The 144,179-nt window shown below is 44.4% G+C and overlaps 1 protein-coding gene across 1 annotated transcript; it reads right to left on the bottom strand.

Moving 5' to 3' along the window:
- Positions 1-50,818: 50,818 nt before the first annotated feature.
- On the bottom strand, positions 50,819-110,447 carry LOC137373249 (ral guanine nucleotide dissociation stimulator-like 1). The gene is made up of 17 exons (XM_068038100.1): positions 110,265-110,447; positions 108,233-108,409; positions 102,342-102,547; positions 100,072-100,128; positions 92,933-93,126; positions 89,838-89,971; positions 86,457-86,672; positions 82,244-82,347; positions 82,050-82,154; positions 79,163-79,235; positions 65,716-65,799; positions 65,067-65,099; positions 62,977-63,098; positions 58,751-58,840; positions 52,744-52,843; positions 51,012-51,335; positions 50,819-50,860 (listed from the first exon to the last, which is right to left on the bottom strand). The coding sequence occupies exons 1-17, from the start codon at positions 110,445-110,447 to the stop codon at positions 50,819-50,821; spliced, it is 2,244 nt and encodes a 747-aa protein (XP_067894201.1).
- Between the last annotated feature and the right edge of the window lie 33,732 nt (positions 110,448-144,179).

Below are 144,179 nucleotides of genomic sequence, written 5' to 3'. Positions count from 1 at the left end.
CATCTGTATAACTCCTAGATTCACTCATCATAACCTCTTCAGTAACTGTAATCAGACCCGCAGTCCCGCTGTACACACTGACCGAGCGGACCCGCAGTCCTGCTGTAAACTCTGACTGTGTTGTACACTGATCTGGTCAGACCCACAGCAAGTCAAAAGGAACAGAAATTAGGAGCTAGTGGCTAAAAGCTTTGTGAAAGAAGCTGTTTTAAGGAGAATGCTTATGGAGAAGAACAATGGGGTTTTGAGGCAATTCCAGAATGTGGGGCCTAAATTTTGGGAAGTATGGCCATGAATGATGGGGAGAATGAAGGGACAGCAGGGGGTGGAAATGCACACGAGTTCGGCTCAAGAGTGCCTCGGAAGGTGGATGGAATCAGTGGCTATGTCAGTATTGGATGTCAGAGAAGCAGTGTTAGAAATCGGAAGCAGTGAAGGAGATGAAAGAGGTGGTGGTAAAAGCTGGTTGTTGCCACTGTACAAATGGAACCTTACTGTGCATTGGTTTATGTCCCCAAAGGACAGCATGTAGATGAGAAATAGGTAGGGGAAACCAAGATGTGGGAGCAGGAAGAGAAATCATTGCAGGTGATTCGCTGGCCACTACTGGAATGCTAGGAATGAAACCAGGTGAGGGCAGTCTCAGGCTGGATGACAGAGAAGCATTGGAGGAGGATGGTGTGGTCAACTGTGTCAAAGGCAGCAGACAGGTCGAGTAGGATGAGAAGTGATAATTAATGACAGTCACAATCATAAAGAATGCCATTTGTGACTTATTGACAAATGTTTCGATGCTGTGGCAGGAATGGATACCTCACTGGAGAAGTTTAAACATGGAGCTGTGGGAAATTTGGGCAAGGATTTGGGAAGCAACAACACGTTCAAGAACTTTGGGCAGGAAAGGGAAGTTGGAGATGGGCTGGTAGTTTGTAAGGACAGATGGATCAAGTGTGGGCTTTTTGAGGAAGGGGGTGATGCCAGCATATTTGAAATACTGTTGTATGTGACTTGGAAAGACACAAAAGGATGTGAGATTGGGATGGGAACCGGAATGTGAATGGAAAGGGAGGTGATCAGAAATGGTCGTATCTTTGATTGACGTGATGGGAGGTTTTTTCAATTCTTTCATGGAATGTGGGTGTCTCTGGCATGGCCAGCATTTGTTGCCCATGCCTAATTGCCATTTCAGAGGGCAGTTAAGAGTTAACCACATTGCTGTGGGTCTGGAGACACACATAGGCCATACTGGGTAAGGACTGCAGATTTCCTGCCCGAAAGGACATTAATGAACCAGATGGGTTTTTACGACAATCGATGATAGTTTCATGGCACCATTACTGAGACTAGCTTTCAATTCCAGATTTTTATTAATTGAATTTAAATTCCACCAGCTGCCATGGTCGGATTTGAACCTGTGTCCCCAGGACATTAGCCAGAGCCTCTGGATTACTAGTTCAGTGACAATACCACTACGTCACCACCTTAGAGAGGCTAAGTGAGACCACATAGTATTATACAGTATTTACAGCACACATAGGACTTCAGCCCAACAGCCATTGCTTCTACTCCACACAAGCTTCCTCGTGGTAAAGTTGAGGGATTGGCTTTGAATATGGGCAGCAGAGACTGTGTACAAATTGATTGTATTGTTTGCACTTTAAAATTAATTCACTGGCCATCAAATGTTTTCGGATGTCCTGAAGACGTGAAAGATTTTATAGAAATCTAAGTTATTTCTTAGTACACTGGCGCATATACATTTCTTGACCTCACTGTGGCCTTTGACAGAGGTAAAGAACTAGAAACTAGCCAGCTCCTGTAAAAGGTAGCATGCAGAGACCTGAGGGATTGGCATACAAAGAAGTTATAACATGGAAACAGGCCATTCGGACCACTAGTGAGTATCAGCATTTACCCTTCACACAAACAAACAGTCCTCATCACAGACTATCTGGTCATTATCACATTGCTGTTTGTGGGAGCTTGCTGTGCGCAAATTGGCTTCCATGTTTCCTACATTATAACAGTGACCATGTTTCAAAAGTACTTAATTGGCTGGAAAGATCCTTGGGATATCCTGAGGTTGTGAAAAGTGTTATATAAATGCAAGTCTGTCTTTTCTTTTATTTACCCACTCTGTTCCCATATTTCATCCCAATTTTCTTTATCCACCTATCTAGTCTAATACAGACTTTCACTACCACAAAACTTAAAGTTTATGCAATCTGTCCTCATAATTTAATCCTTTAAACACTGGCATCATTCTAGTGAATCTAGTGAATTTGTCCCCACTCCAAAGCCAATCTCGAGGTATAGGCTATAAAAGCCAAGAGGTAATGATGAGACTATTTAAACCTGAGGACCTCAGTGAGAGTAATGTCTGTAGTATTGGGCTGCACATTACAGGAAGTGTATTGAGGCTTTAGAGAGGATAGAATGCAGATTCATTCGGATACTATCTGGTATGGGGAAATACAAATACAAAGAAACACTTGAGAATTGGTGCTTTTGGGGGAAATTCAGAACAAGGAAGTACAATTTTAAAATTAGAGCTACACCATTGAGGCCTATTTGGAAATGCTTCTTCACACAAATGCTGCAGAAATCTGCAACTCTCTCTCCAAAAGACAATGAATGCTGGGGGATCAAATGAAAATTTCAAGACTAAGTGATAGATTTTTCTTGAGCAATGATACTAAAGGATACAGATCAAAGGTGGGTAAAATGGAGTTGATCTAATTGAATGGTGTAACAGGGTCAAGAGGCTGAATGGCTGACTCCTGTTCCTATGTTCCTAAAACATAGAATTCTATTAGCCTGCCTTTTTTTTTAACAGCCCTATCAACCAAAGGTATTGTGTTTAATGTCCTGTGAACCTGTTCCTGCAGATCCTTGCTCTTCATAACACTGAACCTACTCCCACTCAGAGTATAATTATTGCTGTTATTTTTTGCAAACCAAACACCAAAGTGACATTGAATTCTACCTGCCACTTTTTAACCCATTCCATCATCATCTCAATCTCCCTTTGCAGCTTCCTTTGGTCTTCCAAAGAATTAGCTATTCCTCCTACTTTGATACGATCTGCACATTACAACACCACTCCCTCTAGTCTGGACCCAAATCAATGAGAGTGAGCAGAAGTGGCCCCAGAACAAAACCCTGTGGGACACAGCTACCCACTTCCAATCACTCTGGAAAACTGCACTCAATTCCTACTCTCCATTCCCTTCCTTCTAACCAATTTTTTATCCAATTTGTTATCCTCCCCCTAATTCCATACCCCTTAATCTCCAGTAATCTCATGTCATGCCTTGTTAAAGATTTTCTAAATCCATGTAAACCACATCCACCATATTTCCACATCTACTATCTCAGTCAGCTCTTCAAAAAATGGAGGTTTGTTGAACACAATTATCCCTTTTGAAATCGGCTCTAACTGCTACTGTTTTAGCTTGAACAACAAATTGTATTTATATAGTACCTTTAAAGTAATAAAACGTCCCAAGGTGTTTTACAGAGGCAATGTAAAACAAGACATGTTACTGAGCCACATCGAGAGATATTAGGGCAGATGACAAAAAGTTTGGTCAAAGAGACAGGCTTTAAGGAGTGTCTTAAAGGAGGAATGTGAGGTAGAGAGGTTTAGGGAGGGTGTTCCAGAGCTTAAGGCCTTTGCAACCGAAGGTTCTGCCACCAATATTGGAGTGATTGAAAACGGGAATGCTCGAGAGGCCGGGATTAGAGGAGCGCAGACATCTCGCAAGGTTTACGGCTGGAAATTACAGAGATAGGCAACTGCCAGGCCTTGGAGGGATTTAGAAACAAGATGAGAATTTTTAAATTGAGGTGTTGTTTCACCAGGAGCCAATGTAGGTCAGGGAGCACAGGGGTTATGGGTGACGGGCATTTGTTGAAGTTAGTAGAGCAGTGGAGTTTTGGATGACCTCAAGTTTACAGAGAGTAGAATATGGGAGGCTGGTCAGGAGTGTTAATTGTATATTAATTGTGTTTAATTGTATGCAGGTGGTGGGCACTCACTTTAGTACCCATAAATCGATACACACTGTAACTGTAGTTAAATAAAAGCAAAATACTGCAGATGCTGGAAATCTGAACTAAAAACAAAGTGCTGGAAATACTCAGCAGGTCAGGCAGCATCAGTGGAGAGAGAAGCAGAGTTAACGTTTCAGGTCTGTGACTTATCATCAGAAACATTTTTATTTGTTTATGGGATGTGGGCATCGTCGGCGAGGCCAGCAATTATTGCCCATCCCTAAGTGCCCTTGAGAAGGTGGTGGTGAGCTTCCTTCTTGAAATGCTACAGTCCTTGGGGTGTAGGTACACCCACAGTGCTGTTAGGAAGGGAGTTCCAGGATTTTGACCCAGTGACAGTGAAGGAACGGTGATATAGCTCCAAGTCAGGATGGTGTGTATCTTGGAGAGGAATTTGCAGGTGCTGGTGTTCCCATGCATCTGCTGCCCTTGTCTTTCTCGGTTGCAGGTTTGGAAACTGTCAAAGGCGCCTTGGTGAGTTGCTGCAGTGCATCTTGTAGATGGTACTCACTGCTGACATTGTGCGTCGGTGGTGAAGGGAGTGAATGTTGAAGGTCAGTCAAGTGGGTTGCTTTGTCCTGGATGGTGTCGAGCTTCTTGAGTGTTGTTGGAGCTGCTCCCATCCAGGCAAGTGGAAAGTATTGCATCACATTCCTGACTTCTGCCTTGTAGTTGGTGGGCAGGCATTGGGGAAAAAGGTCAGTTAATCGCCACAGAACTCCCTGCCTCTGACCTGCTCTTGTAGCCGCAGTAGTTCTGTGGCTGATCCAGTTTTTTGTCAATGGTAACCCCAGGATGTCAATAGTGGGAGATTCAGTGATGGCAATGTCATTGAACACCAAAGGGAGATGGTTGAATTCTATCTTGTTGGAGATGGTCATTGTCTGGCACTTAAGTGGCAAGTAACATTGGTACCAAACATCAGTCCAAGCCTGGATGTTGTGCAGGTCTTGCTGCATATGGACACGGGCTGCTTCAGTATCTGAGGAGACGCGAATGGTACTGAACACTGTGCAATCATCAGTGAACATCACCATTTCTGACCTTATGATGGAAGAAAGGTCATTGATGAAGCAGCTGAAGATGGTTGGGCCTGGAGCACTACCCTGAGGAACTCCTGCAGTCTTGTTATGGAGCTGAGATGAGATGATCATCCAATAACCATCTTCTTTCATGCTAGGTATGACACCAACCAGCCGAGAGCTTTCCCCTCGATTCCCATTGTCTTCAGTTTTGTTAGGGCTCCTTGATGCCATACTCGGTCAAATGCTGCCTTGATGTCAAGGGCAGTCACTCTCACCTCACCTCGAGTTCAGTTCTGTTGTCCATTTTTGAACCAAGGCTGTAATGAGGTCTGGAGCCGAGTGGCCCTGGCGGAACCCAAACTGAGCATCACTGAGCAGGTTATTGCGAAGCAAATGCTGCTTGACAGCACTGTCGACGACACCTTCCGTCACTTGACTGATGAGATGGTAATTGGCCGGGTTCCTCGTCCTGTGTTTTGTGTATAGGACGTACCCGGGCAATTTTCCACATTGCCAGGTAGTTGCCAGTGTTGTACCCCTACTGGAAATGTTTGGCGAGGGGCGCGAGGGTGAAGCAGAGTTAACGTTTCAGGTCAGTGACCCTTCATCAGAACTGGCAAATATTAGAAACGTGAAAGGTTATAAGCAAGGAAAGCGGGGGCGGGGCAAGAGATAGCAAAGGAGAAGGTGTAAATAGGACAAGGCCATAGAATAGCTGACCAGAGGGTCATGGAGCAAAGGCAAACAATATGTTAATGGTGTGTTGAAAGACAAAGCATTAGTACAGATAGGCTGTTAACAGACTGAAAATTGAAAAAACAGTGGGTAAGCAAACTGAACAAACTAAGATGAAATAAAATATAATAAACATAAAAAAATACATAAAAAAAGAAAATATAACTAAAAATAAAAGTAAAATTGGGGGCCCGTCATGCTCTGAAATTATTGAACTCAAGGACATAGAGCCTGCCTTCCAGCCAGGAACTGCAGACTGCATTCCAGGCAGGAGCTACAGCCTGCCTTCTGCCCAGGAGCTACAGCCTGCCTTCTGCCCAGGAGCTACAGCCTGCCTCACTGTGATTGGAAAACTGAAGGGAAACCTGCAGCCACAATGGCAGATGGAAGGCCTTGGGTGACTACATGGTTCAGTGATCCCTCCCTGCATGTTCTCCTCCAGGGACAGGAGGAGGAGAAGACCGGCAAGCATGACCAAACAAACCTGGGCGGAGATTGCAGAGGAGGTCCACAGCCATGGGGTCACCCAAAGAACCTAACTCCAGTGCCACAAGCACGTCAATGACCTAATTCATCCACTAAGGTAATTCCTCCATAACTCTTTTCCATTTGGAGCTTGCATGTGGCAATGAGAGAGGGGATGCTTGGTGGAGAGGAAGTGACCACCCAGTCAGTAGAAATAGTGTTAGGCAGTTTCATATACTGCCAGAGGCATGACTGCATTTCAGTGAGATGCATTTGTGATCCCCACAAGGTTCCTCGAGAATGGTCGCATGCAAAAGGCATTTATGTGACCCCATTATGGACAGCTGGGCTGCCACCAGCACAGGCATTGTGCCTGTCTCCATGTGGAAACTAACAGTGTTCATTTTTGTGTTTGCAGGACAGGACAGCCCATAACATAAAGGAAAGGGTCAAGATGACAGAGGGGTGCTGGACACCAAATCCTGAACCCCATGGAGGAGGAGGCCTTGGAACTGGCAGGGCACCAGGATGGTCAATCCGTCACTGATGGCAAATGATGAGTGCCAACTCAAGAGAGTGAGTGAACGAATGCAGGGGCACAAGGGTGTATTTGGCACAAAAGAGGCATAGTGCTCATGTGTGCACCACTGGACACCTGGAGCTGCACAGTAGGGTAGTTGGAATGATATAATGGGAAGCCCATAACCCTTCAATCTATCTGTTCTCTCATGAAGGTCAGGGTTATGCTGATGAGCAGACAGGTGGAGAGACCAGGGTCAGCCAGGTGCCTCTGAGAAGGAGGAGGGATCCTCAGAAGATGCAATGTCACATCATTCTTCCACATCCTCAACCAGCACAGATACTCTCACATTGGTGGGTGCCCATTCATGCTTGAATTTACACACATGACCTGGTGAGAACAGCACAGTTACACCTGAGCAACTGACGGAGGCTGTGAAAGTTGAGGCCACTGACAGTCGGAGGACTGTGGGAGGCCAGGCCGATGCTGAGCCCCAGGGTGATGACATGCTCTGGAGTCATTGGCAACATGGCAACTGCTGCAGCTGCAACGAGTGGTGCCGAAACATCTGAGGAAGCTTCCAGAGGCTATGCACAGCCACGTGCGGACGCTGGAAGAGTCCGTCCAGGCCATAAGTGCTGCCATGTCTCTGGTGTATGTGAGTATGGCCTTCTCCAGGCAGAGATTGGCAACCCTCATGGACAGGCTGATACAACAGACCTCTCAGTGGATGCTGGAGATGTACGCGAACTTGAATGCCATCACCTTGTCCATGAGCTTCATGCAGCAGTGGCAAAGCAAGAGAGCGACGAGGTGCCTGGAGTCTGTGTCAGGTCCTCATGCTTCCCAGGTCAGCAGGAAGGAACATTAAATGAGAAATTATTGGGGCATGTATAAAAGGTATTGTATTAATTGTGGGGGACTTTAATCTGCATATAGACTGGGAGAATCAAATTGGCAACAGTGGTCGAGAAGATGAGTTTGTAGCATGTTTTCTGTGACAGTTTCGTGACAGGAGCAATATGTTGTAGAAACGAATCGGGATAAAGCTATCTTAGATCTCATATTGTGTAATGAAGCAGGGTTAATAAGCAGTGTCCTAGTAAAAGATCCCCTGGGAAATAGTGATCATAATACCATTGAATTTTATGTTATGTTTGAAAGTGACCCATTTCAATCACGAGCAAGAACTTTAAACTTACACCTTTGTATTTGGCTTTGTTTAAAGGGAGAACTGGCTAAGGTTAATTGGGTAAATAGACTGGCAGGTATGGCTGTAAATAGATAATGGGAAGCGTTTGAAGAAACAATTCCAAGGGTTAACAAAAGTACATTCCATTCTAAAACAAAAACTTGCTAAGACCTATCTGTGTCTCACTCAGGAAGTTAAGGAGAGTATTAGACTAAAAGAAGAGGCTTACAACATTGCAAAAAATAATAGAAAGTCTGAGGAATTGGAATCTTTTAGAAACCAGTAAAAGGCCACCAAAAAGTTGATAAAAAGGGAAAACATAGGATATGAGAGTAAATTAGCCAGCGATATAAAAGCAGATTGTTAGAGATTTCATTAGTACATAAAAAGGAAGAGAGTAGCTAATGTAGACATTGGTCCCTTAGAGGCATGGACAGGAGAAATCATCATGGGGAATGAGGAAATGGCAGAGGCATTGAACAGATATTTTGTGTCTGTCTTCACAGCATAAGCCACAAGTTCCATACCAGAAACAGGCAGTAATATGGGGGCTAAAAAGAGTGAGGAAATTAACAAAACTGATATCAGCTGTGAAAATGTATTGGGGAAACTTGAGGGACTAAAATCTGACAAGTCCTCGAGACCAGATGGCCTCCACCCTAGGGTTCTAAAAGACACAGCTGCAGAGATAGTGAATGCACTGGCTATGATTTTCCAGAATTCCTCACAGTCAGGAATGGCCTGTGAGATTGGAAGTTGGCAAATGTTACACCACTTTTCAAGAAAGGTGGTAGAGAGAAAACTGGGAACTACAGGCCAGTTAGCCTAACATCAGTCGATAGGAAGATGATGGAAACTATGATAAAAGAAGGCTTAACATTGCACTTGGAAAAACATGGTATAATTAGAGCAAGTCAGCATGGTTTTACTAAAGGGAGATCATGTTTGACAAATTTATTCAGAATGTTTTGAGAATGGAACTAGTAGGGTAGATAAAGGGAAACCATTTATGTAGTATAGCTGGATTTGCAAAAGACATTTAATAAGGTGTCACATAAAAGATTAAGAGGCAAGGTAAGGGTTCATGGTGTTGGGGATAATATATTAGCGTGGAAAGAGGATTGGTTAACAGACAGGAAGCAGAGAATGGGCATAAATGGGACATTTTCAAGTTGGCAGGCAGTAAATAGTGGGGTGCCGCAAAGATCATTGCTGGGGACTCAGCTATTTACACTCTAAATTAATGACATGGATGAAGAGACAGAGAGGAATGTATCTAAGTTTGCTGATGATACAAAGCTGAGTGGAAAGGTAGGCAGAGAGGACGTAGAGAGGCTGAAAAGAGATATAGACAGGTTAAGTCAGCGAGCAACAAGATGGCAAATGGAGTATAATGTAGGGAAGTGTGAAGTTGTTCACTTTGGTCATAAAAATAGAAACGCAGAATATTTTTTAAAAGGCTTGAAACTGGTAAGTGTTGATGTTCAGAGAGACCTGGGGGTACTTGTACAAGGAACACACAAAGTTAACATGCAGCTTCAGCAGGCTATTAGGAAGGCAAAGAGCATGTTTCAGACCAGTTGTACATTGAGTGAGTGGAAGCCCTTCCTGTTGATGAAGGCTGCTGGTTTGTGGGAGCCTTGATGGCCCCATGCAGGCAGTCCATCAAACCTGCACCTGGGTGTCTTCAACGATGGTTCCGAAGCTGATGAGCCTCTCTGCTTACCTGTCTGGATCAGTGCGATAGTATACATAGTCACTGCCCTCCTAACATGGCATTGGTCACCTACTTGATGTACCAATGCACCAGAGACTGCGAGATCCACACATCTCCAGTGGATCCCTGGAAAGATCTGGAGATGTAGAAGTTTAGAGCCACAGTGATCTTCAGCGCCACTGGCATTGGGGGTCTGCCAACCCCCATGGGTCTCATCTCATTCTGCAACATGGCACACAGATCAGTGACGGCCTTCCTGGGGAGGCACGAACACTGCCATTCAGACATCTGGAGGTGGTTGAGCCTTGGATGGTGGACTCTGCCATGAAGATAGCCTCTTCTGCATGCATGGGGCAGTTTGTATAGTCCTCTGCACCCTTCTTCGGTGGCCACACCCCAAGCCTGGTCATCTTGTTGGCCCTTAGGTTGTTGATGTTTCGCAGTCGGTGCCTGGAGCTCCCTCCTTCCTTCTCTGCTGTTGCTCCTCCTCAATGGGGGCCTGAAGCCTGGGTGAATGAGGCCCACGGAATGTAGCCTCTCTGCTTGTACACGGCCTTCTATCCAAAAGGGACATCCCCAACTTTCCCTCACTCCTTTCCTTGGATCAAGTGCCACTGCCCCAATGGCACACTGGCAGCATGCCCCCACAGTACTGGTACCTTTTCCACCCTCCTGCCTTCGTTTACTGGTGCCTATACTGCTGCACCCTTCCTGGCACGCACACTATCTCTCTTGATGGCTGCTGGAGTGAGCCAGCACTGAGATCCCGCTGCTTCCTTTAACCAGGCAAGGCTCTGAAGTACCACGGTTCCCATGTACCATTAGTAAAAGTCAGATGTGCTGAAAAATTGCAGTTAATTGGCCTGTTAAGTACCTTCATTGTCTTCAAACTGCCTCAGTGTGTGAAGTCCACCTTTCCCAATCTTCCTCCTGACCCCCTGTACAGCTGAGCTAGCTGTGGTACTATGGACTTGGCTCTGGCTGCACTCCCCAGAGGAACCATTACTCTCACCAGTATTCAGAATTGAGTACAGGTAGAAAGTAAGATGCTCTTGGAGGACTCCTGCACTACCTGCCTGGTCATCCTTGACTGCCTGGTGGTCATCCATTCCCTCTCTACCTGCATACTATTAAGCTGCAGGGTGACCACATCCGTATAGCTCTCAGCCTCGCAGATATACCACAGTGATGCCCAGAGCTTGAGCTCCTCTAGCTGATGACACCTCCTGTACAAGTGGTTGACTGTCCGGAACATGAGAAGCATCCTGGAGCTCCCACATTTTATAGGATGTGCATTCCATGGGATTGTGATTACCTGTCATGCCTCTATTTATTAGACTAACTAAGCTCAACAGAAATAAACTAACGATTTATGAAAGACATATAATAAAAAAACCTCATCAGTCAGCACTCTCTCTTCTGCTGATGATACTATTATGATTTTACCTTGTCCCCGACACTCACACTCACTACGGTCTGATGCTCTGTCCCCGAACTCCTTCAGCTGTCTGCTCCTTATCTCATGTAGAAACATAGAAACAGAGAAAAATAGGAGCAGGATTAGGCCATTCGGCCCTTTGAGCCTGCACCACCATTCAATATGATCATGGCTGATCATCCAAACTCAGTACCCTGTTCCCGCTTTCTCCCCTTTTCTCTTGATTCCATTAGCCTTAAGAACTATATCTGACTCTTGAATATATTTAATGATTTGGCCTGAACTGCTTTCTGTGGTAGGGAATTCCACAGATTCATCACTCTCTGGTGAAGAAATCCCTCTCATCTCAGTCCTAAATGGCTTACCCCTTATCCTTAGACTATGACCCCTGGTCCCGGCCTTCCCCACCATCGGGAACATCCTTCCTGCATCTTCACTGTGCATTCCTGTTAGAATTTTGTATGTTTCTATGAGATCCCCTCTCATTCTTCTAAACTTTAGCGAATACAAGCCTAATCGACCCAATCTCTCCAAGATCACTTTGGGCAGGGTTTCCAGGAGAAGTGCAGCAACAGGGGTTTCAGGCAGGCCTTGCAGTCGGAATGCAGCATCAATTTCTCTATTTCTAAGACTCGCTTCTAAAAGCTTCGCAAAGAGATGGAAAAAACTGGCAGGTTTTTCAAAGAGATGAAACAAACTGAGTTGGGGTTTGTCCTTGGCAGGTTGATTCTTTAACTCCTTTTCAGAACACTGTCCATACACCAAGTGTCACAAATAGATGAGAACCAACTGTAAACCGTGTTTTGTGCATTTGAGTATTGATATCAACCGCCATTTTTGTACAGCATGTTTAAGTTTTTACTTCAAATTGTTCCAATTATTAAAATAGAGGAGAGATATCATGTGGTACAGCTTCTCCAGGAGCCACCCTATCCAGCCTGCCTGCAGTTGAAGGTACAGCTTGCTCAAAGAAAACACAGCTGCCTTGTTTCAGATTGGCACAGCTGCCTGTAGCTGTTCTCTCTGCACTCCTCTCTAAGACACATCCTACAAGAAGCAAGAAAATTCAAAAAGGCGCAGTCTGCAAGAAGCAAGAAAATTAAAAGCCACAGTCTGCCAACAGCAAAAAATTAATAAAACACAGTCTGCTAAAATTAGCAACAGAACTTGCTTTCTGCTAGCTTACTCTCCGTCTAAGAAAAAGGTGACTTTAGCAAATTACGCTGCCTCCATTTATATCTGAGAGTGCAAGAAGAAGAAATTTGTAAGAGAAGAGGTATTACCAATGACTTCTGCACCCACTTGACATTTCGAGTCAGTAATCTCCAATTTTAGACTTTTTGATAATATAAACTAGCACTAGTTTTAACTGAAATCCATGTTAGCTTGTAATTAAGATAATTTGCTATTTAGTAACTGTCCTTGCCTTTTTATGGCTTTAACCTTTCCTTGTATGTTTGTAAGCATGTATTGTGAAGTTAACCCTTCCTGAGTTTAAGAGTGTGTGTTAATAAACCCTAATTCTTTGATTTAACTTTAACAACTGCGTTGTTGTTGCGGTCATTTACTAGTCCGGGTTTAAGAGACGGAAAATTTGAATCACTAATCTTGTTTACGGACAGTTGATTGGAAAAGGAGAAATGTATTTAAAGTAAAATTAACTACCTGTCTGTAATAAGAAATTGGGAGCTCCAGTCCGCGAACCAAAGACAAAAGACCAAAAATGAGACACGACCTGAATCAGAAATTAAAACAAGCTGATTGGAAGCCAAAAGGGGAAAATCTGGTAGCTAAAAAGATTGTTAAGACACCACAGATTGCTCAGCTGCACAGGAGGGGAGGAAGAAGAGTGGAAAAGCAGTGGTGATAGGGGATTTGGTGGTTCAGGGAACAGACAGGCAATAACCGTGACGTCAGGATGGTGTGTTGCCTCCCTGGTGCCAGAGTCCAGGATGTCATGGAGTGGCAGCAGGACATTCTCTGGGGGAGGGTGAACAGCCGGAGGTCATGGTCCACATTGGTACCAATGACATAAGTAAGAAGGGGGATGAGGTCCTGAAAGCAGATTTAAGAGAGCTAGGCAGGAGATTAAAAGCAGGACCTCAAAAGCAGTAATCTCAGGATTACTCCCAGTCCCACTTGCATGTGAGCAAAGGAATGGGAGAATTGAACGATTGAACACATGGCTGGAGAACTGGTGTAGGAGGGAGGGCGTCAGCTTTCTGGGACATTAGGACCTGTTCTGGGGCAGGTGGCACCTGTACATGATGCACGGGTTGCACCTTAGCAGGACTAGGACAAATATTCTCGCAGGGAGATGTGCTGGTGCGGTTGGGGAAGGTTTAAATTAAAGGCAGCGTTTGCTGACAATGCAGCCACTAGGTGGCGCGGCACTGAGACATGCGCAAATGCAGCGTGTTCAACCTCAAGGTCAGAGTCAGCGACGTTCAGGCAGCTGCCAGGACTAAAGATGGCGCAGCTCAAATAATCACACCAAGGCAACGTAAACACATGGCAGCACACAATGGCCGGAGAGATCGGCTGGCTGGCGAATGGCCGGACAGGGAGAGCGGGCGGGGGGGGGGAGGAAAGGGCGGACGGGGGGAGCTGCCGGACAGAGCGGGCAGGCGGAATGGCCGGAGAGGGAGGGCGAGAGGGCGGGTGGTGTGGGTGGGGGGTGGGGAGGGGGCTGAATGGCCGGAGAGAGCGGGGGACGGGAGGAATGGCCAGAGAGAGCGGGAGATCGAACGGGGGGAATTGCCGGAGAGAGCGGGCGGGGAGGCAAGACGATAGTGCACCTGCCGCCATCAATGCCTTCAGCTGCTCTCTTCCCACTTCCCTCCCACCCCTCCCTCTGCTGTCTCCCACACCCTTCTCTCTCCCTGCTTCGCCCCCACTGTCTCCCACACCCCGCTCTCTCCCTGCTTCGCCCCACACCCCGCTCTCCCTCCGCTTCTCCCCCACATCCCGCTCTCTCCCTGCTTCCCCCCACACCCCGCTATCTCCCTGCTTCCCCCCACACCCCGCTATCTCCCTGCTTCCCCCCACACCCCGCTCTCTCCCTGCTTCTCCCCCACACCCCGCTATCTCCCTGCTTCTCCCCCACATCCCGCTCTCTCCCTGCTTCTCCCCCACACCCCACTCTCTCCCCGCTATCTCCCCGCTTCTCCGCTTGCTCTCTCTCCCGCGTTATGCGATGACGTCATCTGAGCATGCGTGTACCAGTCCTGGCAATTTAGGTGATGATGTCATCAGCGCATGTGCCAACCGGTCCTGGCAATGCGGAACGCAGCGCACACGCAGAGAGCAGGAGCCCGTTTGCACATGTGCGCAGGTTGGCGCAGACGGATGACGTCCCCGCCGGCTGCGTTGTCAAGAATCAATTTGGAAATTAAATTGTCAGCGGAACGGGAACCTGAGAGGGAGCTCAGATTGGAGAGAAGCAAACGTGGTAACTTATCAGGGGTGTGGGAACCAGGAGCAAGTATCAGAGAGGAATACCAAAGTGCACAGAATACTGGGGGAGACAGATAGCACCAAAGTAGGGAATTGTCAATTATTATGTGGGGTCAGAGTAAGGGAGAAAGTAATAGTCTGAATCAGGGTTAATGTGCATGTATGTGAATGTACAGATTGTGGTTAATAAGACTGGTGAAATACAGGCACAGATTGCTATGTGGAAATATGATGTTGTGGCTACAACAGAGATCTGGCTTAAAGAAGGGCAGAACTGGGTGTTAAATATTGCTGGATACAAGGTGCTCGGGAAAGATAGAAAAGGGAAAAATGGGGGAGGGGTGGTGGTATTGATTAAGGAGAGCATTGCAGTGCTGGAGAAAAAGGGTGTCCCAGAGGGATCGAGGACAGAATCAATTTGGCTAGAGGTAAGGAACAAAAAAGGTGCAGTTACATTGCTTAGTATTGTCTATAGGCCACCAGCGAGTGGGAATGACGTGGGGGAACAAAGTTTCAAGGAAATTACAGAGAGATGCAAAAATTATAGGGTGGTTATAATGGGGGGACTTTAATTATCCAAACATAGACTGGGATAATAGTAGTAAAAAGGGCAGTGAGAGGCAAGAGTTCCTCAAGTGTTTACAGGAAAATTTTCTCCAATACTATGTTTGCTAGTCCAACAAGAAAGGAGGCACTGCTAGACCTGAATCTTGGGAATGAGGTGGGCCAAGTGGATCAAGGATCAGTATCAGTAGGAGAGCATTTAGGGGATAGTGATCATTGTATCATAAAGTTTAGGCTGACTTTGGAAAAGGACAAAGAGCAATCCAGGGTAAGAATAATTAAATGTGGGGAGGCCAACTTCAATGGGGTAAGAATGGTGCTGGGACAAATAAATTGGAGTCGAAAACTGTCAGGAAAACGGTAGATGAACAATGGACTATTTTCAAAGAAGAGATAGTCTGGGCACAGTCCAGCTATGTTCCTTCGAATGGGAACAGTAGGGCAAACAAATCCAGAGCTCCCTGGATGACAAAAGAGGCAGAATTAAGATAAAGAAGAAAAAGTTTACTTATGACAGATGCCAGGTAGAAAATACTATTGAGAACTAGGCTGAATATAGAAGTTCCAGAGAGGAAATGAAAAAGAAAATAAGAGAAGCAAAGCTAGCGCATGAAAAGAGACTGGCAGCTAGTATTAAGGAAATTCCAAAGTTTTCTTTCGGCATACAGATTGTAAAAGGGTGATAAAAGGAGGAGTGGGGCCAATTAGGGACCAGATAGGGAATTTACACATGGAGGCAGAGGGCGTAGCTGAGGTATTAAATGAATACTTTGCATCTGTTTTCACCAAGGAAGAAGATTCAACCCAGGCAATGTTGAAAGAGGAGGTAAGTCAGACACTAGAGAGGTTTAAAATTGATAAAGAGGAAGTATTAGATAGGCTGTCTTTACTTAAAGTGGATAAAGCACAAGGACCAGATGAGATGCATCCAAGGATACTGAGGGAAGTGAGGGTGGAAATCGCAGAGGCACTGGCCATAATGTTTCAGTCTTCCTTCGACTCGGGGTCGTGCCAGAGGACTGGAGAATTGCATACGTTACACCCTTGTTCAAAAAAGGGTGTAAAGATAAGCCCAGCAATGACAGGCCAGTCAGTTTCACTTCGGTGTTGGGAAAACTTCTAGAAAAGATAATTCGGAACAAAATTAATAGTCACATGGACAAACGTGAGTTAATTACGGAAAGCCAGCGTGGATTTCTTCAGGGAAAATCATGTTGAACTAACTTGCTGGAGTTTTTTGAGGAGGTCACAGAGAGAGTTGATGAGGGTAAAGCTGTTGGTGTGGTGTACATGGACTTTCAAAAGACGTTTGATACAGCGCCACACAACAGACTTGTGAGCAAACTTGTAGCTCATGGAATAAACGGGATGGTAGCAACATGGATACGAAATTGGCTGAGTGACAGGAAACAAAGAGTAATGGTTAATGGATGTTTTTCGGACTGGAGGAAGATTTGTAGTGGAGTTCCTCAGGGATCAGTGTTGGGACCCTTGCTTTTCCTGATATATAGCTAGACCTTGGTGTACAGGGCACAATTACAAAGCTTGCAGATGATACGGAACTTGGAAGCATTGTGAATTGTGTGAGGAGGACAGTATAGAACTTCAAAAGGACGAGACAAGTTGGTGGAACGGACAGACAGGTGGCAGATGAAGATCAATGCAGAGAAATGTGAAGGGATTCATTTTGGTAGGAAGAACATGGAGAGAAAATATAAAATAAAGGGTACAATTCTAAAGGGAGTGCAGGAGCAGAGAGAGTTAAATGTACATGTGCATAAGTCATTGAAGGTGGCAGGACAGGTTGACAGAGTGGTTAACAAAGTATCCTGTGCTTCATTAATACGGGCATAGAGTACAAGAGCAGGGAAGTTATGTTGAACTTGTATAAGACACTAGTTCAGCCTCAGTTGGAATATTGCATCCAGTTCTGGGCACCACCCTTTAGAAAAGACGTGAGGGCATTGGCGAGAGTATAGAAAAGATTCACAAGAGTGGTTCCAGGAATGAAGAATTTCTGTTATGAAGATAGATTGGAGATGTTAGGACTGTTTTCCTTGGAGAAGAGAAGGCTAAGAGCTGATTTGATAGAGATATTTGACATCATGAGGGCTCTGGACAGAGTAGATAGAGAGAAACTTTTCTCACTAGTGAAAGGATAGAGAACGAGAGAGCACAGATTTAAAATATTTTGTAAGAGAAGCAAAAGTGACATGAGGAAAAACTTTTTCACACAGCGAGTAGTTAAAGTCTGGAATGCACTGCCTGAGAACATGATGGAGGCAGGTTCAATTGAAGCATTCAAAATGGAATTATACAGTTATCTGAAAAGAAAGAATGTGCAGGGTTATGGGGAGAAGGTGGGGGAATGGCAGTGAGGGAATTAATATTTCAGAGAGCCAGTGTGGGCACGATGGGCTGAATGGCCTCCTTCTGCACTGGAACAATTCTGTGATTCTGTGACATCATGGGAAATCTGTAAGCTGATTGGTTGGAAAGTAACAGCTGTTAGTGCCTGTAAATAGCTTAAAACCCTCAAATAGCTACCTTGTAAGTGGTAAGGTTAGTACTACTAATGTTTTAATTTGCTGAATTTATTGATAATTACAAATTAGAAAGTGCTGTTTGGACAGAGTGAAAGGTTGTGAATTGTGTGTGACTCGGAGAATGAGGTGCTCTTTGGTCTCTTTTCTTTCCTGCAATTTCAGCATCCATGCTACAGGTGAAGAAGTCAATTGGCAAGAAACTGGTAAGTCATTCTACTTATTACACTTACTACACCAGCAATAATTAGTTTGTAAAGCGAAGGTATGGCAGGGCAGCTCGACCAAGTGGAATGTGCCTCCTGTGGTATGTGGGAAATCGTGGACGCACCATGTGTCCTTGACAAACACATCTGCAGGAAGTGTCACTGGCTGCAGAAGCTTGAGCTCTGGGTTTGGAACTCGACCGACAGTTGAAGTCACTGTGGTATATCTGCGAGGCAGAGAACCACATGGATAGCACGTTTCGGCAGGCAGTCATCCCAGTGCTGAAGAGAGCACAGGCAAAGAGGGGCTGGGTGGCTGCCAGACAGACAAGGCAGGTAGTGCAGGAGTCCCCGGAGGGCATCCCACTTTCTAACCAGTATTCAGTTCTGAGTACTGATGGGAGACAGGGTTCCTCAGGAGAGTGCAGTGAGAGTCATGACCAGAGCACCATAGGTGGCTCAGCTGTGCAGGGAGGGAGGAGAAAAGACAAGAGAGCAAGAATGGTCGGGAATTCTATAGTTATGGGAACAGATAGGCGTTTCTGTGGTCACAGATATGATTCCAGGATGGTATGTTGCCTCCCTGCTGCAAGGGTCATGGGTATCACCAAGCGGCTCCAGAGCATTCTGGAGGGCGAGTGCACAGCCAGAGGTCGTGGTCCACATTGGTACCAACGATATTGGAAGAAAGAGGGATGAGGTCCTACAGGCTGAGTTTAGGGAGTTATGAAAGAGATTAACAAGCAGAACCTCAAAGGTAGTAATCTCCGGATTACTCCCAAGGCCACGAAGAGATATGAGGAGAATACACCAGATGGATGAGTGGCTGGAGAGATGGTGCAGGAGGGAGGGCTTCAGATTTCTGGGGCATTGAGTCCGGTCCTGGGGAAGGTGGGACTTGTACAAACCAGACAGTCTACACCTGTACAGGACTGGAAGGAATATCCTTGCAGGAAGTTTTGCTTCTGCTGTTGGGGATGGTTTACAGTAGTTTGGCAGGGGGATGGGAATCTGAGGGCAGTTTCAGATAGGACATTTTCAGGGCAGGGAACGAGAGACAGAAAATTAGTGAGTGATTCTGAAATCCAGAAGAAGCAAAGGTTAAAAAGTGTGCAGCACAGAAATTTGGCAGTGTTAAAAGGTATTTATTGAAATGCAAGGAGTATAGTAAATAAAGCCAATGAGCTGAGGGCACAGATGGACACATGGCAACAAAATATCATTGCTATAATGGAAACTTGGCTGAAAGAGGGGAAAGAATGGCACCTCAACATCCCTGGATAGAGAGTTTTCAGGCAGGATAGAGAGGGGGGGATAAAAAAGGAGTGGGTGTAGCATTATTGGTTAAGGAATCAAAAACAGCTGTGAGGAGGGATGATACAGTAAATGAATCAGCAAATGAGGCCATATGGGTTGAGGTCAGAAATAAAAAAGGGGCAGCCATACTGCTAGGAGTGTACTATAGACCCCCCAAATAATGAGAAGAAGATAGAAGAACAAATGTGTCGACAAGTTTCTGATGCAAAACTATAGAGCAATAATAGTTGGAGATTTCAATTACCCAAATATCAACTGGGATACAAACAATGCGAAGGGCACAGACGGCATTAAATTCTTGAACTACATTCAGGAGAACTTTTTTTAGCCAGCACATAACAAGCCCAACGAGAGGGGACACAATTCTAGAATTAATCTTCGGTAATGAAGCTGGGCAAGTGGATGAAGTAGCAGTGGGTAACCATTTTGGAGATAGTGACAATAATACAGTTAGTTTGAGCATAATCTTGGAAAAGGTCAAAGATAAAACAGGAGTTAAAGTTCTAAATTGGGGGAAGGCAAATTTTACAAAACTAAGAGGTGATCTGGCGAATGTGGACTGGATACAGCTAATTGAAGAAAAATCAGCAGCAAACCATTGGGAGGCATTCAAAAACGAGATTCTACAGGTACAGTGTAGGCATGTCCCCACAAAGATAAAGGGTGATAGGGCCAAATCTAGAGCCCCTGGATATCTAGAAGCATACAGGGTAAGTTAAAGCAGTAAAAGAAAGCCTATGACGGTCACAAAAACCTTAACACTTTACAAAGCATAGAAGAGTATAGAAAGTGCAGGAGTGAAGTAAAAAAGGAAATTAGAAAAGCAAAGAGAGGACATGAAAAATTATTGGCATGTAAAATCAAGGAAAACTCAAAGATGTTTTATCAGCACATTAAGAGCAAGAGGATAACGAAGGAAAGGGTAGGGCCTATCAGAGATATACAAGGGAACTTACGCATGGATGCAGAAGATGTGGGCAGGGTTCTTCATGAGCTTTTTGTCTCTGTCTTCACAAAGGCGAGGGATTTTGCAGGCATTGTAGTAAAAGAGGAGGAGTGTGAAATGTTAGATATGATAAGCAAAATGAGAGGGGAATACTAGAGGGTCTGACACTTTGAAAGTGGATAACTTGCCAGGGCCAGATAGATGACATCCCAGGTTGTTAAAGGAAGCCAAAGAGGATATAACGGATGCGCTGAGGATCATCTGTAAACCCTCACTGGATACAGGCGTGGTGCCAGAGAATTGGAGGTCTGCGAATGTTGTACCATTGTTTAAAAGGGGTGCAAAGTATAGACCAAATAATTATAGGCTGGTCAACCTGATCTTGGTGGTGGGTAATTAGAATCAGTTCTGAGACACTGGATAAACTGCCACTCAGAAAGGCACGGATTAATCAGGGATAGTCAGCAAAGATTTGTTAAGAGAATGTCATGTCTTCCTAACTTGATTGAGTTTTTGAGGAAGTAACAAGGAGGATTGATGAGGGTACTGCAGTGGATAGTGATCGATGGATGTTATTGCGAATGGAAAGCAGTTTCCAGTGGCATTTCACAGGGCTCAGTGTTGGATCCCTTGCTGTTTGTGGTATATATTAATGATTTGGACGTAAATGTGGGAGGCATGATTGGGAAATTTGCTGATGACACAAAAATTAGCCATGTAGTTGTTATTGAAGAGGATAGCTAGAGACTCCAGAATGATATGCATGGTTTGGTTGAGTGGGTAAAAAAGTGGCAAATGGAATTCAATCCAGAGAAGTGTGAGTTAATGCATTTGAGGAGGGAAAACAAAGCAAAGGAATGCACAGTAAAGGGAGGATATTGAGAGGGGTAAAAGAAATGAGAGACCTTGGAGTGCATGTCCACAGGTCCCTGAAGGTGGAAGGACAGGTAGATTGAGTGATGAAGAAGGCATATGGAATGCTTTCCTTCATTGGTCAAGGTATAGAATACAAAAGCAGGGATGTAATGCTGGGTCTGTATAAAATGCTTGTTAGGCCACAGCTGGAGTATTGCGTACAGTTCTGGTCACCACATTGCAGGAAGAACAGAATTGCTCTGGAGAGAGTACAGAGGAGATTTACAAGAAAGTTGCCAGGGCTTGAAAGTTGCAGCTATGAGGAACAATTTGATCGGCTAGTGTTGTTTTCCTTAGAACAGAGGAGGCTGAGGGGTGACTTAATTGAGGTGTGCAAAATTGGACAGGAAGGACTGCTTTCGCTAGCAGGGAGGTCAATTACCGGGGGCACAGATTTAGGGTGATTGGTAGAAGGATTAGAGAGGACAAGAGGAAAATCTTTCTCACCCAGAGGATGGTGGGTGTCTGGAAATCACTTCTAAGAATGGTAGTGGAGGCAGAAATCCTCAACCCTTGTAAAAGGTGCCTGGACATGCACCTGAAGTGCTATAACCTGCAAGGCTACAGACCAGGTGCTGGAAGGTGGGATTAGATTGTGTGGCTAGTTTTTCAGCTGACACTGACATGATGAGCTGAATGGTCTCCTTCTGTGCTGTAATCTTTCCTTGGTTCTATGGTTCACAAGTGCTGTTTACCTTAGGGATTTTAGCTTCCCTTTTTTCTTTACTTTGGGGAGGGTTTTTTCCCCCTAATCTGGCCCATGTCCTCGAGGACATTTCTGCTCCAGCTTTCATTGCACTCCCCTGTGGCCCTTCAACTAGGTGAGGCATCTCCCTCACATTTGGCTTGCTGTTCGGGAACTTTCCTTGTCTCGACTGAAATCTGTAAAAAAGGTTTCTGCTAACCATCTCTCTGGAGCATTTCCCTTAATCTGCTTTTACCTCCATTCTTTTCCTTTCCTCTGGCTCTGTATTGGCTTCTTGTGGGATTTTTGGGACTTCCTCAGCCCTCAGCATCTGCATCATTCCCCTCAGTTTTTCCAGTATCCATGGACTGCTGTAGACCCTCTGGAAACAATACTGTATTTCGTGCCAAGTTATTGCACAGCAATAGATCTATCCCCTGAATTGGTACACTCAGAATGACACTGACCATCACGACACTGGTGAGCAACTTACTATGCAGGTAAACTTTAACTAAGGGAACCCTTAAGCATTTTCCAATAAGCCCTTTTACTAGTACCATGGTATTTGTTCTGCTTTTGGGTGGTGTTTCTGCAAGCGCAGATCCAGTAGAGTTTGCAAATAACTGGTATGCCTGAGGACGGTTTTCGCTTCGCCTGGTGTCTGGGATACAAAAGGAGTCATTTTCCGTTTTTGTAAAATATTCTGGGATGTGTTCTTGGGTTATTGTGGAACGCATGCTTACTACTTTCATAGCTACGGACACTGGCTTGACAGCAGTGCCTCCTTTTGGTTTCTTGGAATACCAATAATTTGCCTGGATATGCCCAGATTTTCCACACTGAAAACACATCAGACGTGCCTCAACTGGTTTACCATCTTGGTTCCTTCTTTTAAAGGTTGGAGATGGATCTGTTTTTCCTTCCCTACTCTCCTTTTCTCTTGAGCCCATTTCTGCTTCATCTATATCCATCCTATCTCTCCCTCGCCTATAAGTGTTATTAGACCCAAGTTTATTTTGAGTTACAGGCCTATGTGGTAATTTATAGGTGTCTGCTATGCTAGCTGCTTCCATGGATTTAGAAACTCTTTGTTCCTCTGTATGAGTTTTAAGGCTGTACAGGAGGCAGTTTTTGAACTTCGCTAACAGGATTAACTCTCTTAATCCCTCGTACTTGTGGACAATTTTGAGTGCTCACACCCACCAGTCGAAGGCGAGTTGCTTAATTCACTCAAATTTGGGGAAGGTTTGAGTGGGCTTTCTGCAAGAGTTCCTAAAATGTCTGACGAAATGCTTCCATTACTAGCTCATTAGCAATCAGGATAGCATTTTTCATTTGCTCCGAGCTTAAGGAGCTCTCGGACAACAGGAAATAAACCTCGTGAACTGGCCCTGTAGCAGGAGAGTCCAAGTTCCTTCAGGCCACTTTAACTGATCTACAAACTTCTCAAAGGATATGAAGAGGGCTTCAATATCATCTTCTTCAAATCTGAGTACTGACCAGGAATACTTTAAGAAGTCAAAGCTTGTCTCTGGACTAGGATCATTTGAATTATCAGCATCTTCTCCACTATGTAAAGATGATTTTCCCCTAGCCAATTCAATCTGTCTCATTTCACTATCTTTTTGTGCTTGTAGTTCCTTCTCAAATTTTTCCCTCTGGAAAGCATTCTATTTCTCCTCTCTTTCCTCATCTGTGGCCTGAAATTCTAACTCAAGCCTCTGCTCTTCCAGGTGAATTTTTGCTGAGGTAACCTGGTCTGTTTCAGGTTCTCTATCTTCTGCCTGTTCCAGTTCTGGGGTGAGGGAGAAATGCTCAGCCAGCATTTTTAGCACCTCGGGTCTTTTTGCCCTTTCCCTCATACGAAGTTCCACCTGGTCAGCTACTGCTCTGAACTGTTTGATGTTTAAGGTAGCTCACTTATGCCAAGTTAAATCATCCTGTTCTTCAAATTATTTCACGTTAAAGCCAGCCATTCTATTTTTTACTGTTAATATACGCGAAGCCTGCTGCTGTAATCCTTTTTATTGAAAGAAACAATTTCAGCGATTATACTTTTCCCTCTTTCTTCCAATTTATTCTTTTAAGTTCAGATTCAGCTAATTTAAGTCCAGTTGGTTTGGATCGTGGATGTAGTTCCCAATTCTTTTACAGACAGAATTGAGAGAGAACTGAAACCCCTGTTCTTTTCCCTTTACTGCCCAGAATCAGTGTGGTTTTGAAAAGGAAAATTTGTGTGTTTCTGAACTCCTGAGTGGATAGCCAATTTGAATAAGCAGCAGCACGCTTTTCGTCAGTTTAAATAAAGAGGATTATTTTTATTCACATGTTCACCCTGAAAGTCTGACACGAGGTCACTCACCACACACACACTCAAGAAAGAAAGGCATTAAAGAGGATAGTGCACTTTTACAAATTACAAGCAAAGGAACAGTTTGTAATTCACCTGATTTGTCTTGTCTTGGGGAAAAGGCATGCATTGTGGGCCCAGTGAAGAAGGTGTTTTTACTGCTGAAATGTAATGAGGTGAATTCGATAGCCGATGTTGTACATCGAAGTCGTTTCAGGATTCTCTCAGAGATGGATTTTCAGCAAGTCATGAAGATAGTTGCTTGTACTCTCATTACTTGGAGTTTGGTTTTCTGTACTGGTGGATTTGAAAAGAAACAGTCTTGGAGACCTTACAGATATTACAGTTTCCTGTTCTTTTAAGGCATGTTCGTACTGCCTGGTCTGCTTGCTACTTCTTTCCTGAAGATTGTATTGTAAACATCTTTACAAGGAGACCAATCTTGCTGCCCCACCATGTGACTTCTCACAGCTCCTTTGCCAAATATGGTGGGGGGTCTTGTTTTATTAGCTCCATTCTGGTTTATTGTTGTAAGATATTCATCCTGAGAAGGGTTAAGGAAATCAGTTTCTTTGTCCTCGGAGAAAACCATTCAATTCAAGAATGTCTCCTGATGGTTTCAGGATCGACGTTGGTGACACCTCTTCATGAGTTTTTGAATACACAGATCAGGCCAGCAGGGAGGTGGGGAGAGGAGCAGAGAGGAGTGGAGAGGAACAGAGAGGTGGGGAGAGGAGCAGAGAGGAGTGGAGTGTGAAGAAGCGATCTTCTGGAATGCCTTCAGTGCTGAACTTACTCCGTAGGGCATTCTGCAGTACTGAAACACACATTCATGAGTAACAAAAGCTGTAAGTTATCGGCTTTGTTCTGCTCGAGGTATCTGAAGATAACTCCCTTGCATATCAAGCTTTGTGAGGATTGTGGAGGTATGAAATGATGCTGACAGTTCTTGAATTGTAGGAAGTGGTTACTTTTCTGGTATGATAGCTTTATTGACCGCCTTAAGGTCAATGAATAGTCTAATTTTGCCATTTTTTCTTTGTTGAATGACTAGATTTGCTATCCACAGCAATGAATCGATTTAGTCAATGATGCCATCTGTTCCTAGTCGTTTCAGCTCCTGTGACACTTCAGCATGGATTGCAAACGGCAACTGCCTCAAATGTTGTGAAACTGGTTGATTGAATGTGTCAATGCAAGGAACATGACAGTAGCCCTTGATCTTCCCAAATCCAGTAAATAAGGTGTGTATAATCTGCATCGTCAATCCTGTTAATGTGTGCTGCAGCAGACCTTTAAGCTTGAATCCAAGCCTAATGAAAAGGTTTACCCCATAAGCTTTCGGCCTTTGGCTACATAGAAAATGAACCTGTCTAGGGTGATATTTTTACAGTGTACTGAAACTGTGATCATTTCCAAAACTGAAAAGATAGTGTAGTCATAAGCTTGAAGTGTGTCTGTTGCAGGAGTGAGAGAGAATTGCAAAAAATACTGATTCTAGAGTTTGTCACTCAAAATAAGATACTTTCACGCCAACATCAATAAGAAGTGACAAAGGGATGGCTGCGATCTCGACTGAGCTCTCCTTAAAATGACCTGGTGCTTTACTTTTTGTGATGGTATATACATGTTATACCTCACTCTCAGGAAGAGACTGCCCCCACGTGTCGAACTGATGACGTCTTTTTCTTTGACGACCTGCAAATCTTTGCAAAATGGTTCTGCTTTGAACATGAATTACACTTTTTCCCTCGAGTGGGACATGGTCTTGTGACTTGATGAGCATTTCCACAATATGGGCACAGTTTTGAAGGTAACTGACCTTGATGGGACACCTTTGATGAGGTTGATAAAGTCTCTTTGTGTTAACCCCTGCACTGTAACTGGTTGGAGAAGCTGTGTCTGCAACCCTGAGTCTAAGGGTGCATGTTTGTGTAACCTCTTTGAATCTAACATGGCAGATTTGATTTGGACTGCCAAGGTTGTGGCGTTTTCCAAGGTTAAATCATCATCCTCCATGAGGAGGCATTCCCTAATTCATGGAATTGAAGCCTTTTCAATTAATTGGACACAAATTAGTTCATTGCTTAGTGTGCCAAATTTACATGTAGATGCCTATTGCTGCAATGCTGCCCGTAGTGTTTAATGGACTCACCATGTCTCTGCGATCTCTGGTGGAATGTAACTGGCTCTATCATCACACTTTTCTTTGGCCTGAAGTATTTTTCAAGAGCACTTACTGCTGTATCAAACTTAGACATATCTTCTGTGAGCTGCTTGAATGTGCGCTGTCTTTCTGCTCACAATGTACAGGATCGCTTTCTTGTGAATCGCTGCTACATCTTGGCTGTCAATCCCCAAGGCAAACAAGTAGGTCTTGAACCCCGAAATCCACCACTTGCAGGGCATGGGAGGATTTCCTGGCTTTGAAAGAAATGGTTCTGAAGCTGATAAAGTGAAACATTGCTCAACCAGCCTCGTAGCCACTTCTTAATGGTTGAAAATTTGAGAAAGAGAGAGAGAGAGATGGAGCTAGAGTATGGCAGAAAGAATACAATGTTACAAATACTAAGCAAAATCAATTCATTCAGTTACTTACTAATTATTCCTAGTTTTTAAAATACTTTCCTTCCAATATTATTTGGGGGAAAGTCACTCATTTGGATTTGTTAGAGTGGGAAGATTGTTTCAAACTTTAAAACAACCTCTTGTCATGATCAGGTGAAGAGGGGTCGAATGGCTCCCCTCTTGTCCCTCTCCTTGCTTGATGACAACAGGGTTTTTCTTTTAAGCAGTAGGTGTGCCTCCCAATTCAATGAGTGTTTAACCCTTTTAGGTACTATGATCATAAAAGAACCAATCGGACAGGTTTTCTTGAGTTTAAACAAGAAAGAGTCAGTTTATTATACTTCAAATCAAAACCCAGTCGAAGTAAAACAATAAACTATGTTCCAACTTTCACACACACACACACACACACACACACACACACACACACACACACACACACACACACACACACACACACACACACACACACACACACACACACACACACACACACACACACACACACACACACACACACACCAAAAAAAATAGATTGGTCGCATGAGAGTCCAGAACAAATAAAAGAATATAGGGCTGAATTTTATCAGCCCCTCAATGCCGCAGGTTGTGGCGCAGGGGCTGGCAAAGTTCTGCGGGGTGAGGCCTGCCTCGACCCATGACATTGAGAAGGGCCGCCGCACATAACTGGCAGTGGGGGGACCTCAGTGCGACCCTCCCTCCGTAAACAGTGTACGCACTGCATTTGTTTGTGTTAGTGAAGGAGCAATGGCACTCCAGTCACCCTGTGTGTGGGCAGGGTGCCAGAAAGGGTAGGAGCATTAAGCTTATATGGATGGTGGGGGCAATCAATGCAGCTTGAATATCTTGATGTGGTCAAGCTGTACCACTCTGAGTATTGGCAAAGCTGGTCAATGCCATGCCATGCCACATAGTTGATCGTGAAAGCACCTGATGTACCCGTCAACACCAATCCCTGCCCTGGAAATAGGAATGGCTCATCCTACATTGTGTGATCCTCTGCTCTTGAGTATCCGTCTGCACCAGAGGCAAAATCAACAGGCAGGTGCGATCCATGTAGAGGCCCCCGGTCGTGAGCAGCAACCCCCAAGGGGAGCTCGCCTTTACAATTGCCGTGCATCTCCAGACTCCACATGACATGCCATCAGATGTCAGAGTACCAGTGTCAGAGGAGTTTGTGTGTGTAGAGAAGGTGGTGACATGTCTCTGTGCCCTGATCAAGGATGACCTGCAGCCCATGCGCTTTGGTGGAAATCCCATGTCTTTATTCCTCATCGTGGCAGCGGTTCTCAAGCTTGACTCCTTTGCAGCTTTTCAGGGGCCTACCAGAGACCTTTGTAGGGTCACACAGTCAGCAGTGCACCGCTGCATCAGGGAGGTCACCAATGCCCTGCACCGGAGGGTCACTGAGTATGTCCACTTCAGGACAGACTCTCACAGCTAGGCCCAGAGGGTCATCGGTTTCGGCACCATTGCCAGATAACCAAAGGTTTTAGGGTTCAGAGACTGCACCCATGTGGCCATCAGGCCTCCTGCCAGGCTACCACCTGCAGATGTCATCATTAAAGGAATCGTCTCAATCTGGGTGAAGCTGGTAAGTGATCACCGGAGATGCTTCATTCAAATCTGTGCCCGCTTCACAAACAGCTGCCATGACACCTGGGACCTGCGCCAGTCCCAGCTGCCGCCTCTGTTCACTGAACTGGCTCAAATGGAGGGGTGGCTTCTTGGAGATAAGGGCTATCCCTTGTAGACATGGCACCAGACACCAGTGAGAGACCCCACCACTGCTGCAGAGGAGAGATACAACGCCAGTCACTGAGCTAAAGGAGCTGCCATTGAGCAGGAGATTGACATGATGGAAGAGCTTTTCCAATGCCTGTACGGATAGGGTGATGCCCTGTTCTACAGTCCGAAAAGGCCAGCTCCTTTCTTTGCTGCTGTGCACAACTACACACCCAATAGGGGCCAGGTCTGGCATGATGAGGAGAGACACCAACAGCATTCCTCCTCGGACTATGAGGACACTGAGGACCTACAACATTAATAAGTGAGAATGTTGACTAAAATCCTCTACCTACTCCAAGTGTAAATTAAAAAGTGCAAAGAACATCTTAAAACGATGTACTATGGGGACTAATGCCCCTCCAGATCCTTCTTCACTTCCCTCTGACCCCACCCCTTCTGATCTGACACCTTGCCGTGCATTCACTATACTCTCTGACCTCCCTCTCTCTGACGTTGAATGTTCTGTACTCAGCAAGGACACAGTTATATCCCCTTACGCCCCCACCTCAATGAATTTCGCGCTGGACATGACATTGCGCTCTTCTTCCATCGCCTCCGGGCTCACTTCTTTGACTAGGAGTCCTTCCCCCGATCAGTAGACCCATTCATCTGCCTCCAGCATTCTCCCTCTACCTGGACCCCTCTCCCAGCCTCTTACCCGCTCTTGATCTTTTCTTTGAAAACTGTCGACGAGACATTGGTCATCTCAATTTCTCTGCCCCCCTCACTCACTCTAACCTGTCCCCTCTGAACTTGAGGCACTCCGTTCTCTCAGGTCTAACCCCGACATGGTCATCAAACCTGCAGACATGGGTGGTGCTGCTGTTGTGTGGCCTCTACCTTGCAGAGGCTAAGAACCAACTCTCAGACACTTCTTCATACCTCCCTCTGGACCATGACCCCACCACCGAACATCAAGCTACTGTCCACAGGACTGTCACTGACCTCATCTCCTCTGGAGATCTTCCCTCTGCAGCTTCCAATCTCAAAGCACCACAACCCCGGACAGGTCGCTTCTACCTCCTTCCCAAAATCCACAAACAGGACTGTACCGGCAGACCCATTGTGTCAGCCTGCTCCTGCCCCACTGAACTTATTTCTTCCTATCTTGACTCTATCTTTTCTCCGCTGGTCCAGTCTCTTCCCACCTACATCTGTCACTCTTCTGATGCCCCATGTCATTTTGACAATTTCCAGTTTCCTGGGCCCCAACCACCTCCTCTTCACTATGGACGTCCAATCTCTCTACACCTCTATCCCCCACCAGGACAGTTTGAGGGGTCTCCGCTTCTTCCTTGAACAGAGGCCCAACCAGTCCCCACCCACTACCACCCTCCTCTGCCTGGCTGAACTTTTTCTCACATTGAACAACTTCTCCTTCAACTCCACTCATTTCCTTCAAAGAAAAGATGTTGCTCTGGGTACCCGCATTGGTCCTAGTTATGCCTGTCGTTTTGTGGGATATGTCGAACATTCCTTGTTCCAGTCCTATTCAGGCCCCCTCCCCCAACACTTTTTCCGGTACATTGATGACTGTATCGATACTGTTTCCCGCTCCCGCCCCGAACTGGAAAACTTTATCAACTTTGCTTCTAATTTCCACCCTTCTCTCAGCTTTACATGGTCCATCTCCGACACTTCCCTTCCCTTCCTCGACCTCTCTATCTCCATTTCTGGGGATAGGCTGTTTACTAATATCCACAGCTACCTTGACTAGACTTCTTCACACCCTGCCTCCTGGAAGGACTCCATTCCATTCTCCCAATTTCTCCGTCTCCGACGCATATGCTCTGATGATGCTACCATCCATGACAGCGCTTCTGATATGTCTTCCTTTTTCTTCAACTGAGGATTCCCCCCCACTGTGGTTGATAGGGCCCTCAACTGTGTCCTTCCAATTTCCCACACCTCTATCCTCACCCCTTCCCCTCCTTCCCAGAACCGCGACAGGGTTCCCCATGTTCTCACTTTCCACCCCATCAGCCTCCATATCTAAAGGATCATCCTCCACCATTTCCACCACCTCCAGCGTGATGCCACTACCAAAGGCATCTTCCCCTCCTTCCCCTGTCAGCATTCCAAAGGGATTGTTCCCTCCGTGATACCCTGGTCCACTCCTCCATTACCCCCACCACCTCATGCCCTTCCCACGGCACCTCCCCTGCAATCGCAAGAGGTGCAATACCTGCCCATCTCCTCTCTCCTCACTATTCAAGGCCCCAAACACTCCTTTCAGGTGAAGCAGCGATTTACTTGTACTTCTTTCAATGTAGTATACTGTATTCGCTGCTCACAATGTGGTCTTCTCTGCATCAGAGAGACCGAACGCAGACTGGGTGACCGCTTGCGGAACACCTCCGCTCAGTCCGCAAGCAGGACCCCGAGCTTCCGGTTGCTTGCCATTTCAACACTCCCCCCTGCTCTCATGCTCACATCTCTGTCCTGGGATTGCTGTAGTGTTCCAGTGAACATCAACGCAAGCTCGAGGAACAGCATCTCATTTCATGATTAGGCACACTACAGCATGCCGGCCTGAAAATTGTTCAATAATTTCAGAGCATGACAGGCCCCCCATTTTACTTTTATTTTTAGTTATTTTTTTCTTTTTCCTTTTTTAGTATATTCTTTATGTTTATTTTATTTTATTTCATCTTAGTTTGTTCAGTTTGCTTACCCACCGCTTTTTTTCATGTTGGTGCTTGTGGCTGTTCAATTTTCAGTCCATTAACACCCTATCTGTACTAATGCTTTGTCTTTCAACACACCATTAACATATAGTTTGCCTTTGGTCCACGACCTTCTGGTCAGCTATTGTGACATTGTCCTATCTACACCTTCTCCTTTGTTATCTCTTACCCCACCCCCGCTTTACTTGCTTATAACCTTTCACATTTCTAATATTTGCCAGTTCTGAAGAAGGGTCACTGACCGGAAATGTTAACTCTGCTTCTCTCTCCACAGATGCTGCCTGACCTGCTGGGTTTCTCCAGCACTTTCTGCTTTGCTGCCAGATTGACAGCAGCCCCAGTCTTCAACAGAGAGCTAAGTATTTCTTGGGCAACTGTCAGGAAGCAGGTGCAGGGACGCTTTAAATAGGGCCCCAGCACCTGCGACACAGCTGTCAAAAGGTTCCACACTGTGCCAGATTCCCGCCTCTCCCCACGTAATATGGGGGGCAGGGGACGGCTCATCGCAGTGATGCTAATGAGCCCCTGTGTGAAATATTGCGGGGGTTTGGCAGCCGCAGCTGAATGCGGGCACCCCGCAGAGTTCAAAGTCTCTGTCTGCAGCAATGATAGACTTGGGTGTTTTGCAGCCCAAGGCAGGGTTTGAATTTACAGCACTGCCTGGGGAGAGAGAGAGAGGGAGACAGACAGACAGACAGACCTACCACTTGCATCTGCACTGGTCAAAAGCAGGTGCTTGTCTCCCATAGTGAAAATAAACTGCCAGGTTTCACACAGATGGAAAGACTGTCACATGATTGTCCAATGTTTTCTCTCTTTTGTAATTTTATTAGATCATGTCTAAATTCCAATCTCTCAAGTCTCCACTGTTTCAGTGTTTACCCTTTGAAGATCGTCTCCACCAGTGTTAATGTTAGTGGCCTTGTGGCCTCAGAATCTTATATGTTTCAATCAAGTCACCTGTTACTCTTCTAAAGTCCAGTGGAAACAAGCCGAGCCTGTCCAACCTTTCCTCGTAAGACAAGCCGCCCATTCCAGGTATTAGTCTAGTAAACCTTCTCTGACTTGCATTTGACTCAACCATCAAATTGACAAAGTAACAAGGTTATTGTCACTGCTGCTGTGCATCATTAAAGGAAGGTGTCACATTTCAGGCTGAAGAATCACACTTGAAATCACAGTTTTAACTTGAACAGAGATTTCACAAGCTTTCATAAACATTCCTGTTCACTGTTGTTGCATCTGCCTATCTGACCTTACAACAACCCCCAGGTCAGGTGTTGTCCCCAAGACACCGAGTTACTTTTTGTTTCTCTACCAGCAACTGTTTTATCTCTAATACTCAAGCCCAAACGTACAATCAAGATAGAAGGGATCAAACCAGAATGGTTATAAATGATGACTGAGAAATCAGGGTAAAAGGCAGGGCTGACTCCTGTCCAGAATACTGCTCAAAGCATGCAAAAACAACAACAAGTTAACTGTATATAGTGCCTTTAACACAAGAAAATGCCCCAAACTTCTTCACAGCCGCATTATAATATATGACACCGAGCCACATAAGGAGATATCAGGTCAGGTGATCAAAAGTTGGTCAAAGAGGTAGTTGGTCAAGGAGTATCTTCAAGGAGGAAAGTGAGATGGAGAGGCGGAGAGGTGTAGGGAGGGAATTCCAGAGCTTGGGGCCGAGGCAACCAAAGTCACGGACACCAATGGTGGAGCGATTAAAATCAGTGATGCAGAAGAGGCCAGAATTAGAGGAGTGCAGATATCTCGGAGGGTTTTGGTGGGGGGTTGGAGGTGTGGGCTGATGTTGGAAGTCATACTGACCACATCAGATATTCTGTAGATATGCCCAGTGTCATTTTCCAGCTGATGATCAATAATAAAAAATACTTACTGGGGAAAACTGGTACAAATCAGGAGGAAAAACAAAGACCTTGCATATGAAGAATTCAAATCGTTCACTATATTGTTTTCCAGCCAGCGATTAGGCTATTGAAGTGTATGTGGTTTTGTTACTCTGTTTTGATCAGCTGTTGTTAAAACATGGTAACACTGCTGTTACCCAGTCACTGACCTTGGTTTCGAGGATACAGCTATCAATAAAGGTCAGATGGTCTCATTCAAGTAGGTGAGCTCTCAATTCATGAAACATGCAGATGGCAGTAATTATGGGCAGTGAAGTAACATTATTTATATATGAAGTTCTCACATCATACCAGAACTTTGCTTCCATTTCAAAATAAAATCACGAAACATTTATGCACTGAAATGTATTTTAGTAACTTTTAAAAACAAATTACATAATATAAAAGGAATATGGAAAATATTTACAAAAATGTACACTTAGAAAATGTCACAAATAACTCAGATGATTTCCTTTAATATCTGTGTCTATTGTTGTTGGCAAAGCCCAGATTCTGAACCTTTTTATAGTGAGTGGCTTTCTGTAATTGTGTCTGATTAGTAAATCCTTTACAGGGCACCAAGTGATGGACAGGAGGAGGGAAGAAAATACATTGGCCTCCCGAAACCAGGGTAATGAGCTCCATAAAGACCCTCCTCATCACAGCACATAGATTCAGATTGGGAAAGGACACTGGAACAGTGTGTGTGGAAGACACTAGAAATGTTAAAGTGCTTCAACACTTGCTTTCTTTGCTGGTTAATTTACACATAGTGCAAAACTGAATTTGATAGGGTCTCATATACTGTTAAGACATTCTTGGCATTTTTGCTACTTTGAAGGGATTTTGTTTTGGATAAATCTATTGAGTGAACATACAGAATCAATGCTGTCCTACACCTGTGAAGTGATTGCACTAAAATGAAGAGGTCAAGGAATTAGTGTCTGATTAGGATCTTGAACATCAAGGCCCCTGCACTTTCACTCACAAAGGGTATTGCTTATTCTTTTAACAGATCACTGTAGGCTAGCCCACACGGGATAATGGCAGTTCCAAGTAATTGACCACAAATAAGGATAAATGGGGGACAAAAATAAGTGTAAAAGTATTCATATCTCAGGGATCTGGTCCCCCCTCTGCATCCTTTGAAGATTTCTTTCCCTAAAAAGGCTAACATTTACAAATATATATATACATTGTCATGCAGGCCCCCACCAGCCAAGAATGAGGCACATTAATTTCACCACATGCACGTTAAACTTCAAATTGTTGCTGGGAAAAGAGGGCCTATTACAAGAAATTTCCAGGCCCCTGGCCAGAAATACATTTTTGCAAACTAGCAGACAGTGTTGGCACAAAGGAACCAGTCCCTGCTCCCGATACACAGAAGACGTGGTCAGACTACTTTAGTCACATGACTGTAATAAATAATTATAATATAGCATCTGCAGTATTGTGCTTTTATTTTAGTCACCTGACTAACTGGCTGTTGCAGGTTTTGAACTCGCCACAGTGAATTTGAAGACAGAAAGCTGCTGGCTCCTGGATTGCGAACACATCTTTCCTGTCTGCTCTCATCTCATTCTCCCCAGCTTTGGAATCCATTGACGACACAAGAACCCCAAGAGAGAGAAATGTCTCCAACAGTGAGCAAAGTTTAAGAAGAATACTGGGCCCCAATGAAAAGCAAGAATTACCTACAAGAAAGAACTACCTACAAAAGGACTCTATAGTGAGCTCGAAGCACAGTAACAAGAAACTGTTCAGAGATTGCCTCAAAGTTCTCCACTTTATTTTTCTTCTGCTCTTTCTGTGTCTCTTTGCATGTGCCTATCACATATGCATGCGAACTGAAGGATTATCATTTTTAATCCAAGACTTTATTCACCAGGGGTAACATCCCAGTTGGGGGAAAATGGCTGTGAAAAGTAGAGTGTTGAAAACACAGTTACCAGAGGACAGGCTGTTGGTCTCACATCAGAAAGGACAAGCTTTTCAAATGCTAAACCAAAACCACTCCACCCAACAGAGACATTGCCTTCTGCTCTCAACCAGCCACCCACATCATCACTGGTTCCAAGGTGCCAAAGTAGACAATGAAATCCACCGGTTTTATATATAATCAAGTCAATCTGACAACAGAACCCATCGGAAACAGTTCACACCTCGTATAGTACTCAACTAGATGATGCAAGACCAACAGCTCCCATTGTCCGTCCGCCCCCTCCCCCACCGAAAGCAGCCAGATGAGAGGCGGGAAAATGCCACAGATTCAAACAAAGCTTTCTCTCCAGGGACCAATCAAAGCATTTTCCATCATCTGACAAGATCAGTCAGAAAAAAAGGAAACATTTGGCTTTTTGTGGAAAAAACAAGACCGCTGATCAGTCGAAGTGAAGCAGCCTGAGGAAAGAGAGGGTTGAGCAGTTAATGTCAAATGGACAGCAGCCACACAGCTCTACAGGACAGAAGATCAGAGCACGCTGCTCTCTTTACAACCAGGACCAAAGGAAGTCGCATGCCCTAAGGAATGGTTACGGCCCCAAGGACTTCGATCGTAGAAGACACGACCCGGCATTCAAAGTCAGCAGGATGAGCATTTCATCCACAGCCTGCAGAATACTCAACTCACAGCCATGTGGAGAGTTACCTCTGCATGTCCCGACCAAACCTTAGAAAAGGGGGTTAGTGTCGTGTTGGGAGTTAACTGACTGTGAGTTAGGGAACACAGAGGGGATTAGTTTAAGAAGTCCAAGGGGAAGTAATCTATTTGTTGTTAGTCATATAGGAACATTAGCATGGGTTTTGCCATATTGAGATTTACTGTACATATTAAACATACTTTTATGATTCGAAATCTGAAACCTGTGTCGATTGCATTATTTATCATCCTTCAGTGTGATTCATAAGGCTAAGCCCAGACCTTTGACCACTTTGGCTGGTCACGAAACCGGACAATTCGTGGAGAGCTACTGAGGACTATCGAGTCCTCAATAAAAACATTCCAGCATACGCGCCTGCAGTGACAGCAGTAGCTGACCTCATAGGGAGCATTCCAGCCACCGCAACCACGTTTTCAGTGCTGGATATTTCAAACAGGTTCTGTTCAATCCCCTTGAAATAGGAGGACTGGTATAAGTTCACTTTCACTTTTAAAGGCCAACAATATACTTGGTCTAGTCTTCCCCAGGGCTTCCACAACTGTATCTATCATTCACCAGAGCATGGCTGATGCACTCAAAGCGTTCAGCCGGCCACACCAACTAGTCCAATACATGGACGATTTGTTGCTCTTCTCAGAGGGGGAGGAGAAACATGGCCCATTATTAGCAGAGTTGCTAGGGCTACTGAAGGAGATGGAATTCAAGGTGAATCCCAAGAAAGCCCAGATTGGTCAGCCTGAAGTAAAATTTCTGGGTTTGACCATGCTGGCAGGAAAGCGCTGCATAGATGAGGCAAGGAGAAGGCAATACAGGAGTTGCCAGCGCCGAAAGACGTGACCGGGGTAAGGTCTTTCCTGGGGCTCACAGGGTACTGCCACAACTTCATTGAGCGCTACACCACCACAGCAGCCTCTCTGCTCCGGCTCCTCCTGAAGGGAGTCGGATGGGAGTGGGATGAGAACTGCCAGGCAGTGTTAGTGTGCCTCAAGGAGGACCTCCAAATGGCACCAGCACGAGTGGTGATTAATGGGGGTGAGAGTTTCTTCTTGGAAGGAACGTCCAGTGGGGATACCTTAGGTGCAGTGTTGCTCCAGGAGTGTACTCCTCAAGGGTCCTCATAGACGTGGAGCAAGGATACTCCAATTGCGAAAGGCATCTTCTATACCACCTATTGGGCCATGAAACACTCTCAGCTTTTCACGGGGTGCTCGCTCATCACATTGTTAACTATCCATATCCCCACTCAAATACTGCTGGACGGAAGAATAAAGGACGGCACAGAGACCAGTGCTCACATTGCGCGCTGGACTTTACTACTGTCTCAGCTAAATTTGAAAGTGCTGGGGCTCACGGAGCCCAAACTCACCATGAACCTCACATATGCAGGGGAAGCTCTTAGGTGCACCGTTGAAGGGGTTTGGGATCACGATGTAGGGGTCAAGGCCGCAGTCCAAACTACCGGCAGGGACACCTATGTTGCTGGATCAGGTTCTGTCGTAAACGGGACGCGACTCACGGGATGTGGGATTTGTGACCCTCAGGCCAAGGTGGCCAAGGCAATTAAACTCCCCGACACCATGAGTGTCCGGTACACAGAATTCTCAGTGGTGGCGTATGTGGTTACACATCCCGAGGAATTCCCCCCTCCTTACACCATTTGTTTGGACTTGATGTTCACCTGCAACCCGTGTACCGAATATCTGGCGATTTGGAGCCACCGTGACTTTAAAGCAGCAGACGGGAAACCCTTTACAACGGCCCCTTTGTTGAAAATGATCCTTGCGGCCGTAGGCAGTGGAGAGGACTTTTACATCCACAAAGTGAAAGCCCACTCCAGGTCAGAGCCGAGGTGGAAGGGAAACTTTAAGGCCAACGAGCTTGAAAAACAGGGAACAAGAGAGAGAGAGAATTCTGGGATCCCTATCAGGCAGGACCGTTTACAGCACTTCGGGACAAAGGAGGGACCCAGGAGATAGTGTTAGCCCCCGACCGAACCAAGGTCCGGACAGAGGACTCGGCTATCAGAGCGGTCCGAGAAAAGCTGGTTAGGGAAGAAAAGGTTGAAGGTGCGGTCGGGGCAGCGGACGTGGTTGTCAAAGAGGGTATGCTCTTTAGGGGGGATCGATGGGTAGTTCCCGAACAGCACCGGGAACAATTTCTTCAGTTGGCCCACGTGGGTCTGGGAACAGGGCAGCCAGGGCCAGAAACCACCTGGAAGAGGGTAGAGGAGGTAGGGTGTTGGGCCCAGCTCAGGGAAGAAGTTTGGGAGTTCTGTGTGAACTGTTTGGTGTGTGCGGTGAACAACCCTGATCCCCAGAAAAGAAAGGCACCCTTCGGACACGCGAGACGGGTAGAGGGACCATGGTGGTCTTTGCAGATCGACTTTATTGGACTGCTACCGAGGACAAAGGCTGGGAACAAGTACTGCTTGGTCCTGGTCGATGTATTCGCCAAGTTGGTCGAAGCTTTTCCTTGTAGATCAGCCACCGCACTAGCAACCGTGAGGCTGCTGGGGAGAGAGTTGTTCTCCTGGTGGGGATTGCCACATGTGGTGGAATCCTACCAGGGGAGTCATTTCACAGGCCAGGTCAGGAGGAATACCCTCAGACTCTTGGGAATACACGGAAGGTGGCATGTGTCTCACAATCCCCAGTCTTCAGGGATTGTGGAGCGTATGAACCAAACTTTAAAAGAAAGGTTGAGGAAGGAGATAGGGTTGTTCCCTCAGTGCTGGGATGAAGTCCTTCCATTGATTCTAATGGGAGTTCGATCCAGTCCCTCTAAAAGAACAAGGTACTGCCCGCATGTGCTCATGACGGGAAGAGTAATGAAAGCTCCCATACATGTGACAGCTCCAGGGCTATCAGAGCTACAGGTGAGGGAGGTCACCCAGGATCATTTTGTGCAGAATCTGTACGAGACACTCCAGAGCATTCACTGACAGGCTGTCAGCAATCTGGGGAAGCAGCATCGCCAGAGCCAGTTGCTGCAAGAACCACAGTGCTGCCAGGAATGGAAGATAGGAGACATGATGATTGTGAGGAATTACGCCCGGGTAGGGGTTTTCGAACCACTGTACATGGGGACGTACAACATCGTTGATGAGGCGAGCCCCATGGTCTATGCAGTGAAGCTTCCCAGGTGGACAAAATGGTTTCACATCAACCAGTGTAAACTGTTTACTCCTGAGGAAGGGAAGCTAACGGTCAAAAGGAGCCCAGGCCCAGTCATGAGTCTGGTGGATACGGGCCTGTCACTGTTCATCTGGGACGATGACGAGGACCCAATATCCGGGGCTGTAAGGAGGAGCAACAGGACCTCAAGGCCAAGAGTTCCACTGCCGTCTCCCGACGAGCCAGTGCAGAAACGCAAGAGGCCCTGGCTGGATACCATCTGGCCGTGGGTGCCTCAAGTAAGGCAGTGGAGTTTTGTAGATAGTTTTTCCATGTTTTGTAAATAAGCAGTTGGACCAGTGGAGGATCAAACCTCTCACAGAGGATTATGCATTCTGTCAGTTTGTTTTCAAGCAGGGAAACATCAGAAGAATGAACGATGCAGACCTCCCGATGGGAATTCATAATATTGATGGCCGTATAGACCGGCAGGGTGAGAAGGGGAGACACTGAAGCATCCATTCTGTGCGGGGGCTCTGGAGGACACGGACCCACTGTGACTAAAGGTGATACAGGGGTGATGGACGGACAGAGGGTCTATTTCCACAAGGGAAGGTGGCCAGGGTGGGTGGGGTCGAATTCGGCCAGGCACATGAACCACGCTGGCTGCACTTTCGGGGAGGCTTCCATGCCGTTTGTAAAAATAAAGGTTACTGCCACGAGGGTTAGGGTGACTGAAGGGAAGAGCGTCTATCTCAGACGTGAAGGGAACATTCCCCGGGAATTTGGTGGTGGTTGAGAAAGTTAGACCCAGTAAAAGGGAACCAGACCACGGACCGGGAATGACTGAGGAATGACACATAATGGATGATCACGGGGTAGAAAGGGGTGTAGAGGTGTGCTGGAACAAGTGGTGGAAGGAGGAACAGGGCATTTACGTGTGTGTGTGTGGGGGGGTCTCTGAGGGCCTGCCCCAAAGGAATGTAGATTGCGTTTATAAGGCAATGGGAGGATTTCAGGGCAGGGGTGGGTTGGCACAGGAATATGGTCTCCTGTGTAACCCTGAGACATCCCAACACAGTAAATGCCACAGAACTTGTTGCCCAGGAAAGAAAGCCTCTGTCCACAGCCCCACTGGTAAGGGGAGCTGAAATCGGTTGCCCCGCCACCACACCGGGCTCAGGGAATGGCTTGGTTTTAGTCCCCACAGGAAAGATACTGTACCACATGGTGCACCATCAGGTCATTTCAGTTGTTTTAAACTTGATCTGTGTGCAACTGCCAGAATGGTGTCTGGTGGAAACGGAGCATTTGTATGAAACCCTGCTCCGGGAAATGTACCATCAATTTAATGAGTTAAGTTAATGGGATGTACAGTTAGATGTATTGTATACACAGGATAAGGAGAGCAGCGTTGGCTCTATAAGGTACAAATGGGGATTGATAAATGATGCTGCGACCACTTTCGGCACAGGAACGTCAGCCATCAATAGTTTAGATGATGCTGAATTGCAGATTCAGGTCAATACCCTCAGAACCAGTTACGAAAGGTCCTGGGAGAGGGGAACGCGGTCGAGGCAGGGGAGTTGCATGAAGACCAGGCTATGACTATCCATTTAAGGGAGGTCATAGCACAGTTGGAGTCTCAGGCACACTCCATTAACGAGTTAATCAAGGAGGATAGGAATGCCTCGGCTCAGACTGCAAGGAATGACATGTGTGTACCTTATGGGGCCTGGTTGCTAAATGAAGGACGCAGTAATTGGAGGACCTGAGGGAAGGTCACGTTCCTTCTTGGGTTAGTAACAGGCACCTCAGTCTGTACAGCAACCGTTTGAGCCCGTGTCAGCTCAGGCTGGTTTCAGAAGCCTACCCGGTTCCTGTGGACTGTGGTCAGTCAAACCACATGATTATGGGGATAGTGTTGCGGATGCCAGTACTGAGCTAGACCCAAACGCCTGCGCCGGTGTACCACGTGGAGAGCATCGGCGTCATCTGAGTTGGGGTATACGTGCACTATCGTGAGGTCCCACTGTACGTGGTTAGGTGGGAGCACGCCATGACTGACAGTGACCTCAAAGGCTGCCAGGTGTAGGCCTGTGTGTGGGTTCAAATACAAAGGCTTAGAGCCAGTCAATTGCACCATGGAGGTGATGGTCCTGGCCCACGTGTCACCTCAGGTAGCATATTCTGGCAGTGGAACATACTGTGTGACGACTCGCCTCGACCACGACAGGGTTCACAACGACACCTGGTGTCCTGTGAACAAGCAGCCCTTCTGCTTTAAACCCCACACAGAGGTTCAGAATTCTTCCCACAATCGAGACCACAGTTCACCTCGACATTAACAAGTCTGTAGACAATCTACAGAGTTACATCACCACGTACGGGTATGAGATACCAGCCCTGCCCGTACATCTCAAAAAACTCCTAAAACAAGTGGAGGTGTCCCAAAAACATTTTTACACATTCGAACAATGCAACAGAGAGAAGGTGGGAGAAGGTGGAAGAAATAAAAGACATAACGTCCCCTCCATGGTGGGATTTCAGTTTAAATGTAGAGATCCCAATTGATGTTTCACCTCCTGGCAGTGGCACAGTCTAGAGTAGTGTGTTACTTGGTTTTTATTGACTGCAGAAACGCAAGAAAGCCCTCCGACGTCAATGGATTGCTCTCACCGAGAGAAAATTGTGATTTTAAAGATTTGGGTCGGGAGGGAAGAGTTGTTTTTGCAGACTGTATAAAACCAGTACTTGTATGTACAAAGGTTTTTCTCTTTTCTGTATACTGTAAAGTGAAGTTTCTGTGTGGCATAAGAGAGGAGAGTTTTTGCCAAGGCTATATGTTTTCACAAGAGGAATGTACTGTCTTGTTTGTATGTGTTTTAGCAATAGTAAGTTTGTTTAAAGCGGGAGGGAGGGTTTCCCCAGAGTTTAGTTTAACGGGGAAGGATACGGTTTGATTTGAACATGAGGGGTGCTCACACACGACAAGAAGAGGACGAAGGAAGATATTTGTGCGAGGGGTCTCAGTCTTGGTAGACAGAAGATCCTCGTAGGGGCAACTAAAGGATTATCATTTTTAATCCAAGACTTTATTCGCCAGGAGTAACACCCCAGTTTGGGGAAAATGGCTGTAAAAAGGACAGTGATTAAAACACAGTTACCAGAGGACAGGCTGTTGGTCTCAGACCAGGAAGGTCAAGCTTTTCAAATGCTAAACCAAAACTCACTCCACCCAACAGAGACATTGCCTTCTGCTCTCAGCCAGCCACCCACATCATCACTGGCTCCAAGCTGGCGAAGGAGACAATGAAATCCATCAGTTTTAAATATAATCAAGTCAATCGGACAACAGAACCCATCGGAAACAGTTCACACCTTGTATAGTACTCAACTAGATGATGCAAGACCAACAGTTCCCACTGTCCATCCCCCCCTCCCCCAACGAAACCAGCTAGATGAGAGGAGGGAAAATACGACATATTCAAACAAAGCTTTCTCTCCAGGGACCAATCAAAGCATTTTCCATCGTCTGACAAGATCAGTCAGAGAAAAAGGGAACATTCCGGTTTTGGTGGAAAAAGCAAGACCGCTGAAACAGTAGAAGTGAAGCAGCCTGAGGAAGGAGAGGATTGAACAGTTAATGTCAAATGGACAGCAGCCACACAGCTCTACAGGACAGAAGATCAGAGCACGCTGCTCCCTCTACAACCAGGACCAAAGGAAGTCGCATGCCCTAAGGAATGGTTACGGCTCCAAGGACTTCGATCGTAGAAGACACGACCCGGCATCCAAAGTCAGCAGGGTGAGCATTTCATCCACAGCCTGCAGAATACTCAACTCACAGCCATGTGGAGAGTTACCTCTGCATGTCCCGAACAAACCTTAGAAAAGGGGGTTAGTGTCGTGTTCGCAGTTAACCGACTGTGGGTTAGGGAACACAGAGGGGCTTAGTTTAAGAAGTCCAAGGGGAAGTAATCTATTTGTTGTTAGTCATATAGGAACATTAGCATGGGTTTTGCCATATTGAGATCCGCAGTACATATTGAACATACTTTCATTGTGAAAAATCTGAAACCTGTGTCAATTGCATCATTCATCAGCCTTCTGTGTGATTCATGAAGGTAAGCCCAGACCTTCGACTGTAAATAAGTGGGTTTAGTCATGACCAGCAAGGCTGAATGAACCTCACACGATGTGAAACACCCTACAGAGCGTGGGGCGTGATGTGTATCCATCGGCATTAACCGAATTACCGTTTAAATGTTAATAAATTTGACTTTTCTTCTTTAAACCTAAGAAAGCCTGTTTGTGCTCATTTCTTTGCCTGATATTTGGAAGCGGTGAACAAAGATTCACCAAAGGAGGAGCTCCAAACACAGTGTGTTTAAAAGTAAAGCCTGTTACAGTAAGACCAGCTGAAGGCTGAAGCGGATCCCCAGACACCTTTCTCACCTGGTCAAAACAGAAATTTGGGTGCCTGTGTCCGTAATTTTACCCAGAGACAAACAAGAGAAATTGGAAATGGGAAGCCTAATTGTTCCCAATCAAAAAGAGCAAGTTTTCAATACAGGTTTCCTCCTGGTCATGTGTGATTGAATTCTAACATGTCTGCAACTGAAGCTCGCAGTTCTCCAAGTCAGGGTGAAGTAACTTGGGATAAGTTAAAAGCACTGTCTCTGGAGGAGTTGAGGAACACGGCTGAGCAGTGTGGGATCACAGTACTAGGAAGTCTGAACTCCAAAGGCTAGTGGCCAACCATTGTCTCCTTGAATCTGAAGAAGCAGAAACAGGGTCAGAAGCAGAATCTGACAGGATATTGTTAGCAAAGGTACAATTGGAACAGAGGAAACTTGACTTTGAGGAAAGAGAGTGGGAGAAGGAGAGAGCCTTCCGAAAAAGAACGGGAAGAGAAAGAGAGAGCCTTCCAGAAAGGAATGAGAAGAGAATGAAAGGCAGGAGAGAGAGAGAGAGAAAGACAGGAGAAGGAACAAGAGAGAGAGGAGCGAGAGAGAGAAAGAATATTCCAGAACGAATCCGAAGAAAGAAGCAGCTTGAGTTAACTCAGGGGTGACAGAGTAACCCCAGAGAAATAATAGCCAATATGGAGCAGAATTCAGGCTGGGCAAAAAATTGCTAAAACTCACTTAACTAATTCCAAAATTCAACCATGAAGATGTGGAGGCCTTTTTTGTCTCTTTTGAGAAACTGGCAAGCCAGCTAAAACGGCCAGCTGAGACCTGGTCTCTTTTACTACAAAGCAAGCAAACTGGAAAAGCCATGAGGTTTATTCCTTGTTGTCAGATAAGAGTTCAGCAAATTATGAACTGACCAAAAAAGCTATCCTTGGGGCATATGAACCCTCAAGAAGCAAGCTAATCAAACCTAGCTGGAGTTTAAAAGAAGTAAGCAGCTGGCTTTTGACCAGTGGCTGAGGACTCTTAAAATACCGCACAGCTATGTGAATCTCAGGGAAGTAGTTCTGCTGGAGGAATTTAAAAACTCTCTCCCACTCTGAATAAAGACCCATGTAGAGGAGCAGTGCGTCCAGAGAGGCTGGCAAGAGGCCATTCTGGCTGATGAGTTTGCTTTAATTTATAGGTCGGTTTCCCAGGGGAAAACCTTTCCTAATCACTCCCACAAATCCGAAAAGGACAAAGGGTGGGAAGGTGATCTCCACCCAGGCAATCCTGGGAGAGAAAGGAAAGCAGGACACACAGGGGGCCCTCCAGACAAAAAGGAAGGTGCAGTGAGCAAGAGTGAGACCCAAAGACCTGTGTGCTTCCATTGTAATAAAGCAGGGCATTTAAAAGCTGACTGCTGGAAACTAAAGGGAAAATCGATAGGGTTAATCAGGGCACATCTGCTCAGTAAAGACGGGGACCTGGTGCAAAACACAGAAAAAGCTGTGGCTTTAACTGCAGCAAGAATGCAACCCAGGAAGCTTACTACAGCCAGTGCTGGAAAAGTTGATAGGATTCCTGAAGGCTATCAGGGTTTTGTGTTTGAAGGGAAATTAACCCCATACCCCTCGAGTGGGGCCAGCAACCCCATAGTAATTCTCAGGGACACAGGATCCACTAGGTCCCTTTTACTGGGAAAAGGCCTGACCTTTCCCCCAGACAGTGCAGTGAATACCAAAATGGTGGTGAATGGTGTTGGAGGGCAGTGTATAACTGTACCTGATTACCGGGTAAAACTGCACAAAGATGTGGCGGAGTACTGCAGGAGTTGCTACATATGGCAGAATGAGGGGAAACCCCGACCTACGATGAAACATGCACCCCCTACGTCCTGTACTGGTGTTAGGCAGACCCTCCATCTGAAGGCTGGTGCACTGTAAGGGACCCTGACCAGGAACAAAAAGGGACAGGCATGTGCAAGGCTGGCAAAAGTTTAGAAAGAGAAGGGGAAAAAGTGACCAAGAGGGCAGGAAGCCCGAGAGAAAGTCCTGAAGAAAATCCCTACTGTCTGGTCAGCCAACCCCGAAATGTGTGATCCCACATCCTCCTACGTAAATGCAGACTCTAGAAGCACCCCACCAGAATTGCTAACATCATTTACAGGAACCTGCAGAGATAAAGAGAGACAGACCTCTAGGGGGGGCACAGAAACCATGAGGGTGATGCCTCACCTAGCCAAAGTGCCACAGGAGAATATGGTCATGTCTGCACAACTACCTACAGGTAGGAGTGTCTCAGAGAACAAAGGGGAGATTAACAAAGAATCATCCCCCAGTCAGAGAAAAAGGGAACCACCCATCCACTGAAGTCATTGGGCATTAGGCAAATTGAAGAAAAGCTTGCCCAAAGAACCACCTGGTTACTGGGATGCCAAAAAGGGGAAATTAAAGCAGCACTCAGAAAAGACAATGTTAATAAGCTTTAAGATTTATGAATGCATGGAAATGAATGAGAGAAATACATGGTTTTCTTTCTCTCTATATTTCTCTCATACCTTTTAATGAAATGTGTCTTTTTTTCAAATCGCATTTTGTTCCGCTGGGTGTGAAGGTGTTGTGCAGGCCAAGAATGAGGCACATTAATTTTGCCACATGGACATTAAACTTCAAATTGTTGCTGGGAAGAAAAGAGGGTCTATTACAAGGAATTGCCAGGCCCCTAGCCGGAAAGACATTTTTGCACACTAGCAGACAATGTTGGAACAAAGGAACCAGTCCCTTCTCCCAATACACAGAAGACGTGATCAGACCAGTTTAGTCATATGACGGACTAGTTGTTGCAGGTTTTGAACTCGCCACAGTGAATTTGAAGACAGAAAGCTGTTGGCTCCTGGATTGGGAACATCTCGATCTTGTCTCCTCTCGTCTCATTCTCCCCATCTTTGGAATCCATTGAAGACACAGGAACCCTAAGAGAGAGAGAGACAAGATTTAAGAAGAATACTGGGCCCCAACGAAAAGCAAGAATTACCTCCAGCAAGAACTGCCTACAAAAGGACTCAACAGTGAGCTCGAAGCACAGTAACAAGAAACTGTTCAGAGATTGCCTCAAACCTCTCCACTTTATCTTTCTGCTCTTTTCTGTCTCTATTTGCATGTGCATATCAGGTATGCGTGCTCGCGTGGGGCGCAACGTGTATCCGTAGGCGTTAACTGGATTAGAGTTCAAATTTAAGTTTTAATAAATTTCACTTCTCTTCTTTAAACCTAAGAATGCCTGTTTGTGTTCATTTCTTTGCCTTATAATTGGAAAGCGGTGAACAAGGATTCACCAAGAGGGAGCTCAAAACACAGTGTGTTTCAAATTAAATCCTGCTGCAGTAGTCCAGGTGAAGGTTGAAAAGGACCCCTAGACACCTTTCTCACTTAGTCATAACAATGTATACAAAATAACAGTAAAATATAAAGCTGAACATGAATTCAAAATAATTGCAACATAATGGCAATCATAAACTTTTTCCTAATTTCTAGCAGCTGTCCTTTGTTGGAGATAAGTTTGATTCTGTGCCTGCAGAAGAGATTGAAGAACTGGAAAAATAAGAGAAGGCAGGAAAGGTCTGCTAAAGATCTCAAGGGCTATTCCACGACTGAGTGGTAGGTCACACCTGCATAAAAAGTTCGTCTCCTCACACTGTAATCCTGCTTAGTGTGCGCGTCAAGGTTCCCTCTTTGGGTGCTCTGGGTAGTGTTGAGCACGATTGCGTTCGCAGCCAAGCCTGTTCGTCTGAGTTAGGAATTCTCAGGAGAAGGTCAAGGTTCGCAGGGTACCAGGCATGGAACACATTGGCCTTCTCTGATATCACCAACTCTGAAAAGCAGGAGAAATGTACATTGGTATTTACACATACATTTTTATTGTGTTGATTGGATAAAGCATACAACTATAATCTAGATGTAGAATTTTGAATGGCTGAGAGTAATAGGATTAGAATTTGTTGCAAGGATTCAGAATGTATCACAAACCCACAAGTGAAAAGTTTGAAGGTTTACACCATTATTGCATAGGCCCTATAACTGAAAAGAAAAACATTTTTTAATCTATTCTCAGGATATGCTGGCACAACCAGAATTTATTCCCTGTCCTTAGTTACCACCACCCCCTCCCCCCCCCGAGAAGATCAGTACTGGCTGCCTTTTTCGTCACAGTTTGATAGAATTAGGTGGCTTGCTAAGCTTCAGAGGGCAGTTAAGGGTCGACCATGCATGGGCCAGGCCAGGTAAGGATATCAGGTTTCCTTTCTTAAAGAACATGAATGAACAATTGGGTTTTTACTCTGGTCCAACAGTTAAACAGCTATTGAGTTACCACTGCAAAACATTGACAAACGTCATTCTTCCTTCATTGTTGGGTCTGAATCTTGGAATTCCCTACCTAATACAAATGGGGAACACCATCATCAAAAAAACAGCAGCGGCTCAATGATAGGGCCTGTCCCACCACCTTCTCAGGGCAATGAGGGATGAACAATAAATGACAGCTTTACCAGTGACGCTTGTATCCAGAGAATTTTGTTAAACCCTGACTGGAATAGCATTCCACAGGCACTGGGAATCCTCACCTAATGAGGCCTTCTGCTTGGTGGAATCTGGACAGTGAGAGTTGACAGGATTTTTAATCATGAGAGAATCACAGCCATGAAGGCTGATCCTGTCTTCAACTTTTTTCTGGTATCCACTTTTCACCAGAAAAGGTGGTGGGGAGGGTGTTACTGATTAGCACATTAGGTGCTGAGGACCCCATTGAATTTTCCTGCTTCATCGTCAAGGTGCTCTGCAGCCAACTGAAAAAAGATGGTTCTTGATTTCAGTAAAATAAAATGTTTAATGCATTGTTGAATAATCAATTTGAATTACAATGAAGAAACCAGAATAATGCTGATAAATTCTGAATTATTTTTAGTTAAATCCACAATCAACTCCAGATTTGTCCCCATGACACAATATAGCTTTTCGAGGGATTAGCTGACATGAGTTACTAAACTGGAGGAGGCTTTATGCTTTCATTAGGTGCTGACAAATAGCTTGTTACTGAGTAATGTGAAGCTAAATGACTCCAAGTTGGATCCTGCTGAGTGCAGTTGGGTAAGTTCAATTATAAGAATCTGGATTTTCCCAGCTTTTTGTGAAATCAGAAGAAAATATAAATCTGCTGGCAGAGGTTTATGTATCTTTTGGGATAGATTTATCAAATTGAGACAATTATCACCCCTCACCTTGATCTTGTGAAATGGTCTGTGTGAACTGAGAATTCTCAGGAGGTTCTGTTTCCACGGTCTGCTTGGGCGAGGCTCTCTGCAAAATAACAGGTGTCCTATTTTGGTCAGTAACATGAAGAAATAGAAAATTAATTACTTTTCATGAATATATTTTATATATAGAGAGAGAGAGAAAAGTGCAAGACCGTTCCAAAAGGCAAGGTTCCCAAGTGTTCTGTCTCAGCAACTTATTCTCAAAGTATATGAGAAAAGGCTTCAATGTCATCTTCTTCAAATTTGGATACTAATCGGGAATAGTGTAAGAAATCACAGCTTGTCTCTGGACTAGGATCATTCGAATTACCAGCGGCTTCTCCACTACGCAATGACAATTTTTCCCTCACCAATTCAATCTGTCTGATTTCACTGTCTTTTTGTGCTTGTAATTCCTTCTCAAACTTTTCCCTCTGGAAAGCACTCTCTCTCTCTCTCTCTCCTCTCATTCCTCCTTTCTCACCTGAAATTTTAACTCAAAGCTGTGGTTGTTCTCCTTACAGCAGAGAAGGTGATGTGAAGATTTGATACAGGTTGTAAAGGCTGATTAGATCAGTAATAAGATGAAAATTCTGACCATTCGTTGCCTTTATACACCCACTCTGCTGTATTAAAAATTCCCATTTCATATCTTGCAATGGACTGATTCCATGTTTTCAAATCGACACAAGGGATTAACAAAGGAGGCCTTGAAGCTATGTGAACTTGGGGCATATGGCAGAAGACAGAGGTGTCATAAACAGCACAACATAGTGACGTTATCTTTGAAACAGAAGTAGCTTCCATCTTTATTCATTGCGCCACTAGATTTACTAGAATGGCACCAAGAATGAAAGACTTCAGTTATGGGGTGGTTGTTGTTAGAGCTTAGAAGGTCAGGGGGAGATTTGATGGCAGTGTTCAAAATCATGAAGAATTTGATAACTTCTCCTGATTTACTCTGATTCCAGTGGCAGAAGGGCCAGTAAACATATAATTAAAAAAAAAAATAATGTCATGGTGGAAGAATCAGTGGTAAGAGGAAGAGGGTTTTTTAAATGCAGCAGGTTATGATTTGGAATGCACTGCCTGAATGGGCGGTGAATGCAGATTCAAAAACAACCTTCAAAAAGGAATTGGTGAATTACTTGAAGGAGGAAAATTTGCAGAGCAATGGGGAAAGGACAAGGGAGAGGGACGCACTGGACAGCACATTCAAAGAGGCTACACAGACACAATAGGCCAAATGGCCTCTTTCTATGCTGTATCATTCTATAATTTTATATCTATCCTCCACTCATTGCATGTTGTTGCAGAAATAATCCTACTTCTATCAGGAGACTTTGCTATAGTTTTGGTCATGAGTTCAGTTTGCAGTAGTTGGCAAATGTTGTGTTTAAATAGATTCTGTTTGCTATAAAATGTTTGCTGGAAGACCTGCCCAGTCCCGGCCCACTCCAACTCATTGACATCACTCTCAGCCAACACTCACCTGGTAATTATTAAACTCTGACGTACAGAAGTTTACTGTCTGAATGCTAGCTTGCCCTAGTAAAGCTAAAAATTTAGCTAACAAATATTTTCTTTGCCAGAACTCATCCAGAGGTTATGTTGAATTATGATGCTTAAATATCAGAAGAAAGTTTCCAAAAATCACACTGAGCTATTTAGAAACCACAATCAAAGAGGCTTGAAATAATTTTTCCCAACATAAAATATACGAGTGGGTCATTAAGTTATATGGCCAGCGTGTTACCCATGTGACCAATATTGTTTAGATTTGAATAGTCATTTTTGAATCAGTCACATGGTGACAATTCTATTTTGGACTGTACCTTTCTCCACTCCTATTTTTCATTTGCTCTCTTCCCATCTTTGAAACTTCACGTGAGCCAAGGCCAAGGAAGAAAAACTGTTCAAGGACTCTGCTATTATTACTCAATTAACTAACAGGAGGTGCCAGAGGTGCCTATGGTCAGCTACACACTCATTGTAGAACCCAGCGTTCAATCTGTACCTGCTTCGGACATTGTTGCAATCAGGTACAAGGATGGGGAGAAATCAGAAATTAATAGATTTCAGCTCATTCCCTGAATAAGGGTATGAGTGTGCCACACCTTGGTGTGGCCTGTATATTTAATGAGTAATGTCAGCAAAACTCAAACAGTGCTGCAACATTCCAAAAGAAAGTTGAAATGATGGCCAAAATACTTAAGAGACAGAAAAGATATCAACAATGTGGAAATTAGACATTGCGAATTAGCACTAATAGCAGCCACACCGCCATCTTCAATATGACGAGATGGCAACAAATGGTCTGAGGTAATTTTTTTCTTCAATACAAGAGGAACTTTTTTTAATGTCTGTGAATATATTGACCGAAGCAACAGCCATTAAGCAGCATGAACATGACTAATAGAAACAATCCATCTACTTACCAAAGTGCTTTGGTACAGATCGTCATCCTCTTGCCTGATTCCGATGTTATCGTGGCCATTCTTCTGCCTGCACCCAGGAAATGCCACTTTTGAAATGCAGGCAGTCACTGAGGCAGAACACTTGAGAGCCCAATTGCCAGAAGTTGTTCTAACAGAACGCTTCTGAATCCAACTGCAGACGGCTGCGAAGATGGAACGCCTGGGAACCTTGGGAGTGTGGGACGATGATGATGATGATGACGCCACACTACTCAGCGAGGATGATACTCCCGAGGAGACAGTGTCCACAGGGCGAATGGGTGAATGAGACGATACTTCAGATGACTGCAGAAATTTATTTTTGATAAAGTGTGTCAATGATTATATCTCATAAAGTTCCCTCTTCCCAGTTACATCTATTGTGCTATGAAACTCCCTGGCACTTACCACACCCCCGCCAAAACAAAAAATGGAGGCATTGTGGATACAACAGCTTGGTCTTGAGGAGGGGAAGTAATGCATGATTCCATGATAGTTAAACTGTGAAATCTTTCCATTGGTTTTCCTCCCTCGCTCAGCCAAAATCTGCTCCGAAGAATGATGCCGCCATCTCACATCCACTGGTTGATAAGCCAACATTGACAGTTCATCATTTAGCACGTTTGTAAATTACCCAGTTAGATTGTTAGCACATGGCATGCACAAATTCATCACGGCCATTACATTTGAATACTTCTGCTAGTGTTTTAACTCTAAGTTATCAAATAATCCCTTTGCTTTTCAGTTGAACACTCAGTATTTGAACACTCCTATATCTATGCAGATATTTACTTGCCTGCCTCACCCAGTTACTCATTGTAACTTTGCAGCATCCACCTATATAGGATGAAGTTAAAACACATCCTGTGGTGCTGCTAGGCTTGAACAAGTCAAGAAAGAGCATGAGTGCAAAAAAGTATTGGTGAGCTTGCCTGAATGAGAAAGCCAGCCAGTGCACACACAGGCAAGAGCTCGAGAGACAGAAAGAGACAGCAAGAACTAGAAATAGAGAGAGTTAGAAGGAAGGAAATTAGGAGTCAAATCACTCAGGTCATTCGGATGTAGCTCTTACCAGGTGAGTGCAGAATATTGGTAATGAAGAGGCAATAAAGGCACTGAAGAGGGGGTGTATCAGGATCAAAAGAGGAGAATCCATAAATAGGGAGGGTATTTTAAAGCAGAAATAGGACCCTAAAGATGCAGAACAGATATAATAATGGTTAACTGAACTGCTAAAAGACTGAATTGCTGAAATTTCCAGGGAACAGGTGAGAGACACTTTCTACTAAAACCAATGATACCAGCTTACTGATAAACTTCCAGGAAACACCACCCTTCTGTAGAGAAGATGCTAAATAGCAACTAAAGGTCAACTATAGAAAAAACAAAGCCTGCATTCAAGAGGGAATCTGGTGTGCATGCAGGGAGGTGTATTACGTTGTTGCGATTTGGGCAGCAGTTTACTAGATTTGATCCCAAAATACCGTTTTTGATGGACTATGCACTTTAAGCTGCTACAGTCACAGCCCAGGTGCTAACTTTATGGTCAACCATGAAGTCATTAATAATCTTTAAAGAATTAAAATTAAAGATTTTGGTTATTAGTGTGACAATATGTTTTAACACGCAAAGCTTCCTTCGAACATATTTAAAGGATATAAAATATCACACAAAACAAGCCAAGCTTGTATTTCACATAAATCAAATCACTGACCGAGTCCATGTTCTCCCCCGAGCTCCCGATCCGAGGGGATTTCGGCTGGTCACTGCTCTTGCTTGGAGTCCTTTCTGCGACCTCTGTCCCGTGAAATAGCCTGCATGAGGGAAAGGGATTCATCAGCTGAAACACTGAAAGAATACTAAAGTTGCTACACTGTACAGAAAGAGTTTACTGCTGATTCAGGTAGCACTTGGTAGTTGGTCACTCAACAATGGCCCGATATAATGAATAGTTTTTGAAATTTATTAGAATCACCTGCTCTATTCCATCCTGGGCCTGTAATGCAACTTATTGAAATAAAAACAGAAAATGCTGAAAATACTCAGGAAGTCTGGCAGCATCTCTGGAGAGAGAAACTGAGTTAGTGTTTCATGTCTGTGATCTTTCATTAGAACCCATTAACCCATTTATATTTTGATCACAAAGAATTACATTTGAAAAAGGTTCTTTCAGAGGTAGTAACAGTAATAATCAACAACTTAATTTATCTAGCTTTTATTAACATCATAAAATATTCCAAGATGCTTCACAGGAGTGTCAGGCCATAAATTTTGTCACCCAGTCACATGGGGATATTAGGGTATATTTTTATGTTAACAGCATTTTTGAATCTGGCAATGCTTTTGTATAGAACTGTCTGCATTGAAGGCAGTAGAGTTTCAATGTACAGGTATTTGATTTCTGTGCCTGATTAAAACCCAATGAGATTGTTGATTTGAATCTAGCAGGCTTCATAGTACGGGAAATGTCTGTCCTCTGCACTGCTCTGTCATTGGTAGATTAAAGCACAAATCCATCAACATAAAACAGAACTGAGCAGATTTTCCCTATCTCTTTGGGCCCGTACAAAACAGACAGACAGGAACCCACCACAAATCCAGCTATGTAGAAATAGAGCCAAATTTGAATTGAATGTACAAGTTAAGGCAGATACTTTGACTTTACACAAAATGGGAACATGGTGGAGAGCAGCATTAGAAGTAGTTTAGGAAGCTGCGACAACATTTCATTCACAAATTCAGGTACTGTACATGTAGCAAATTCATGCCATCTGAAAAGGACAGGAAACTGATGCCGATTCTGTCCAGAAGCACAGAACTGGGCCAAAGATTTATCAAGTGCTTGTTGTGACATATTTAAGTAAAAGACAAAGACCCAATATTTATGGTTGTATTAACAGCAAAACAATATTTGCCGTCATTACTCCACGGAGACTGACAGCAACTTCGGGAGTTCACAGATGCGCGGAATATCGTGGTCTTCCAGCCACCTCCAGCGTGATGCCACCACTAAACACATCTTCCCTTCCCTTGTCAGCATTCCGAAGGGATCGTTCCCTCCGCGACCCTCTGGTCCATTCCTCCATCACCCCGGACTCCTCGTCCCCTTCCTACGGCACCTTCTCATGAAATCACAGGAGGTGTAATACCTGCCCTTTTACCTCCTCTCTCCTGACCATTTAAGACCCCAAACACACCTTTACTGGAAGGCACCTGTTTTCAGAGAAAGGGCCTGTTTCAGTGCTGTATCTCTCTGTGACTCTCTATGAGTAACTAATTACAGAACAGCAACAGTCAAATTAGCTAATGACTTCTGAATAGTCACTTGAAATAAAGTGAAGCATCAACTAATGATTTACTGTAAGGATCTGCAATTCTGAGGGAATAATTGATTAGCCCCACTGGCTGCTTTCCAGTCCTTGCAGCTTGATCCACAGAAATAAGCATAAATAGTAAACCAGTTGTTTGGCACAGATGGGATGATGCAAACAAAATGATAATTGAGCACTTTAAATCCCTCATGCTGACATTTACAGGGGAATAAGAACAGACAGTTTGCAATCTCATATTGCAGATCAAATACACTAGACTGTACATTGTGGTTCTTAGAGCGTGACAACAATGAAGCCACATTAGCCTACATAAACCACATATAAAAACCATATCGTAATAGTGAGAGAAGTCTGCCAGGCAGTGAATGAAGTGTTTCCCTTCTCTTTCTTGGTTTCTATATAACATATGGTCAAGGCAGCCATGTGCCACACCACAGAGTGTGTGAACGTCATATTGCACCAAGGAATCATACAAGAGTAGGGAACTTTGATAATAGAACAAACTTAAAGGCTTCGTATCTGAATGCAGAAAGCATTCGTAATAAAATAGATGAGTTAACGGCACAAATAGAGATGAATGGGTATGATTTAGTGGCGATTACTGAGACGTGGTTGCAGGGAAACCAGGTTTGGGAATTGAATATCTAAGGATACTCAGTATTTCGGAAGGATAGGCAGGAAGGAAAAGGAGGCGGAGTAGCTTTGTTAGTAAAGAAAGAGATCAGTGCTGTAGTGAGAAATGATATCGGGACTGGAGATCAAGACGTAGAATCTGTCTGGGCAGAAATAAGAAATATCAAGGGAAAGAAGTCCCTGGTGGGAGTTAGCTATCGGTCCCGAAACAGTAGTTCCGCAATGGGGTACAGTATAAACCAGGAAATACTGGGGGCTTGTAAGAAAGGTACGGCAATAATCTTGGGTGATTTTAATATGCATTTCGACTGGATTAATCAAATTGGCAAGAGTCGCCTCAAGGGAGAGTGCATTGAATGTATTAGAGATTGTTTTTTGGAGCAATATGTTGTGGAACCAACCAGGGAGCAGGGTATTCTAGATTTGGTATTGTGTAATGAGTTGGGATTAATTAATCTCATAGTTAAAGATCCTCTAGGGAAGAGTGATCATAGCACGCTAGAATTTCAAATTCAGTTTGAGGGCGAGAAACTGGAGACCCACACTCGTGTTCTGGAGTTAAACAAAGGTAATTACATAGGCATGAGGACAGATTTGGCCCTAGGTGGACTGGGCAGGAAGACTAAAGGTTGGACAGTTGATGAGCAGTGGCAGATGTTTAAGGAGATATTCAATTCCTCCCAACTAAAATGTATTTCAGAGAGGAAGAAAGATTTTAAGAGGGGAAAAACATCCATGGCTCAGCAAGGAAGTTAAGGATAACATAAAGACAAAAACTAAGGCATACCATATTGAAAAGGCCAGTGGCAGGCTGGAAGATTGGGAAACTTTTAAAGATCAATAAAGGGTTACTAAAAAGGTAATAAAAAGAGCAAAGATAAATTAAGAAAGAAAACGAGCGCAAAATATAAAAATGGATATCAAAAGCTACTCTGAGTCTATGAAAAGGAAGACAGTAGCTAAAGTGAATGTTGGTCCTTTGGAGGATTAGACTGCAGAGTTAATAGAGGGGAACACAGAAATGTCCGAGATACAAAGTGGTGAGTGGCCACCATTTTCTGCACCCGCTGCCACTCCTGGCAACAGGACAACAATCCAGGCTAATAACTTCGAAGCTTTTTTACCTGCACACACACACACAGAGACACACACACACAGACACACACATAGAGACACACAAACACAGACACACACAGAGACACACACACACAGACACACACATAGAGACACACAAACACAGACACACATAGAGACAGAGAGAGCGAGAGAGAGACACACACACACAAACACAGACACACACACAGACACACACACACACACACACACACACACACACAGACACACATAGAGACGGAGAGAGCGAGAGAGAGACACACACACAAACACAGACACACACACACACACACACACAGACACACACATAGAGACACACAAACACAGACACACATAGAGACAGAGAGAGCGAGAGAGAGAGACACACACAAACACAGACACACATAGAGACACACACAGACAGACACACACAGACACACACACACACAGACACATAGAGACAGAGAGAGAGAGCGAGAGAGAGAGAGACACACACAAACACAGACACACATAGAGACACACAAACACAGACACACATAGAGACAGAGAGAGCGAGAGAGAGAGAGACACACACACAAACACAGACACACATAGAGACAGAGAGAGCGAGACACACACACAAACACAGACACACACATAGAGACACACAAACACAGACACACACACACACAGACACACACACAGAGACACACAAACACAGACACACATAGAGACAGAGAGAGCGAGAGAGAGAGACACACACACACAAACACAGACACACATAGAGACACACACACACACAGACACACACACACACAGGCACACACATAGAGACACACACACTTGCACACAGACACACATGCGCACACACGCACACATACACAAACACAGAGACACACACAGACAGACATTCACGGAGACACATACACACTTACATACACAAACACACAGACACACAAACACACAAACACACAGACACACAAACACACACAGACACACACACAAACACGGCTCTATGTTACCTTGTACATAAAAGCATATCTGATTACTGCAGTGAAGCTTCAAACATGAATTCCTAAAGATAAAGTAGCAAGGTAGAGTTCTTTTTTGCTGCTGCTGACCCACATGACAATAGATTAAATTTCTGACAAAGTGGAACGCAGATCTGATTTTCATTCAAATAGTTCAAATATTTAATTTCCATCACGTACGCTCACAACTAAGTGCAAAATCCTTTCATTTTAATACATGTTTTCTTTCGGAGTCTTTCCTGACAATGCAGAGCATGCGCAGAGCGATCGCTGACGTCATCAGTGCATCTGAACATTTGCCAGCTTGCCAGGATGAATCTGCACATGCACACGGTGACGTCACCACCAATAACAACAGACGCATTGCCTCACCCCCTCAATGACTGCAATCACTGCCTCCATTCATCCCAACAGTATCCCGCTTCAGCCGCTCGCTCCCCGCTAGCGCCCCCGACTTGCATCCCGACTGCTCCCTCCCCACGACCACCGCCCCCTGACACCCCCACCCCGACTGCTCACTCCCCGCTACCACCCCCCGACCCCGACCGCTCGCTCCCCGCTACAGCCCCGCCTGACCCCTCCACCTGACCGCTCGCTCCCTGCTACGGCCCCGCCTGACCCCCCCACCCCGACCGCTCTCTCCCTGCTACCGCCCCCCTGACCCCCACCCCAACCGCTCTCTACTACCACGCCCCACCCCGGCTGCTCGCTCCCTGCTATCACCTCTCCGCCCCCGGCCAGTCGCTCTCCGCGGCACCACTGAAGAAATGGTTGGCAGTAGGTTGCTGAGGGTGGAGTAAGTAGCTGAGGGGAGGCAGCGGCGAGGCACGGAGGGGGTAGCTGAGGGGAGGCAGTGGCGAGGCAGGTAGTGAGCGGTGAGTAGACGGGTGCAGGATGGAGCGACGAAGAGAAGTGCAATGGTGGGAGGGAGTGGGATACTGTTGGGGATGTGATGGAGGTGGTGACTACAGACACTGATAGAGTTTGGGTTTAATTTTTTGTGACAATTGAGCAGCAGCATTTTTATTACTGGCAGCTGTCTGAGACATCACAGATAGTGACGTTTCAGTTGATGAGGCTGCATTTGTACATGTGCCAGTACTACACCACCTGGTGGTTCTGTTGTCAATAAACGCAGCCTTTTTCTTTTCCCTCTTCTACATAGACATTTAAAAAGGTGGAATCTAACCACGGTGCATAAATTGCAATCAATGGATACTGGGAGAGGAATAACACATAGAAATCACTAGACATGAAAAGACCTCGGCCCATCTGGTTCACCTTCTACCATCCCAATAATCATATGATACAATGATAATGGAGTTGTTGACTAGACATAGTGTTCAATCTCTATCAATTAGTCTACAACAGATATAGGTATGAGGTGAGGAAACCCCAGTGTTGGAGCGATTTGAGTCCAAAGTCATTTGTTCTTCCCAATTATGCTACACTTATCACATGCCTCAAATTATTCAAACTGTATCAACCACCAAATCTTCCCAAGACAGTAAAACAATAATGGCTACACATCAAAAGGCTCCATTCACGGTGCAGCTGTTGTACATCATGTCTATTCACTGATCCTATAATAAAGGATGCTGTCCTCTGAAGTAACCAGATGAGGTGTCTCCTCTGCTTATTATGTGATACTTACAGGCTGAGGCACTTCACCAAACTCTTTCTGTCCTTTGGTGATGATGGACTGCTTTCGGGGGCTGCCTCTATTTCACGGGACACATTATAGCTGCAGGATGGCAGATAAGCACATTTCAGACAAGGTGCAACTAAAAATAAACAATGTTCTTGTTTAATGTTCTTGTCATTTTTGAGAATTCATTTTTCACACTAATGATTATTTTACTTCCAAAAGGCACTTATTTTTCAGGCTAGAGAATAATTCATATTACTTTGATTAATGATTGACAGGTGCAACAACCAGAATGGTTCTCACTATTGCAGCCACAATCTTTTCTGCTGTGTGAAAAGCAGCAAGAGAAGTATGTAACTCCACGTATCAGACATTCTCAGAGGACAGCCGCCATCACCCTTCACAGCTTTTTTGCAGGACACACTGAAGGGAGCAGAAATATGGTGCAACCTGTACATTGGATGGAGGAAAGTTAATAAGCACTGGGCTTATAGAAAGTGTACTGGTTAGAATTGAAGTTGAACTTCCAGTGCTTCGAGTGATAGAAAAAGTTGCAGATTCACAACAAACAAAGCAAGCACCTGGCGTCAACTGCACTGCTATGAGAATGCACACAGCTGGGAATGGACATTTCACAAGGAATGAAAGAAAGAGGAGGATCAGTCACCTCAGGTAGCGAACAATCAACATGCTAGGTCCAGTGATACTAAAATGAGGGAGCGGGTCCTGTTAACCAGCAGTAAAGAGAAGACAAAACATAGGAGCAAGAGTTAATGTTAAATGGCTCTGGAATCTTCAGTGAAATTCATTGAAAATCATCCAAAACTGCCCAAAGGAATCTTAGAATTTGAAGTGCAACTTATGTTCAGTGCAAACTGAGTTTCTGTGATGCTTTGCGCTCGTTTAAATATCATACTAGAAGCTGGCCCCACCCACAAAACTGACCATGTCCCCAGATCAAATTAATCATCATTGTGGGTACCCGCTAGTCAAGTGGATTTGTGGCCCAAGGAGGTGCTTAAAATTAAGCCTTTTTTTTCACAAAAAGGCGCAAGAATACTTAACAGGCACATCTCAAAAACTGTTTTCCCATTTACTAAGAAACCACCATCTGCAAACTAACGTAGCAAGTAAATAGTTTGTATTGTTTTTGTCCTGCTAGGCCCCCACCTGCCAAGAATGAGGCACATTAATTTTGTCATGAACATTGATTTTAAACTGTTACTGGAGTGAGGAAAGGACTTGTTAAACAGATCAGTTGTGGCTGGAAAAGACATTTGCATATTAACAGATGATGACTGGAAGAACAAAGGACCATTCCCTGACACATTCAACCCACAATGGACCTTAATCACCAGGTATTGTCTGTAAGAGGAGCATTCCAGGCCCTGCTAAAATGATACAATCCACAGAGCCAAGACATGGTCAGACCAGTTAGTCACATGACTAACCTCCTTGGCGACCTGGGGTTTTCTGAATTGCACATACAGTTTGAACTGAGTGTGTCTGTTTGCTCTTGGACTGAGAAGATCTCTCCTGTCTGCCTGCTCCCATCTCTTTCTCACAAGCCTCAGAACCCACTGTGGACACATGAACCTCAAGAGAAAAAAGTCTCCGACAGTGAATAAGGTATAAGAAGAATACTGGGCCCTCACAAAAATAAAGATCTACCTACAATCAAGGACTCTACAGTGAGCTTGAAGAACCGTAACAAAAACTCTTCAGATATTGTCTCAAACTTTTACACTTTATTTTTCTTCTGCCCTTTTCTGTCTCTATTTGCATGTGTGTATCGCGTATGCACGCCAGTGTGGGTGCGCATGTATCTGTAGGCGTTAACCGAATTAGAGTTTAAGTTTAATAAATTTCAACTTTTCTTCTTTAAACCTAAGAAAGCCTGTTTGTGCTGATTTCTTTGCCTTATAATTAGAAAGTGGTGAACAAGGATTCACCGGGGGGGGGGGGAGAAAAAAACAGTGTGTTTAAAATTGAACCCTGTTACAGTAAGACCAGGTGAAGGCTGAGAGGGACCCCGAGACACCTTTCTCACCTGGTCATAACATTTTTTACAGTAATTTTTACTTCTTTAAACTCTACTTACTCACAGGTGGTGGACTAACCACTGATTAAAATGTTTAATTTTTGTAATACATCCATTTTCAGCTGTATTAATAAAACTGCACCATATTATCACTAGATCAAGGAATATTTTTTGAGGCAAACCTATTTTTAAAATCACTTTCGAAAAAGCTGATCAGTTGTGTTGGGCTATTGCAAATGTTATGTTTGTGATATGCAAAAACATATTTGCATATCAAATCTGAAGTATTGCTTTTGAGAGAAAAAGAAATACTTCTCAAAAACTGCTGAAATTTACATCTGGATCATCAATTGTGCCCAAAGTGGAAACTCTGGGCCAGGTTTTCAAAATGGGCTCTCTGTATCAGTCTCTCAGTAAGTCTTTGTATTTCTCCTGTATTTGTTGACTTATTATTATGATGTGTTAAATAGGCAGATATCCATTCACCAAAATGAGGAAGCTGATGACAGTCTCTGATCCACAACTTGTTTATTGCCAATTCATAGTTCAGTCCAAAGATCAGTTCCCACTCTTTGAGTCATAGAGTTATACAGCACAGAAACAGGCCCTTTGGCCCATCGTGTCTGTGTCGGCCATCAAGCACCTACTATTCTCATCCCATTTTCCAGCACTTGGCCCTAGCCAGGAATGCTATGGCATTTCACCTGCCTCTACCACCTCATCAGGCAGTGCATTCCAGATTCCAACCACCCTATGAGTGATTTTTTTCCCCCTCAAATCCCCTCTAAACCTCCTGCCCCTTACCTTAAATCTATGCCTCCTGGTTATTGACCCCTCCACTAAGCAAAAAGGTTTCTTCCTATCTAAACTATCAGTGCCCTTCATAATTTTGCATACCCCAATTATGTCCCCCCTCAGCCTTCTCTGCTCTAAGGATAACAACCCTAGCCTTTTCAGTCTCTCTTCATAGCTGAAATGCTCCAGCCCAGGCAACATCCTGGTAAAGTTCCTCTGCATCCGCTCCAGGGCAATCACATTCTTCCTATTGTGTGGTGCCCAGAACTGTACACAGTACTCCAGTTGTGGCCTGACTCACATTTTATACAGCTTCCTGATTTGTACTAGTGTTCACCACTAAGTTTTTTTTAATGTATTGATTGTCATCTACAAAATGACAGTGGGCACATCCAAAGAATATCTTGCACCACCAAGCCCGCACCCACCCCCTCCCACCCCGTCCATTTTAGTGGAAGAGTCAAAAAGGTATTCACCTCAGTGGTGATCTGAACAATCTGATTTCAAACTTCTTGCGTGGCCAGATTCCACATTCCCTATTTTGTAATGTCTGCCCCAGCCCATGCTGAAATGTCTGGCTTCATTTGCTGTTGCCTTTGGCATCTCCTCAATTTTCCTTGTATCCCCATCTACTCTCCTTCCCAATATCTATGTGTATCTATCTCTTATCACCACTAGCTTGATCAGATTCAAACAAAGTTGGTGTTCCGAAGACTGCTGTAATTCGAATCCCGAAGCTCTAACCAAACTAGAGTTTTTCGACAAGTTTGAAACAATCTTTCCACTCAAGAAATCCAAATGAGTGACTTTTTCCACGATTGGAAGGAAAGTATTTTAAATACTACCAATTATTGGTAAATAAGTGAATAAGTTGATTTTTCTTTGAATTTGTTACATTGTATTCTTTTCTCACTCTCTCCCTCTAATTTTCAACCATTAAAATGTATCTCTCTTGTCTTGATTAAATTTTATATGTGGAATGCTTTGGTCTAGATTTCCATGTTTTCTACAATTTCTAGACTAACTCTTTGTCCAGAGGCAACTCCCCAACTGGGCAAAAACCCAGCCCTCAAATTCATAACTATGATGAGTATCACCTGCTCCCTATTAACACTGAAATGAGACCCGTTTCATTAAAGGGACCAGCATTTTCAATCTTGTCATGGTGTGTGTTACTATATACTAATAAAACCCATTTTGATACAACGATAGAACTCTTGTGATGGGTTGTGAGCACTATCCTGCTCAGTCAGATTCCATTACAAAATTATTTGAAATCAGGGACGGGAAGAGACTAATTGAACTGACAGGTTCACAAACATTGAACAGCCATTAAAATCATAGAAGATGACACAGACAACACAATATGAACATCCATTCTCGCAATACCACTCACCTTTCTTCATCAGTCAAATATTGTTGATTGTTGAACCACCTAAGAAACTTAGGGACTGGGGTGATGCAGTAGTTGTTACATGCAAACTTTAAAAGTTTAATTTGTGCTATCACCTCAAATTCCTGAAAGAGCATGGAAAGAAACAGTAAAAGTTTAAAAAATACACAAAGCATTGCTACTGCTACACCTGGTCACTGGTACTTTTAACTCCTGACCAAAAACTACTTTAAATACGTTTTGTTTGCTGGATACTCAATGCACAGTAAATCATGCCTCAAAGTCTCACTGCAGTGGGAAGAAATGGCACAGACGTGGCACCAAAGAGATGAATCTATACAGGTTATCCAAGGTTGCTTTCAGGCTACAATTCCTCTCAAAGCAGTGCCTGAAAGATGAATCTTCTGAAAAAATATTAATCAAACATTCATTTTAGAACAATATCAAACTGATAAAGGACTGGGAGAGAAGAAAATTTATTCAAGATTGCTACCTTATTTGAAAGATATTCTGATGAGTAGAAGCTCATCTACAGTTATTGATCCAAGATGTTGCACCAGAGTGAACTTTGTAGACTGCAAGTGGCTAGAATATTCTGAACCACAACACTGTAGTGTTTTCTTTTGATCACTTACGATGGGCCAAAGGGCCTGTTTCTGTGCTGTATAACTCTACGACTCGATGACTTGTGGGTTCTCTGCTACATCTTGTATTCAGTGACAGTTTGACAGATAAAAGGGAAAGACTTTTCCTATCAAATGTTGACAACAGCATGTTACTGTTGGGGTATAAAGTGTAAGCCAGTATTCATCAGGCCCATTAAAATATGCACACTTTATAATCATCCACTGCTTAGAGCAGCCATTTGATAGATTTATAGCCCCAATTTTAACCTATTCACCTCACTGGAATCTTACAGGTTTGGGACAGATGCCCATTTTGCATCCCAGTTGATTTTATGATCTATTGAAGTCAAACTGAGCAGGGCAGTTACTGCATCTTACCTGAACCCACTCAATTCCCGGGCTAGGCTAAAATTGGAACTCACGTTACACTTTTAGAAATGAAATTTCACTGCTTTCCACATCGTCAAGTTCTTATCATGTTATCATTTTCAGGTTCTCTGCAGAATGCTGTGACATGAAATGAAATTGCTTCAAATATCCTCAACAAAAACCTTGGCAATAAATGCATGTTTGAAAAGTTGGTACCAGCAACATCAGAAATATGAAGGAAAAATGCCCATCACCGGTGATAACCTAGGAGCTGCACTTGGAATCTCTGATGTGTCATGAATGTAACTGATGTCTATCTTCTGAAGGAAAATACTGTGTGAAATATTGAGAAATTATTCATCCGCTTTCATGATTAATGAAAAACTTGCAGTCACACCGAGACATAATTCAGTAATAATCTCAATCACGTATCAACACTGGGTACAGGCTGTACCGGCAATAACTGCTGAAAGGTAAATTACATCAAGTTAACAACACAGAAAAAGGCTATTTGGCCAGCTGGTCTGTGTCAGTGTTTATATTTCTTCCACCGACTTCATCTGACCTGATCTGAATATCGTTTTATTTCTTTCTCCCACATGCCCACAGCCAAATACTTGCAAGTTGATAGGTAAATTGGCCATTGTAAATTGCCCCTAGTGTAGGTAGGTGGTAGGAGAATGGTGGGGATGTGGTAGGGAATATGGGATTAGTGTAGGATTAGTATAAATGGGTGGTTGTTGGTAGGCACAGACTCGGTGGGCCGAAGGGCCTGTTTCAGTGCTGTATCTCTAAATAAATAAATAAATGCACTTATCTAGCTTCCCCTGAAAGACATCTATGCTATTCATCACAACTACTGCCTGAGGTAGCAAGTTCTGCACTCTAACCACTCTCTGTGTAAAGAAGTTTCTCATGAATTCTTTATTGGATTTACTAGTAACTACTTACGGCCCCTAGTTTTGGAATCCCCCCACCCCCTCACTGAACCCCCGACCACTATCCAAGTGAAAAAGAAAGCCCAATAACATTTAAGGGCATGTTTTCCCCACACACACAACTTTGAAAGTTTTTCAAAATGTAGTAATTCATACTAACCCTTCGTTTCTTTTCAAAATTGATCAAATCACCCTACAGGAGAGAAACAAGGACAAAAAACATGAATGCGATTTGTAGAAAGGTTAGATTGTACGACAAAATTATGGGCTTGAATGGTCAAGAGCGAAATACAACCCTGTTATCTTGGCTCCAAATTAGTATGCGGTAAAAACTCAATCATGTATACAACACCAAAGGTGTAATAGATGCACTGCCAAGTCATTATTTCATAAAATAGACAAGTCCTTCTCTGCAGTCAAATTCATCAACATCAATTTGATTATATAAGTCAGCAGCTATTTGAGAATGAAATGGTGTGTGATGTCCAATTAACTGAAAATTACCTGCACACAATAAAATTGGGCAATTTATGCAAAATTTTCAGGATACGGAAAAAATAGGGCTATATTCATAACCAGCTGCGTAGCAACTAGCGTGCGCTTCATTTACAGTGTTTGATTCACAGTGCAAAGCATTAAATTACAATAGCCATGCATATACTTTTTCTCATGTCTGCCTTTGATCAATCTCAGTAGTTATTTTATTGTTGCTTTTATTCTCATCTTCAAGAAACCTGCATTGATACGGTTACTATAGCAACCATCAGCAAAACAGGAATCCCAACATGTGGTAAAACAAACAGACTTACAACATAATCTGGAAGTGCAGTGTCCAGCATTGTGAGATCGGTGAGGAATGTGCCCAGGTAAGGCACAGTTCCTTGCATCACATCCTATAAAATAGAGGCAAATTTGTTCAACCCATTTTGAATGTGTTAATTGCCACATTTCCTGAACATACTACCCATAATTAACTTGTTCCCTTTAGTATGCATCAAAATCAATTTGCAACCAGAACATTGAACATTTAATACAGAATGGTATAATGATACAAAGCTTGATCCACATAGACCAGGAAAGTTTGATTCCTAGTCTGTACTGTGTTAACCATCTCAATCTTTGGGTAACTTTGTCATGGGAGCTCTTCCACACGTTACTGTTATAAATAACATTAACCATTCTTGCTTATTGTGAACACTTCAGTTATATACAAAGATAATGCACATAAACAGCATTGGTTAAATACAATATTGTCTCTTTCAACCCGAAACCACAGGCAGTTCACTTATTTGTAAATACAGGCAAAACATTAGATTGTCCTCTATCTTTTTTTTCTTCTTTTTCTCCTCATCTCCTAAAATTGACTGAATTAATGGCTGGAACCTGGTACAACCCGAGGCCATCCTTCATTTGGTAACCTAGGTGATGACTGTTTGTAGCCTATTCCATTAGAGGGCATCACCGCTGAGCTCATTTGGCTCCTCATCTGATACTCAGATATGCAACTTTCCAGCAGGAGCTAATGGACAGCTATCAGGAACTCAGCTAGTTTTGTATAATTTTACAATACAGAAGAAGGGTGTTCAGAAAAACATAAGATAACGTATCAGCCCCAGGAGCTTGCTCTGCCATTCAATAGGGTCATGGCTGATCTCAGACCTCAACTCCACTTTCCTGAGTGATCCTCACATCCCGGGATTCCCTCGGGGTCCAAAAATATATTGATGTCAGCTTTGAATATAGTCAGCAACTGAACATCCACAACTTTCTGGGGTTGAGAATTCCAAAGATTCACAACATGTAGTGAAAAAAATTCTCTTTATCTCAGTCCTAAATGGCTGACCCCTTATTCTGTGACTGTGCCCCAGGGCATTCGACTCCCCAACCAGGGGAAAAACAGCCTCTCAGCACCTATGCTCCCAAACCCTCTCAGAATCTTGTGTTTCAATGAGATCACTTCTCATTCTTCTAAACTCAAGACAGTTTAGTTCTTGTCATGAAGACCCCCATGTGCCAAGTATGAGGCATTTAATTTTTATCATATGAACATTAATTTTAAACTGTTGCTGAAGAAATGACTTGCCTAACAAGATCACAAGACATTTGGCTGGAGGACATTTGCATACTAAGAGACAGTGCTTGTGGAGACAAAGCAACTACTCCTTTGGTCCAATTAACCCAAATGGATTTTGATCACCAGACATTAAAGGTGTAAGGACTCACATTCCAGGGTCTGCTCAGAATCCACAAACGCAGGAGTGGTTAAACCAGCTGGTCACATGACTGACCTGCTGGTCCAAGCGTTTTTGAAGTACACACAGGACAGTTTGAAGACAGACTGCAGATTGCAACTGGACCTGGAGCAAGAGGGCCTCTCTCCTGGATGGCTCTCTCTCGCTTTCTCACAAGCCTCCGCACCCTCTAAAGTCACTTAAACCTCAAGAGAGAGAAGACTCCTACATCAAAACAAGTTAAAGTGTGCACTGGGCCCCAACGAAGAGCAAGACTTACCGGCAACCAAAGACTCCACATTGAAGTCAAAGGATTGTAAATACACCCAGCCATTGCCTCAAATTTTTCCCCTTATTCTTTCTACTTTTTCTGTCTCTATCTGCTTGTGTGTTTATCACATAAGCATGTTATCGTGGTCGCGTAGCCTATTCGTAGTCGCTAACCGGATTAGAGTTTAAAGTTAATAAACTTCCACCTTTCTTGTTTAAATCTAAGAAAACCTGATGGATTTCTTTGCCTTACAATTGGAAAGTAGTGAACAAGGATTCACTGAGGGGGGAGCTGCAACACAGTGGGCGGAATTTTATTTGGGTGCCGCGCTGTGCAGTGGCTCCCTTTAAACTTGGTGGGGTGCCCACATTCAGCTGCTGCCATAAAGCCCCGGTGATATTTCATGCGGGGGCTCATTAGCATCACTGCGCTGAGCACCACCCTCCCAATCCCCATATTACATGGGGAGAGGTGTGACATTCGGCGCAGTGAGAGACCTTTTGACAGCTGTGTAGCGGGTGCTGGGGCCTATTTAATGCGTCCCAGCACCCATTTCCTGACAGCTGTCAAAGTAATATTTAGCTCACTGTTGAAGAGTGGGGCTGCAGTCAATCTGGCAGCAAAGCAGAAAGTGCTGGAGAAACTCAGCAGGTCAGCCAGCATCTGTGGAGAGTGAAGCAAAGTTAACTTGACCAAGTTCACAGAGCAATGCAAATACGTCTTTCACTTAATGTTCCTCGCCAACATCTGTGTCCTTTTCTCTGTGTGAATGATGTGTGCCAGCACCTAGCGCCAATGTCACATCCCTTTGCACCATCAGCCCTTCAGGAGAACCAATGTATGCAATAACATCATTGCTATGCCACCACTACTCATGAACGTCTCCAGTGATATGGACATTCACTCGCTCAGCTGCTGCCTCTGATGATTTACACAGGGTTGTTGCAGATGTGGCCTGGTGCACAGCAGGTGAGCAAGGGTGATGTGTGACTTGCAGAGCTAATGCCGGTTCTTCTGGAGCAGAAAGCCTTTGTCTGATAAGCCACTGCCGTACATCCCTAGCTCACTGCTCGCCCTGCGTGCAGAGCTTGGGTGCCTTCTGCCCTCCCATGCGCCTTTCATGTTGGAGGTCTTCAGCGTCCTCATAGTCCGAGGAGGAATGCTGTTGATGTCTCTCCTCATCAAGACAGGCCTGGTCCCTACTGGGTGCATAGTTGTGCACAGCAGCAAATAAAGGAGCTGGCCTTTTCAGCCCATACAGGGCATCACCCTATCTGTGCAGGAATTCGAAACGCTCTTTCAGCATGCTGATCTCCAGCTCTTGTAGTTCAGTGGCTGGCGTTGTATCTCTTCTCTGCAGCAGTGGTGGGATCTGTCACTGGTGTCAGGAGCCATGTCTGCAAAGGATAGCCCTGATCTCCAAGAAGCCACCCCTCCATCTAAGCCAGTTCAGTGAACAGCGGTGGCAGCTGGGACTAGCGCAGGTCCCAGGGGTCATGGCAGCTGCCTGAGAAGCAGGCACAGATTTGCATGAAGCATCTCTGGTGATCACATACCAGCTTCACCCAGATTGAGAGGGATCCTTTAATGGTGACGTCTTCAGGTAGTAGCCTGGCGGGAGGCCTTATGACCACACGAATGCAGTCTATGAACGTTACAAGCTATGGTTCTCCGGCAATGGTGCCGAAACTGATGGCTCTCTTAGCCTAGCTGTGAGAGACTGTCCTGAAGCGGACATACTCACTGGCCTTCTGGTGCAGGGCATTGGTGACCTCCCTGATGCAGCAGTGCACTGCTGACTGTGTGATCCCACAAAGGTCTCTGGTGGGCCCCTGAAAAGCTGCAAAGGTGTCAAGCTTGAGAACCACTGAAACTATGAGAACGAAAGGGATAGGATGTCTACCAAAGCCGATGGGCTGCAGGTCATCTTTGAACAGGGCACAGAGACATGTTAGCACCCTCTCTACATGCGCAATCGCATCTGACACTGGTGCTCTGACATCTGATGGCATGTCATGTGGAGCCTGTCGACGCACAGCAATCATAAAGGCAAGCTCCCCTTGGGGGTTGCTGCTCACGACCGGGGGCCTCTACATGGATCGCACCTGCCTGTTGATTTTGCCTCAGGCGCATATGGATCCTCAGGAGCACAGCATCACACAATGTAGGATGAGCCTACCTATTTCCATGTGATAAATAAAGTTGACCCCTTCATTTATTCGAAGGCTCCAAGGAGGGCAGGGATTGGTGTTGACGGGTACATCAGGTGCTTTCATGGATCAACTTTGTGGCATGGCATTGCTCATCTTGGCCAACACTCAAGAGTGGCACAGCATGAGCACATCAAGATCTTCCAGCTGCATCGATTGCCCCTACCATCAATATAATCTTAACGCTCCTACCCTTTCTGGTACCCTGCCCACGCACAGGGTGACCAGAGTGCCATTGCTCCTTCACAAACACAAACAAACGCAGAGTGGACACTGTTTACGGAGGGAGGGTACACAGTAGCTCCTTTCATGCCTGCAGAGCTTTCCCAGAGTAGCCCCAGATCCCCTCCCTCCTCCCTTCCATAATGCAGAGTGAGACTCCTCGAATCCCCCCTCCCTCCTCCCTTCCATAATGCAGAGTGAGACCCCTGAAAACAGAACTTACCTTCCATCGTGAAAACATCTGCTTCTGAAAACCCGTCAGCTTTTCTGTTCAGAACATGATGGCACGTGATAGCTGCCTGTTCAATTTAAAATCTGGAAGTGTCCATGAAGAGGCGGTGGGCTGCATAATCTGCAGAGGTAAGTACCGTTTTACATATCTTCATTGGGGTGTCGCCACCGAGCGACGGGGGTGGGGGGAGCAGGGGGGATTGGCCGCAACAAGGTCCCCCCGCCATCAATAATTTGCGGTGGACCCTTCTCGACGTCGCAGGTTGAGGCGGGCCTCTCCCTGCAGAATTTTACCGGCCCCTGTACTGCGACCCACAGTATCAAGGGGCCGGTAAAATTCAGCCCGTGTTTGAAAATTAAACCCTGTTCTGGTCAAACCAGGCAAAGGCTGGGAGGGAACCCCTGGACCCCTTTCTCACCTGGTCATAACAGAAATTTGGGTGGTAGCATCTGGAATTGATCCACAGGCAAGCGAGGAAATTGGAAGTGGGAAGTCAAATTGATCCCAATCAAAAAGAGAAAAGATTTCAATCCAGGTTTTCTTGTGGTTGTGTGTGCTAGTGTACGAACTTGTCTGCGATTGAAGCCAGTCGTTCCCCAAGCCAGGGTGAAGTAACTTGTGATAAGTTAAAAGCACTGTCTGGAAAAGTTGAGAAAAATGGCCGAGCAGTGTGGGATCACTGTCCATGACAAGGCTAGAAAGTCTGAACTCCTAAGACTAGGGGCCAAACATTTTTCCTGTGAATCTGAAGAAGCAGAAACTGGGTTAGAATTAAGCCCTGACAGGGTATTGTGAGCAAAGCGACAATTGGAACAGAGGAAACCTGAATTTGAGGAAAGAGAAAAAGAGAGAGAGAGACAGGAGAGAGAGAAAGAAAGAGCCTTCCAGAAAGAATGCAAAGACAGAGAGCTGAGGCGACTTGAGTTAACTAGGGTGCGACAGAGTAACCCCAGTGAAATCATGGCCAATATGGAGAACTGTAATTCAGGGCTGGGTTCAGAATTATTAAAACATTTTCCCAACTGATCCCAAAATTCAATGAGGGAGACGTGGAAGTGATTTTTGTTACTTTTGAAAAACTGGCAAGGCAGTTAAAGTGGCCTGTTGAGGCTTGGACGCGGCAGATACAAAGCAAGTTAATAGGAAAAGCCCATGAGCTTTATTCCATGTTGCCAGATGAGAGTTCATCAGATTATGAACTGGCAAAAAAATGCTATCCTTGGGGCATATGAGTTAGTACTGGAAGCCTACCACCAAAAGTTTAGAACCATCAAGAAGCAGGCTGATCAAACTTTCCTGGAGTTTGAGAGAAGTAAGCAGCTGGCTTTTGAACCAGTGGCTGAGGGCTCTGAAAGTGCAGCTCAACAAGGAAAATCTCAGAGAAGTGACTTTGCTCGAGGAATTAGATTAGATTAGAGATACAGCACTGAAACAGGCCCTTCGGCCCACCGAGTCTGTGCCGACCATCAACCACCCATTTATACTAATCCTACACTAATCCCATATTCCTACCAAACATCCCCATCTGTCCCTATATTTCCCTACCACCTACCTATACTAGTGACAATTTATAACAGCCAATTTACCTACCAACCTGCAAGTCTTTTGGCTTGTGGGAGGAAACCGGAGCACCCGGAGAAAACCCACGCAGACACAGGGAGAACTTGCAAACTCCACACAGGCAGTACCCAGAATCGAACCCGGGTCCCTGGAGCTGTGAGGCTGCAGTGCTAACCACTGCGCCACTCCTCTCTCCCACTCTCCATAAAGACACATGTCGAGGAACAGAAGGTTCAAAGAGCCCGGCAAGCCGCAGTGCTGGCTAATGAATTTGCTCTCATTTATCAGTTGGTTCTCCAGGGGAAAACCATTCCTCGTCATCTCCACAAATCTGAAAAGGACAAAGGGTGGGAAGGTGATAGAAGCCCAAGCAATCCTGAGAGGGAAAGAAAAGCAGGAGACACAGGGGCCTCTCCTCCAGCCAAAAAGGAAGGTGCTGTAAGTAGGAGTGAGCACCTGTGTACTTCCATTGTAATAAAGCAGGGCATCTGAGAGCTGACTGCTGGAGACTAAAGAGAAAACCTGTAGGGTTAATCAGGGCATAGCCGCTCAGTGAAGGAGAAGGGACCCTGATGGAAAGAACAGCAGAACAAGCTGTGGCTTTAACTGCAGTAAGAATCAGACCCAGGAAGCCTACCGCTGCAAGTGCAGGAAAATTTAATAGGATTTTAGAAGGTTATCAGGGTGTTGTGTCTGAAGGGAGAGTAACCCCACACCCCTCGAGTGGGAAAAGCAAGCCCATAGTAATCCTCAGGGACACAAGGGCCATTAGATCCCTTTTACTGGGAAAAGGCCTGACCTTTCCCCCAGAGAGTGCAATAAACATCAGAATGGTGGTGAATGGTATTGGAGGGCAGTGTATGCCTGTACCTTTACAGTGGGTGCACTTGGAGTGCGACCTAGTTTCGGGACCAGTGACTGTAAGGATTGTCCCTAGTTTGCCTGTGAATGAGGTTGACCTGCTCCTAGGTAATGATCTGGCAGGGATGAAGGTGGTAGCTTCCCCAGTAGTGAAAGACAGACTGCAGGAGTTGAGAAAGACAGGGCAGTGGCAGAAGGTGGCCCCTGCAGTTTCCCTGAATGTGTAGTGAATCAAGCCATGAGCAAACCAGCTCCCTGAGAGGAGACTGAATTGGCACTGCAGGCAGATGACCATGAGGTCTGTCTGTTTGAGACTTTCTTTGGAAAGTTAGAAGACCCAGGAATGAATTAAATGAATCTTCCCTAGCCAAGGCTCAGCGAGCTGACCCAGTATTGCAAGAGTTAGCACAGGCTGCCCAGTCTGAAATTGAAGCAGAGGGAGTCCGTAACTGCTACTATTTAAAGAATGAGGTACTGATGAGGAAATAGAGTTCTCCTCACAGACCTGAGAGCAAGGAGTAGACAGTAGTTCATCAGTTAGTGGTGCCGCAGAGGTACCGGAGAGAAATATTAAGAAGGGCACACGAGATTACAGTGGCTGTACATATCAGTATACGAAATACCAAAGCCCACATAAGACAGTGTTTTGACTGGCTAAAACTCCACAAAGATGTGGTGGAATACTGTTGGAGTTGTCACACGTGCCAGGTTGAGGGTAAACCCCAACCTACAGTGAAATCTGACCCTGCCAGATCATTACCCAAGCATCCCTAAGTCCTTTATTGGTGTTTGTAGGACCCTCCAGCAGAGGGCTGGTGAACTGGAAGGGAACCCTGTCGAGAACAAAAGGGCACAGGCAGGCACACAGCTGGCGAAAGGGGCAAAGAAACCAAGAGGGCAGGTTAAAGAAATCCCAAATAGAAACCCCTACCGTCCGGTCAGCCAACCCCAAAATATTTAAAAGGTTAGACCCCACATCCTCCCATGTAAATGCAGACACTAGAAGCACCCCACCAGAGATGCTAACAGCATTTACAGGAACCTGCAGAGACAAAGAAAGTCCTCAAGAGGGCAGAGAAACCATGAGGGTGATGCTTCACCAAGTCGAGGTGCCACATTGGAGTGCAGCAGAATCTGGACAAATACCTGCAATCAGGAGTGTACCAGATGTGAAAGGGAAGATTAGCAAGGAATCCTCCCCCACAGTCAGGGGAAAAGGGAACCAACCATCCCCTAAGGTGAAAAGCCCTTGTATGACTCCTCAAAGCACTGAAAGAGAGTTCAAAGTAGAACCGCCCACTGCCGACGCCCATAAGCGGAACTCCCACTTAGAGCTAATTAAATCTAACTCTCCCCCTGCAGACCCTAACAAGAACAAAGACACCCTAGGCAGTCATGGAAATGCGCAAACTGAAAAACTTCCCCAAAAATCACATGTTTACTGGGATGCCAAAAAGGGCAGGTTAAAACAGCACTGCTACCAAGAAGAAATAGGCTGTCACAACTGTTAGGAATTCTGAATGAATGAGAGAGATGTATGTGTGTTTTCCTGGACTTATCTTCTCTCTGATCCCTTTTCATGAAATGTTTTTTTAAAAAAATATCGTTTCTCATTCCACTGGGTATGGAGGTGTCGAAGACCCCCACCTGCCAAGAATGAGGCACATTAATTTTGTCATATGAACAGTAATTTTGAATTGTTGCTGGAGTGAAGAGATGACTTGCTTAAAGAGATCAACAAATATTTGGCTGAAGGACCATTTGCATACTAAAAGACAGTGCTTGTGGAGACAAAGCAACTACTCCCTTGTCCAATTAACCCAAATGGATTTTGATGATCAGACATTGAAAGTGAAAGAAAACTCGCATTCCAGGATCAGCTAAGATGATAGAATCCACAAATGCAGGCACGGTTAAACCAGCTGGTCACATGACGAACCTGCTGGTCCAAGCATTTTTGAAGGACGCGCAGGACAGTTTGAAGACAGACTGCAGATTGCAACTGAACCTGGAGCAAGAGAGCTTCTCTGCTGGTTGCCTCTCTCTCGCTTTCTCACAAGCTTCAAGACCTACTGAAGTCGCTTAAACCTCAAGAGAGAGAAGACTCCGACATCGAAACAAGTTAAAGTGTGCACTGGACCCCAACGAACAACAAGACTTACCAGCAATCAAAGACTCCACGTTGAAGTCGAAGGACTGTAAATACACCCAGCCTCAAACTTTTTCCCTTTATTCTTTCTACTTTTTCTGTTTGTATCTGTGTGTGTGTTTATCGCGTATGCACGCTAGCGTGGTCACATCGCAAATTTGTAGTTGTTAATTGGATTAGAGTTTATGGTTAATAAGCTTCCACCTTTCTTGTCTAAATCTAAGATTTCTTTGCCTTACAATTGGAAAGCTGTGAACAGGGGAGCTAAAACACTGTGTTTTTAAAATTAAACTGTGTTACGGTTGAACCAGGCAAAGGCTGAGAGGGAACCCCTCGATCTCTTTCTCACCCGGTCATAACATACTACTCAATCTGTACAACCCTCTCATCCCAGGAACCAATCTATTTAGTCTGCCACAGCTGTGATGCCTCTCTGAATGATCTATTTTGTCCAGATCAAGGTTGTCAAACATTTTTTTTATTTGTTCATAGGATGTCGGCATCGCTGGCTAGGCCAGCATTTATTGCCCATCCCTAATTGCCCACTGAAAACATTTAAGAGTCAGCCACATTGCTGTGGGTCAGGCGTCACATGTAGGCCAGACCAGATAAAGATGGCAGATTTCCTTCCCTAAAGGACATTAGTGAACAATATGGCTTTGCAACAATTGACAATGGTTTCACCATCACCATTAGATTAACTTTTAATTCCAGATTTATGAATTGGATTCAAATCTCACCCCATCTGCCATGGTGGGATTTAAACCCATTTCCCCAGATCATTTGCCTGGGTGTCTGGATTACTGGTCCAGTGACATTCCACTCCGCCACCACCTCCACCATACAGCCTAAGGGCCAGAATTGGCCCACCAAAGGTTTCCATCCAGCCTGCAAATGTATTTCAGAAATACATCATTTCACATTGTCTTCTTAGAGTTCAGAAAAATTGAGCATCTGACAGTCTGCTTTTAGAACTCAGATTCATATCTTTCTAACAAAAATACTACACTTAGTCCATTTCAAATACAGAACAAAAAGCTACATTTAAAATCAATAAGGAATTAGACAGAAAACCCATGCTTTGACTATTTTCTGACTGTAACAATGAGCAGTGTTGTGGCAATTTGGCACAAAAAGTTTTATAACTAACCAATATCAGGATTAATTGCAAGTGGAGGAATGAAATAGATAAAAATGAATGGACAATGAGCATGATGAGAGAGTTAGGAGAGATGACTGAAAACTTAGTTGCAAAGATGGGATTTCAGAAGGTTTTTGAAGCTGGAGAGAAGTGGAGGCGGTCAGGAAATTAAGGAGTTCCAAAGTTGGGCTGAAGCAACTGAATGCTCTGCAACCAATGGTGCAGTGAAGAGAGGGGGTGTATGTAAAAGAAAATAGAGATGGGTGAAGGATTGGGAGTGGAAGTAGGAAGTTTCAGGAAATAGGCAGAACAAGGCTGTAAAGATTTGAAAATTTGTATTTTAAGTTCAGTACATTATGGGATCGGGAGCCAATGAAGGTCAGTGGTGGGAATGACCGACTCGCAGGATTGTGTACCGGCTGGTGTGAACCATGTTTAAATTTATGGAGGCTGAATGACGGGAAGATGTAGGAAACATCTAGTCAAGGCATCAAAAACAGGTTTAAAGGTCCCAGGGAGATGGAGAGAAGTCGGCGTGGAGGCGTGTGATGATGTAAAAGCACAAGCAAGTGGTCTTGGTGATGGAGGGGATGTGACGTTTAGGTCGAGATGAAACAGTATATAAAGACTTTTCACAGTCTAGTTCAATCTAAGCAAGGAAGGAAGCTACAGCAGAAGCCAAAAACCATGGCTTCTCGGTATCATCGTGGTGATAAAGATGCCAGATACTACACCCTATGCAGAGGACTTGGTTGAGTGTGTTAGGTGCCTAATGTTTCCGAAAACACACAAGACACAGTGAACACTTGCTACAACTGGCAGAGAAGCCATTATACGAATGGGAGACTTTCTTCATGTTCATAACGACTGTGTTGGCCATTCAGCCCAATCATTCTATTTAAAATCCTATTGAACATTTTATTCACTTTATTGATTTGAATTAATGTGTTTAAAAACGGGAAGTCTGGAGGAGGTAAAAAAAATTCTCCTCATGGAGCCAAGTACTGAACAACAGCTTGGTGGTAGCAAGGACGATTGGTGGGGCAGGGGGGTGGGGGAGTTGGCAGTGGGTTGGGTGGTGGTGGGTGTGAGGAAAGATTTAGGCGAATGGTTCCAGGGATGGGGGATTTCAGTTATGTGGATAGATTGGAGAAGCTGGGGTTGTTCTCTTTAGAGAAGGTTGAGAAGAGATTTGATAGAGGTGTCTAAAACCATGAGGGGTCAAAACAAAGTAGATAGAGTGAAATTTTTCTCATTGGGCAGAATGCTCGAGAACCAGAGGACACGGATTTAAGGTGAATGGCAAAAGAACCAAAGGTGACATGAGGAAATACTTTTTTTTTTAAGGCAGTAAGTGGTTACGATCTGGAATGCAGCAGCTGAAATGGTGGTGGAGCAGGTTCAATCATGACTTTCTAAAGGAAATTGGATAAGAACCTGAAGAGAAAAAAATTGCAGGGTTACAGGAAAGGGTGGGGTAGTGGGACGAACTAAACTGCTCTTGTAGAACCGGCAAGGGCTCAATGGGTCAGATGGTCTCCTGTCCTGTAACTATTCTGTGATTCTGAGTAGGATGAGGAGAGAAGAATGGAGTTGTTGTAATTCCTAGAAGTCTAAAAAACATGTGCTCGAGGTGAAACATGTTTTTTTGGATAAAAACACAAATACAATTTAGCGAAACTGATTTGTTGTTGGACTGCCAAACACAGTAAGGCAAAAAAAGTTACTTCATCAACTCATTTTTTTGTATAACAGCAGCAGGCAAGCCTTTCAAACCTCTCAATTTGATTGAACACATTTTGCTCTTTTTCAGACACCGAGGAGGGAATTTTATGTTCTCCCCCATGACGGGTTTGGAGACGGGGAGACCATGTAATCGGGTGGGGTGGTGGCCAGTGGGTCCCCGCTGCCTCCCCACCTCCGCCATAATTAAGTCCGGGATAGGTAGGCCTGTGAACGGCCTTCCTGCCCCACCGCCAATTAATGCCCAATTAATGGCCTCATCCCACTGCCATCGCAATCAGCCAAGCGGCAGGCGGCCCTGGGGAGCACAGTAAGAAAACCAAGTGGGATGCTTTCCGGCTCCAGGGCGGAGGAGGGGGGCTTGAATTAGGGACCTGGCATCAGGTTGGGGGGTATGTTGATAGCTACCCCCATGCCCTTTCTGCCAAACCCCATACACTGCCCTACCCCACACCCCCATACCACGAGACCCCTCCCGCCCTGACCTACCTGTGGTCTGGGTCCAGCGCTACTCCACTGGCAGCAGCAACAGCCTCTGTGGTGGCGCTGCTCAGTTAAACAGCTGCTGGCCTGAGTGGCTGGCAGCTCTCAGAGGGCGGGACGTCCGTCACCAGGGTCCTTGACCCAGTGGAAGGCCCGTCTTTGTCCAGTTAAGTACCTAATTGGCACTTGATTCGGCAGGCCTCCCTCAGAAGTAACGACATGGGGTTCTCACTAGCACTTTTGCTGGACATCGAGATCCCCATTGCCCAGATTAAATGCTGGCCCAAGGGTCAGGTGTTACATGTCAATTTCAAAATGTGGTCAATGTGTTTTCCCAGTTCGGCCTTTTTTTTTAAAACTCTAACTTTGGTAAACTTAGTTGTCTTTCAGAGCTTTCAAAATATTCTGATAGTACCACCAAATATCCATCAAATGTTTTTGCTATGCACACGAGAGAACAAGAGTTGTTCTGAAAGTGGTCTTAGTCCATATGGCATATTCAGTATTCTCTGGAACTTACTGAAGAAGATGCAAGATGCTCTAATTTGTGTCTGTTTTGGCACAAACTATTTGAAATTAGATAATCATAGCCTGAAGTATTCAACGAACAAAGCAATATTCTAAATATGTCCCAGTTCCCATGCAGTTACTTATCCTTATTATACAGAACAAACAGGAAAAGGAAGAAAAACAGGTGATCATTCAACTAATAATTACTTATGGGAACCAATTAAATGTGTACGTGCCCCACCTTGCATTTAAAAGGCCCTCCCACTGCACAAAGCAAAAGGAAAAATCATTGGCACAAATCCCACTTTAAACTTTGTTGAAGAGTTCAAATTTTAAAGGTAGATTCTCTTTCTGTGTTTATTACTGAGTTTACATCATTGTCAACATACCCTTGTTAGAAGTATGTTTATTTAAATAGTTAATTATAATATCTACCTCCATTATATGTATCGAGACTGACAGAAGCTTTGAAGACTTGAGCCAAGCCAGACCACCGAGTACACAGTTTACATTTCCCCAGCTGCCTGATCGATTGACAACACCCATATGCAGTCAGCCACCAGTTTAACACATTGCAGGTATTATTTTTAAACACTGAACACCCGATGAATACGGATAAACTGGACCAAGTGCAACATCTTACCTCTTCACCCAGATGATAATTAATTCGATGGCAGCATTGTTCCTCAAGCTCCTCGAACAATCCCATGCTGCTCCTAATCAAGAGAATGAGACAAATTAATCATGAGAGAATAGAGGCAGATTAATCAATGGCTGTCAAAGACTCAGACATGTAGCAGCAAACATAGAAACATAGAAACATAGAAAATAGGAGCAGGAGTAGGCCATTCGGCCCTTCGAGCCTGCTCCACCATTCATTATGATCATGGCTGATCATCCAACTCAGTAACCTGTTTCTGCTTTCGCCCCATAACCTTTGATCCCTTTTGCCCCAAGAGCTATATCTAACTCCTTCTTGAAGACATACAATGTTTTGGCCTCAACTGCTTTCTGTGATAACGAATTTCACAGGTTCACCATTCTTTGGGTGAAGAAATTTCTCCTCATCTCAGTCCTGAATGGTTTACCCTGTATCCTTAGACTATGACCCCTGGTTCTGGACTCCCCCACCATTGGGAACATCCTTCCTGCATCTACCCTGTCAAGTCCTGTTAGAATTTTATAGGTTTCTCTGAGATTCCCCCCTCACTCTTCTGAACTCCAGCGAATATAATCCTAACCGACTCAATCTCTCTTCATACGTCAGTCCCGCCATCCCAGGAATCAGTCTGGAAAACCTTTGCTGCACTCCCTCGAGCAAGAACATCCTTCCTCAGATAAGGAGACCAAAACTGCACACAATATTCCAGGTGTGGCACCACCAAGGCCCTGTATAATTGCAGCAAGACATCCCTGCTCCTGTACTCGAATCCTCTCACTATGAAGGCCAACATACCATTTGCCTTTTTTACCGCCTGTTGGACCTGCATGCTTATCTTCAGCGACTGGTGTACGAGAACACCCAGGTCTCGTTGCATATTTCCCTCTCTCAGTTTATAGCCGTTCAGATAATAATCTGCCTTCCTGTTTTTGCTACCAAAGTGGATAACCTCACATTTATCCACATTATACTGCATCTGCCTTGCATTTACCCACTCACTCAACTTGTCCAAATCACCCTGAAGCCTCTCTGCATCCTCCTCACTAGTTACCCTCCCTCCCAGTTTTGTGTCAGCTGCAAATTTGGAGATATTACATTTAGTTCCCTCATCTAAATCATGAATATATATTCTGAATAGATGGGGTCCTCGCATCGATCCCTGTGGTACCACACTAGTCATTGCCTGCCATTCGGAAAAAGACCCATTGTTCCCTACTCTTTGTTTCCTGTCTGCCAACCAATTTTCTATCCCTCACAATCCCATGCGCTTTAATTTTACATGCTAATCTCTTATGTGAGATTTTGTCGAAAGCCTTCTGAAAGTCCAAACAAAACACATCCACTGGCTCCCCCTCATCAATTCTACTCGTTTTATCCTCGAAGAATTCTAGTAGATTTGTCAAGCATGATTTCCCTTTCGTAAATCCATGCTGACTCTGTCCGATTCTACCACTGTTATCCAAGTGCTCTGCTATAAAATCTTTGATAATGGACTCTAGAATTTTCCCCACTACCAACGTCAGGCTGACTGGTCAATAATTCCCTGCTTTCTTTCTATCTCCCTTTTAAATAGTGGGGTTACATTAACTATCCTCCAATCTGTAGGAACTGTTCCAGAGTCGATAGAATCTTGGAAGATGACCACCAATGCATCTACTATTTCTGGGGCCACTTCCTTAAGTACTCTGGGATGCAGACCATCAGGCCCTGGGGGTTTATCGGCCTTCAATCCCATCAATTTCCCCAACACCATTTCTCTACTAATACTGATTTCCTACAGTTCTTCTCTCTCACTAAACCCTGTGTTCCCTAACATTTCTGGTATGATATTTGTGTCTTCCTTTGTGAAGACAGAACCAAAGTATGCATTTAGTTGGTCAGCCATTTCTTTGTTCCCCATAATAAATCCCCCTGTTTCTGACCGTAAGGGACCTTTATTTGTCTTCACTAATCTTTTTCTCTTCACATACCTAGAGAAACTTTTACAGTCGGTTTTTATGTTCCCTGCAAGCTTGCTCTCGTACTCTATTTTCCCCTTCTTAATCAGAGATAATGGGGGGTTGAAAAGGGTTTAAGTATTTCTCAGAACTAAATGCAATGCAGGGCATTAGCTAGCTTTTTGTAAATCTCCTGGCAGAACTTTCAAGAAACCTAAAAATTCAGACAGGATCAAATTGTCTGTGGCAACGTGCTTTAAAGGATTTAGCGCACTTCCTCAGGAGATAAAAGATTGTGTCAAACCACCATCGTACATCACTGGACACTAAAGGCCTACTCAGGTCAGGAAAAAGAACCCGACCTGAACCCGACCGAACCACAGCCGACCCAAGCACGACCCAATCCCTCCGATTTTGCCCCGAGCCCAACCCAACCCAAGCCTGACCTCAACTCGACCCCCCCCGAGCCCAACCCGACCATCCCTTTACTTAATTCAGGAAGCTGCAGCGCATGCGTGATGATGTCATGGTGACGTCACTCGCTCACTGCGCAGACTCAGTTTCGTCCCGATCTCCCAGCTTAGGTAAGTTTTTTAATTTCAATACTTACCTGCAGAGCACTTACCGCCTGTGTCTGACCTGACCCGACCCGAGCCGAGCCCGACCTGGACTCGACCTGGCTCCACCCGACCCGAGCCTGAAAGCCGGACCTGGAAGAGGAGCCCGACCCGACCCGAAACCGACACATGTCGTCGGGTCCTGTTGGGTTCAGGTCAGGTAGCAGCCCTTTACTGGACACAACATATCCACAGAGGGAGTATTTTATGGCCAGTTACATCTAACAGCAGATCAATTTTGGAACACAATACTTTAAAGTTTAAGTTGCTGAACAGTTTTATTATTCTACTGAAGAAAACTGCTCAGTAACTCACATTCTCGAGCAAAAGGAAGACAGACTTCTGGCAATGAGCCAGTTGTTAGAGGTGCACCATAGTGTCTCTGGTAGCCCTGCCAACACATCTAGAATCTGAAGCTCACTGTGCAAGGAAGCTCAGGGTAGAATCTGCAACTCATCATCACATTTTTATGACAAACATTACATGGCTACTTTGGAAAAGGAACTTACTTTGACACAGCAGCCCAAGTCTTCCTCAATTTATAAATTGGGCTGGACTGCAGGGCTGCAACAATGGCCCGGAGTGAGGAGTAATTGTTAATTGTTCTGGATTTCTAGAAGGACAACAAGAGAGTTCTTTGTAAATACCAGTGCCTGCTAGTTTCCTGATACCTCAGACCTTTGAACTGTTCTACCAAAAAGGTCAGCTGTGAAAATAACAGCATTAAAATCAGATTCATGGAAAAAACAATTTCACACTTCTTGACAACTCACAGTTTGCTAGTCACTTATTTTGATGCTATAACAAGCTCTTCAGTTCATCATCTGTCAATTTTTGATGGGTGGTCTACAGCTATGGTGATTGACACCGAAGGAGACTTCAGAATGAGCATGACACAGACACAGACTCTTTTAGGGAGTGGTGGGGTGTTCTTTTTGTTCATTCATGAGATGTGGGCATCGCTGGCTTGGCCAGCATTTATTGCCCATCTCTGATTGCCCTTGAGAAGGTGGTGATGAGCTGCCTTCTTGAACTGCTGCAGTCCATGTGGGGTAGGCACACCCACAGTGCTGTTAAGAAGGGAGTTCCAGGATTTTGACCCAGCGACAGTGAAGGAATGACAGTATAATTCCAAGTCAGGATGGTGTGTGGATTGGAGGGGAACTTGCAGGTGGTGGTGTTCCCAAGCATCTGCTGTCCTTGTCCTTCTAGGTGGTAGAGGACGCGGGTTTGGAAGGTGCTGTCTAAGGAGTCTTGATGCATTGCTGCAGTACACCCTGTAGATGGCACACACTGCTGCCATTGTGCGTCGGTGGTTGAGGAAGTGAATGTTTGCGGATGGCGTGCCAATCAAGTGGGCTGCTTTGTCCTGGATGGTGTTGAGCTTCTTGAGTGTTGTTGGAACTGCACCCATCCAAGCAAGGGGAGAGTATTCCATCATACTCCTGATTTTTGCCTTGTAGATGGTGGACAGTCTTTGGGGAATCAGGAGATGAGTTATTCGCCGCAGGATTCCCAGCCTCTGACTTGTTCTTGCAGCCATGGTATTTACATGGCTACTCCAGTTCAGTTTTTAGCCAATGGTAACCCCTAGGATGTTGATAGTGGGGTTTCAGCGATCGTAATGCCATTGAATGTCAAGGGGAGATGGTTGGTTTCTCTCTTGTTGGAGATGGTCATTGTCTGGCACTTACGTGGCGCAAATGTGATTTGCCATTTATCAGCCCAAGCCTGGATATTGTCCAGGTCTTGCTGCATTTCTACACAGACAGCTTCAGTATCTGCAGAGTAACAAATGATGCTGAACATGGTGCAATCATCAGCAAACATCCCCACCTCTGACCTTAGGATTGAAGGAAGGTCATTGATGAACTAGCTGTAGATGGTTGGGCCTCGGACACTACCCCGAGGGACTCCTGCAATCATGTTCTAAAGCTGAGATGATTGGCCTCCAACAACCACTACCATCTTCCTTTACGCTAAGTATGACTCCCTCCATCACCGACGCACAGTGGCAGCAGTGTGTACCATCTACAAGATGCACTGCAGCAATGCACCAAGGTTCCTTAGACAGTACCTTCCAAACCCGCGACCTCTACCAACTAGAAGGACAAGGGCAGCAAATACATGGGAACACCACCACTCCCTGCAAGTTCCCCTCCAAGTCACACACCATCCTGACATGGAACTATATCGCCATTTCTTCACTGTCACTGGGTCAAAATCCTGGAACTCCCTTCCTAACAACACTGTGGGTATACCTACCCCAAAGGGACAGCAGCGGTTCAAGAAGGCAGTTCACCACCACCTTCTCAAGGGCAATTAGGGATGGGCAATAAATGCTGGCCTGGCCAGTGATGCCCACATCCCATGAATTAATAAAAAAAAAGTGGAGAGTTTTCCCCCCGATTCCCATTGACTCCAGTTTTGCGAGGGCTCCTTGATGCCATACACGGTCAAATGCTGCCTTGATGTCAAGTGCAGTCATTCTCACCTCACCTCTTGAGGTTAGATCTTTTGTCCAAGTTTGAACCAAGGCTGTAATGAGGTCAGAAACTGAGTGGCTCTGGCGGAACACAAACTGAGCGTCAGTGAGCAGATTATTGCTAAGCAAGCGCTGCTTGATAGCACTGTCAATGACACCTTCCATCACGTTACTGATGACTGTGAGTAGACTGATGGGGCAGTAATTGGCCGGGTTGAACTTGTCGTGCTTTTTGTGTATAGGACATACCTGAGCAATTTTCCACATTGCCGGGTAGATGCCAGTGTTATAGCTGTACTGGAACAGCTTGGCTTGGGCGCACAGGTCTTCAGTACTATTGCCAGAATGTTGTCAGGGCTCATAGCCTTTGCAGTATCCAGTGCCTTCAGTCATTTCTTGATATCATGCGGAGTGAATTGAATTGGCTGAAGACTGGCATCTGTGATGCTGGGGACTTCAAGAGGAGGCCAAAATAGATCATCAACTCGGCACTTCTGGCTGAAGATTATTGCAAATGTGATTTGCCACTTATCAGCCCAAGCCTGGATACTGTCCAGGTCTTGCTGCATTTCTACACATTTCTACATTGATCAAGCAGCTGAAGGGCCTTATCTTTGCACTTGTGCTGGGCTCCCCCATTATTGAGGATAAGGATATTTGTGGAGCCTCCTCCTCCAGTAATTTGTTTAATTGTCCACCACCATTCACGACTGGATGTGGCAGGACTGCAGAGCTTAGATTTGATCCGTAGGTTATGGAATCGCTTAGCTCTGTCTATTGCATGCTGCTTACGAAGTTTGGCACACAAGTAGTTCTGGGTTCTAGCTTCACCAAGTTGATACCTCATTTTGAGGTATGCCTGGTGCTGCTCCTAGCATGCCCTCCTGCACTCCTCATTGAACCAGAGTTGGTCTCCTGGCTTGATGGTAGAGTGTAGGATATGCTGGGCCATGAGGTTACAGATTGTGGTTGAGTACAGTTCTGCTGTTACTGATGGCCCACAGTGCCTCATGGTTGCTCACTTTGGCATTGCTAGATCTGTTTGAAGTCTATCTAATTTAGCACAGTGGGAGTGCCACACAACACGATAGAGGGTATCCTCAACGCGAAGGTGGGACTTCATCTCCACAAGGACTGTGCGGTGGTCACTTCTACCCTACTGTCATGGACAGATGCATCTGCAGCAGGCAGACTGGTGAGGACGAGGTCAAGTATGTTTTTCCCTCATGTTGGTTCCCTCACCACCTGCCCCAGACCCAGTATCGCAACTTTGTCCTTTAGGGCTCGGCCAGCTTGGTCAGGAGTGGTGATATCAAGCCACTCTTGTTGATGGACATTGAAGCCCCTTATCCAAAATACATTCTGTGCCCTTGCCATCTTCAGTGGTTCTCCAAGTGCTGTTCAACCTGGAGGAGTACTGATTCATCAGCTGAGGAAGGGTGGTAGGTGGAAATCAGCAGGACGTTTCCTTGCCCATGTTTGACCTGATGCCATGAGACTCAAAGGGCAACTCCCTCCCAACTGTATACCACTGTGCCGCCACCTCTGCTAGGTCTGTCCTGCCGGTGGAACAGGACATACGCGGGGATGGTGATGGCGGTGTCTGGGACATCGTAATGTGGGGGGGGGGAAAGAGGGGAGGGGGAAGCCTTCCTGTTCATTGTATTTGGCTGATGAATAATAAATTGTAATGTCTAGTGTAAAGAGCTGATGGGCAGGACTGGCAGCACAAGATAACCATCTAAAGAAAAGCATACAAAAATCAGAAAACCAAATGCACTTCTATTTGCTACGTTTGGACTAAAATAAAACTGTTGATACTGAGTTAGCTAATCTCAGCCAAGACAGCAGCGAGAGTGTCCTCCATGCACTTGGCCCAATGGTGGCAGAGAGAAAAATAAGTCAGTCAAAATTCCCACTCTTTATCTCTTTCCAATCATACCTGTTGGAATGTGCGTATATTCAGGTATAGGGCAAAGACAAAGTTTAGCAGAATGGAAATAGTGCCAGGATTCACCATTCTACAGAAGCATTCAAACTCTTCTTCCTCATAAACCTCCCTTGCTCAGATCTTCCCTCTCCAACAATCTAATAAGTTTTCAAAACCTGAGCTTAACATCTAATCACCGATTCCTGAGCTGCTTGGTCTTGACTTATAGGCTCTCTTCCACCTTGGTGGCTTCCCTTACTGTAGCCTTTGGCCTTTCATATAGTCTCATCGATAAACAATGCAGTACCTCAGCAATAGTGATCCACTTCTCAAGCAACCTGGCTCTCTGGTCTGGCTTCAGATTTCGGTCTTTTAGGATGCTGCTGATCACACATTTAGTGATGTTATTAAATTGTGTGATTGTGGCCCGGATGGTTGTCGCCAGGTGCTGATTTTGTTTTTTGTGGCGCTGTGACCAGATGCAGCCCAGGCAGTGGTGGATCACTACTTTCTTGAACAGTTCCTGATCAAAAGTGAAAAAGACAAAGACTAAAGATGTTTCCAGTACCATGGACCACTTAAACACTGCAGTACAAACAAAAATTATCCATTTAAAGGTCAAATAGCCATGCTGCTTTGCAATAACATAATGTCATACTAGGCCCCCACCTGCCAGGAATAAGGTACATCAATATTGTCAAGAACATTGATTTATAACTTGTTGGAGCAAGGAAATAACTTGTTAAACAGATCAGTCGTGGCTGAAAAAAAACATTTACATACTAACAGACATCGAAGGTGAGGATGTGCATTCCAGGGCCTGCTAAGGAAGATGCAATCCACAAGGGCCAGGACTGGTTAGACCAGCTGGTCACGTGACTCTCTCGCTATTCCAGCTTGTTCTTTTGAACTGGCCACAGAGAGTTTGAAGGCAGAGTGTCTGTTTGTTCCTGGACTGAGAAGATCTCTCTCCTATCTGCTCCCATCTCTTTCTCACAAGCCTCTGAATCCACTGAAGACATATGAACCCCAAAAGTGAAAAGTCTCCGACAGTGAACAAGGTTTAAGAAGAATACTGGGCCTCAACGAAAAGCAAGATCTGCCTACAGTCAAGGACTCTGCAGTGAGCTCAAAGAACCATAACAACAACTCTTCAGATATTGCCTCAAACTTTTCCACTTTATTTTTCTTCTACTCTTTTCTGTCTCTATTTGCATGTGTGTATCATATATGCATGTTAGCATGGGTGTGTCATGTATCCGTAGGCGTTAACTGAATTAGAGTTCATTTTTAAGTTTCAGAAATTTCAACTTTTCTTCTTTAAACCTGAGAAAGCCTGTTTGTGCTAGTTTCTTTGCCTTATAATTGGAAAGCAGTGAACAAGGATTCACCAAGGGGGCGCTAAAAAAACAGTGTTTTTAAAATTAAACCCTGTTACGGTAAGACCAGGTGAAGGCTGAGAGTGATCCCGAGACATTTCTCACTGGGTCATAATAATAGTTAAAGCTAAAAGACATGGTTTAACAGCGACCAAGTTTATGATGACCACATAGATATAGAAGGAGATATTTGCCTTGGCTGGTGGCACAAAATGTGCACTATTGGATTGGCTGCCCGCTAATATTGGGTGCTATGTATCACGGGTGGCCGATCCAATACCACACCTTTTGTGCCACCATTTGAGACAAATCTCTGCCCAGAATGTGCACAGACAAAGGGAAATCAAAGATTATTTTTGACCAGATTATCTACTCTTCACAAACCACAAATGCACAAATTAAAATGTTTGGTAGTACAAACTACAATCACTTTATTAACAGATGCAAAAGAACACCTCATCCTTCATACACTTGGTAGACATGCTCTTCAAATGAAAACCAAGATCACTGTCTGAACAGAAGCTTTGGGAAAGGCCAAAAATAAGGCAAGAGGGAACTTCAGTGGCTCCACCTTCAACATAGGAGACCCTCTCAAATAGATTCAAAAACACATAATCAGAAAAAAAGAATGATGGGTCCAAAAAAAACAATTTTAGGATGGGTGACTAAAAGCTTGGTCGAAGAGGTAGGTTTTAAGGAGGGTCATAAAGGGGCAGAGGGAGGCAAAGAGGCAAAAAAGGTTTAGAGAGGAAACTTGAGCATGGGACATCAGTGTAAAGGCCAGAGTTAGAGAAATGGTGAGGGGTTGAAAGAGCTCAGATGGATAGGAAGGGACAAACTGAAAGAAATTAAACACAAAGATGAGAAATTTAAACACTAGGCATTGGGAGACAGGGCTAGTGTTGGTCAATGAGGACAGGGATGATAGGGGAATGAGACCTTGTGCAGGATAGGATACAGACAGCAGAAATTTGGATTCTTGGGAGGCTGGACAGGAGAGCTTTGTAACAGTTGAATACGAAGATGACAAAGGCATGGATGATGGTCTTAGTGGAAGATGGGCTGAAGTATGAATGAAGGGAGGCAATGTTAGAGGTGGAAGTAAATTCTCTTTTTGATGGGTTTGAATGGGACACTTAGAATGTGGACAGTTTGGTTCCGCCAGGCGGCAGTTTCAGGTGGATATTGAAGAAAGGCAATGCCTTCAATCTTCCCCATGTTCAATGGCAGGAAATTTCATGCACAACTGAATAATAAACTACCAGTCTAGCAGCACAATGGCAGTGGAGAGGTCAAGAGATATGGCAGGGAGGTAGAGTTAGCGTACATGTAGAAGCTAACCCTCATGTCTGCAGATGATATCACTATGGGGCAGCATGTAGATGAGGAAAGGGAGTGGGTTAAGGGTGATAAACGTGCAGATACTTAGCTACCTGATCTGGGGGAGAGCTAACTTTGGTTAAAGGAACTCAATTTGTAGAATGCTTTTATTGAAAAAAAATTCCCCTCTTCCAAAATCCTCGAAATCTGAAAAGACTTGCATAAAGTAAGAATTTCAGTTACACTATATTTCTAACTTAGATTATAAAAAGTTTTGTTGAAAAGTATTTCTAAAAAAATGTTCTTTGAGAAGCAGATCATGGGTGATAACTTTAACAACCTGCCCATAGGAAACTGCTGGGATGGGGTGAAAGGTTGGTTTTGCAACCTGCTCAGTTGTACTGTCCATTGAAATCTGTCAGATCAACCTCATCACAATCATATCCCATTCAAACTGATTGGTTGCATTTCGACATGTTTAACATGTTATATCATTGTAATGATACGTTTGCCAAGCTTTTTCACAGAAGCTGGAATCAGGTTTTATCTGCAAATTTAAAAAAAAATGCACTGGCCTGCTCATATTTGTTACAATTTTTATCTCAACTCTGAACATTGTCGCTTTAATCGTGAACTATTACTTATCCATCGTGCAGAAGCCCAGTATTGCAAGTTGCAATAAGGGGTTTTCAGTCTTCTCCCAAGCTACTTATTTCACATGACATTCATATTCAGAAAAACGAAGAAGGCTGTTGAAGTTTTCACTGACAGACATTCCAATCTTCATACTGAAGTCACATGTCAAACATGTTTTGAAGTCTTAGAACGCTGCATTGTGAAGTGAACTCTGAGTTATCGAGACTAATGGAGCACTAATAGTACTAATGATGTGAAGAGAGATCAGAATGCTTACTGCATTCTGAAACATCACAGTTAGAGTAATTGAGTAACTGGACCGACAAAATGGTCTCAAATTCTTCTTTACTCACAGCATCCATATATGTCAGTTGTTCTGCAACTAGGCCTGATGGGAAGGAGAAGATATCCTGTTTATCTTCAACTTCCTCGACCTTTGCATCGCCCTCCTCACCCCGGTTGAACATGATCTTTCCATGGTAACTATCTGTGCAAATTGAAAAAAGAACATTTATTTTGTGCCCAAAGTTCACAGCACTTAACTAAAACATCTAACAAAAGAATTGGCTCAAACTTGCGTGATTGGAAATTGTTCACTGCTTTAAAAATGTTCTTACTTCTGTATTTTTTAATCTAGATTTGGTAAAATTAGTATTGTACAATATTTCAGTCAAAGCCTCTTAATGAGAGCACTGAAGTGGCAAGAAAACAATTTTGTTTATTGATGCGTCCCCATTAAACAAACACAATGGACGGGGAAGTAATCTCTGCCTGATCAAATCTTCCAACTGATTTAACAGTTCTTGTTTCAAAAATAACCTTGCAATACAGTAAGTCACAGAGTATAACAATAATACCATTGACAGCAACAGCTGAAGAGGAAATTACCCAGAAAGTTACAAGAGAAGGCAGGAGAATGGAACTGAGGGAATTGCTTTTTCAGAGAGCCAGTGCAAACACGATGGGCTGAATGGTCTCCTTTAGCACTGGAACAATTCTGTGAATCAGACGATAATGCAACCTCAAGCGGAAGATGAACTCCGCAGGATTTGCTCTTGTGTATTAAATAATGGTAATCCCTTGAATTGAGGTTGGGGTTTGGAGAAGGAGAGGTAAACTTTTCTTGGGTCCCTTCCAGAAGTGCAGTGATGTGTTGGAAGGGCCTCTGCGATACTTGGACAGATTTAGACTTTACAAAAAGTTGAAATTTGAGTGGAAAATAAGAATTTGGCACAAAAGACAAAAAGGAACCTCTTCCAATCAACATCAGCACAGCACTCACTCCATGATTTATTTCTAATCAAATTAACTGAAATATGAATTCTGAAGTAATTTCAAAAATCCAAAAGGAAACCCAACTGAACTTCAAAACCATTGGACAGAGTCTGCATGAACTCATGGGTGTCGTGAATTAGTTTACTTCAGATTACTGTTCAAAATGAAAAGTTTGACACAACATGCCCAAATGAACTCTTGGCTGCATCACTATCCCATTCAGAACTGATTCTTTCATTTGTGCAGACATATTATTCGGAGTGCTTCCATTTTTTTGTTAAATTTTGACGATTTGTGTTTTAAAACTGAAAAGGAGTCCATGTATGGTTTTTTTAAAACAAGGGTCACTGAGAGGTCTGGATTATAAAAAGTTACTGGAATTATCTTCAAATAATTACCCAGCAGGGGTTGTTTTTGACTTGGAGAAAGACATTCACAAAGGAGGAACAGCTCAAGATTGATAGGGGTCAGGAAGCTTGATTCTTGTGACATTGGTTTTGCTTTCACTTTGGACTGTGAGTTGGGATGTGGACAATGGTTTGAAAAGGCAGTTGGAGTAAAGGAACTTGCCAAGGAAGCAACACCCAGTTCACTCTGTTCCAGCTCTTTGAAAAAGCATGCCAGTTTTCCATCTCTTGAGAAGCTGAGAAGCAAGTGTAAGAAACCTCCTGAAACCTGTGACTGCAGTTTCCCTGGAAAGCCTGCCCATACTAATCTTCAACGCTGCCTGACAAGAACTGTTTTAGGAAGATCCCAGTGACAGCTGTTTACCCATATTTGGGACGCCAAACCAGAAAAGGACTTCTGACAACTTTTCATATCTTCCCTGTTTTTCTTCAAGGGTTAGCAAGTCTATTGGCCAACGCATTCTTTTTTGTTCTTTTGGACAAGAGGTGTGTGTGTGTGTGTGTGTGTGTGTGTGTGTGTGTGTGTGTGTGTGTGTGTGTGTGTGTGTGTGTGTGTGTGTGTGTGTGTGTGTGTGTGTGTGTGTGTGTGTGTGTGTGTGTGTGAGTGTGTGTGTGTGTGAGTGTGCGAGATAGAGGGAGGTGGGTGGGTGGCACTAAGAAAAAAAGCGAGCATTTATATTTTGATCTGTGTGTTTATGCTTTGATTCATTACTAATTAAGACTTGTTTTATAATAAACTAATCATTTTGTTGTTTATTAAAGAAACCTGGTTGCTGTGTTTTATTCTGGGATAAAAATGGAGTCTATGATTGACCGTATCGGAAAGTGGGAAAAAATGTAAATATATGTTGTGACCTGTGGAGAAGGGGAACTAGAATAAACAGTGCACTCCTCCCACCTCGGCCGTTACAATATTCAATTGGTAATTCTGCAACACTGGGATGTTTTTACTATAATTAGTACAGATGGCTAAAATGGTGCTGATGTCGCCACATGTTTGGCACCTCGGTGATTTCCATTTGACAACACTGATCTAAAAGATCATTGGTGAATTTAGTGGCAAAATGTCATTATACCAATTTCATTAATTTCATCAAAATCCATTGCATAATTAAATTATCTTATCTTTCATAGTGACTCAAATACTCAATACCTTTGATTGCCATTAAGCCATGGAATTAACTATTCAACTGGCAGCAATTCAAGCTATTTATAAAGATGCTTCACTTTGAGACACAGAAATTACAACACAGAAGGCAGTCAGTTGGCCAAAGTTGTCTGTGCTGGTCCTTAACTCTCAACTGGATCCATCAACTGCAATTTCATTTTCCTGTCCTGCTTCCCAGATCCTGTTATATTGTTCAAATGATGATCCAATTCACTCTTAAATGATGTTATTTGAGGTAAAGCATTCCACACTATAATAACTCGTCATTTAAAAAAACTCTTCTAACTGGTTCCTTTGTCCTGCTGCAATAGTTTAAATGTTACATCAAAAGCTGACTGGTGAGATTTGCAATACAGTAAAAAAACAGATTCTCTTTTGAAGGAATGGAATTTGGAGTAAGAGTGTTTCTGGCTCTTATGTTACTCTACCTGCATGGTGTAATATAACTTCTCAGTGATGAATTGAAAATAAGCTCCAGAATTGCAATTGCAGCCATCATCAAAAAAGGGGAACATATCTCCCCCAATCCCACCCTCCACCTCCATAGCTTTTAAAATTGAAACAACTTTTTTCATTGCTACACAAAGATTAATCTTACTGTCCAGCTCCTGTGCTGCCAAATCTTGCTGCTGAAATTGTTCGAGGAGTTGGTGGGCACGTTTCTCCAGGTCCGAGCCTGGCATCGTCTGCCTCAGGTGTTCAAGAAGCTTCTGCAGGCACGTGTAATTTGGCACCTCGCAGAAGTCTTCAGAGCACAGATCCAGCCAGGCTCGCAGAACTGAGGTGATTGCACTAGAAATATACATGCAAGATAGAGTCAGTAACTGTTTTTCAGGGGAAGCAAAAATGTTTAGAAATAAAATTCTAATTGGCAATTTGGAAACTTCTAATACTGTCATTTTAAACTCAATAAATTAAGGCTGTTTCTTTTTAATTTATTCTTGGGATAAGGGTGTCACTAGCAAGGCCAGTATTTATTGCCCATTCCTAGTTGCCCTGAGAAGGTGGTGCTGAGCTACTTTCTTGAACTGCAGCAGTTCATGTGGTGAAGATACTCCCACAGTGCCATCAGGTAGGGAGCTCCAGAAGTTTGACCCAATGACGCTGAAGGAACGGCAATATAAATCCAAGTCAGGATGAAGTTTGACTTGGAAAGGGACTTGGAGGTAATGGTGTTCCCAAGTTTTCATCTTTGGAGGTTACATATATGAGCCTTGGGGCTCATATAAAATTATTTTGCATGCATTTGAAGATACTTATAGAAACAGGTCTTGGGGTTCGGATTTGGCTTTCTCCAACAGTAAGGCAGAAGTGGGTTACAAAAAGATCTTTATAAACCTTCAACAATATTCAAACAGGACAAACCAAGCAAATAAAAAATATAAGTATAAAAATAACTTGGTTGCTTGGGCTCTGAGGGTTAGATCACCAAGACTTGGACACCCCTATAATAGAGGACAGTCAGGCCGAGTTTTTTTTTTATTAGAACATTACAGCGCAGTACAGGCCCTTCGGCCCTCGATGTTGCGCCGACCTGTGAAACCATCTGACCTACACTATTCCATTTTCATCCATATGTCTATCCAATGACCACTTAAATGCCCTTAAAGTTGGCGAATCTACTACTGCTGCAGGCAGGGCGTTCCACGCCCCTACTACTCTCTGAGTAAAGAAACTACCTCTCACATCTGTCCTATATCTATCACCCCTCAACTTGAAGCTATGTCCCCTCGTGTTTGCCATCACCATCCGAGGAAAAAGGCTCTCACTATCCACCCTGTCCAACCCTCTGATTATCTTATATGTCTCTATTAAGTCACCTCTCCTCCTCCTTCTCTCCAACGAAAACAACCTCAAGTCCCTCAGCCTTTCCTCGTAAGACCTTCCCTCCATACCAGGCAACATCCTAGTAAATCTCCTCTGCACCCTTTCCATAGCTTCCACATCCTTCCTATAATGCGGTGACCAGAACTGCACGCAATACTCCAGGTGCGGTCTCACCAGAGTTTTGTACAGCTGCAGCATGACCTCGTGGCTCCGAAACTCGACCCCCCTACTAATAAAAGCTAACACACCATATGCCTTCTTAACAGCCCTATTAACCTGGTTAGCAACCTTCAGGGATTTATGCACCTGGACACCAAGATCTCTCTGTTCATCTACACTACCAAGAATCTTCCCATTAGCCCAGTACTCTGCATTCCTGTTACTCCTTCCAAAGTGAATCACCTCACACTTTTCCGCATTAAACTCCAATTGCCATCTCTCAGCCCAGCTCTGCAGCCTATCTATGTCCCTCTGTACCCGACAACATCCTTCGGCACTATCCACAACTCCACCGACCTTAGTGTCATCTGCAAATTTACTAACCCACCCTTCTACACCCTCTTCCAGGTCATTTATAAAAATGACAAACAGCAGTGGCCCCAAAACAGATCCTTGTGGTACACCACTAGTAACTAAACTCCAGGATGAACATTTGCCATCAACCACCACCCTCTGTCTTCTTTCAGCTAGCCAATTTCTGATCCAAAGCTCTAAATCACCTTCAACCCCATACTTCCATATTTTCTGCAATAGCCTACCGTGGGGAACCTTATCAAACGCCTTACTGAAATCCATATACACCACATCCACTGCTTTACCCTCATCCATCTGTTTGGTCACCTTCTCGAAAAACTCAACAAGGTTTGTGAGGCACGACCTACCCTTCACAAAACCGTGCTGACTATCTCTAATGAACTTATTCTTTTCAAGATGATTATAAATCCTGTCTCTTATAACCTTTTCCAACATTTTACCCACAACCGAAGTAAGGCTCACAGGTCTATAATTACCAGGGCTGTCTCTACTCCCCTTCTTGAACAAGGGGACAACATTTGCTATCCTCCAGTCTTCCGGCACTATTCCTGTCGACAATGACGACATAAAGATCAAGGACAAAGGCTCTGCAATCTCCTCCCTAGCTTCCCAGAGAATCCTCGGATAAATCCCATCTGGCCCAGGGGACTTATCTATTTTCACACTTTCCAAAATTGCTAACACCTCCTCCTTGTGAACCTCAATCCCATCTAGCCTCGTAGCCTGAATCTCAGTATTCTCAACAACATTTTCTTTCTCTACTGTAAATACTGACGCAAAATATTCATTTAACACTTCCCCTATCTCCTCTGATTCCACACACAACTTCCCACTACTATCCTTGATTGGCCCTAATCTAACTCTAGTCATTCTTTTATTCCTGATATACCTATAGAAAGCCTTAGGGTTTTCCCTGATCCGATCCACCAATGACTTCTCGTGTCCTCTCCTTGCTCTTCTTAGCTCTCCCTTTAGATCCTTCGTGGCTAGCTTGTAGCTCTCAAGCGCCCTAACTGAGCCTTCACGTCTCATCCTAACATAGGCCTTCTTCTTCCTCTTGACAAGCGCTTCAACTTCTTTAGTAAACCACGGCTCCCTCGCACGACAACTTCCTCCCTGCCTCACAGGTACATACTTATCAAGGACACACAGTAGCTGCTCCTTGAATAAGCTCCACATTTCGATTGTTCCCATCCCCTGCAGTTTCCTTCCCCATCCTACGCATCCTAAATCTTGCCTAATCGCATCATAATTTCCTTTCCCCCAGTTATAATTCTTGCCCTGCGGTATATACCTGTCCCTGCCCATCGCTAAGGTAAACCTAACCGAATTGTGATCACTATCACCAAAGTGCTCACCTACATCTAAATCTAACACCTGGCCGGGTTCATTTCCCAGTACCAAATCCAATGTGGCATCGCCCCTGGTTGGCCTGTCTACATACTGTGTCAGAAAACCCTCCTGCACACACTGGACAAAAACTGACCCATCTAAAGTACTCGAACTATAGTATTTCCAGTCGATATTTGGAAAGTTAAAGTCCCGCATAACAACTACCCTGTTACTCTCGCCCCTGTCGAGAATCATCTTCGCTATCCTTTCCTCTACATCTCTGGAACTATTCGGAGGTCTATAAAAGACTCCCAACAGGGTAACCTCACCTCTCCTGTTTCTAACCTCGGCCCATACTACCTCAGTAGACGAGTCCTCAAACGTCCTTTCTGTCGCTGTAATACTCTCCTTGATTAACAATGCCACACCCCCCCCTCTTTTACCATCTTCTCTGTTCTTACTGAAACATCTAAATCCCGGAATCTGCAACATCCATTCCTGCCCCGCTCTACCCATGTCTCCGAAATGGCCACTACATCGAGATCCCAGGTACCAACCCATGCTGCAAGCTCACCCACCTTATTCCGGATGCTCCTGGCATTGAAATAGACACACTTTAAACCAGGTTCTTGCTTGCCAGTGCCCTCTTGCGTCCTTGTAACCATATCCCTGACCTCACTACTCTCAACATCCTGTACACTGGCACTACAATTTAGGTTCCCATTCCCCTGCTGAATTAGTTTAAACCCCCCCGAAGAGCACTAGCAAACCTCCCCCCCAGGATATTGGTACCCCTCTGGTTCAGGTGAAGACCATCCTGTTTGTAGAGGTCCCACCTACCCCAGAAAGAGCCCCAATTATCCAGGAAACCAAAACTCTCCCTCCTGCACCATCCCTGCAGCCACGTGTTCAACTCCTCTCTCTCCCTATTCCTCCCTATTAGATATAAGGATATCTAATGAGATGCTCCAATATGGTCAGCTTGCCACTCACTTTCAGCTCCTTGTTTAGTACTGGTGACCATATAGCATTACTTACCAGGCAGTTTAATTGGTCTTGTCATAAAAAATGAGCAGAAGAGGACATCAGTTGTACAGTGAAGCCATGACAACACTGAAATGGCACCTTTAACATAATATAACATCCCACAGGAGGTTAATCACACAAAACCCGATACCAAGCCAAAGGAGGACATATTAGGATAGCTGACCAAAAGCTTGGCCAGTGAATGATTTGTCATGAGCTTCTTAAAGGAGAGAGGTGGAGATGTTTGCAGGGGACGGGAATTATGCAATTTATGGCCTAATCAGCTGAAAACCATACCAATGGTGGGGAAAAGGAAGTGAGAAATATACAACAGGCCAGAGTTGGTGGAAAATATAGATTTCCAAGAGAAATTTGGAGCTTCAGGGGATTACAGAGATGGGGAGGGGTGAGGCCGTGGAGGGATTTTAACATAAAAGTGAGAATTATCAATAAAAAATCAAACTGAGGCATTGGTGGACCAGGAGACAATGTAGGTCAGTGAACACAGGAGTGATGGGACTTGATGCAAACTAGGATATGGACAGAGTTCTAAATGACATGAAGTTTATGGATGGGGTATGTGACAGGCACTTCATATTTTGCCAAGAATAAGCTCCAAAAGCAAACTATTCTTCACGCAATTAGCAAACAATTTACTTGCAACAATTGAGACTTAGTGAGACTGACAGTGCTGTTCCAGTAACACATAGTTTCACTTCTACAGACTCTTGCCACTACTGGGTACAGATGAAATTGTATTTTAAAAGTTGCATATATAACATATCTATTCTAATTACACAGCAATTCCATATTCTGTGGACCATCATACAGGCACATGGGCTCTACTGAGACTAACTGATTCCATTCCTATTAAACTAGCAGGCAGAGGATGTTGTGGGGTGGGTGGGGGGTGCAGTAGTCTGCAGTGTCACATGCAGTAAAAGACTGGCACTGTTCAAAGAAAAAGATGCCTCATATTTGTCGAAATATTTTGCACTGCAGGAACTGTCTTCACATCATCTGAATTCAGTGCAACAGCATTGAAGTCAGATGGCACAGATTAAATTCAGGGATTAAAACTCTTTTACATCAGTTCCAAAACCTTGATGGTCCACATTTTTAAGGTTGCTGAATCATGTTGGCTATCAAAACATACAGATTATGAAATGAAGTACTATAATTCTTGCAAACATTGGTATGCACTTCAGTGAAGACAGCTGCATTACCAAAAGCTTGTTCAAAGACGTAGGTTTTAAAGAGTGTCTTAGAAAAGGAGAGAAGCTTAGAGTGGGAATTTCAGAACTTAGGGCCCAGAGAGCTGAAGGCATGGCTGCTAATGGAAGGATAAAGGAAACTGGAGATGCACAAGAGGGTAGAATTGGAGGAACACAGGAATTCCAGTATTGGACTTGAGGAGGCTGCAGAGATAGAAGGGCAAGGCCATGGAAATTTTAAAGTTTTTGGGCGGCGAGTTAACTTTGTTAAAGAAAACAGCATCTCTAGGTTAAAACACACTGGAAACATGACCCGAAGAAGAAGCCAGGGTTCATTTGTTATGTCAAGGAAGCCTCTCTATCTTAACCATTTTCATACTTCTTTAGGAGGACACATTACATAGACTTGAATAAACACTCAACCAGTAACCCTCCAGAAAAAGTTTAAAAAGAAAAATCAATTCAAAAGATCACGACTCCAAGACGGTACCCTATGAACAACATCCCAGGTGACAATAAATTACTAAGTTAAAGAGGCTCTACCCTGCTGACTCACAATGTGTAGAATTTAATCTGTACTGTGCAGTCTAGAAAATTTGGCCCAAAGCACTCTTCTGTAGTCCCACTGGACTAAAGTCTCCATCTCCAATGCATACATACAAACATACGAATTAGTAGCAGGAGTATTCGGCCCCTTGAGCCTGCTCCATATTTGATAAGATCATGACTGATCAAGCTCATTATGGAGCACTGCTCATGCAACGTGCATCGCAGACACAACTTAACGTTTGATCGAGAACACCAATGTATCAAGCATTTCTCATAATGCACATCCTCCAATTATCACCGAAGCTGAATACATATTTGCAATTATGGGCTGTTTCTAGGAAAGATATTTGAATGCATTTTCTTTCCTTCCTCTCTAATAGCTCTGAGTTTAGTTAATGAGCTGTACAGACCAGAATAATCCTGGGTTTAATCCCAGGCCTCTACTCAGTTAACTGACCAGATCCAGGGCACTAAAATGATCACAGCAATCTTGTGGGGTGCAAAAACTTAACCAGGGTTCCTGTTCATCTCTGATGATTTATGCAGAATTGCATGGATGTGATGCTGTCTGCTGTCAAATACCATTGAAAGCTTTTAACTATCACAATTTGAACATGAGTAACCATTACTTGGACAAAGTACTTGACTTCATGAATTCAGGAGCCAGATGGGCAAGTTAGATTATGGCACAATGCAAAACATTCAATGGCAACAGAATGGGAGTTCTGCCAAAGCCATGATACCAGGAACAAGTCACACTCTAGATGTATGATTGCACTAAATGGCGATTTATTTTTTCAAACTTTCACAGGAAGTACGCAGGACACCGTAGTGAGAGCGGCTTGGCGGGAGCGGGTTGGGGGATGCAAAAAGCGAGGGGGCAGGAGGAGCGAAAGCCATTTCTTTTACTCTGGGTGTTTAGTCCAGAATTGTCAATCTGAGGTAAACAACTCAAGACCTTGATATTGAAGGGCAAGAAATTTTCTGTTGAAGAGTTTTGGATGTTTTGTGCTGATACAATATTTTTTTAACTCTATGATCTTTCGGAATAATGTAAATATTAGAGAGGCAGTCAAGCAGCTTCTTTAATGTGATTGCTATGGTCTGGCAGGGCGTTCACTGTACTGCTATGGGATGCCTTCATGAGGAAGTTCCTATATAAATTTACAGGAACTGCTGGCTCTCCAGCAATTTCCTTTCACATTACTGTATTCTGAATGAAGCATACTTCAGTCACACATCGGGCTGAACTTACTTTCTTCTTTCAGGAGACCTTTGTTCATCATTTTCCTCCCAGTCACACTCTCCATACCTGCAATTGGTCATAAAAGATAAATTAAGTCATTTTAAACAACTATTTGATCCATAATTGGCTGTCAAACATTAAAAAAACACTGAAGATACAGATTCAGTATTTCAAACCTTAATCAGCTAGTTTTGTTCAAACTTTTCACTTTAACTCTGACTTAGCATGTTACAACACTATCTTGAAATATCATTACCTTTGCACAGTTTTTACATGATTATGTGCCTACTCTGCCTGCACCTGTTTGCCCAATGATCCACAAATCTTCAAGAAAACATATTTATGGAAAGCCTTGTGGGGAGAGAGGAGTGGGGTGTAGCATGGTTACATCATTTCCAAGTTTAGAATTATTGAATCGTACAGTATAGGATGAGGCCATTCAGCCGACCGTACTTGTACTCGGCTCTTTGAGACAGCTTTTCCAATTAGTCTCACTCTTTCCCACACATCGACAATGTTTTCCTTTTCAACTATAGATCTGACATTGTTGGCGGCGAGGTCTTGAGGCGACTCCCCCCCTGCCCCCCGCCAATTGGCGATAGAACCTAAATTTAAATATTTTTGTACAATTCATGAATTAAATACTTACTTTCTCCCATCGTCCATTCCGGTGCCATATTGGAGCCGGCAGTTGTCACTCCCGTGCCATCGGATCTCCATCCGGTGATGGAAGGTGAGACACTGATGGGGAGGTGGGAGCAGGTACGTTACTCAGTGCGGGACGGGGATGGGGTGGGGGGAGTGGGGTAAAACTAATTTCATTGGTCTAGTGGTTGGCGGGAAGGGGTAAAGTTTAAAGTTGATGAACTTTGGAGGGGGGAAGGTCGGAGCACAAGGTAAGTGTTTTGTGAGGTGGGGGGAGAGGGCAGGTAATGAATTTTATGATTGTTTTTAATGCCGTTGCTGGAGGTGAAGTGCCCACACCCTCTACGTCATAGGGGGTGGATGGTCCACCCACTCCATATTCATGAGCCTCCACACGAAATATCATGGTCCGTCCCCAGCAATGACATCAGGTGCCACCGTGCAGGCGCCAATGCCATTTTTCAAGGGCCAAAAAGTCCTGACAGATCATTTACATTTTTAAAGGTGCCAGTGTGTGAAAAATAAAAATAAAAATTGTAATCTCACTTTGAATCCACTCTTCCACCCGCCAACGAGTACGCAATATATAAATTGCCCGATCTCCCCTAAACAAACTTTTATTCTGATACCAAACTTTCCGCCCTGAACTTTGTTACCTTTGACCCTCATCCCATTCCCACCATCCCCTCAGCCGATAGTCTGAGGTTTCCCCACTCCAACCCCCTCCTGCCCTGAAAATTTCACTCCTCCCCTCCTCCACACCAGTGTTACGCCTTGGATCTCCGAATGGAGATCCGAAGGCGTGGGATTTCCGTTAGTTGACCAGAATATCGGCGTGGGATGGCTGTCACGATGAGGTAAGTAATTATTCTTCCGTTCTAATTTATTTACATATGTTAATGCGGTTTTTTTGCAGAGCGGTGAGGGAGGGCCGTCCTGAGGCCTCGTCGCTGCCGGTAAAATGGCGCAGGGCCTTCCCGGATTCGAGGTTTATGTCGCGCCTCTCCCGGAAGGATTTTTTGAGCTTCCCTGCTATGACCCCCGACATGGTGGGCGGTGGTGGGGGGGGCGGCGGTGGTCAGTAAAATTCAGCCCGATGGGTCCAAAACAGTCACAAATTTTTCCTCTTTAAAAAGTATCTTACACAAATGCTTGAGAATATAAAAGAAAGTCACAGACTATGAGATTTTAACATTTTTCCATATTGAACACTAGAATAGTCGTGTATTGCTTGTGAATTCGGGTAAAAACGTAAATACGTGCAAAGACCAAATGTAGTGGGCACAATCTTTTGTTAGCCTTCAAATAACTTCTGTCTAACTGAGTCTACAGCCTGGAATGTACCAATGTTTGTTGCAAGGCATCAGTAAGGAATGGACTGTACGTCATTTCACGAAAGGGCATTGAAAGCAGAAGTGTTTAGATGGTATTGTACCAGGAGAGCTTCCATGCAGTAAAGCATTGCCCTTCTTCTCAAAAACTGGGAGGGACACCCAGCCCATGAGCAGTGAACTTTGACACTTGCAATAGATGGTCCTCAGTAATTCCTATCCAGATTGGTAGATTCATGATATGAAAATAACCTGACTGAAGAATCCTGTCATTGCCATTAAACAAAGATTATTTGCTCTCACCTGTCCAGCAGCAGATCCAATACAGCTTCTGGAGAAGCAAATGCTCGGTATGTTGACAAAAAGATTCTGGTATAATTCGAATCACCGTCTCCAGAAGCTGTCAACAAATTGTTTACAAGCTGTTGTAACGTGCCGGCCTTTATTGCACGGATCTTTTTTGTTGCCTGACTGCTGGTGTGACCTGGAGGAACTTGGTCTCCTTCCACCTACAGGGTGTTGAAAAACAAATTAGTGCAATGCAACAAAAGATATCGCAACAACAACTTGCATTTCTATAGCATCTCTGACATAGTAAAAACATTCCAAGGTACTTCACAGGAATGGAAACAGGCAAAAATTGACAGCAAGCCACATGAAGAGGTAATAGGACACATCACCAAAAGCTTGGTTAAAAAGATCTATTTTCAGGAGTGTCTGACAGAAGAGAGGTGGAGAGGCAGAGAGGTTTTGTGAGGGAATTCCAGGGCTTTGGGACAAGGCAGCTGAAAGCATGGTCGCCAACAATGAAATTCAGGGATGCACAAGAGGCTAGAATTGGAGGAGCATCACATACCTGTGTGTTTCAGAGCTGGAGGAGGATACAGAGATAGGAAGGAAATCCATCAGAATATGGACCCTTTCACTCTTACTGGAAAGGAACTGGTCATTTCATGTATTAGTGAAATGATCTCCTTTAACAGTTAAAGTTGAAACATTACAGACACATGACTGGTTTTCAGGTGATTGCATTCCTTTGTACTCAAGTACACCAACAGCTCTAGGTTAACTCCCAAGCTTTTGAAAAGAAAAAACAAACAGCTCCCCTCTTGACACAGAACAAGAATATCCCAGGCTCAAAGCTGTTCAGTTGGAGCAGTAATAGCAGTATTACAATTAACTTCAGGAATGGCGGGGGGAAGGGGAGGGGGAGAAAGAGCAGCTCGGAATCATAGTGATTGCAATCCAGCAATTCTCTCTGAAAAGTATGCATTTTCATAAGACAAGTCCAGGATTGGACCTGCTGCAATACCCCTGCACCCCCACCTGGTTGAATGGACTGTCAATGCTGTATTCAGGCTGACGCCTGGATGTGGTACCAGTGGGTAGCTGGCCTGTGGTACATCCAGAAAGGGGAACTTAATTTAGACATCAAACTGAACGTTGAATTCCAATCATCTTCACAATTTTATGATTTTCCTTGAAGTTTTTTTTTTCATTGAACAGTGATTTCAGGAGAATTGGTCTTCAGGGGGGTTACTACAGGTGGGAATGGAATGATCATTGGAGTCAGCCAGCCATTAACCTGGGATGTTTCAACTTGAACTGTCCGTGTCAGTTTAGCTCTCACACAGTAATGTCCACCGACTTCTCCCGGCTGACTCCTCAATGTCAGTAATCAACAGAAAGACAGAAAATTCAAAATTTATTTGTGATTTATTTCAAATCCATCCTTGCTTTTCTGTCTTTTCTTCAACATAAAGGAAGGAGAACTGGTACTGAGAGCTCTATGCAGTTTACTAAATCAGATATTGTGGAGTTATGTGCATTGCAATGTCGCTCGCCTTCTGCAAACTCAAAACACCAGCTTTAGTCAAATCACATCTATTCCTTCAGTCAATAAACACTTTACACCACCAGATTAATCACACATTACTTACCAATAATCGTGCACATATTTATTCCTGCAGCTTGCTCTTTTACTCTAGAGTAATCAGTCTTGTATTTCTTAGTGCACTTGCAATCAGCCTCAGTTTCTGTTAAAACTATTTTTTCATACAGGCTCATCTAAAAGTCAGGATCATGCAATTTTTCTTCCAGGAAACCACTGATCTCCCCACTGTTACCTATTCTATAGTAAGTGCAACTGGGTATGTGGCTAAAATTATACGCATTTTGAGTAAGAACAGAAAATGTCACAAACACACAGTGGGTCAGTCAATGACAAGCCTGGACAATATCCAGGCTTAGGCTGATAAGTGGCAAGTAACATTCGCACCAGGCAATGACCATCTCCCCTTGACATTCAACTGCATTATGATCGTCGAATCCCCCACTATCAACAACCTGTGGGTTACCATTGACCAGAAACTGAACTGGAGTAGCGATATAAATACCGTGGCTACAAGATCAGGACAGAGGCTAGGAATCCTGCAGCAAGTAACTCACCTCCTGACTCCCCAAAGCCTGTCCATCATCTACAAGGCACAAGTCAGGAGTGTAATGGAATACTCTCCACTTGCCAGGATGGGTGCATCTCCAACAACACTTAAGAAGCTCAACACCATCTAGGACAAAGCAGCCCCCCTTGATTGGCACATCATCCACAAACATTCACTCCCTCCACCACCGACGCACAGTGACAGCAATGTGCACCATCTAGAAGATGCACTGCACCAATGCACCAAGACTCCTTAGCCAGCACCTACCAAACCTGTGACCTTGATCACCTGGAAGGACAAGGGCAGCAAATGCTTGGGAACACCACCACCTGCAAATTCCCCTCCAAGCCACACACCATCCTGATTTGGAACTATATCGCCATTCCTTCACGGTCGTTGGGTAAAAATCCTGGAATTTCCTTCCTAACAGCACTGTGGGTCTACCTACCCCACATGGACTGCAGTGGTTCAAGAAGGCAGCTCACCACCACCTTCTCATGGGCAATTAGGGATGGGCAATTAAATACTGGCCTAGCCAACAATACCCACATCCTATGAATGAATTTTAAAAAGGCATGACTTTTCCACCAGGGAGCGCATTGAATACCAAGTTTTGAGTGAATGGTATCGGGGGGGGCGTGCATACCCATACCTTTATATCAGGTGCACCTGGAGTGTGACTTCATGTCTAGACTGCTAACTGTAGGTGTTGTCCATAGTTTGCCTGCAGACAGAGTTGACCTACTCCTGGGGAATGATTTGGCCAGAGCAAAGGTAGAAGCTTCTCCAGGAGGGAGAGAAAAAACAAGTGAAGTTAAAATGTCAGAACAGTTGCTGGAAAAGTTTCCAGGAATTTTTCCTTCATACTTCGTGACACGAGCAATGGCTAAACAAGTTCCATTGTCAGAGGTAAAATTGGCACCCGAATATCTGAAACTTTCTTTGGGGAGTTGGGTAATCTGAAGGAAATGTTCAGTAAGTCTTCTTTGATCAAGGCTCAGTAAGCCGTTCCAGAATTAAATAAAGTGGCACAATCCACTCTAACTCTAGCTGAGGCAAAATGAGTTCCAGGAGGTTACTATATTAAAGATGGGGTTCTGCTGAGGAACTGGAGACCTCCTCACAGACCTGTGAACGAAGATAGTGGCACCGCCCAAATATCAGCAGGAACTATTAAGGATAGCCCATGAACTTCCTATAGTGGGACATGTGGGGATCCGGAAGACCCAATCACATATATGTCAACTTTCTACTGACCAGATTGTTCCAAGGAAGTGATGCAGTTTTGTAAAACTTACCATATGTGCCAGATTGTGGGAAAACCACAACCTGCCATAAAACCAGCACCTCTAATTCCATACCAGTTATTGGGGAACAATTTAGTAGGGTGTTGGTATCCTGTGTAGTGTCTTAACCGAAAACAGAAGTGGAATATCAATATATACTGTCATGTAGACCCCCACCTGCCAAGAATGAGGCTTTTGATTTTGTCATATGAATTTTGATTTTAAACTGTTGCTGGAGTGAAGAAATAACGTGTTTGAAGGTCACCAGAAATCTGGCTGGAAGAACATTTGCATACTAAGATACAGTGCTTGGAGAGACAAAGGAATTAATCACCGATTCAATTAACAGAGATTAGTGTGACAACGGTTCCACATCTCGTTGGTAAGAGATATCATTACACCCCATTCCCCCCCCCCCCCCACCACGAGATCTTTGAAGTCCACAAACCTCACAGGAGAGACTGTTCCAAATAACGAGCTAGTCAGATGACTAACCTGCTGGGCAACCTGGGTTTTTTGAAATGTCAAACAACAGAGAAAGGAACAGAAGGCAATTTTGAAGAGGAACCTGGAATAAGAAAGCCTCTCTCTCCTGGCTGTCTCTCTCACCTTCTCCCAAGCCACCGGACCCATGGAAGACACGTAAACCTCAAGACAGAAAAGACTCCTACACATTGGAACAAGTTGAAGCGTGACTTCAGGCGCAACGAATTGCAAGACTTCCTGGCAACCAAAGACTCCACATTGAACTTAAAGGATGGTAACCACCAGATATTGCCTCAAGCTTTTCCTCTTTATTCCTTCCATCTGCGTGTGTGTTTATCATGTATGCATGCTCGCATTGTCACGTCGCATATTCGTAGTTAACTGCATTAGAGTTTAAGATTAATAAACTTCTGCCTTTCTTGTTTAAATCTAAAGAAACCTGTTTGATTTCTTTGCCTTACAATTGGAGCAGTGAACAAGGATTCACTAAGGGAGAGCTATTTTAAAGGTATTTTAAAATTAAACCCTGATACGGATAAACCAGGCAAAGGCTGAGAGGGAACCCCTAGACCCCTTCTCACCTGGTCGTAACAATACTCACCATCATGGATATGGCTACTCAGTTCCCAGAGACCATACTTTGAGAACAATTTCTGCTAAGGTAGTGGTAGAGAAGTTAACCCAGTTCTTCACTAGATATGGATTACTGATTGAAATTCAGTTGGATCAAGGTTCCAATTTTATGTCTAAATTTTTTCAGGAAGTGATGTGGAAATTGGGTATAACACAGTTAAAGTCTTCAGCTTACCACCCACAGACACAGGAACTTTCAAAAGGTACCATCAGACCCTCAAAACGATGATCAGGGCGTAATATCATGGTTGGGATAAAGGGATAGAATTTCCTTGGTTTGCTACTAGGGATGCGCCTAATGAGTCAACCAGTTTCAGGTCTTTTGAATTAGTTTATGGACATGAGATAAGAGGTCCTCTAAAACTAATTAAAGAAAGGTTTTTAGAACAGAGGGATGAATATTCCATGTTCCATTACATATCCGTGTCTGGGAACAGCTCATGAGAGCCTGCAAAGTGGTTCAGGAACACTTTAAAGCTTCCCAAATGACCATGAAGAAATGGACAGACAAGCATGCCAAGACCCGAACATTTCAAACAGGGAATGAGGTATTAATATTCCTGCCTTTACAGAGTGAACCGCTGAAAGTACGGTTCAGTGATCCACATAAAGTAGTCAGGAGAATTGGTAAAGTAAATTATTTGATTGACACTCCAGATCACTGGAAAAAGAATCGGCTGTGTAATATCAATATATGAACATGCGAACATATGAATAAGGAGCAGACGTAGGCCATTCGGCCCCTCGAGCCTGCTCCACCTTTCAATAAGATCATGGCTGATCTGTTTCTATCTCGAATTCCACACTCCCATCTACCCCCAATAACCTTTGATTCCCTTGCCCAACAAGAATCCATCTAGTTCCACCTCAAAAATATTCAATGACTCCGTCTTCACCACCTTCAGAGACAGAGAGTTCCAAAGTCACACAAGCCTCTGGGCAATAGAGCGCACTGGATGTATCTGAAATTTGCTTTAGATTAAATATGAAAGCACACATGTAAACATGACCATAATCAATTATTGGGAAATAACTGATCAACAAGATGAATACAAGTACATTTACAGCAATTACCAAAGATGGGAAAGCTGGGAAAGCTTAAGTTTTCTTGCTAACATTAGATGCTACATCTTGCTGCAATTTTTTTTCCATCCCTCGGTCCTCAATACGCTATCAACCAAATTTTTGGTAAATATATTCTAGATGTAATTGAATGGACAATTCCCATCTCATCTCGACAATATAACTATCCAGGCCCCAGAATAATCCTGATATCGGCATTTATATATATGTCAATTTGTTATTTGCAGAGGAGGAAAGGAAGAAAGGAAAAAAAAACTGTACTCACCTCCTGCCATCTTTCACTCTTGTTGGGTGTTTGCTGTATCCGCTCTTCCTTCAAGATGACGTTGTAAATGGCTCCTTCTTCTATCTCTTCTACCCAGTCTTGGATTGAATTGCTCTGTGGAAGAACCAATCCCAAAACAGAGTAAATCCCTCTGGAGCAGCTGCTGACATTTTGCAGCTAGAATTCAAATACAATGTTATGTCTAATTCTTGACCCCGATTACAGTGGCGGAATGATAAACTCCAGCCCACTGTTCTGGCCACACAACAGCCCGTCTCCTTTACACACTCTGTTTATCTGCACAAAACTTCAGAAGCAAGATTGGACCCGAGCCACTTGTGGGGCAGGTTCTGAACAGAAAAAGACACTTTTGTCAGCCTTCAAACAAAGGGAAGGAATGGCGGAAAGAGGCGGGTTTTCAGGCACTAACTGCTTGTTTAGACTTGCAAGAACAAACAAAATCAGGCCAACTCAATTGAAACATTCACATTGCATTATTAAAAAGAAAAACATCTGCTGTGTTACAGACAAGTGGGAGATGAGAGGGATGATATTCACTTTTCACCTCTCAACTGACTGCAGACAATGGGCTGAATTTTACCAGCCCCTCCACACCCTGGGTCATGGTGAGGGGTTGTGGGGGGAGGTGTGGTCCGTAAAATGCTTGTGGGAGAGGCCCGGCTCGATCCACGACACCAAGAAGGCCCCACCGCATATTACTGGCAGCGGTGGGACCTCGGTCCGGCACCCACTCCCCCGTCACACGGCAGCAGCACCTCAATGACTGTATGTAAAACACTACTTAACTCTCCTGATTATGCATCTCGCCGCCTCTCACTGCACACTTCCACATTTTACATTGAATGGTCAGTCATCACGTGCTGTCCCGTTCACAAGCATAAGAGCCGATGGGACATCAGAAGCAGGAGAACTTGACAGTGAAAGTAAGTCCAGATATACAGGGGTCTGAACTCTCATACTTGAATGGAGGTAGGAGGGGGGATTACAGGGGTCTGAACTCTCATACTTGAATGAAGTTGGGAGCTGGGATTACAGGGGTCTGAACTCTGCATACTTGAATGGAGGTGGGAGCTGGGATTACAGGGGTCTGAACTCTCATACTTGAATGAAGTCGGGAGCTGGGATTACAGGGGTCTGAACTCTCATACTTGAATGGAAGTGGGAGCTGGGATTACAGGGGTCTGAACTCTCATACTTGAATGGAGGTGGGGGGGGATTACAGGGGTCTGAACTCTCATACTTGAATGGAAGTGGGAGGGGGTATTACAGGGGTCTGAACTCTCATACTTGAATGGAGGTGGGAGGGGGTATTACAGGGGTCTGAACTCTCATACTTGAATGGAGGTGGGAGGGGGATTACAGGGGTCTGAACTCTCATACTTGAATGGAGGTGGGAGGGGGGATTACAGGGGTCTGAACTCTCATACTTGAATGGAAGTGGGAGGGGGTATTACAGGGGTCTGAACTCTCATACTTGAATGGAGGTGGGAGGGGGTATTACAGGGGTCTGAACTCTCATACTTGAATGGAGGTAGGAGGGGGTATTACAGGGGTCTGAACTCTCATACTTGAATGGAGGTGGGGGGGGGATTACAGGGGTCTGAACTCTCATACTTGAATGGAGGTGGGAGGAGGGATTACAGGGGTCTGAACTCTCATACTTGAATGGAAGTGGGAGGGGGTATTACAGGGGTCTGAACTCTCATACTTGAATGGAGGTGGGAGGGGGGCTTACAGGGGTCTGAACTCTCATTCTTGAAAGGAGGTGGGAGGGGGTATTACAGGGGTCTGAACTCTCATACTTGAATGGAGGTGGGAGGGGGTATTACAGGGGTCTGAACTCTCATACTTGAATGGAGGTGGGAGGGTATTACAGGGGTCTGAACTCTCATACTTGAATGGAGGTGGGAGGGGGTATTACAGGGGTCTGAACTCTCATACTTGAATGGAGGTGGGAGGGTATTACAGGGGTCTGAACTCTCATACTTGAATGGAGGTGGGGGGGGATTACAGGGGTCTGGCGGAGTGGCGGAGGGGTCAGCGTCCACACTGGAATCACCTGGAGAGGGGCCCCAGATCTGGTGCGTTGCCTCGTCTCCTCCGTCTCAGGGTTCGTTGGAACTCCTCTGCTCTCCTGCGAGGGACCAGGGGCAATGACTGTCTCCATCCCCTGGTCCCTCTCTTGCTTTGCCATTGCTGATTGGATGTCATGGCTGTGACAAGGGATTACAGGTCAGCGCCATTCAGTGGGAACTGGCTCATCAAGAGGGCCGCCGCCACCTTAATAGATGTTGCCAGGAGCTTATATGCCTGGGACATGGCAGCAGTCATGGTGTGGAAGGAGTCTTCTGTTGTCTGCTTAAGGCTGCACATGGTCAGTGGTGTCTTTTAGGAAGGATGCGAGCATAAGAGGGGTGACAATCCCAGGCAGCGGAGGCACTCAGGTCAAAACCTCCCTGTACATGGATGACGTCGCTGTCTTCTGCTCGGATCCGCTGTCCGTGCGCAGACTGATGAGCATCTGCGACCAGTTCGAACTGGCCTCGGGAGCCAAAGTTAACCACGGCAAGAGCGAGGCCATGTTCTTTGGGAACTGGGCTGACCGATCCTTTGTCCCCTTCACCGTCAGGTCAGATTACCTGAAGGTGCTGGGGATATGGTTCGGAAGTGCCGGGGCGTGCACCAAAACATGGGAGGAGCGAGTAGCCAAGGTACGACAAAAGTTGGGCATGTGGGGGCAGCGATCTCTCTCCATTGTGGGTAAGAACCTGGTCATCAGGTGCGGGGCGCTCACGTTGTTGCTCTACGTGGCGCAGGTCTGGCCCATACCCCACTCCTGCTCCGTGGCAGTCACCCGAGCCATTTTCCGCTTCGTCTGGGGATCTAAAATGGACCGGGTCCGGAGGGACACGATGTTCAAATCTCTGGACATGGGCGGGAAAAATGTACCCAACGTGGCCCTCATCCTGATGACCACCTTCGTGTGCGGCTGCATCAAGCTATGTGTAGATCCCCAGTACGCAAACTCCAAGTGTCACTACGTGCTGAGGTTCTATCTGTCCCCGGTGTTGCGAAGGATGGGCCTGGTCACATTGCCGCGGAATGCACCATGCAGTTGGGCGGCGCCGTACCACCTATCCTTCGTGGAGCAGTTTCTGCGGGAAAACACCTTTGACCACCGGTCCATCAGGCAGTGGTCTGCACGGAATGTCCTCAAGGCCCTACGGGAAAAGGAAACGGTGGATCCTGTCGGATGGTTCCCCGAGCAGACCGTCAAAGTCATTTGGCGGAATGCCTCATCACCAGAACTTTCAAACAAGCACCAAGACGTAGCTTGGCTGGTGGTGAGAAGGGCCCTCCCCGTCAGATCCTTCATGCACACCCGAAGTCTCGCCCCCTCCGCACAGTGCCCCCGCGTTGGCTGTGGTGGGGAAGAGACGGTCGCCCACCTCCTCCTGGAATGTGCCTTTGCAAAGCAGGTGTGGAAAGAGATGCAGTGGTTTTTGTCAAGGTTCATCCCAAGCAGCTCTGTAACACAGGGGTCTGTGCTCTCCGGGCTGTTCCCAGGGACGCACACCGAGACAAACATCAACTGCTGCTGGAGGACTATCAATTCGGTGAAAGATGCCCTTTGGTCTGCCCGAAACTTGCTGGTCTTCCAGCGCAAAGAGTTGTCCACCACCGAATGTTGCAGACTGGCACATTCCAAGGTCCAGGACTACGTGCTGAGGGACGCACTAAAGCTTGGGGCAGCCGCAGCAAAGGCTCAATGGGGAAAGACCACAGTGTAAGGTTCCCCCACCAAGCTGGACTGAGGGGCTGGATCCATGGGAAACTCCTCGAACTGTATCGTTAATATTCTCAATTGCTGTAAATGTAAAACTGTAATTGACATGACAATTGTGAAACGGAAGGGTTGGGAAGAAACTCATGACAGTATTGAAGGAAACTGATCTCCCTTGCAATGTTTGTATTTTTTGGTGCTGTTTGGAAACTGTTTGGCAATGTAATTTTTACAGATTTTTATGAATAAAGTATATTTTGGAAATAAAAAAAAAAAAATGGTCAGTGGCGTCTTTGCCTCCTGTTGCTATAACTTATTTATCATCTCCAGTATGCCCTGTCAACAGCAGAAGATCACAAGTAGCCTGGGGCTCAGCATAGGCCTGACCACTCACAGGCCTCCCTGACGGTCAGGGGCCACTCTGTTTCAGCCTCAGTCAGCTGCCTGGGTGTGCGTGCAGTGCCTTCACCAGGGCCAGCTGAGATACATCTAAGGATACTGAGGGAAGAGAGGGTGGAAATCACAGAGGCACTGGCCATAATTTTTCAGTCTTCCTTAGACTTGGGGGTTGTGCCAGAAGATTAGAGAATTGCAAATGTTACACCCTTGTTCAAAAAAGGCTGTAAAGATAAGCCCAGCAACTACAGGCCAGTCAGTTTAACTTCGGTGGCGGGAAAACTTCTAGAAAAAATAATTTGGGACAAAATCAATAGTCACATGGACAAATGCAACTTAATTAAGGAAAGCCAGCATGGATTTATGAAGGGAAAATCATGTTTATCTAACTTGCTGGAGTCTTTTGAGGAGGTAACAGAGAGGGTTGATGAGTGCAATGTTGTTGCTGTTGTGTACATGGACTTTCAAAAGGCATTTGATACAGTGCCACACAACAGACTTGTGAGCAAACTTGTAGCACATGGAATGAAAGGGACAGGAGCAACATGGATACGAAATTGGCTGACTGACAGGAAACAAACATTAGTGGTTAATGGATGCTTTTCGGCTGGAGCAAGGTTTGTCGTGGAGTTCCCAGGAATCAGTGTTGGGAGCCTTGCTTTTCCAAATATATATTAATGACCTAGGCCTTGGTGCACAGGACACAATTTCAAAGTTTGCAGATGATAGCAAACTTGGAAGCATTGTGAAGTGTGAGGAGGATAGTGTAGAACTTCAAAAGGCCATAGACATGTTGGTGGAATAGGCAGACAGGTGGCAGATGAAGTTCAATGCAGAGAAATGTGAAATGATTCATTTTGGGAGGAAGAACATGGAGACACAATATGGAATAAAGGGTACGATTCTAAAGCGGGTGCAGGAGCAGAGGGGCCCAGGTGTACATGTGCATCTGAAGGTGGCAGGACAGGTTCAGTCGCTACCTCAGCAGACACTGGGCCTTTGTAGTCTGTATAACTCCTTTCCCTTACCCTCCCTTACACCTCTGCAGTGCCTTAGGATGCTTCTCTACATTAAAAGGTGCTAAATAATTGCAAGTTTCTGTCGCTCACTGGATAACCCTCCTGAGATGGAGACTTGGGGGTAAACACTCCAACATTTTTGACCTCAGGATGTCCCAAAGCACTTTTCAGCCAATCAAGTATTTTTTGAAGTGTAGTCATTAAATGTAGGAAACACAGGAGTCAATTTATTCCCAGCAAGGTCTCACTAAGAACAATGAAATAATGACCGGTTCGTCTGATTTTGAAGGTGTTGGTTGAGGAATAAATCTTGTTCAGGACACAAGATGCTTCCCTGCTCTTCCATCAAATAGTGCCATGGCATCTTTTACACTCTCCTGAGAGCATGGACAAAAAGAAACTTTCAAACAATAGAGACTGAAATCAACAGTATAAATGTGATTTGGAGAATTAAAATTTAAATGATTCTATTCTCTAAATCCTGCCTGAAAAGGAGCAAGAGATTAGTGTACGATTGTTGTGAAAAGAACAGACATCAGTGCAGCTACGGATGTAACAAACAACCTGGACAAAAGGGAACCTGCAGATTTGGTGTACTTGAATTTCCAAAAGGCATTAAATAGGCTGCCACATCAAAGGTTACTACACAAAATAAGAGTTCATGGTGTAGGGGGTAACATATTAGCATGGACAGAGGATTGGCTGGCTAACAGGGAGCAGAGAGTAGGAATAAATGGGTCATTTTCAGTTTGGCAGGATGTTACTAGTGGAGTGCCAGGGGGATCAGTGCTGGGGCCTCAACTATTTACAATCCACATCAATAACCTGGATGTAGGGACTGAATCTATGGTGGCTAAATTTGTAGATAACACTCTATTGTTTGAAAGTTTCTTTTTGTCCATGCTCTCAGGAGAGTGTAAAAGATGCCATGGCACTATTTGATGGAAGAGCAGGGAAGCATCTTGTGTCCTGAACAAGATTTATTCCTCAACCAACACCTTCAAAATCAGATGAACTGGTCATTATTTCATTGTTCTTAGTGAGACCTTGCTGGGAATAAATTGACTCCTGTGTTTCCTACATTTAATGACTACACTTCAAAAAGTACTTGATTGGCTGAAAAGTGCTTTGGGACATTCTGAGGTCAAAAATGTTGGAGTGTTTACCCCCAAGCCTCCACCTCAGGAGGTTTATCCAGTGAGCGACAGAAACTTGCAATTATTTAGCACCTTTTAATGTAGAGAAGCATCCTAAGGCACTGCAGAAGTGTAAGGGAGGGGAAGGGAAAGGAGTTATACAATCTATAAAGGCCCTGTGTCTGCTGAGGTAGCTACTGTTCACTGAAATAGCAATAAAAGTCTTTGAATTAGTCTCGGCATCTCTGGGATAGGGAGAGGAAAGTTGGCCAGGAAACCCACCATGTTGCAGTCCAGAGACTCCTGCTTGAACTGCTGACTTCACTGTCCAAGATCACCTGGGCTTTATGGTTGATATTGGAAACTGGTTCCTGTGGAACTGTATTGCACTAAAGAGAGGAAAAGCAATATTTAGTTATTTCTGGTGAATATATTCCCTCGTCGCACACCTCTGATGGTTTGAAAATCTGGTTTGAAATTGGAATTTGTTTACCGAATGTTGTTCGGGAGAACACGTGGGAGAGCAAATGGAGGCTGGCCACAAATGAAACACTGTCCAAGATCCATCATTAACCCCGATTAAAAGGTGAAAAAGTTCCTCTGCAGTTAGTGGTTAAAAAGTAATTTTCAAAGAAACAGAAACAAAAACTGTAACAGTCAGTCATCTTCATTCCACCCACCAGGCTGGATTCTGTGCTGGAGGCAGGACTCACTGCACCCATCCAAAAAGATGGGGAGAACCCCGCCTCTGCCTTTTTGTGCCCCCCAGCGGTGATCCTCAAGCCTTTTGATTCAAGGTTTTAGAAGTTGAGATCTCCATCCCTTTAAAGACTTTAAAGAGACGGGCATCCTGCCTCCAAGAGCTGCTGGCCAATCAGAGGGCAGGCAGCTCAGCAGTATCAGCAGCGCCACCATGACCGGTGGCCACTGCCAGTACTGCTGAGGTCTCAGACCCAGGCCCAGCAGTGGAACCCCAGAACAGAGGTAGATGAGGTGGGGTCTTTGGGGCCAGTCCGGAAGGCTCCAGCAAGGATGGGGGGAGGTGGTCATTCAGTCCAGGAGAACAGGGGTTCCGGGGGGGTAAAGTTGTTCCACCTCCCACGGAGGAGGGACACCCCCCCTCAAAGCATGCAGGGAGAGCACCTTGTTTTACAAAGTGTCCTCCCTGCACGGCGGAGGCCCCCCTCGCTGCTGGTAACATCCCAGCGGCGACAGGAAGAGGCCTTGAATTGGCCATTAATTGGCCACTTGAAGGTGTCAATTGGCCTCTGGGCGCAAATGTGGTTGTCAGCCTATCCTGCCTCCAGGAAGATCGCTGGTAAACGGGGCCCTCTGGCCCGCCTTGCCCTCTGCTACTGGTCACAATACTCCGTGTCCCCCCGCCTCCGATTCTGCCTCACTGGGGCCCTAAAATCCCAGCCACCATTTTACATCATGTGGCCTAATACTGTTTTGGTGGTTGCATATAGTTGATGTGTGTTGCCTTCATAGAGGATGAAAAAATCAAGTCTGGAACATACAGGAAATTAGATTTAGACCACCATCCTGAAAGATTCTTTAAAAATTATTTACACTGTTACTTGATTTCATGTTAATCACCAAAGTTTGTGCAGCTTGCTATTCTGGCACCTTGAATATCCTTACCCTTCTCTTCTTCTTATACTCTCTGTGGCAAACCTTAAAGACTTCAACCATCTTATTTGCATTCATAGAAACAGGAGGCCTCTCGGGCCATTCAATCAAATCATAACTATTTTCTCTCTCAATTCCATTCTTTGGAATCTCAATTCCATTTTTTCCATTGCCTTTTAGCCATGACCCAACAAAACAATCTACCTTTCAGCCTTGAAATTTTGAATTAACCCAGCATTCCTAGCCTTTTAGAAGTTCCAGATTTCCATGCTCTTTGTATGAACAACTGCATCCCAATTTCACACCTAAATAGCTTAGCTCGAATTTTAAGATTGTGCCACCTTTTTTGGAATTCCCCCACCAGAGGAAATTATCTTCATTTATCCCAATAAATCCCTTTATCATCTTAAACAAATCAATGGTAACACTTCAACCTCCTAAACTCAAGTTTATAAGCCAAGTTTATGCAATCGATCCGAATAATGTCACCCTTTAACCCACCATATCATTCTGTGCAGTACCTCCTGCACAACCAATCTACCCATCCTGAGGTGCCCTAAACTGAATGCAGTATTCCAGATAGAGTCTGATCAAGGCTCTGCACAACTGAAGCATCACTTCCTCTCTTTTGTATGAAACCTCCTTGAGAGGCCAACATTCCATTAGCTTTTTGATTACTTTTAATATCTATGAACTAGCTTTTAGTTATTTGAACAAAGACACAAAATCTCTCCGTTTATTCACCTCTCCTAATCTCCCACCACTAAGAAACTATTCCAATTTCTTTCTCTTTTATATAAAGTGGTTTACCTCACACTTCCCCATTTTGAACTCCATCCGCCAATTTTACCTACTCACTTAATCCGTTTATGTCCCTTTATAACTTCTGGTAGTCATCTGCACAACTTACTGTGTCTCCTAACTTAGTGCCATCTTCAAACTTAGATATGTAACTCCATTCCTTCATCTAATTCATTGATGTATATGCTGAAAAGTTGACGTCCCAATACTGATACTTGGGGAGCACCAATTGTCACCTCCCACCAATCAGATAATGAACCCTCATCCACACTACCTCCTACCTCCCAACCAATTACCGATCAATGCCACAAGCTTACCTCGATTTCTGGGTGTCTTTGACCAAAAAACATAAAAAGAACTGAGAAATAGGAGCAGGAGAAAACCATTCAGCCCTTTTGAGCCTGCTCCAACATTCAATAAGATCATGGCTAATCTTCTACCTCAACTCCAGCTTCCCACACCCTCCACATAGCCCTTAATTTCCTTAGTCTCCAAGAATCTATTGATCTCTATCTTGATTATATTCACCGACTGAACATCCACTGCCTTCTGGAGTAGAAGATTCCAAAGATTCACAACCCTCTGAGTGAACAAATGTTTCATCTCAGTCTCATTTCATCTCTTATTCAGAGACTGTGATCCTCAGTTCTAGGGTCAGCAGCCAGGGAAACATCCTCCCAGCATCCACCCTATCAAACTCCTTAAGAATTTCATCCATTTCAATGAGATCACCTCTCATTTTTCGAAACCCATCTAGCTCACTAATAACCTTAAGGGAAGAAAATCTGTCGTCATTACCTGGTCTGACCTACATGTGACTCCAGACCCATAGCAAAATAGTTGATTCTTAACTGCCCTCTGAAATGGCCGAGCAAGCCTCTCAGTTGTATCAAATTGCTATAGAAATGTTGAAAAAGAATGAAATTGGACAGACTACCTGGCATCGACCAAAGCACTGGAAACAAAGGCAGACTCTGCTCAATCGACCCTGCAAAGTCCTCCTCACTAACATCAGAGGAGTTGTGCCAAAATTGGGAGAGCTGTCCCACAGACTAGACAAACAGCAGTTTGACATATCATACTCACAGAATCATACCTTACAGTCAATGTCCCAGACCCCTCCATCACTATCCCTGGATATGTGCTGTCTCAGCAGCAGGACAGATCCAACAGAGGTGGCAGCACAGTGGTATACAGTTGGAAGGGAGTGGCCCTGGGAGTCCTAAACATGTGGTTCAGACCTCATGAAGTCTCGTGATATCAGGTAAAAGCAATCCTCCTGCTGATTGCTACCTACTGCCCTCCTTCAACTGAAGAATCAGGACTCCTCCATGTTGAACACCACTTGGAACAAATACTGAGAGTGCAAAGGCACAGAATGTCTGGGTGGGGGACTTCAATGTCCCCCACCAAGAGTGGCTTGGTAGCACCACTACTGACTAAGCTGGCAGAGTACTGAAGGACATATCTGCTAGGCTGCGCCTGCGGCAGGTGGTGAGAGAACCAACAAGAGGGAAAAACTTACTTGACCTCATCCTCACCGATCTACATGCCACAGATGCATCTGACCATGGCAGTATTGGCAGAAGTGACCACTACACAGTCCTTGTGTGGACGATGTTTCAGTTGTCCCACTGAGGATACCTTCCATTGTACTGTGTGGCACCACCACCGCATTAAATGGGATTGATTCAGAACAAATCTAGCAGCACAAAACTGGGCATCCATGAGGCTCTTTGGGCCATCAACAGCACAAGTGTATTCAACTACAATCTGTAACCTCACAGCCTGGCATATCCCTCACCATACCATTACCAGGGATTCAATCTTAGTTCAGTGATCCGTGCAGGAGAGCAGGCCAGGAACAGCACCTGGCATACCTAAAGATGAGGTGTCAACCTAGTGAAACAACAACACTGGACTACATGCAAACAGCAGAAGCAGCATACGATAGGCAGAGCAAAGCAATCCCACAACCAAAGGATCAGATCAAAGCCCTGCAGTCCTGCACATCCTATCATGATACCAATAAATGGCTGAATGCACTGGATACAGCAAAGGCTATGGTACTAACAATGTTCAGGCTGTAGTACTGAAGATTTGTGCTCCAGAACTATCTGTGCCATGAGCCAAGTTGTTCCAGTACAGCTAATAGGCTGGCATCGACCTGACAATGTGGAATATTGTCCGGGTATGTCCTGTCCACAAAAAAAAGAACAAATCCAATCCAGCCAATTACCACCCCATCGGTCTACTCTCAATCAACAGCAAAGAGATGGAAGGTGTCATTGTCAGTGCGATCAAACAGCACTTATTCAGCAGTAATCTGCTTACCAATGCTTAGTTTGGGTTCCACCAGGACCACTCAATTCCAGACCTCATCACAGCCTTGTCCAATAAGGGACAAAATAAGTGAATTCAAGAGATGAGGCAAGAGTGATTATCCTTGACATCAAGGCAGCATTTAGCCGAGAATGGCATCAAAGAGCTCCAGCAAAATTGAAGTCAGAGTCATTTACAGCATAGAAGGAGGCCAGTTGGCCCATCAAGTTCATGCTGGCTCTCCAAACTTGGAAGTATATTTGGTCCCCACATCCAAATCATTTATATAGATTGTGAACAGCTGTGGCCCAAGCACTGATCCTTGTGGTATCCCACTAGTAAAAGCCTGCCATCCTGAGAATGACCTGTCTATTCCTACTCTTTGCTTTCTGTCTGTTAACCAATTCTCAATCCAAAACAGTACATTACCTCCAATCCCATTTTGTTTACTAACCTCCTGTGTGGGACCTTATCAAAAGCCTTCTGAAAATCCACAAACAGCACATCCACTGGTTCTCCTTTATCTATGCTATAAGTAACATTCTCAAAAAACTCCAACAGTTTTGTCAAATCTGATTTCCCTTTCATCAATTCATGGTGATTCTGTCCAATCATATCGTTATTTTCCAAGTGTCTAATTATCACATCTTTTATAATAGATTCTAACATTTTCCCCACGACTGGAGTCAAACTAACAGGTCTGTAGTTCTCCGTTTTCTCTCTCACTCCTTTCTTAAATAGTTGGGTTACATTTGCTACTTTCCAGTCTGCAAGAACCCTTCCAGAATCTATAGAAGTTTGAAAGATAGCCCCTCTAATGCATCCACCATCTCGAAAGCCACCTCTTTCAATAATCTGGGATGTAGCTCATCTGGTCCAGGGGATTTATCAACTTTCAATCCAATTAATTTTTCGGGTCCACCTCTTTATTTATACTAATTTCTTTCATTGTTACAAGTCCCTTGGTTTCCCTGGTACTTCTGGGGGATTTTCTGTATCTTCCTCCGTGAAGACAAACACAAAGTCATTGTTTAGTCTCTCTACCACAAAGTGTCCTGTCTCCACCTGTAATGGACCCACATTTGTCCGAACGAATCTGTTTATTTTCACAGACCTAAAGAAGCTTTTACAATTGCTTTTATGTTTCTCACTGGTTTGCATTCATAGTCTCTTTTCCCTTTCTTTATCCTTTGCTGGAATCTAAGTTGTTCCCAATCCTCAGGCTAACCACTTTTTCCAGCAACCTTATAAACCACTTCCTTTCATCTAATGCAATCTTTACCTTCTTTTGTTAACCACATCATCAACCAGAAACTTAACTGGACCAGCCATATAATTACCGTGCTACAAGAGCAGGTCAGAGGCTGGAAATTCTGCAGCGTTTAAATCACCTCCTGACTCTCCAAAGCCCGTCCACCATCCACAAGGCACAAGTCAGGAGTGTGATGGAATGCTCTCCACTTGCCTGGATGAGTGCAGCTCCGACAACACAAAAAGCTCGACATCATCCAAGACAAAATAGCCCGCTTGATCCATCACTGTCATAAAGTGACAACAGTGTAACCACCTGCAAGATGCACTGCAGCAACTCACCAAGTCTCCTTTGACAGCACCTTCCAAACCTGTGACCTCTATCACTAGGAGGACAAGGGCAGCAGACACATGGGAATAATACCTCTTGCAAATTCCCCTCCAAGCCACACACCATCCTGATTTGAAGCTATATCGCATTTCCTTTACGGTCGCTGGGTCAAAATCCTGGAACCTCCTTCCTAATAGCATAGGGGTTCAAGAAGGCAGCTCACCATCACCTTCTCAAGGGCAATTAAGGATGGGCAACAAGTGCTGGCCTTGCCATCAATGCTCACATCCCATGAAGAAATTTAAAAATTCTTGGCAATCTAGGCCTAGTTTACTCTGTCTCTCCTCATAACAGAATCCCCTCATCCTAGCAATCAGCGTAGTAAACCATTGTTGCACTCCCTCCAAGCGAAGTGTATCCTCCCTTACAATATGATGACCAAAACTATAAACAGTATTGCAGGTGTGATCTAACTAAGACCCTATCCACGGTTGTCATTAGATTTCTTCACTCTATTACAAAGGGATTGGTGATTTAAAGGATATCACACTATTTGCCTTCTGTCCCTACATGTTAACTTGCTGATTTGTGAACAAGAACACCCAGCTTCCTCTGAATACCAACATTTCCTCGTCCCTCAATTGAATATTCTGTTTTTTTATTTCTCCTTCCACAGTGAAAACATTTACTTTTACCAATAACCACTTGTATGGAATAAAAATTGAAAGTGCTGGAAATGCTCAGCAGGTGCCTGAAACATTAACTCTGCTTCTCTCTCCACAGATGCTGAGTATTTCCAGCACTTTCTGTTTTTATTGCAGATTTCCAGCATCTGCAGTATTCTGCTTTTATTTACCTCTTTTATGGAACCTTATCAAATGCCTTCTGGAAGCTCATATACACAACATCCACAGACATTTCCTTATTTACCTCATTAGTGACTACCTCAAAAAATTCAACTAGATTAGTCAGACGTGACCTATCCTTCACAAATGCATGCTGACTCTCTGATCAGTTCATACTTGTCCAAATCCTCGGTCACTCTGTTTCTGATGATATGGCAGGGAAACTACTGGAATCAAATTTCAACTGATAAGTTTGCAGATTCCTGGTTTCTCCTTGCCTCTCTGAACAATAAATAATGGAATGACATTTCCTAATACACACTCCAACCATACAATTGCAGAATCTAGAAAACTTTGGAAATTATATCCAACACACCTACAATTTCCTCATCTATTTCCTTCAAGTTCATTGAGTGGAAACCATCAACTCCTGTAAATTTGTCTCACAGAAATTCCATTATTTCTCCATTATCATTTTACTACTTGTATTCAATCCAATAGCTTCCTTCCCTGAATTTATTTTTTAGGTTTCCCAGTATTGCTAACATTTTAATCATCTTCTACTATGAAAACATATCAAACAGGTCTGCAGTTTCCTTATAGCTCCATTGTAGCCTCACCTCACCATATTCATTCTTAATATAGTTATCAAATTTTTACTGTTAGCTTTGACAGCTCTTGCAAGTTTTTTCTTCCACATTTCTTTTCGCACAGATTATTAATTTGAAAGAAAGCACTTGAAACTTTCAGAATCTTAGCATGTCCCAAAGCAATGTACAGCCAATCAGGTACATTTGAGGTGTGGTCATTGTTACAATGCAGGGAAACATAGCAGGCAATTTGCACACAGCCAGATCCCACAATCAGCAAAGAGATAATGACCAGAGAATCTGTTTTGGCTGGTTGAGGGATAAATATTGGCCAGGGCACCAGGGAAAATGCTCTTGCTCTTCTTCAAACCGTGCCATGGAAACTTATGGACAGTTGAAGGGGCAGACAGGAGTTCAGTTCAACGTAGTATCTGATATTTAGCACCTCTGACAGTGCAGCACTTCCTCAGGACTGAGCACAATTGTCAGCCTAGATTATGTGCTCAAATCTTTAGAACTCATGAACTTCTGATTGAGAGGTGAAGACTGCTGCCACTGTTGCAAGGGTGCTGGCATCATTGTCATGGTATTGTGGTAATGGTCAGGGCTGGAAGCAGTAAAAGCCAAAAGGCTAAAAAGTTCACCACTGCCCTCCCTCCCTGCTGGTGCTACACAAATGTTTATTTTTTTTTAACTGATCATTTTTATGCACTTCACTGCTCTGGCTCTAGATCTATATACAAGTCGTTAAGTACATACACACACAAACAATGAGTGCAAAAATTAGCCAGGTCCTTGCTACAGTCATGACTTTTCTTTTGATAGTGATAACAAATGTCTGAATCTAAAATATTCTGTCCAATATAAAATGTTTAAATTGACAGATATGTATGTATCTATCTTTATATCTGTGGCAAAAGAGGTTGCTTCCATTCATTCACTTATATTTGCTTTAAACAATTACACAGAAATACATAAGATCTGACAGCACAGAAACAGACCATATGGACCCAGCTAGTCTTTGCTGATGTTTATGCTCCAACATGTCTCCTCCCACCCAACTTCATCCCACCCTGTTAACATATCTTTCTATTCATTTCTCCCTCATGCACTTGTGACAAAAGTCTTGGCAGTGTTGAGTGTCAGTGTCTTGTAAAATGTCGGGCCCTTTAACAGAACACTTGTACAGGATCCTCTGTCAGATATAATCAGTGATGAAGGTTTCCACAAGTGAATACTCCATCAGCTTTTACAACATATCGCTATTTAAGTAAACTTTGTTTCCATGTTTGCAAGAGTTTTTTTTAAAAAGCAATGAATCCTAATGACCTTTGTTCCGTATGTTGTGCCAGTGACCTCACAATGGTCTGATTATTGCAGCATAGATCTGTAACCATGGGAAGTGTTTCAGTTATGACAACATAGTGAGCAAGGATTATAATCACCTTTTTGATTAAAAATAGCGGCACGATGACTTGTGAAGATGATATACAGTCAAATCTAAAATGTAAATGAGACCAGCATCAGATTGAAATCAAATCTAGATTAAACACGAAAGGTCAAAACAGGATTAATAAATGTGAACAGCAGACTTAAGTTTTCTTGCAGTCACTTATGCCTCTGTTCCTTTGCCTTTTCAATGTCCACTTTGTCTTCCTCAAATATATAATACCATGTCCAGTCAACACTCGTCTATGTATTGATCCAAACTCAATCTCCCCACTCCAGTTGCCGACATGTAGTCCTCCATGGTTTCCATGTGCTTCTGATAGTCTCCCTGGCATAGATCCCCTTGTACTTGTGTTAAAATGGAGCATGGAGCATCTTCCTTCGTTTTATATCAGCTTTTCAATAAACCAATACCAGCGAGCATGGGCTCGCTGATAATTTTACATTTGCCCTGTTCCCTCAAGATCTGAATTACCTTATTAAAATGTCACAGGACAACCAACATGTGCCTACTCGAACAGCCTGGGATCTAATCCTTCGGCTACCTCAGTCACTGCTGTAATCTAGGAAAAGCACCAGCCAACTTGCACACAGCAAGCTCCCACCAACATTTTTCCCAGCAATGCGATAATGACCACATAATCTGTTTTAGTAATGTTGTTAGAAGGATAAATATTGGCCAAGACACTCGGGAGAACTCTACTGTTCTTATTTGAATAGTGCCACGAAATCTTATGACCACCTGGGGGGCAGACAGCGCATTGGTTTAAAGTTTCATCCTAAAGACAGCAACTCCAACAAAGCCACAGAAGAAACATTTTCCTGTTGGTCGATTTTAGGCAGAAAGCAGACAATTTGTTTCTGATGGTGGGGAGGTGGTAATCATGACCAAATGAAATATAGACATAAATTCAACAGGATTACTCCCGTTGGCATTCATTCGTCCATGTCTCCCACATCTGAATCTGGACTCAAACTCGAATTTTTAGAAATTCTGGCCACACAAATTGATTTCAAAATACCTCAAATCTCTTCTCACGAGCGTGAGTAGCTCTGCGTATATTCTGTTCTTTCTCTCCGGTTGGACGAATATTAACTCTCCTAATCACAACTATTCAGGAAAAAAAAGTGATGCACACTTAAATGAAGCAGCACTGAAGTCTACGATGTTTCAACACATTGACTCAAGATGATATGAAGGGACCTAACAGCTATCCTCAGGTTTAAAGTGTGTTGACATGGTTACTGGTTTATGCTGTCATCGCCAGACCATTGTGAGGTCACCTGCACAATGTGCAGGACCAAAACTTATTGCATTTAAATATAAACATTGATAGCAAAGAAATGAAGTACACTGGAACAGTTATATGTTGTAAAGTTGGTGGAATATTTCACCTTTCATCACTGATTGCATTTGACAGAGCTCCTGTGCCAATGTTCAGTTAGAGAACCCTATGTTTTACTAGATAATGATATTCAATACGACCAAGAGTTTTGACACAATTGCCAAAACCAAACATGAGGGATTGAATGGAAATGACCTCTATTGCCGCAGAGACATAAATATGTATTGGAGTATCTGGCATGTTCGTGTGTCAATTTAAATATCTTACAAAGTAGTTTGACTGGAGAGGCGAGGATTGTTCTCCTTTGGTGGGTTTTGATGGAGTAAATAACGATGGGAAACAGATGGCACAGATTTAAGTTAATTGGCAAAAATTCTGGGGTGGTGGGGGGCGGGGTGTAGTGGGGATGAAGGAGAATGAGAATTTTTTGAATAAACATTGCAAGTTATGATCTGGAATCTACTGTCCAATGTTGGCGGGAGCCAATTCAGTCATGACTTTTATAGGGAAATTGGCTGTACACTTGAAAAGGAAAAATCTGCAGCGCTAAGGGGAAAAAACAGGGAATTAGACCAATTGGCTATTTCTCTCAAAAAGCTGGCAGTGCTCCAATGGGCCGAAAGGCCTCTTCCTGCGCTGTATGATTCTAAGAAAACTGGAGGTGCTTTAGCGGAGTCATGTGGGGATGGAGAGCAGCAAGCGCTTGGTGGTGGGGTAAGGGTGGGTTGGGGGTAGGAGGGGAGCGAGGAAGCGGACAATTCCAACATGATACCAGCTGCTTATCACGAATATTCTACCTGTACCAGGAACATGAAGGTGACTTTTAATTGTCATACAAACTTCTGCTGCAGGGAAGTCATTTTCAAAAGTAGAAGAAATCCTTTCTTATCATGAAACCGGTGCAACACTTTGATAATAGATTATTTTTTCTTCCGTTCCTGCCAATTTTCCTCCCTCCACTCAAAGAAAAGGTTGACTCCTTCTGTGCACGGTTCCATGTACCTGTAGCTTTGAGGCACTTCTCCAAAGCAGCCATTTGCATTTGAGCCAGGACAGTGAGTACTCGCAGCCTAACTGACCACACCGAGAGCAGAGGGGGGAAGCAAGAGAGAGATCACCAATCCAACAGAACCCACACCAGTGTCATACACACAAATGGATGTCACTAGACAGCAATCAGGAGTAAGGGCCATGATCATTTTGCCCTCCCTAATTAGAGGGTAGGTGAGGCCAATTGTGGCAATCCCACCACCATGCCAGCTGAGATGAACTAACATAGCAAAGAATGCAAATTGAATCTGGAACCTTCCTGGACTGCACTGAGTACTGCTGGAGGGCACAGAGTGTGAAGAAGGGAGTTCGGTAAAGAGGGGAACTATAAATTAATTAAGAAAAAATAAATTAAACTAATTTCACACAATAATGTTGGCAGGAAAGGTGATGTGTCAGGGAGGTAGTATGTGGAAGCTCCTGGATGCCACGGCAATCCATAGCAACCATGTCTGTAGTAAGTGTCTGTGGCTTGAGGAGCCTCGGCTCAGAGTAGCTGAGCTGGAGCCGGAGCTGTAGACACTGTGATGCATCGGGGAGTGGGAAAGTTACCTGAACACTTTGTTCCAGAAGGTAGTCACACCCCTCAGGATAGGGTTGTTTGTTTTGGTCACTGGTCAGGGTCAGGAGGGTGTGACTGCAAATCAGGCAGGTAAAGGGATCGAGAAGGTGGAAGTGGAAGAACCTCAGCCCTTGCAATTGGGCAACAAGTTTGAGGGTCTTGCGGCTTGTATGGACAAGATTGAGGGCTGTAGTGTGGATGAACAGACTGACCGTGGTACCATGGCTTAGGAAACTGTTCAAGTGGGGGGACAAAAAAAGAAAGTAGTGGTAGTAGGAGACATATAGTGAGGGAGAATGACACTGTTCTCTGCAGCAAACAGCGAAAGTCCAGAAGGCTGTGTTGCCTGCCTGGTGCCAGGGTTCGGGACAACTGCTTAGGGCGAGAGCGGAACTTACAATGGAATGGGGAAGGTCCAGCCTTCATGGTCCATGTAGGTACCAATGACGTAGGGAGGACAAGGAAAGAGGTTCTGCATAGTCAGTATGTGGAGCTTGGCACCAAATTAAGAAGCAGAACCGCAAAGGTAATAATCTCTGGATTATTACCTGAGCGACATGGAAATTGAAGTGGGGCAAATACGATTAGAGAAATGAATCCCTGGCTCAAAGACTGGTGTGGTAAAAGTGGGTTTCGGTTTGTGAGGCACTGGCACCAGTACTGATGAAAGTGGGGGCTATACCGTTGGGACAGTTTACATCTGAACTGTGCTTGGACCAGTGTTCTAGCTAGCCGCATAACTAGAGACGTAGAGATGGGTTTAAGCAAGGGATCAAATTTAGGAAGATGTCGTTAATCAAGGAGTTGAGACAAGGCCAGAGATAAAGGTATGAATATGGGAAAGATAAATACATGCCAAGACAGGAAGGGACAGTGAGTACAAATCTAAGAGTAAACCAGCAGACAGACTCGAGGTTACAAAAATAATAAAAGGACAAAACTAAAGGCTCTGTATCTGAATGCATGTAGCATTCAAAACAAAACAGATAAACAGATGGCGCAAATAGAAATAAATAAGTACCATCTGATAGCCATTACACAGACATGGCTGCAGGGTAACATCGATTGGGATATGAATATTTCAAGCTATATGACATTTAGGAAGGAAAAGGAAGGTGGGAAAAGGTGGAGGGGTGGCTCTGTTAATTAATGATGGTATTCGCACAATAGAGAGGGATGACTTAAGTTCAGGAAACCAGGATGGAGAAGTGATTTGGATTGAGATGAGAAATGATAAAGGCAAGAAGTCACTTGTGGGAGTGATATACAGGCCCCCTAATAGTAACCACATGATAGATATTAAGGAAGAAATAATGGGTGCTTGTCAGAAAGATGCAGCGATAATCATTGGGGATTTCAATCTACATATAGACGGGAAAAATCAGATGGGCAAAGGTAGCCAAGATGAAGAGTTCATAAAATGTTGTCAGGATCGTTTCTGAGAACAGCATATTCTGGAGCCAACCAGAGAGCAGGCTATACTAGACCTGGTATTGTGCAATGAGATAGGAATAATTAATGTCCGAATAGCGAAGGCGCCCCTCAGCAGCAACGATCATAATATGATTGAATTTTACATTTAGTTTGAGGGAGAGAAGAATGGGTCTAAAACTTAAATAAGGGCAATTATAAGGGCATGAAAGCAGAGCTAGTAAAAGTCAACTGGCAAAGTATGTTAAGGGATAGGTCAATAGGGATGCAGTGGCAGACATTTAAGGGAATATTCCAGAATACACGGAATAGATACATTCCAATAAGAAATAAAAATTCCAAGGGGAGGACGCACTATCTGTGGTTAACTAAAAAGGTTAAAGATGGTATCAAACTTAATGAAAAAGCATATAATTTCACAAAGATGGATGGCAGGCCAGAAGATTGGACAGAATATAAAAAGGAACAAAGAACGACTAAAAGATTAATGAGGAGGGAAAAATTAGAGCACAAGAGAATGCTGGCTAGAAATATAAAAACAGATAGAAAGAATTTCTATAGATATTATTAAAAAGTTAACAAAGTGAGTGTTGTTCCAATAGAAAGTGAGTCTGGGGAATTAATAAGGGAAAATAAGGAGATGGCAGATGAATTGAACAGATATTTTGCATCAGTCTCCAATATAAAGGATACAAGTAACATCCCAGAAATAGCTGTAAATCAGGAAGTGGAAGGGAGGGGGGATCTCAAGAAAATTACAATCACCAGGAAAGTAGTACTGAGCAAATTGTTGGAGCCGCAGGATGCCAAGTCCTCGGGTTCTGATGGACTTCATCCTCGGGTCTTAAAAGAAGTGGCTAGTGAGATAGTTGATGCTTTAGTTTTAATTTTCCAAAATTCCCTAGATTTGGGGAAGATTCCATGAGATTGGAAAATAGCCAATGTAACTTGTTTATTCAAAAAGTGAGGGAGACAGAAAGCAGGAAACTACAGGCCAGTTAGCTTAACATCTATCATAGAGAAAATGTTAGAAGTTATTTTGAAATATATATATAAATATATATAGTAGGGCACTTAGAAAAATTCAAGGTAATCAGACAGAGTCAACATAGTTTTGTGAAAGAGAAATCATGCTTAACCAATTTATTGGAGTACTTTGAAGAAGTAACGTACTGTGGATAAAAGGGAACTGGTGGATGTACTGTACTTAGACTTCCAGAAGGCATTTCATGAGGTGACACATCAAAGGTTATGGTGGAAAATAAAAGTTCATGCGTAGGGGGTAACGTTTTGGCATGGATAGAAGATTGATTAGCCAACAGGAAACAGAGAGTAGTATTGCAAGAGGTTTTATTTTTGCACTAAAATATTCGCATTTTATGTGTTTTAAAAACAGAAAAAAGGATTTTCAGTAGACTCGGACACCTGCAAATAGCTGGAATTTTTGGATGTTGACTTTGCATACAAGGATAGGAAAAACAAGCAATTTCAAAGAAACAGCAAGGGATTTTAACCTCCTGAGAGCAACACTTTGAATGACAGGGGAGACTGTTTGTCTGGTCACGTGATCAGTTCAGAAAGGCTTTTTACTTTCTCTTTATACTTTTAAACAAACAGTGAATTGGACAAAGAGCAGGTATTTGAAACTTAGACCCGACCTGCCTGGAAGACGAGAGAAAAAGACCTCTCTTTGTAAAGGAATCCTGCATCTCTTGAAAAGAAACCCAGTATTTGAAAGGTGGCAGATTCCTATTGCCTCCTGTCTCTGAAGAATTCCTGCATCCAGTGTGTGGTTCCTGTTGCCTGCTGTATTTTGGGAAATCCTCAAACCTGAAGAAAGCTTCTATTGCTGTGTTGCTGCTACGAATCCCGAGCAGACCAGTTGTTGCATCCCTGCTGAAAGACCTGTGTGATACCTGCTGTAATCAAATTGCCTTGAACACCTACCCATCAAAGACTGTTCATCAACCTCGTCTGGAAAGACTTTGAGTGGCATCCAACTATTCGACTCTGGGTCACCTCGCCCAACCAAAGATTTCCGACCAGCACATGACAAACTGAACTAGATGCCTGTGTTGTAGTTGTACTGGAACAGCTTTGTCACGGGAGCGGCATGTTCTGGAGCACAGGTCTTCTGTATTATTGCCGGAATATTGTCAGGGCCCATAGCTTTTGCAGTATCCAGTGCCTTCAGTCATTTCTTGATATCACACGGAGTGAATCGAATTGGCTGAAGTCAGGCATATGTGATGCTGGGGACTTCAGGAGGAGGCCGAGATGGATCATTAACTCGGCACTTCTGACTGAAGATTGTTGCAAATGCTTCAGCCTTATCTTTCACACTGATGTGCTGGGCTCTCCCATCATTGAGGATGGGGATATTTGTGGAGCCACCTCCTCCAGTTAATTGTTTAATTGTCCACCACCATTCATGGCTGGATGTGGCAGGACTGCAGAGCTTAGATCTGATCCGTTGGTTATGGGATCGTTTAGCTCTGTCTATCGCATGCTGCTTACGGAGTTTGGCACGCTGATAGTCCTGTGTTGTCGCTTCACCAGGTTGACACATCATTTTGAGGTATGCCTGGTGCTGTTCCTGGCATGCCTTCCTGCACTCTTCATTGAACCAGGGTTGGTCTTCTGGCTTGATGGTAATGGTAGAGTGGGGGATATGCCGGGCCATGAGGTTACAGGTGGGACTTTGTCTCCACAAGGCCTGTGCGGTGGTCACTCCTACCAATACAGTCATGGACAGAAGCATCTGCGGCAGGCAGATTGGTGAGGACGAGGTGAAGTGTGTTTCTCCCTTGTGTTGGTTCCCCCACCACCAGCCACAGACCCAGTCTAGCAGCTATGTTCTTTAGGACTCGGCCAGTAGTGGTGCTACCGAGCCACTCTTGGTGATGGACATTGAAGTCCCCCACCCCCGAATACATTTTGTGCCCTTGCCAGCCTCAGTGTTTCGTCCAAGTGCTGTTCAACATGGTGGAGTACTGAGTCATCAGCTGAGGGAGGGCGGTAGGTGGTAATCAGTTGGAGGTTACCTTGCCCATGTTTGACCTGATGCCATGAGACATCATGGGGTCCGGAGTCGATGTTGAGGACTCCCAGGGCAAATCCTTCCCTACTGTGTACCACTGTCCCGCCACCTCTGGTAGGTCTGTCCTGCTGGTGGGAGAGGATGGTGATGGCAGCGTCTGGGACATTGCCTGTAAGGTATGATTCCGTGAGTATGACTATGTCAGGCTGTTGCTTGACTAGTCTGCGGGACAGCTCTCCCAACTTTGACACAAGCCCCCAGATGTTAGTAAGGAAGACTTTGCAGGGTCAACAGGGCTGGGTTTGCCGTTGTCGTTTCCGCTGCCTAGGTCGATGCCCGATGGTCCGTGCGGTTTCATTCCTTTTTATTGACTTCGTAGTGGTTAGGTACAACTAAGTGGCTTGCTAGGCCATTTCTGAGGGCATCTAAGAGTTAACCACATTGCTGTGGGTCTGGAATCACATGTAGGCCAGACCAGGTAAGGACAGCAGATTTCCTTCCCTAAAGGACATTAGTGAACCAGATGGGTTTTTACAACAATCGACAATGGTTTCATGGCCATCATTAGACTAGCTTTTTTTAATTCCAGATTTATTAATTAAATTCAAATTCCACCTTCTGCTGTGGTGGGATTCGAACCCATGTCCCCAGAGAAATAGCCTGTGTCTCTGGGTTACTAGTCCAGTGATAATACCACTACGCCACCGCCTTCTTTCTTTTGGGCCTCCTTATCTCGAGAGACAATGGATACGCGCCTGGAGGTGGTCAGTGGTTTGTGAAGCAGCGCCTGGAGTGGCTATAAAGGCCAATTCTGGAGTGACAGGCTCTTCCACAGGTGCTGCAGAGAAATTTGTTTGTTGGGGCTGTTGCACAGTTGGCTCTCCCCTTGCGCCTCTGTCTTTTTTCCTGCCAACTACTAAGTCTCTTCGACTCGCCACAATTTAGCCCTGTCTTTATGGCAGCCCGCCAGCTCTGGCGAATGCTGGCAACTGACTCCCACGACTTGTGATCAATGTCACACGATTTCATGTCGCGTTTGCAGACGTCTTTATAGCGGAGACATGGACGGCCGGTGGGTCTGATACCAGTGGCGAGCTCGCTGTACAATGTGTCTTTGGGGATCCTGCCATCTTCCATGCGGCTCACATGGCCAAGCCATCTCAAGCGCCGCTGACTCAGTAGTGTGTATAAGCTGGGGGTGTTGGCCGCTTCAAGGACTTCTGTGTTGGAGATATAGTCCTGCCACCTGATGCCAAGTATTCTCCGAAGGCAGCGAAGATGGAATGAATTGAGACGTCGCTCTTGGCTGGCATACGTTGTCCAGGCCACGCTGCCGGAGAGCAAGGTACTGAGGACACAGGCCTGATACACTCGGACTTTTGTGTTCCGTGTCAGTGCGCCATTTTCCCACACTCTCTTGGCCAGTCTGGACATAGCAGTGGAAGCCTTACCCATGCGCTTGTTGATTTCTGCATCTAGAGACAGGTTACTGGTGATAGTTGAGCCTAGGTAGGTGAACTCTTGAACCACTTCCAGAGCGTGGTCGCCAATATTGATGGATGGAGCATTTCTGACGTCCTACCCCTTATGATTCAAGGAAGATCATTGAAGAGGCAGTTGATGACGGTTGGGCCCAGGACACTATCCCGAGGAGCTCCTGCAGTGATGACCTGGAGCTGAGAAGAGTGACCTCCAACAACCAAACCATCTTCCTTTGCGCTCGGTATGACTCTAACCAGCGGAGAGTTTTCCCCCTGATTCCCGTTGACTCCAGTTTTGCTTGGGCTGCTTCATGCCATACTCGGTCAAATGCTGCCTTGATGTCAAGGGCAGTCACTCTCACCTCAAGAAGCATTGAACAACTGTCCAATTGACATCTTTTAATCGATGATCATATTTAAACCTGTTCATCTTTTAAAATCAGATCGTAGCTTTCAAACTATTAAAAAGACCTTCAGCTGGTAAAGTGAATATGAGGTCCAATTTAAATATTCCTTTCTCTTCACACACACATAATTGGTCATTCTGAATTTATGGCAATGTCCCTTTGTGAAAACAAATTTATCAATTATATCCTAGTGCAGAAGTACAAGGTCATTAAACTAAACATTCAATTAAAAAGTAGTACAGGGATTAATTCCTGTTTTTCGGGTTCATAATTAATAGACAGGGGGATTAGGATCTGGAATGCACTGCCTGAGAGTGTGGTCGAGGCAGATTCAATCATGGCCCTCAAAATGGAATGGAATCATAGAAAAAAAATTGCAGGGCTACAGGGAAAAGGCAGGAGAGTGGCACTAGGTGAGTTGCTCTTTCACAGAGATGGCACGGATACGACAGTCTGAATGGCCTCTTTCTGTGTTGTAACCATTCTATGATTCTATGAAAATCCTCTAGCCAAAGCTAGCAATGTGTTAGAAAATCACATAAAATATCTATTAGAGTTATGACTGCAGTGAAATCATTGCTGCTTGTACGAATAAAAATGATAACTGTGGGAGAGGAATCACCTTAGAATTGATCATTTATATGGGTTGTTCTATGTGACTTCAGATACTTAGAAAGGCTGGATTCTCTTGGCTTGCTTACCCTGGCAGTACAATCCAAATCTCACACCATGAGCAACCCCTGCCCCACCCAAAATGATATTACATTTTTGCTGCACATGATTTCACACTCCTGCTTGGCTGTTCTTTATATTGAAATGGGAAAGCAACAGGAGCATGGCTTAGGGTGCAATGTTCCATCTTCCTCATGCCAGGGCAGGCTATTCTCAATCATGCTTTCATTCTGGTCCAAGAACAAGCAATTGTAAATTAGGTTTTTTCACTGGATGGCAACAATCCCTGAGAGTCTTTGCAAATCATTTATGAATTGGAAAGACACCTGGACATCCTGTTGAGAATATGGCAGAATATGAATGATTTCCTTGGGGAAAGAGTGGAAATGTTAGTCAAAGACAATGCAGCCTGTTAATTTTAATATCAGGTGTGAAATGAGGATGTAACAATCCAGAACATCAATCGGAATAATATCCTAGGCATTACACATGCAAAATCTAATTATTCTGCTATTCTTCAGTGCATAGTTCATTTAGTCTTTTGTCAATTAAAGAAAGAAAGAATTGTCTTTCCTCAGAATGTCACAATTGATTGAGGCACTTTTGAAGTACAGTCTGTGTTGTAGTGCAGGGAAACATGGAAGCCCATTAGCAACATCTGGCCATCTAGCACCTTGGTATTGACAAACTCTTTTGATTTTAACCAGGCTTTGAAACTAGGCTTTTAAAAACATCAGTTCAGACAGCAATGTTAACACTGTGAACTGCTCACCTCTTGGCGAGTTCATGAACCAGTCCATGATATCTTCACACCAACAGAAGCATTAGGTAAGAAGTCTACCTCAGGAAGTTTTTACATGTAAATATATGCAAGTTTTACAGCAGTAAGTGTGGAAATTAAAATTAACATGACTTATCTTGGTTTTGGTTGGGGAATAACAGGCTGCATTGTCTTTGACTAACATTTCCAATCTTTCCCCAAGGAAGTCATTCATATTCTGCCATATTCTCAACAGGATGTCCAGGTGTCTTTCCAATTTAGAAATGATTTGCAAAGACTCTCAGGGATTGTTGCTATCCATTAATCTACACGTATCACTTAAATAAATAGCCATTGGGAACAGTTGTAAGAGGAATTCTGAAGGTAAAAGATCCAAAGCTTGCAGCTTTTGTGTAGTTTCTTTATTTAACTGTGTCTATGAAATGCAGAGGTTTTGGGATTTCTCAACAATGAAGTACCTACCAGATAAGCCCACCAGCCTGTCATTCATTATTCTGAATGACCCTAAAATATCAGCTTAGATTCAATTTAACCCTGAGTGCTGTCATATTGTTTATCCAGAACTCGCAGAATTTTTTAAAATATATATGACAAAGTTCTGACACTCAAAATACTTCCACTTGCAGTGGGGGTAGGGTGCTTATCAATCCATTCAACTCTTTCTCCACTCCCAACCCTTCTTCTTCTTTGGCCTTCTTGTCTCGACAGACAATGGGTAAATGCCTAGATGTGGTCGGTGGTTTGTGGAGCAGCGCCTGGAGTGGCTATAAAGGCCAATTCTAGAGTGACAGACCCTTTCACAGACACTGCAGATAAAATTGGTTGTCGGGGCTGTTACACAGTTGGCTCCCTCCTTGCGCTTCTGTCTTTTTTCCTGCCAACAGCTAAGTCTCTTTGACTCGCCCCTCTTTAACCCCGCCTTTATAGCTGCCCACCAGCTCTGGCGATCGCTGGCAACAGTCACAGGACTTCATGTTGCGTTTGCAGCCGTCTTTAAAGCGGAGACATGGACGGCCGGTGGGTCTGATACCAGTGATGAGCTCGCTATACAATGTGTCCTTGGGGATCCTGCCATCTTCCATGCGGCTCACATGGCCAAGCCATCTCAAGTGTCGCTGGCTCAGTAGGGTGTATATGCTGGGGATGTTGGCCGCCTCGAGGACTTCTGCATTGGAGATATGGTCCTGCCACCTGATGCCAAGGATTCTCCGGAGGCAGCAAAGATGGAATGAATTGAGATGTCGCTCTTGGCTGACATACGTTGTCCAGGCCTCGCTGCCGTAGAGCACGGTACTGACGACACAGGCTTAATACATTCGGACTTTTGTGTTCTGTGTCAGTGCCCCAGTTTCCCACACTCTCTTGGCCAATCTGGACATAGCAGCGGACGCCTTTCCCATGCACTTGTTGATTTCTGCATCAAGAGACAGGTTACTGGTGATAGTTGAGCCTTGGTAGGTGAACTCTTGAACCACTTCCAGAGCGTGGTTGCCGATATTGATGGATGGAGCATTTCTGACGTCCTGTCCCATGATGTTCGTTTTCTTGAGGCTGATGGTTAGGCCAAATTCATTGCAGGCAGCCACAATCCTGCCTATGAGTCTCTGCAGACACTCTTCTGTGTGGGATGTTAATGCAGCATCGTCAGCAAAGAGGAGTTCCCTGATGAGGACCTTCCATACTTTGGTCTTCGCTCTAAGACGGGCAATGTTGAACAACCTGCCATTTGATCTTGAGTGGAGGAAAATTCCTTCTTCTGAAGACTTGAATGCATGTGAGAGCAGCAGGGAGATGAAGATCCCAAACAGTGTAGGTGCGAGAACACAGCCCTGTTTCACCCCATTCAGGATCGGAAAGGGGTCTGATGAGGCACCGCTATGCTGAATTCTGCCTTTAATATTGTCATGAAATGAGGTGATGATACTTAGTAGTTTTGGTGGACATCCGATCTTTGCTCGTAGTCTGAAGAGACCACGTCTGCTGACGAGGTCAAAGACTTTGGTGAGATCTATGAAAGTAATGTAGAGGGGCATCTGTTGTTCGCGGCATTTCTCCTGTGGCTGGCGAAGGGAAAACAGCATGTCAATGGTAGATCTCTCAGTGTGAAAGCCACACTCTGCCTCGGGGAGACACGCTCAGCCAGCTTCTGGAGTCTTTTTAAAACGACTCGAGCAAAGACTTTCCCCACTATGCTGAGCAGGGAGATTCCACGGTAGTTGTTGCAGTCACTGCGGTCACCCTTGTTCTTATAAAGGGTGATGGTACTGGCATCGCGCATGTCCTGTAGTACTGCTCCCTCGTCCCAGCATAGGCAAAGCAATTCATGGAGTGCTGAGAGTTTAGCAGGCTTGGCACTCTTAATTATTTCAGGGGTAATACCGTCCTTCCCAGGGGTTTTTCCACTGGCTAGAGAATCAATGGCATCACTGAGTTCCGATTTTGTTGGCTGTTTGTCCAGCTCATCCATGACTGGCAGAGAATGGGCTGCATTGAGGGCGGTATCAGTGACAACATTTTCCCTGGAGTACAGTTCTTGGTAGTGCTTCACCCAGCGGTCCATTTGCTTGCGTTGGCCAATGATTGTGTCCCCTGATTTAGACTTGAGGGGGGTGATCTTCTTAATGGTTGGCCCAAAAGCTCTCTTAATGCCATCATACATTCCTCTGATGTTTCCAGTGTCGGAGGCTAGCTGAATATGACTGCATAAGTGTTGCCAGTAGTCATTTGCACAGCGTCTGGCTGTTCATTGTGCAGCGCTTCTGGCTACTTCAAGTGCTACGGATGTTAACTCGCTGGGGGCTTTCTTGTAGTTCAACAGTGCAAAGCGCTTAGCGGCTATGACAGGTTCCAGCTCTTCAAAGTGAGATTGAAACCAGTCTGCATTCTGCTTCTCACGTTTGCCATAGGTGGTTATTGCTGAGTCATAGATGGCGTCTCTGATGGGCCCATTTGGTCTCTGCATCCCCTGTAGGAGTGTTTTGAAGTGCTTTTTCAAGTGAATTTAGAAACTGATGGAACAGCTGTGGATAAGAAATTCTGCACTGAAATTCTTCCTCTTCTCCCCAGCCCTACTGAGAGAGAAAACATGAAACTGTCCCTGTGCAAACAAGCAGGAATCCATCTGTGAGAAAGAGTTGTCCCCCGAGGAAAGAGTCCAGAATTTGTAGGTACGGGAAAATTTGCTAAGATGAAACATTTGAGAAGACGTGTTCCCAGAGGAAAAAAGGAGGAGGGGTAAAGAGGTAGAATAAGTATTGTGTGCTACAAAGTTCATCGTCACTGGGTCAAAATCCTAAAACCCTCAACCTAATAGCACTGTGAGAGTACCTTCATCACAAGTACTGCAGCGGTTCAGAAGACGGCTCATCACCACCTTCTCTAGGGCAATTAGGGATGGGCAATAAATGCTGACCTTGCTGCCAACACTCATAACCCGAAAATTAGTTTTTAAAATAGGTGCAACTTGGGACTACAGATACGTAAAATGATTTGAACTAAAGACAAAACAATGTATAAGAGCAGGTATTGTGCCTTTACTGTTCTTAACCTGCGTTCATCATAATGGATCAGAGTCAGGCCAAGGGTGAAGGAAAAGGGGTTGGGGGGTGGATAGGCTAAAATTCAAAAATCTAAATACCCACCCCAACCCATCTTGAAATCCTACGTCCAGTTTTAATGGAGACAGGTTTGGGGGTGCTTGACTAACCTGCTCTGGAGAGGCAGGCCAGTTAGTTAAATATAATAAGACTACTACCACAAATTTTAACAGACTCTTAGACTGAACACCTCCAGACTGGGCTTCCTGGGGCTCGGAAACCCAACAGCTGAAAGGCCGGACCAACAGCTAAGTGCTTTTCCAATACTGCTTCCCACCAGCCCTTCAAGCAAACCTGCTTTCCTCCCCTGGTTTCCAAGTTCCTTCTCTCCACTCAATTCAAAGCCCCCTCTCTCTGCACCCCCACTCCCATGATCTCTCCCTCTTTCTCTCCTCTCTGCTCCCGAGCTGAGGCTTACCCAACCGATAGGCATCAAGCCTCTCAATCTGGCCAGCTGTCACTTGAGCAACGGAGAAAAACATTGAGATGAGGACTTGCTGTTAAATTCAGCAGGATCTCCACCTTCCCCGCATTTCTGATTTCCACTGCCAGTACAACCCGCATGCTCCCAACACTTCCTCCCCGCAAATATGAGGACCAAGGTTTCTGCTGGCAGTTTTAAGAAGTGAGGTCTTCTTTCGCAAAACACAGATACAATTCAAGTGGACTTGAGGAGAGATATTGCATAATGTTATTGCAAAACCTCTTGCACATTCACTCGAAGGCCCCTCACTTCCTCTTACACTTCTCAGTATTTTCCCATTAATCTTGTATTCCTTTGCCTTGTTTGACCTCCTCAAATGCATCACCTCACACCTCTCCAGGTTGAGTTCCATTTGCCACTTTTCTGCCCATCTGACCAGACCATCAATATCTTCCTGCAGCCTGCAGCTATCCTCCTCGCTATCTACCACACAGCCAGTCTTTGTGTCATCTGCAAACTTCTTGATCATGCCTGCTACATTTATGTCCAAATCATGAATATAATACCAGAAAAAGCAGGGGACCCAGTACTGATTCCTGCAGACTGCTGGTGGAAACAGCCTCCAGTTGCAAAAAGGGTCGCAGACCTGAAACTTTAACTCTGTTTCTCTCACCACAGATGCTGCCAGATCTGCTGAGTATTTCAGGCACTTGCTGTTCTCATTTCTGAGTTCGACCATCCGCAGTACTTTGCTCTTATAATTGAAGTCAGGTCATGTTTCCCAAGGAAAACCAAGCAGCTGTGGATGGAAGTGGCCGAGGAAGTGAGCAGCAGCAGTGTGATCTCTTAAACTTGGATACAGTGCCGCAAGAGATTCAATGATGACATAAGGTTCAGAAAGGTGACTTGTATCCCACTTTTAGGGCTGAATTTTATTAGCGTGCTGCACATCGCGGCAGCGTGCTTTAAACGTGGCAGCCTTCCGATACAGAAGCACCAGCGCTGAGCCCCGTGACATTGCATGCAGGGGCTCATTTAAATGGGGGGGGGGGTTCAGAGCCGCTGCCCCTGATGATGTAGAGGGGACGGCTGCTCTGTCCCCGGCAATGGCGTCCAGTATCACCGCGCAGGCGCCGGTTCCATTTTTAAAGGACTTAGAGCCCTTCGCAAAAATTAGAATTTTTAAAGAGAAATGATTGTTACTTTACATGAAAAAAAATCATCAAAAGCTGGAGGCCCTCTCCCAACTCCCCCAAAGGTTGTTTTATATTCCAGTGTGACAAGCAATAAATTTTTTTCCCACCCTGAACTGGCCCCCCCAACCTCCTTTTGCCCTTCAACCCCTTTTTACCATCCTCACGGCCAATAAAAAGGTTTTCCCCACTCCCCCACTCCCACCCTGATAATTTCGGTCCTCCCCCTTCTCCACCAGTGTCTCGCCTTGGAACTCCATACGGAGTTCCGAAGGCGCACAAGTTGCGGCTGGCGGCCGTAAAATCGACATGGGACGGCTGCCGGGACCAGACTAATGTTGATTAGCATCTTATCTTAATTAATTTTAATATTTAACATCTAAACAGACAACATTCACACACCCTCAGCTTACTGACATCTCACACCCATGTCTCACAGTTAACCTCCACATTTGGTGTCATTTCCTCCTCTCCACACATTCCATTTATCACACTCATAACTCTCTACTTTCCCTCCTTGCAGGAGAGAGTGCAAAACTCAAGGAAGAGGCAGAGAACCGGTGATAGCCCTCCAGTGTTTGCCACCCTGACTGCCACTGACAATGTGTGCCCACCAAGCCCACAGTGAAAGGAGGTATTGCTCCAGGAGACAGCAGATGTCAGCAATGACCTCTTGTGAAAGCCTGAGCCTCATGAGGCACCAGTGCTCAGACACACTGAAAATGCTGATTCTTTGCCTCTGGCCCCAGTATTTGGAGTGTTGCCTCCTTCGAGCTGGATCTCTGTCCATCCCCTCTGTCATGTGATGCAACATGTAGCTAAGGAGAAGGCAGCTGATGCTGTTGCTGGTGTTGCTCCTGCTGCGCCTGCTTTTGTTGGTGTTGCTGGTGTTGTTGGTGCTGTTCCTCTTGTTCCTCATCAGAGGTCCAAGGTATAGCTGCATAAGCTGCTTCTATGGTGCACTGAAGACAGGCAGCAGGAACAATCAGACCAAGTTGAATAAAGTCCAAAGTAAGTGAAATGACTTCCAAAAGCTTGGAAAACACCCGTGAAGCAGTGAAAGCACAATCTCAGAACAAGTGCTGCAAGCACAAGCCTTTGCCATAGACATGTCAATAGCTATGCAATTTCAATATTGAAAGCCTTTTAAGCTGATCAGTTTTATTGATCAATGGCTCCCCACTGTGCTCTTGTCTTGTTGACCCTGGTGAGTTCCACACAGTTCAGGAAACCCATTGGTCACGTTGGTGATTTTTAGTCTTGATGACCCTCTTGCACAATTGTGGTGGCTAGTGTCCATCTCCAGAGCTCCGTATCAAGTGGAGAATTCCTGGGCCACTGTCAAACACACAACTATAGCCTGGAAATCACAGTCAGCAATATCATCACATGCATACATAACAATATAAAATAAGGCAGGGAATGCCTCTGTTCAAGGAACAGACAAAGGAATTTGATACAAGCTTCCTAACCATTCAGATGACATTATCCCACAGCACCATTTCCAGGTCCTTCAGTCTGGTACATTTTACACATCTGTCCATATTTCTTCAACTTAATTTTCCAGTTGTAAATCACTTTCCCACTCTGTTCACCTCACCTTTCAGCCTTGCCTCATTCTGTAAATCTTATTTGGCACTCTTTTGTCCTGCCTATTGCTACGAGAGTACTTTGACTTTTTTTTAAATTTTGAGGACTTGTGCTTTTAAAACTGAAAAAGATTCCATAGATGCTGGGTTTTGTGCTTTTTTAAAAAGAGGTCATCGGAAGGTCTTTTGGACTTGGTTTGTAAACAACCCTTACTGGAAGTCACTGTCTTCAGATAAGTACCCAGCAGGGGTGGGGGGGTCGGGGGTGGCGGTGCAGTTTGGCCTGGGGAAGATGTTTACTGAGAAGTGACAGGTCAAGATTTATAGGGAATTGGTGTGTGAAATGTTTTGAAGACTGTTGATTTTGCCTGCCAAAAAAAAGAAACACCCAACTCATCTCTTTCTCTCTATTTGAAAGAAACCCTGCATATTCAGTGTGACAGTCTCCTCTTTCCCTTTGTATTTGAAGAAATCCTGCATATTGAATGTGTGGGAACTAAAATCCCTAAAGTTACACTTCTCCTGAGAAGCTGGAAAAACCTGCCGGATAAATCCTCGACGCCGCCTGAATGGATTGTTCCAGAAAAGGATCTCTGTGACCCATCACCGTATACCCAGATGCCAGACAAAAAAGGGCATTCGACATCTTTCAATTTCATTCAGATGTTGCTGTGAAGTGAAATGTTATAAGATTGAGCATTGTCCCATTATCCTTCTGTGTAAGCTAGCAAGGTGTGTTTTTGCAGTTAGACGACTAAGAGCCAGGGACAGGAACAATACCAAGTATTATGTGGAGAATGTGACAAAGTGAATTTGATATTGGAGATGTAGTGAAATGCTACCTCAGGACATCCTGAAATGCTTTACAACCAATGAAGTACTTTTGAAGTGTAGGCATAGTTGTAATATAGGAAGCGTGACAGCTATTTTGGGCACAACAAGATCCACATGAGATAATGACCAGATAATCTTTTGTTAGTGATAGAATCATAGAAAGGTTACAGCACAGAAGGAGGCCACTCACCCAGTCCCACTCCCCCACCTTTTCCATGTAGACCTGCAATTTTTTTCTAATCAGCTAATTATCCAATTCCATTTTGAAAGCCATGATTGAATCTGCTTCGACCACACTCTCAGACAGATCATTCCAGATTTTACAATCGCTGTGAAAAGAAAGGTCTTCCTCATGTCAACATTGCTACTTTTGCCAATCACCTTAAATCGGTGTCCTCTGGTATTAGATCCGTTCAATGGGAACAATGTCTCCCCATCTACTCTATCCAGACCCTCATGATTTTAAACACTCCTATCAAATCTCCTCTTAATCTTCTCTTCTCCATGGAGAACAGCCCCAGATTCTCCAACTGATCCACATAACTGAAGTTCCCCATCCCTGATATTGACTGAGGGAGAAATCTTGGCCAAGACGTTACGGAGGACACACCTGCTCTTCTTCAAAGTAGTGTCATGGGATCTTTTATGCCCACCTGAGAGGGCAGAGGTAGCCTTGGTTTAACGTCTCATCCCAAGGACAGCACTTCTGACAGTGCAGCACTCCCTTAGTATTCCACTGTAGTGTCATCATAGATTTTTGTGCTCGAGCCCAACGCATGGGATTTGAGACCAAAATCTTCAAACTGAGACGATAGTGTTACCCACTGAACTGACACCTGCTCTGGCAGGTGGCCTGTCATTTGCAACCCCAGCGAACTATTCAGCCACTAATTGAGGGCAATGGCATCTATAATGTACAAAATAAATCCGAGGGATGCATTTTGGCAGGAGCAATCAGGCAGCCCCATACACTATGGAAAATCAGAGTTGAAATGGCAGAGTGGAACAATGGGATCTAGGGGTACAGAATAACCTATCATTAAAATTAGCAATGCAGGTTAACAAAACCATCAAAACTTCAAACAAAACACTGGAATTCATTTCGAGAGGGATAGAATTGAAAAGTAGAGAAGTTATGTTTAACTTGTACAGAATTTTAGTTGGACCACAGGATATAGAGACACAAGATACCAAAAAGATTTACTATGTATGATACAAAAACTGAGAGGTTATTACTATCAGGAAAGATTGAACAGGCTGGGGTTCTTTTCTCTATAAAAGAGAAGAATGAGGGGTAATGTGATAGATATCCTTTAAGATTTTGAAGGGGTTTGAAGGGGTAAATGTAGGGAAGATATTTCCAAATGGTGGGGCGGGGGGGTGGGGGGTGGGGGAAGTCAAAACTAGGGAACCTAAATACAAGATAGTCAATAATAAATCCAATAGGGAATTTAGAAGGAACTTCTTTACTCAAAGAGTGGTTTGAATGTGAAAATCTCTATTACATGGAGTGTTTGAGACAAATCACTTGGATGCATTTAAGGGGAAACTAGATAAGGATATGAGGGAGAAAGGAATAGAAGGATAAGCCGATGGGGTTACATGAAGTAGGGTAGGAGGAGGCTCATGTGGAACATAAACACTGGCATAGACTAGTTGGGCTGAATGGCCTGTTATTTACTGTAAAATGTAAAATTCTCTGAGTATTTATCCTGGATCAGTTCTACTCATTTTTATGAGATTCGATTTGTTTTCTTAGCAATCTGAATAGTAGCCAATGTTCACTGCTCAGGAAGTTTTCACTCCTCTAACAGCCTGTGTGTCTGTAAGGTGCAGCAGAAGCACAGACTGAACCCATTGCAGTTTATTTGGGTGGGAACATGTTAGGGCTTATTTTATGATTAGATACTTCCAGCAAGGAGTAGCAATCCCAGAGAGCAGTTTAGGAATTGTGAGCCTGTAGC

The sequence above is a fragment of the Heterodontus francisci genome, chromosome 8, assembly GCF_036365525.1.
Source record: "Heterodontus francisci isolate sHetFra1 chromosome 8, sHetFra1.hap1, whole genome shotgun sequence".
NCBI lineage: Eukaryota > Metazoa > Chordata > Chondrichthyes > Heterodontiformes > Heterodontidae > Heterodontus > Heterodontus francisci.
The sequence above is the reverse complement of the archived record's forward strand: the minus strand, read 5'-3'. Positions and strand labels throughout refer to the sequence as shown.

Bases quoted from the DNA above. Each gene is read 5' to 3' on its own strand.
- LOC137373249 (XM_068038100.1), bottom strand. From the start codon at position 110,447: ATGGCAAAGCAAGAGAGGGACCAGGGGATGGAGACAGTCATTGCCCCT. The intron at 79,236-82,049 runs GTGAGTTACTGA...TCTCTTGATTAG, and splicing joins TCTTCCTTTTGCTCGAGAAT to GAGCAGCATGGGATTGTTCG. The intron at 50,861-51,011 runs GTAAGTAGATGG...GTCATATTGAAG, and splicing joins ATCTGTACCAAAGCACTTTG to ATGGCGGTGTGGCTGCTATT.